A 144179-nucleotide genomic window follows, 5' to 3' on the forward strand; every position below is an offset into this window, starting at 1 on the left:
TGAATAACAAACCGTAGTCCACAACCTCTCATCGCAAGCAACAGCATCGTTAGCCTCCATTTTCTAATTTTTCCCATAAATCAAGGCAGCACGCCGAAATCCGTTTGGCGTGAAAATGATTATGCAATTATTCCAACATGACGTTATCCTTTTTTTCCGGTTTCACGCCGAGAAAACACGCGCAAATACTGGCGCACGTTTCGATTCTCGTTCCATGCCTTCCTGCTTCCTGCTTGTGAGCGTTTCATGAATTGAGTCTATGTAGGGCAACGCGCATTGTAGCTCCACGTGCAGGGAAGCCTTGCCGGGCCATGAGGCGCAGTGTCAATGCACGAGAAAGAAGGAGATGGATGATCCAAACTGTCTGAGCAACGTAAAACCGCGAGAAGAATTTTAGGTAAGGCCGCTCAAGAGGATGACATTCATCGTTGGGCATGAAATTCGATATTCATCCGGAACTGAAGACGAAATGCAGATACACATATAGATTTATACGAACACTCAATCCCTCGCAGCCAGTAGTCGCATCACGCCAGGAGGTACGTTAAAGATTTACGAGTGTCACTCCCCTATCATACAGCTAGAATTAGAAGAGTTTTATTGTTGTTATTGTTGTTGATGTCTATAACCCAAAGGTCAGTAGATACACCAAGTACAATAACTAGTCTTATTTTAGTTTTAGTGTAAAGTAGTTCTTTTGTTTAATTTGCAGTTAGATTATTTCCACATTATTTGTGCTTTACTTCATAAAATACTTTTCGTTACATAACATTTGTGTTGATATTTAATAGCCCAAAGATTAACATAAAAAATCCCGTCAAATTATTAGTTTTTCATTTCAACACCCACTGTAACCACGTCGGTATGAGCAACAACTGTTGTCATTTAAAATTTTATATGTTTACCCGGTTCCATCGGTACATTTTTGTTTCATTTGACCAGAGACGCAACAATCGTGGTGCATTGGAAGAAATAAATTTACATTAACCAAGAAGCGGAGTCATGTAACGAGAAATGGTAGGATTCTCAACAAAACACGTCGCTTTGGCAGGAGGACGGTGTTTGTAGAGTGGTTTTACCAAATTTATATTTTGACATTTGTCCTTGCTACATGCGCCTCCATGGTGTGAGGCTATTCTTCATTTTATAACACGTACCAACATGCGCTAGAGTAAGGCAGAATGAGAGAACGAAAGCTGCGTGAGAAAGATAAAACGAAACCTTTCTTACCTGGAGTGTGTAATGTGTTTTTTTTGCATCAAAACCGAGAAAATCATAATTCTTTATTAATATAAATTATTTCTACTTTTATGTCTAATTCATGTTCTCTTTCGTGTTTACGACTGCCGGTGACTAATTATCACAGTGGATCTAATAAACATGAATTTATAATTAACTCTGAATGAAAGCGATGAAAGTGAATTCGTTTTGCATGCCATGTGCTCGAGAGCGCATGGTCTAGGATGCCGCAGAAGCAATTCAAGGAGGTTTATGAACCTGCACAAACACACGCACACACGCGTGCATGCACATACATACATGTCGCTAAAAGCTGCTCGTTTACAATCTTCTTCCATTTTCTACTACCACAGAGCGGTGGCTTTTTTCTTATCGTTTACTTGCAAGAGATGCTGGTACGTAGAATACAGCGGAGGAATAAAGAAGAATATTAGATCAACGCCTCAGTATCGGATGATGGGCGATGGCGCGAATCACGAAATAGGGCAAGAATCGGTTTCTACGGTTCGTTCTTTGCGGTTCGCCAACACTTTAAGGAACTGGGTCGGAGAAGTAGGAAAGGAGACGCAAAAAAAGGTTCAAGGAAAAGAAAACAGCGTTGCAGAAAAATATAGAATCTATCTTTTTACCGTAAGAAGCAATACATCAACTTGATTTATGGTTCTAGATACGACAGCTTAAATTGCATCTCACACCGCCGAAAAATGAAATTAAACTACCTCCATTCGTGGCTTTGGTACCACCCTGGAATTGACACGCACACGGGTTGTTTCCGGTCGTCTAAATGTCCTAAACCTTCACATCATCTACCCCTACAACTTTCTTTCAAGTTTGTCGACGCCAGCGATTGTAAAACTTATAGTGAAAAATATATAGAAGAATTGAACGTCAAAGCTTCAAGTACTGACGCTTCCTGCTTAGGACCTAAGCTGTATATGTAATGTGTGTATAGTTGGACATTTATTATATATATATATATATATATATATATATATATATATATATATATATATATATATATATGTGTTGTTATATATATATATATATATATATATATATATATATATATATATATATATATATATATACATATATAAATATATATATATATATATTTATATATATATATATATATATATATATATATATATATATATATATAGATATATATATATATATATATATATATATATATATATATATATATATATATATATATATATATATATATATATATATATATATATATATATATATATATATATATAAATATATCTTTATTAAAAGACATTACAGTTAATGTACATAAAACCTGTGTGGCATGATAGTTTTTAGAGGAACTTCTGAAATTTGGTTGGGACCATTGAATTATGTGTAGGTAAACTTTGCTTTATTTGTTCTCTTATTAAACTTCTCGAAATAAAATTAGTTTATTGATCTTAAGGGAATTTGAGTGATACCAACATTAAAGCCGCTTAGTACATCTTCTTGTTGTCTTGTACATCGCGTCTTATGCGTTCATCGTTAGGTCGTCTGCTGCTACATGTCGAATACTTGTTCGTATTCAAGGAAAAAGCTGAAGTATGGCTTCTTCGAAACGAAGAATTGTTGTGGTAAAATATCATTTGATACCGATACACATAGAATAGATGACAGATATTCTCTCTTTATTCCATTATGGAGTAATATGAAGCAAATTGGTTTAACAATACGATGAAATAATAATAACAATAATACAAATACTATATTATACTGAACTTAATTATACTTAGTATAATATATTATTATATTTAGTATGTACAGTTCTTAACAGCAATGTAAATATGTTCTAATTTATGATTTCTATGTTATATGTTATATGTTATTTAAATATGATTTCTTTTCGTTGCAACCATATGTTGCAATTCAAATTTATATACAAATGTGGTAATACACATATTCCCATGTTTTTGGACATCACTACAAATTACTTTTAAAATCGTTAGACCTATTTGAGTCACATTCAAACCACAGAAAATAAACGTTTTTCTAAAGATTATTGTTAATTATTTCAATCATTAAATGAAAAGGGTAGATAATTTAGTACAGTTTGTTCACCTATTTTATATTTTTCCAGCTCAACTTTTTTGTTTTGCAGTGCTCATAAAAATGATGAAACTATAAAACGATGAATAATTTACCAAAAGAAAAGAATTAGAAACGGAAGAGATATTATCTGTGCGAATCCGGAGATTCCAATTCTGATGACGGCTTTTGATTTTTGGCTCGCATTTTCGACAAATGTACGCGCTCATAAATCAATGGAGAGGCATTCATTTTTCATGCTGCGTTCCAACCGCCATGACTGGTACCAGTTTACCAAAATCCTTGGTTGGCATGAAAATTCTGTGTCAGTTTTCCAATGGAACCGGTTGTAGGATAAAAATGTTTGCCTCTGTTTGTGCTCTATATGTATAGCAGTGTTGGGTCAGTTCACGTCCATTTGGTCACCAAAATTAATCGATTTATGAACATTACAGCGTTATTTATGATTTCTGAAATAATTTTGCTTCCCAGTTTTTGACCAACGAGAATTAAAGCGAAATAAAATCGGCCAAGTTGAATGATACATCTTTTAATGGTTTTATAATAGGTTGACAAATTGAGTGTCACTATCGACATAGAGTATCAACTGTCAATTTTTGGTGATAAAGCTCCAAAGCAATGGTCAGACGTTACAATGCCTTAATTTAACGAATTTTCAAACGAATTTTCGAGCGCCATCCCCACACATGTAAATCTTTTCATACCACATTGTGTTTTGTCTTAATCTCGTAAGTCTGCTCTAGTATCGTGCACACACACACATGATAAAATAGCATGAATAGATTTTCAAACTATCTATTGTTCAAAAGAAAACAACAATGTATTTGCTACAATCTATGGACACAGAACGCGAAGACTACAAAGACGAATTTCTTCTCGATCTACACCTTCTTTTGATTCCGGCTCCGGTTTTAGTACGATCCGTGTCCAGTTTTGGTTTTTTAGCCGAACCAGTTAATTCAGTTTTTTGTTTTTACCACAATCCCAATTCTATAGAGGATTCTTCGATTCAGAGAAAGTTCCAACATCATTTCTTCCCCGACCTCACTCCAAAATAATGTTGGCTCTCCTGTAAAGTACATCGGTCGTGGGAAGAAAATTTATGAGTCAATTAAATTAACATTCTTTTGCATTTCTTCCACCACGACGTTCTCTGTATCTTCGCAAATCCGCAATTCTAGCCCATATTGGCACATTCTAACGGAATAGAGCTAGCATTTCATTACGGAGCTTTGCAGCTTCTACACGATTTTTTTTTTCGTGAAGAAACCCCGAAAAGTCTGGCATGTGAGACGGAAGCAATATACTTAATTTCTTTTTTCTTGATTTATCGAATAGCTTTGTGTATTGAAAACATAGAAAGCTCTATTATGTACGCGTTTTTGAATTTGTTCTCTCAGAATTTATCCAAAAGCTTTCCTTTAGCATTACTTTTACGAAAAAGACTCTTGCAAAAATTTTTGAACAATTAAACTCAAATGCTTGTGTGAATTAGTTTGTCAAAATAAAAGCAAAACAAAAATGTTTTAAGTGCTACATCAATCTATCAAAGTTTTCGACGTTATTCACACTCGCTCAATCAACAAACATTGTACCAAAGTCGATTCTAACGAGAGAAAAACAAAGCTAGTCGTCCATAAAAGAGTAATATATCTTACGAGAATGACAAAACTTCTCTGATATTGGATTGGTACCATTATCAACTTCTTAAAACAAAGCACGGGCAAGATACTAACGGACTAGCTCTAACATATTCGATATCTATCGTAAACTTTTTAAACCCCTTCGGATGCCAAAATTTTCAGTTTATTTATAGCTGTCAGACATGCGTATTTACTACAAAGTAATCAATCTACGGGCAAGTGTAAGGCAATTTTTTGTCTTATAATAACTCTACGTAAATCCTCGCAAAACTGGTCTGTATCCCTTTGGTTTCTAGTACAACAAAACCAACGTTCATCGAATAAGTCAAAAATACTTTTCGACTGTGATCGTCGCTAGATTTTTCTATTCACAACAGCTGAAAATTATCCTGAAAAATGCAGTTTTATCGAGAATAAGTTTTGAATCTCAGCGGTGCTATGACGTGACTTTTGTTCCAACATGACAAACAGAATGCTACGCGACGCCAGGTATCGATGCGTGCGAATATCACCACTTCGCTAACTACATGCAGATGAAGAGCTACTCTAATGAGTGCATAAAAGTAATGTAAACAAGTCCGTGGAAATGCTTCTCACGCAACATTTACGTCGATGTTTAACTTTGAACAAAATCTGCGGCCATCCTCTCCTTCCACGTCATTTAACAGCTGAAGCCACAAGCTAAGCTATTTTGATCAGTACATGCTTAACCGTGCGCATTTCGTCATTAGCAGTTCCCCCATCCAACCTTGTAGTACCTTCCATCGCTTATAAAAAAGCAAACAAATGAACAAATGCAAGACAAAAAGGCATAATAAAACAAAACCAAACCAGTGTCGGATGCCGCTTTGCACACGCATGAAAACAAGCGCATGTATGCATTCTTACGACGAATTTGTCGTTACGTAGGTTGTTTTTTATGCTTGATTTTTATTGTTTTGTATCTGAGTGTTACGTTCTGCATGCTTGTCCTATTCGACCCTTGCTTATTCTGTTCGCAAGTACGAAGCTGCGCACGCAACGTTTTTATTCTTGGATGAACTGCATGGTGCACCACGCCATGTACCGTGCTCAGAAACTCGATGTAGACGTTGGGAGCACACTCTGGCGCATTCTCTGAGTTTTATTCAACCAACAGCGCCAAAGCATGCGCATCGGGTATTTTCGTGCGCATCCAACACGCAGAAGGTAAAATCGCAGAACGTTGAAATAAGATACGAGATAAAACTGCAAACACTTAGTCAATAATGTAAAGACTCAATTTCAACAGACGGCGACAGCTTGAAAAGAAGGTAATCTAAAAATTATCGTCATTAACACTTAAATGTGAGAAAGCATCACACAGAGAAAGAGTACAGAAAAAGTATGCAAGAATCATGTTAAAAATGTTGTTTAAAATGGTTGATCAAAACTAACATATTTTAACTAATAACATTTGGGTTCGATGCTTTGCTGCTTATTCATGACTGTGTAGAAATCAAATAATAAATTTCAATAAAACTCTAGTAATTTGACAAAATTGTCGATCGAATCTGTCTATAAAAAACGAATATTAATATCTTAAGCACTAAACAAAACACGTTACCAAAATCACGTTACCAAAGTTTACCGAAACCATTTCTCTATTTTTCAAGGGCGTTCGTTTCAATTTACAATTGAATTTAATTAAAATTTATTCCGCCACACAGTTTAAAAAAATTTCCCGAAAGCTGGTGCTTTATGCTCGCCCTTATCTGTGATCATGATAATAAATGTTAATCCTTATTATGAAAAAATAGTTGTTCCTGAAAAAATAACCAAATAACAAACTAACAATAACAAAAAAGTTGTAAATAACACATATTTATTTATCCGAATTGAACCAAAACTAAACTTCTTTGTTTTATCTCTTATTTGGAAAGGTATAATAAGTGATCTTAAATGAATTGATAGAATAAAATATGTATTTATTTGAATAACGGAACTAGTTTAGTCAACTGCTTTAAAAAAACATATTTTTGAATAAACACTAGTACAACGCGTGGCCATCAGGTGGATATTTATTAGCATGAGCCACTAGTGCAAACATTGTCAAGATACTTTCACTTTCCACCACGTTCGCAACCCTTATATTGCCGAGGTCAGTATTGATCATCACGGCACTCCATCGGTCGCACGACCAGCAACAGCCTTTTGCCAATTTGCTTTTCTTTCGTCGCTGTGTGAAATTATCCATCAACTAACGATACTTCCATCCACCAACAAACCTGACCCTTCCTTATGGTGAGAATTCACTATCGTTCTCATGTATTGTTGGTTGGATGTATCCCGCCCAATAAGGGGACGGTATTTTGATTTTATGATGCCATAAAACCATTTGCTAACCATAAAATGACGAAACAAGTCTTTTACGATTTCTTCATTTGCTACTGCAAGTGGATTTGATCCTTTATCTTCCTCTCGTTCGCTTTCTTCATGATATTTCTATTCGTTGTTTTCTGTTTTATTATTCTTCGTGCTGTTCACTTCAGACATCAACTCCTTTTCTTGGCTTCGTCTGTTACGTTTCTGTAGATCCCATTCCAGTATAGCATTAAATATTTCACTGGATATTGGGTTGCACATTAGAAAAACTTTGTTGAGTTTCAAAATTAAAATGTGTTAAAAAAGTAGTCGTACCTTTTTTTATTGTTTAGAAGTTTTGAGGCCACGTACTCATTGAATTTTGTTAAATTGTGTCAGCAAGTTATTCGATACGACCGAATTTAGCCTCGAAATCTAAACGGTGTTTTTTTAGAAACGAACGTCTGAGTAGCCGCCGTCTGGGTGGTCTCATTATCTTGGAAACGGCATTTAAACCAGCAGATGCTACCCCGGATGGCTGAGTGCATCGAAGGGTCAAATGTAAGTTCTAACAATAACAGAGTGAAAAAAATGATATTATGCTCCTATGCAGGAGCGAAAGAGTCATACACAGTTGCCTCCCAGTAACATAGCTGACTAGGAGAGCAGTAACCTCGGCCTAGTTGTTTGGAGTATCAACAGTTGTTCAATAATTAATTTTCAGTAATTATCATCCCATTCCTACGGTTTCTATGTGTGCTGCTTTATAGAACTTCAATGTGCTATCTCGATTGTCCCATCGGAAAGCCACATTTGTGTGAGTGGTGGTGCTTTAGCTATTTCAATCGTGCACGGTTGTCGGTTTCTGAAACTCTGGGCCAAAAGACATGGCCGACGTTGCGTTACCGACGGGCTGATACCCTTACCGAACAGGAAATTTTCATTTCATGCCTTGTAAAAGTTTGTCGTCTGTTGGAGGAGAAGCAGAATAGGACATAGAGCCTGCCCAACATAGTACGACAGAAGCTAGCGATCCGTTGCATTCACCTCCAGCATATCCAAGGATTCCCGCCGCTTCCGACAGCACAATTTTGACTTTTGAATCTGTTATTTTTTGTTGCTCTGTACGTATACATATTTGCAAATATATCTGGATCGTTTTGGTTCTGGGAAAATAAGCCAAACCAGCAATGTACCTTTTTTCAAAGAGTCTCATAGTAATCAATTCCACAACATCGTTTTCTCTTCTCACTGTTGGTCTAGTATTTGTCGTATCTTTCACGCTTAAAGCTATAAATGCTTTTCCTTTCGCGCGTGTTAAACAGCATAAGAATCTTTCAAATATTTTATTATTTTTACTACCAACATTTCGCTCAACAATGATTTGTGTTCATTTTTTGTGACATAATTTTGTCTATTCTTTGGCTTGGCATGAAAGTTTAGCTTTCTTTATGCTTTATTTGCTACAGTCAAAGCTGGGAGGCCATGTTTCACATTTCTGTACCTCCGTTCTTACTATACAACTGAACTGCGTTTCAAGAGATGATTGTTTCTTGATTTCCTGTAGATTTTTCTCAAGAAGCTTTTTTTCTACTAAAAATTTATTTAGTGACGTACATGAACATTAAGCAATAATAATGAACATTAAGCAATAAATTCAACAATATACACAAGTACATTGAGTGAAACAATCATTGCAACGAATACATGTTTTTAGTTCATACATATCATTTATAATCAAAGTAACTATAAGGTTTGAAAAGCTGTGAAACGCTCTAATAATTTTAAACGACTATTCTGATATGTATTTTTGTAACGTTGTTCTTGAAAATAATTTTTTTGCAACTTGATTTGCTCTTGGATTTAATCATTCTTTAAAGCTTTGTGGCCTGAAGGCTGAGTTTCAGAAGACTCAATTAGTGGGGAAAATCGTTTTAAGAAACACAGAAAAATCACATTTGTTTCCGATAGTTAACGTGTATTCGAATTCATTCGCATACATCCGAAAACTACATGCTTACATATGTTGGAGCAAGAAGGCAAGCGACATCGATTTCTTATGGCATCTATGCAAATGAAGACATATTTTTTCGTGTACGAATATTTGTTTTGTACGCAATCACAGGCCACCATCAGCGACAGTATCATTATTTGCAAATTGTTTGGTATAAAGTGCAAAATTGGGCTTGTTTGCTCGCTGAATACTGAGTGGCAACAGTTCTATATGGCAGAAAGGGAAAACACTTCCGACAGTGTCAAAATACTCAACCTCGAGCTGCTCATCAAACTCGAAAACAGCTCAATAACAATAAATCATTAAACACAATCCATCTTCACACGTTTGCCCCGTTTGATACGTTTGGCACTTTGCAACGTTCATATGAAACTGCATTTCGAGCCGGACGTAAAGCATTCTAAATATGAATATAATCACTCTCCGGTCAGCCGTGCGCCTACTCGTAATCGCAATAACACCCATCGATTACTCTTTCTGATCGCTTACAAACAGCAACCATGACGATATGAATGGCGCTCTACAGGCGAAGAAATCTGCAAACAATTTTAATTACGCATTGTTGCCGCGATTCGTGTAGTGAATTAAAATACCCCTGACTTGCCACAAACGCACTCTCTTCTTTCATTGGCATTCTTCAATCCTTTGCTTGCACCGTTTCCACTGTGCTGATGCCTCTTGCCATGCTTATACGGCGCGCAGAAATGATTTCGACGTAAGGCTGAATCGTAAGGCTGACGATCACTTAGTTATACAAGTCGCGAGCTCTGTTTTGCGGTAAGCATGTCGCCCGTAAGATTGTTGGAAATTTTTACTTATTCGGCTGCAATACAAATGCAAGACACATTGCTTTGCGTTAGCTTTTCTCTACCTACTTCGTTGTGTAAATGTTGTTGCGAGTAACCACACTGTTCGAATACAGACCAAACACGGCGTACTCACGTTGAAGGTAATTTTACGTTAAAAGTTTTCTCACGTACTTTTTTAATTTGGTATTAGTACATATGAGAAGCCTGTAACGAGACAGCGTTGACACCAGTTTCAAATTGTCAAGCGGAGGCCAATTGGTCAGATGTACAGCTTGGAAAACGAATCGACCAGCTTATCAATCAAACATGATCGGCATTATTTTTCTTTTATCAGTAGGGTGGTCTGTTATTGGGGCCTTAATCATTTACAAATCTGCGGAATGATCTGCGAATCCTCAAAAAGCGTTTTGAGGATGGTGGACAAAAAACGCGGTATCGTATTGATTGTCCTAAAGTACGTCGCGTCAAATTATGTGCGACTTTATTTCAAACTAAAAGCTTGCTATCATTTACGAAAACTAATATCGCAATAGCTTTGGTTGAAAATGTACGATCATGGAATTATGATGAATGGGAATAAACCTCGCTGTTCTGTTCGACAGCACAAAGAACAAATGCCGACGGCATGTTTCTATCTTTCAATAAAGCCCCATCCATCGTAAAGTTAAATCTATACAGAGTCTGTCGATCCGCAATTAGATCTGCCAACGTAGTTATTGCCATTTTCCATGAGAGAACATTGCCGACAACACTATTCACGGTCTCTGTGGTGGTTGTACGCTACCGTCGTAACAATTATGAGAACGATCTGAAAATCCTTTTAACTGGCGATTGACGACGCCATAATTGCGTTTACTTCGTTCCCAGATCTTGCCAAGTAGGAAACTCTCCTAAGGGAAAACACTCAGTTTTTCGGAGTTTTTCTGTTCCGAAAGACGAGCATGCTCATTGTAACGCACACATTTGTAAATTCAAGTACTCAGCCACTCAGCTAGCCCATGTTAGTTGGTTCGTAGTACATTGTAGTCGTAAATTTCATAGCTTGGTCGCGAAATAACTCACTATATCGCCTCACCGACCTCGGTAGAGCAATGAAGCAATTGTACCAGCATCGGTCGAGGTACTCACGAAGGGAGGTCCACACAGCCTCCGTCGTTATTTTTAAGAGGCGGACACTTTTATTGCTGCACGCGTCAATGCAGTCACTCTGTCCCAGTCTCACGTCACCTAATTTACGAGCAGCAATCGGCTTGCCGTCCTTCTTATTTCCCCAACTTGTGCGATGTGTGTATAGGTGCGCTAGCCCAACGCACATCCTGTGACTCGAGATATGCGATGGTGTTTGTTTCACTCTCATGGCGTGAATACTCTCGGCCATAAAGCATTTTAATACGTTCTCTCGCGCCCCTAGCATGTGCGTCGAGCGAGGCATGAAAGTGAAATTTTCATCTAGCTCTTGCTTCATGCGCCGGTACCGCCGGAGGTTCACAATCCAAGCCGCTTCGTGCGCCAGTTGTGCAGAACGACTGAACGGCCACAGCGTTTGTAACCGGGGAAACTAAAAATCCGCGACTTTTCTCGTTGAATCCTCCCGCACGGGGGCGTATGGAGAATGACCCTCGGCTTTTTGGGGAGAATGATAAATGAGCTAGAAACACTTTCCAGCGTCACGCAGGCCCTTCGGAAGGAACTTTTTTCATTTTCTCACTCTGCAAACATATCCTTCTTCCGCAGTGCGATGGGACGATAACGACAGCAGAATGACGGTGGTTAAAGTATATAAAATATTCTAAATGAGGCATATTGTGGGTGCCAGTGATGAATTTATGATTTTGACTAATTATTTCCTGAATTTGCATTACTAATTTATTGCTCCTCGAGCGTGCACACTGTTCTTGTATTACGTAACGACGTGGCACATAAGGCGCACCTGATGTGACCGCGATCGTTTTCAACGTTACACATTCATAGCAGCACTTACGCACACAGTCCCGCACATTTGCGTAACGGCGAGATCGTATGCTGAAGGCGGAAAATATAAGAATTTTAATCGCAAAGAAAAATCTACGCAACGAGCTTACAATCAAAAGCGAATGACAAATCGACAAAACCCATCGCCTGAGCTTATTTTCCTCCAAATTGTTTTATTATGCGTGAGGATTTGATTTAATGACTTCATTTCGCGCGATCAGAGCTCTTTTCTCATCGAATAACATGAATTATGTATGTACCTATACCGGCTTCAATGTTTGATGCCCATGTCATGACTAATGTTTCTGAAAAGAGTGGTCATCATCCAGCACCGCGGGCTTAAGCTTTGGGGAGCGACGTTTAATTTGCAAGTTTTGTTTTGTTTTTTTATCGAGCATGGTCGTATTTGAGAAGTTTTACAATTGTTCTGACTACTTTTCGATTGAATGATTAATGAACTGAAATGGACGGGAAGTTGGTTCCAAGTTAGACGCACTGTCGGATGACACCGATTTAGTTGAGATTGTTTTCTTTACTATTTCGACACCCATTTCGACGATAGATATGTTACGGTAACAACGGTGAAGTTCGATTTCAAGTATTTTTGGACTTTGGCAATAAGTTATGATTGTTCGTTTTGCTCATTTGATACACGATGAGCACGGTATATGGTATTGGAAAACATCGAACATTTTTGAGAATTGCAACATCTTTTTATCTGAAACTTGCCATATAACGCGTTCATTTATTTGCATGAAATTGCAATTGCTTGAAAATGCATGCATGCAATTGCATGAAAAAGAGTATAGCTTCTAGTGGATTTTGTTTTAAATTTTTTCTACATCAATTAGCAGTCTATGTTGGAGATGGTGTACTGCCATCTACCGTCTTGCCAAGAGACGCACGAAAAAATGACAAAAGCTTATAAAAATGTGATAGCTTCAAAATTTCTTTAACTATTTTATGATACTCGGTGCATGAAAGTTAAAAATAAAAACATAAAAAACGAATTAGTTTGTGAACTCTAATCAACTAACACGTAGCCTATTATATATTTTGGTAATGTGAGTTAATGATGTCGAGAGAAATTACCTGATGTTCGAGAAAAAGATAGTCATAAAAAGATCGTTCGAAAATTGTTGATCAATTCTCTCTGGCATTGAAAATAACTGTGACGCTAAGAATATGCACAAAATGTGTAAAACTCAGTTTCGTTCATTTATGTAATTCTACTAAAAATACTGAAATGGCACGCCCATGGCATACGCTAATATTATAAAAAAAAAACAAGCAGTAATCCTTGAAAATGAATGAACCCTTGAACAACTGAACCCAAACGGATATATTTTTTGCAAAGAATTCATTTAATCCCGTATAGCTATATTTTTTCTAGATATGCATGGTGTATCTTGTATCATGTCGATTGAAATTCTTGACCCCGTATTTTCGGAGCGTAGCGTATTTTCGATGAACATAAAACGTACAATACAACATCGTATTGCTTCAGATTGAAGACATACAAATTAGTTGTTCCTATAATGCCAGGATTTTATTTGTTTGTTTGTTTTAAATGTTTTTTTTTCTGCTTTTTGTAAATTGTGTTGTGTCAAGCGATTCTTAGCTATTTTTGGTTTAGGCAAGATTTTATCTTGCTATACGTTACGGCTACCGCCGGCACGAGATCAAGAATATTCCCCTCCTACTTCCTTCCGCCACGCCAAAGATACATAGTATTTTATTCTTTTTCATGGTATTATCCAAAATGATTAACTAAGCATCGACCTAAGCATCGACTAAGCTTTCCCAAGCCATGTTTGGGATACACAAGGACAAGGTACATGACGATACAAAAATGTAACCTTATGTTTAATTTCCTATACGTATCAGTTCGTTATGCAAAAAGTATTGGCCTACTTGTAATCGTCACGAAAAGTTAGTTTTATGCCATGATATATGTATTTTTGTAGCTCAACCCATAAAAAAAACAATGGGTTTTTTCTTTTATGTTCAGAGAATATTTTTGCACCCTAACATCATCATGTCGACCTGCCAGTTTATCTAATACCTACAAAAATGAGTTTTGAAAAAAATATATTATAGTTAATGTATATTGTATGTGCCGTCGCAAAAGACGAAACACAGATGAAAAACTTATCTACAAGTTATTTTACATTGCTGAAACCTATTCGAAACATAATAGACATACTTTCGTTGTTTTTTTTTATCATCTAAAATTGCTTAAATTGGAGAAACATTTCTGTCCAACGAAAACGAAATAAACGACATTCACAGTCCAACGGTTTGGGGATAGTTGCGACGTTGCGTGAAGACGGGACCGAGAAATACAAAATGAGCTGAGAAAACGTGCCAGACTCCCCGGCTCAACAGCCATCCTTCACTTCGCTTCGCTCTTGTTTCTTTCACCATTGGTGCTCCTACGATCTGAGCCGGGTAGGGTGACCTGCAGGAAAAATTTCAAATAAAAATTGCCGACACACTCTCACCATATATCTTCGGGATCCTTCATAAATCACAATGTAATCCCTCATGCTGTACGGAAAATAATGTATAACAGCAAATATTGTTCCACACACATTCACACAGAAACACACACACACACACACACCAACTTCTTGTGATTCTGGAGCTCGATCTTCACGAGAACTCATCCTTCTGTTAAATTCAGATACGACCACAAATCCACCGTTCTTCTCAGCCTGCCTTTTTGGTTCGCCCCCACCACATGAAACCAACACTCACTCACGCCCTGGCAATGTCGGGCCAATCGTAGTTCCGACATTTTCGGGAAACACCTTTCGAAGCCCCTTGCTTCCATTCCCGGCAAAATCGACCGGGTCCGTATAATTCGACGCTCAACCCCAAAAAACGTGGCAACGCCAATACAAGCTACGCATACCGGCCGACACATGCGACGAGGTAGGCAATGGGAGCATGGGCGCCTTCATTCCCTTCAGTGAGCCCTCGACACAAACTTCCTCTTTGAAACCGAGCCCCTGAAAACCGTTCGCAGAACCTTTTTCCCACTGCTCCAGATGCTGCGCTTGAGCAGGCGGTCCATTGCTCTTGAAATTCTGTCCATCCATTCGTTTCGCCAACGTTGTGGCCGTCTTCCACCTACACCCATCTGTGGATCTGTGGTAGACTATAAATATTGCACCACAGCTTGCTATTTATTCACAACCATCAGCGTCACCTGATGTTCTCCAGAAGAGGAACAATGGAACACAGAAAATTTTTGCTCTGGGTTTAACCGTTTCGCTACTGTTGCCTCTCTGATATTGCACTTTTTAGATGATACACCACTACACAGACTACTTGGAAAAACATCCTAAAATTTTCTAAAAACTTTTGTTCAAAAAGCCACTATTCGATAGATCGAATTATTGAGAATTTGACACGGCGGTGAATTTGTCCAGCATGTGTCATTAGTACCGGTGCCGCTACAGGAACCACCCACTGGCAGTGTACGATAAACCATAATCATTATCATTATCGTTCCCGAACCTCGTCACGCGGCATGAACTAATAATTGAAATTATCACCCCTCCAGAGTCCCACATGCTGCGATGAAGCAATTAAACTTAATTCCTGCCGAGTGGCTTCGTGTCCTTAACGAGAAGTTCGTCGTACCTGTCGGAAGTCGGTGCCAAAGCGGATCCGAAGCAATCCCAAGCAATCGTTCGAGCTTGTACTTCTAACGGGCTCTTAACCTAAAGATTCACAACGATGCACAAGGTTCCATTGGGGGTACATTTGTTAATATTGTTGAAGATTCCCAATCGTGTATTGTTCAAAAATAATATGTCGTTTTAAAAATCTGATAAACCATTAATTCTGTATACCTTCAGTATGCTATATTTTGACTGCCTTCTTGCCTCTTTCTATTTCAAATGGCTAAACAATAGCATAGCCTTAAGTTAACCATCGAATGTCGGCTGACTGACTCGAAGTTAGATAAAAACATGTAAACAATAGTACAGTATAAGGATGCACGGCACCATTAGTTGCAGAAGAAAAATATTCAAAAACTCACTGTAAAGGACGATAATAAACCTTCATGAGGTTCAAGGTCCATACGGATAGCAGTAATATATTTTAAACGTAATGGGGACTGACAAAAGATCTCAGGTTGGATTTCCCATAAAGGTTACACTTTGCACATTGCCGCTCGCTCCGACGTTATGTTATCTAATAATATGCAATTTTGCACATTTTATGCCTTTGCATCAAGGTTAATGGTAATGTCTATGCTATTTACCTGTTATGTCCGAGTCCCTGGTGACCGAAACTCGACAAGATCTTCTATTGTGATGAACATCAACTTGTTGCTCTGGAATATGCGCCTTGTGCTGAAGGTGTCGCTAAGCCCAACAAAAATTTCCAGAAGGAAGATAAACTATCCGTCCGAAATACATCTTCACGCAAACGGCGATGGTGACCTGGCCCGTGATGACGATACACAATAAGGTATGTGTTCTGGGAGGACCTTGAAGAGCTTTCTTCTTCACCATAAGTTACAACCTTGGTCGCGAGTTGATCGAGGAACAGTTCTCGGTACCAACGAGCCAAACGGCATGACTCGAATCAAGCGGTCAAGTGGTAACATTGAGCGGACTATGGCCATCTTCTTTGTAACGGTTAAGAGTGGAAAAAGGAACGAGGGAACGTTGTCACACGAAATGATTTATGTTAAAATTGTGATTTATTATCAAAATAAGCATAGAGAGCCCAAAACGACGAATTCCGAAGAAGAGGCGATTATGTGACTACGCTTAATGCTGGCGCAGAACTGGATCTGGAACTGTCGTAGCTTCGTGAACCTTCCGGGGGTAAGCAAGGAACAGGTATTTCACTAGCTCGGCTATACGCCTTGGCATACGGCGAAGATCTCGACGCCACTGTTACCTCAACTCGTTATTGACCGACAACTTTACGCTTGACCATCCACGACGCCGTCTTAGCGCTCGAAACACGATAACCAGGATTCCTTGGACTGATGCAACGATTCCATATCGTGTAGGCTGTGGGACCACAAAAGGATCACCGTCAAGCTGAAGGTTAAGGAGAAAAAATAAATCAAAACACTTTTTCCTGCCTCTTTGTTTTACTTGAGCTGCCGTAGCGGGTTTGTGTGATATATTTTGCCGTGTAGCATGTGGCTAAGAAAAATGTGAGCTAATGTCATAACTAGAATCGCATTTGACGCCTAAAAACAAACTACATGAATTTAGCAAAATTCTCCATCGATGTTTTTATTTTAGTTTTATTTCGATGCATTTGCTACTTGTTTAACTTATGATGGTAGATGTCAATAGCCTTCTTGCATGTCAACTTCACTCTCGCATAGTTTTTTCACTCCATCCACACCGACACAGTAGTGACCTGAATAATGATGATCCGCAGGAAGTAACAATAAATTTTCATTAAATTTACGCGTCTAAAAAGAAAATTTAGCACACAAACGTGCTTGTACTATAATGCCGTCACCAAGTCCTTCTATTATTACCAACATTGAGGTCTCTTTTCTTGCTATTGCAGAAACAAAGAAAACAGGTCTCGACGGCTCGCGAAAAGAGATATCCTGCAAAACTTTTCTTCAACAAATAATAAAACTTTGCTCTATAAATTTCACGGGCTTTCCTTCTCGGAGCCTTCTCATAGCGCGCGATGGGAAAGCAAACGAATGTAGTCGATTCGAGGTGACCAGCGTGCAGCGCTTTGGCGACAGGCTGCGGGAAAGGAAACAAACTTTGCCTTCAGTCATTACTGTTCCCAATTTATTTTTCCTGATTAATCTTACCTTCCATAAATCACTGACTGCTATGTCCAGTTCCGTGTCTTCTCAAGTTTCCCAAGTTGGTTTGATGAAACACAGGATTGTTTTCGTGAGTTGAATGATGCTGAGCTATCGCGCACGAATATTTGAATTGATGGCATACAAGCGCATAAATCGCAAATTTGACGACATGTTTGCCGAGTGACATGAGGTAATACACTTCTCTCAAATCTATTGAGTCAGCGGTAGGACAGTTTAAGAATGTAATCACCTTAGATATTAGCTCTGCATACATCTCATCGCAAAAAAATAAACGCGCTTCTTATTCGCTGCCGATAGGGCTTATTCCGGCGCTTCGTTGCTAGCATGGCATGGAACAATCATTTTCAAATTAATCTTTTCTCTCGCTCCAACCGTTCATTATTGTATTTAGTCGTCTCGGTTTCTTTCACCACCGCTCTTCTCCCCAAATACCCATTACTTTTAACTCATCTCGCACTCATCTACACGATGTAGTAGCTGGGCCCTGAGGTAAGATAATTTCACCGAAAACACCGACTGCCGAAGAAGAATGTCTATGGTTCCATGAAAAATGGTACCGAGGGCAAGATGGAAAATGCACCGGTGTTCTTATTTATGCAAATGTTAAATTTTAATGAGTTTGTAATTTAAAACGCTTTTCCTTTCGGGGGTCGCCAAGGTCTAATGGGACTCAAGAAGGAGCACACATTTTCGCTCGTTTTTGCATTAGACAATGTGCTGGTGTGCGAGAAAATGGTTCCTTCAAAGATTTTCACTAATAGGCCGGCAAGGATCTCTTCGAAAGAGGAAAGATGGAATGCGAACTCAACTCAAAGAACATTGGTTGAGTGTAGATTCAAAGAACTTTCACTTTCACGCTCTTGCTAAAACTGCTTATTTTAGTAATACTAATAAGACGAGAGCTAACAGATGTGGTATTACGGAAGAAATCGGAGCGTGGGCTACGGGAAACGTGATCGTGATGGAAAATTGTTTTTCACTGTTCTAACGCCTATAAAAAGGCGCATGGCGGGTGCGTAGGCATGCGAGTTACGCGAGTATTTATAAGAAAACAAAACAACTAGGATTTAAACTAACACCGAACCGGGATGAAGCGAGGAAAACGTTCATCTTTGCTGGTGGAGGCGATGCCGTTTGGCATAAGCTTACGCGATTCCACCAGGTGGGTTATAAATTACTTCCGCCTTGCCCAAATCGTCCAAGCAGTACCATTATACTTGTGTTACAGCGGCATATTCCAAGGCGCCACGGTCGTACAGAAATGTTTAAACCGTCGGCGAGCTTCGACGCGCGACCAAAGCAACCTCGTTCGCCATGATCAACGATGGCCGATGAACTTGGCCTTTTCTTGCCCGGTTTCACCATGCTATCGTTTGCAAATAGTGTTCATGCATCTTTTTCGTTTTTATTTAATGTGTGCTTCACTCGATTCTCCACCTGCTCCAGTTCCTGCTAAATGATATTACCTGTTATACTCCTCCGCTGGCTCTTGAATCTTCGCTCGACACCCATCTTTCCATCGCCGGAGTTTCAAAGACGCCAAGATATTTGATTACTCTCGTAATTAATTTAAATTAATTAAGTTTTGAGCTGTTAAGTTTCATCCCGCAGTGTGGTTCGGGATTGAAGCTAACCATTGATCCAAAGCCTATAATGGCCGCCCGCTGTTCTTTGTATTTCTTCTAGCTCCTGTAAGGAATCATGTGTCGTTTTAATTGGATCAAGCTGAAACTAGTCGTCCGCACACCATCTTGCAACAGTATTTGCACATTCATGCTGGTATACCAAGAAACCCAAACACCTCAGGTTCGAATTGAACTTGCTCCCATTGTTCTGCTATCGGACCGATATAATAAAATTTACAAAAAAAAACGAATATAATGATGGGGAACCTGCTTTTACTTGTAATTTTTGTGCGTTAAGATATTAACTTGCGTTTTTAATATGTTTAAAATTTCAATAATTCATTTATAATAACAGAGCCATATTAGATCCCGGATGCACTGTTTTTTTATACGACCGCAATTTCAGTGTTGAAAGTGTGATTCCCCAAACAGCTCAAACGACAACCAACCAGATATGATATAGAAGCTTATATGAGTCGTATTGTCTTTTCAATAACTTCTGGTGATTGCAGAATATGGAACTCCATAAAGATGGAATGGATAGATGCCTTTGTTTTCCTCTCATTTTTTAGAACGTAAAGGAGTAAGAGTGATTCTTTGAATCAGTTGGCTTGAATTTAGTTCATAAATAGTAAAAATTATTTAGACGAGACCTCATTCTCATTTCCTGCAAAACAAATAGAATATTAAGCCTTTTGGGAATATTTTCTTTCAGGACCCGGACAGCTGGGCAATCCGTCTCGTCCACAATTTGATAGTCCCACCATCTATTGATCGAAGGATATATTCCCATTCCTTTCCGCAGATGTATACGAACGCTCAACATTCTCCAGTCCCCCTCTGGACCCTTTGCTGTTATATAACTGCGCGTGTAAAAAAATACTCTCAAGAAAGTTCCCTGGCAACCCTGTCCATCCATGCTACGGTCCATCTAGATACTATTCCTACAATAATTTTCTTCTGCGCGTAGTGTGATGGGTGGGGAACCAACCAAATTCGAAACATTTGACGAAGATGGTAGCATGGCGGAACGGCCTACCATCCTCGTGGTAGCCTGCGCATGGTGATGGTATACTGAAGAAGAAAGATAAAATATGTCAAAAAAAGAAAATTGCAAAGAACAGCGATAAATTTTCATGAGAAAGGAAGATCTATTGCTGATACTTCTGGTCGCGAGCAACCGACCGTCTAGAAAGCCGCGCCACCGGAGGCTGTGCCCTGAGAAAGTTATTGTGGTCGGAGATCCTTAAGGGGGTTCAGTATCGGCGGCAGCCGTAGCCGTAGCGCCTCGAGGGCATCGTGGGTAGGACTTTTCTTTCCTTTGTCAGGAAGAAAAAATCGCGCAGATGCGAAAACGGAGAGGAAAATTTTCTTACCAGATAAGGGGGTGCCAAAAAGTAGTACGAAGACGCTATCGAAGCCTTGATAAAGGAAGTCGCCGAAGAGAAAAAGACAAGAGTTGAAGAGAAATTGGCATGGCCAGCAGTGGTGAATCGGGTGTGGAAATAAGCACACAGATACGGATGGGATGAAAATCCGCGCAATAAAATGAGAGAGAAGAAAGAAAAATTATTGGGAAAAATCAACAAATATATCACGTTTGCTTGACGTGGCGTAACAATTTTATTTCAAATTTATTCAAGATCGAGACTTATTATCATAATACTGATAAATATGGATGCCAATGGCTTTGGCAAGGAATATAGTAAGCTGGAAAATTCGGCGCTGTATGTCTCGCAAAAAAGTAAGCCATTGCGACACTAGAGCAGGATGAGTTCCTCACGCCGCAAAGAAATTTTGTGCGAATGGAAGCCAAAATGTTCATTTTGACACAAAAACAATCATTCATCAGAACTCCAATGCATTGCCGAAAAAAAAACCGACAGATTGAGTACCAACTTGGTTATCGCACTACCGCCAGCATTGTTTATTGAAAAGCTTGAAAAATGCTACTAAAACACAGATGCGTTTCAGAACCGTTCCAAATTTTTCATGAAATAAAATCGATTGATATTGCATCATACAAATCAAATAAATTGTTGTATGTTCTTTTTCTATGAAAAGATCTTAAATGCTACAACGATTTGTTCTACTTCACTATTATGGAGTACATCAGAATACTAGCATACTAATAAACATTTCTACAATCTAGCATATAAATGATACGCGTTCGTAACTTGAATGTTTTCTATTTCGGTTATGTATTTTCGGTTGTAATTTTAATGTAATGTATTTTCGAACAAGGTACCATGAGAATCTGCCAGAAGATTTGTTTGTTACACTACTTTCCACATTATACGACCGTTTGCTCAACCATGAGAGAAGAGAGCATGTCTTCCTGATTTTTCTTCTGATAATCTTTTATTCAAGTTCTTTCTTGTGCTCCGCAAGGTTTTCTTTTTTTCGGCCATCATTTTTCTTCATAATGTATCCTGAGTTCGATATTAAATCAAAATATATTACAATACATTGCATGTGATTTATTTCCTTCATATCTTTCGGCCATTCAAGAGCAGCGTTAGAGGATCAAGCCGATTGAAGAAGTACCCTAATTTCGTCTTAGGTTTCTTTAATTTTTCTCTTTCTCACGCACTTTTTCTTTCTCGCTCTGTCTCTCTTTCTCTATCTTGTTTTGCTTCACTTGAAATATATTGCTCCCTTTTCTTTAGCGACTCCTTATAGCATGGTGTTTCTATTTATTTCTCTATCTACATATTTTTCTCATTTTCTCATTCATGTTTTGCTACCTCTATTATTTTTCGTCCTGTTCTGACATCGTTTAAATGCCTACCCAATGGACATTAGAAGGTGAGGTAACATATTCGTCCTTCATTGCCCGTTTTCACCAGCTTGCATCCCTCCACTCAAGCGCTCTTTCTCCGCACGTTTAGGGGGTTTCCGAACTTTCTTCCGACCATCTCGTACATCTTTCTCTTGTGATGCGTACCATACCGATCCGCATCTACTGCTAGACCGTACCTCATCGCGCTCGTGAGCAAAAGAATATATCTGTTTTCATTATCAGCGGTCATAAATTATACAGGATGAAAGAAGACGAAGGTCCATTTTATTCACGCATACTTACGGGCTTATTCTCGATGGATTTCGACATATTTTTATTCATTTTTTCGTGCTTACGAAGTTGCTATATTGTTTTTCACGTTTCTAAGCCAAAAATCAAGACAACAGTCTTGCTAGTGTGGCGAATAACACGCTTTCGTCAAATCAGTTTGAACGAACCATTCGCCAAGCTATTCATCTAGTCTTTCAATGACAGTTCGGATTAAAACGATTAGAAAACCGACTATTCATGCCAAGAAAACAAGCGCAAAGCCTAATAAGAAGGAAACGATTGAGGATAAAACCCCAAGATTTGCAATAGCTATCGAAATAGTGCTTGTTTCCAGAGGTTGGTTGATATTAGTTTTCCACACCATTCAAGTGCTTGCGTAAAAAAGGTGAACATCATGAATAACATCCATTCAACTTACGCGGCGTATTAGATCGCTATGATTACCAATTTCGTATAAAGAAAATGTAGAACATAAATGCTTAGACAAAATGTTGAACGGTATAAAGCTAATAAGTTATAAAGCTTTTTGTATACATTGGCAAAGAGGTATGTTAGGAACTACGATTGCAATTAGATATATTTAATATAGTATCTAATAATTATGGTCCCTTTCATTGACGCAATAACGATCGTATGATCTTATCAGATAAAGCTTTAACAATTACCATTTGATGGATTTGTAGTGATGAAAACCTATTTTCATTAATGCAGTGAGATTGTTTTTAATTTGAATAAAAGTAGATGAATGTTTCAAACACGTCGGGTGTTCATTTCTACAAATTTGCTTTTTAAATATTTAAATGTGGTAGTATATCACATCAAAGCTATATGTGCCTTCTAGGCTGTCCAGAGAGCAGCAAAAACGAACGAGCACATTAAACACTTGGTGGCTTGCAAATGCATCCACTGCGGCTGGATGCAACTTTGTCAGCGCACTTAATTTATTGTTTCGTTATTCAAACAATCAGCGTGCGCAATGCTTCCGACTGCTAAGGATGCAAGCAATAGTAGGGAATACTTTCTGTTCCATTATTGGTGCTGTAACTGATGGACCATAAAAGAAAAAGAAAACTTTTGTTCATTTTCTTCCACCCAGGCGGGATTTGATGAAATTTTATACACTTTTCTTATCGGTTTCCGGCTGGCTGTGCTATGTTTGTAGCATTTCAAATGCTGTAGTTGTTTCTAGCAAATAGGGTTCTTTCCTGTTGCTTGCAATTCCACTCTGGCAAGTTATGAACATGTTAGCCATGCTAGTTGATCTATTTCCCTAGACGTCAGCAGACAGACAGAGTCAACATTATTAGAATGTCGAAGAATCTTTTATATAACTTAACCTTAAGTTGAACTTTCTGCCACCAGTGCATGAGAGGTTTGGTGTGCGAAATTGCTCTCGCCAGCAAATTGCCACTATGCCCTACACCTACGTTTTCTACGGAAGCATCTTGCAATCTCAAGAATCATGCTAACGGTCCTTACCGGTTCATGCTGTTCTTGGAAAAACGAATTTTGGAGAGTGTTGCTTGAGCGCTGTTGGCTAAATGCAGCCATTGCCAAAGTTTCCAGCTGTTACCAGTTCATAGAAATTCTCTGCAGACCCAGTAACTCTCCAAGACGTTTTCGCGTTTCTAAACCAACGCTCAGTACTCACGACGAAGTGGTACAATAGCCACAAAAGGGATACGATGCAAAACATTAATCTTTCCACACTAATTAACAATACTTTTGCATACGTCTACTGGAACCACAGAGCTCGTGTGAGGTTTTGGCCGGTGGTTGGAAACTGCGCCAAATTGCCTTCGTTTTATGCCGAAAATACCGTCGTAACAGTTTGGTGGAAACTTTCATTTCAAATTATGATTTATTCTGGCTTCTTCTCTCCCCTTTGAACCACCTTTAACCCAAACCATTTTTTGAAACCACCCGTCTACATGTTATTTGCGATTCTTTTTCTTTTTCGAGCTCCTGTGCTTTAGCTCGCAGAACAACGTTGAGTGCTCAAGAGTGGCAGTTCTTGCGCTGAGAATCACGCTTGCAGGATATCTCGCTGCTGACAGATATGTTTGCTGATCAGCTTTCTTCGATTTGAATCGTTGTTATTAGTTGGGATTTGCGATCACAATCGTTCCTGTTTGCATTTGCTCTTTTCGTGTCGGGTTTTCGTGCTGCAGCGGTAGCCGTTTCTTTCCGTAGTCAAAGCTCCCCAGGGTAAGTGAAACGGTTTGACTGTGCACCAGGCATCAGCTGTTCACAGCAAAATTGCACCACAATTATATGTGGCAAGCCGAAGCGCCACGTATTTGTGATTGCAACGATTTGGAGAACGTCTTTGCTAGTAGACCACGCATACCAAGCACATCTGGAAGTATGGAAATTGATGCTGCTGGCCTTGTTCATTGTGCCTTGCGGGCTTACAGTTGGAATTTGTTTGAAATAGAAATGAGAAGAAACAGATATATACCCATTTCCTGGAGATGAAATTTATTAGTTGTTTATTGAAAGGATTCGAATCTTTCGCTTGCCCTTCGAACGTAAAGGAGCAGCACCATTGGCTATTATTGCTATTTTCAACCACGACGCTGGGACCTCCACGTTGAACGCAAAATAAAAGAATTCCTTATCCATCGCATGGAACGCTTTCCTTCAGCTCCGGCTAAGCTCTCACACGTCCTTCTTTCGTCAATAAATCAGCGGATTTGGTTGATTCTTTATTACCATTTTTGTGAGTAAGTGTGTTGCAAGGATTTTTGGGACTCGGCCCTGTGCTTGTTGAAATGGCGAAAAAAGAAAAGGCGAAAGCCTTCGTGGCAAAGTCGAAAGCACCATCGTTCCTATTCCTGGCAGTAGCATCCCAGTTAGAAGCTATGTGCGTTTGTTTTCTATTCCGCACTGAGCAAATGGAGCGCATTGTCAACGAGAACGTCGTAGTTTAAACGCATGGTGAGATATCCGTTCCGACACTCGTGATGGCGCCACCGAGAGAAACCGGCACAGAGGGTTCGCACAACGCGCCGCGAGTAAGCAAAAATAGTACTTCATGAGGAAACACTAGTTTTACTACATTCGATATTACTAACTCATTTTGTTCATCTTGATCATACAGGAGAAACGGTTTACAATGTTGGTCAGCTTTCTATTTTACTTTTATTTATGATTGATCTCACTGACGAACCAGTTCATGTTTAACTAAGGACTCTAATATGATTAAAAGATGATGCCAATAAAAGCTATGCTAATGCTAATACAAACAGGTGCAGTTAAAACGCTCTACAAATAAATTAAATTGCTTAAATATCGTTAAGTTTCGTATAAGATGAACAAAACTTTGTTCGTAATGATTATCAACATAACGGTTCAGCTTCTGGTAAGATTCGACCTTTCTTTGACCATGTGCAGACGAGGGCCTCGACCGTTGTGCGGTAGCTTCACGTATTAGATGAAAAGCTCGATCCTTGGATTACGTTTTTGTGCCCACTCCATGGCCAGATACGCGTTCGGGCACAAAGACCAATTTGTCTGGCAAGAGCAATAGTGTTGGGCGCGAGTTTACTACCCTTTTCCGTCCAGCTAACGGATGCATATGATGCGTATTTTCGTGCGTGCACTCGCGCGTGCATGCACCCGTACGAACTGCTATGCGGTTTTAACAGAGCGCTGCTACAAACACGGGAAAAAAACCTATAGAACGCCCGTGCGTCGTTTCGGTAGGCATATTTCATTTTTAGTTTCACTTTATTGTGCACTACTCCGTAATTTATGCATTATTTTATTTAGTGGAATGTCATATAAACAGTTATTAAATAACATTTTTACATACGTGCACGGCTTGCTTCCGCTATCCCGACCGCTGCCAGAGTTCCCTGGAGACAGGCTGCTTCCGTTTGGCGCTGGTAACGGCCTGTCGGTCCGCCAGTGGTTTATTTGTTTTTATGCGTTTGCAATTCCGACGACACACGCTGTGAGGACGCATTGCTGGAGTTCCTGCTAAATGCACTCAACCGTTCAGCGTGGTGATGGCACCGCTTCATCCTGCTTCGGCACACACGCCGGTACGCCGGTGGTCGATGGTCTGTGATTGGATGCATAGCTTAGAAATTCGCTGAGTAGCACCAAAGCAATCCGCTCGCGAATCGCGGATCCTGTGGAGGGAAATGGTTTATTGAATTCCCGCGCTCTAACACAAATGCCACGCGAACGCATGACGACGGCGATGGAGGTTCCGGAAAGCGAAATCCGGAAAACCCGCGCTCCCGGGCCGAGATGAAAATTTATGGGTCTTCCATTCCGTCGCAAATTCCTGCCACCATTGCCATCGGTTCCACCACGTTCTGGGTCCTTGTCAGTGGCTGCACTCGTGGGATGCGGGAAAATGTGGGCTTTTCGATTTATATGTGCGTAAAAAAATTATCTTTCACAAGCTCCCGTGATCCGGAAAGTTCAACTTCGGCCCGTTTGCTTGGCCAACTTCCAGCCCTACGATGTACGTTGATATCAACCGGATCAAGATAGATGCTTCTTGTTGAAAGAGAGCTGTAGCTGCTACTATTTCGAGCGGGATTGGTGATGGTTCTAAACAAAACGTGCGCACAAACATTCGTCCGTTGCACTATTCAAGATTTATTGTACACCTGACCCTGGGTCCTCCTAGCTTTATGACTGCACTGTAGATGGTGTGACGGTCCGCATTAAGAAAGCTGGAAATCTAATCGATGCATCTTCTATCGTTCATCGCTGAGCCTGGTTTGGATTGTTATACAGCAAGGTCTGCCGCTGGTTGACAATCCCACTAAATGAATAGTCTCAAAACTAGAACCTTAAAAACGGTTGTTCTAACCATCTTCTTGAGCATAATACTGCAAACCTAGCAAACGATTCCCTAATGCATCTTTTTCATTTAAGCTTCTCTGCATGTTTTGATGAAAAATCCCACAATTGAAATGTATTCTGGAAAAATTTAAGGTATGTACATCCTTGATATTTTGGAAATTCCATCAGGATTATATGTGCTCCAAGGTTTTTTTTAAATAAAACTTAGCATTATAAACAGTTAGCTAGATTTGAATGTAGAGCCTGCTGCTTACTGCATAGCAACCATCTCCGGGTATTGCATATATGTATATGTGTCCCATTTCAAGTAACCTTCCGTTGATTTAGACTGCGCCACACATGGCTCGGACCAATCCAAATCGGATTAGCTTACACAAATTTTTTTTTGCGAGGAGTCTATTATGCATTCTTGAAGGCTACGTCTTAATGTACACCTTGGGCCGCTTTAGGCGTCAGGCGATCGAGCATCCGATGGAATGTTAGGAACAATGAATGAACGAACTAATACGCAAAATACTAATCGGTCGTGGGCCATACCCTATGCAAATTTCAAATCGGAGAAATCGCAACATAGGTTGAGCGTGTTTGCACTTGCCGTATCAGCCGGAAAGTGGAAAAAGCAAAGCAAAGCCACATGCCATCGAGCAGAAGCTAACGGAAACGAAAATAATCTTCGCAAATAGCAAATCCAAACGGACAGTGTCATAAAATTTTATCGTTAAATCGTGTTTTGATTTGCCGATGTGAAGCAACTATGCCGGTGGCAAAAACGATGGTGACGACGCACTCAATCACAAAAGGGATTGCATTTGTATATCTCAGGAAGGTATAAGCGCTACTTTGTACCTTTTGCACCTCGTACGTGGTGCTGAACCACAGGACCTTGCACCATGTGATCGCAGGTAATCGATCATTTTGGCGGCGAACTATTTTCGAACTCAAAGCACTTACTTTTCGGCACGGTCTGTGTGGTCTGTGGTGTGTTAAAACCGTGTTTGATATAATGTATTTGGCTCTTCGGATCTCACGTTATTTGCGTGAAACACTCGCTTGAACACATTTACGTTTACTTTTTCTTGTACCGCATGGCGATAAAATTGAGCATCCGAGAGTCGCGTGTCAAAGATTAATTGTGTCTGCGATCCAATGTACATTCGCGTGATCCTCCGACAATCGAAGCGTGCTTACCACGGAGAGTAAATATTCGTATGCATTATCCTATATAGTTTCATCTTCAAGTCATAGTGTTCTCATTTGATGGCAAATGCCTGTGGCAGCTGTGCTTTACTATTTCCGATTCCAATAATCAGAATAAACAGCGTGCCTAATTTTGTCATCCACCAGACATCATTCACCATATTTATTTACAATGAATGAGAATGCTTGTCATCGCAAGCGATTTGTCTTTCCAGATTCTTACGAAAAACATTCTCTGGTACAAATCCAGCGAAAACGAACTGCTTGTCAGAGACAGATAGGAATTCTGCCTGAATTCTTCGCTGTCTGAATTTTTCCTTTCGATGCCAACTCCAGCGTCATTGATTCGACACACTGACGCCAAACGAGAGCTGAGATTTCGTTAGTTTCGACTTGCTGTATTGCACTGACATCTCCATACTTCCGTCAGAGGAGCCGCATATTTTGCAAGACAATAAATAAATGCTTTTATTTTCTTTTCCATTTTTTCCCGGCATCAACATGCTTCTATGTTTACTTTTAGCCATCTATAAGGAGGTTCCCTTTCTACCATTACCCCAGTTCATAACTATAAATTCCTTTTTTCTGTACACTATCTCTTTTTCGAGATAGGAATGGTAAACATGTAGTTTAGGTGAAGAGATCATTTTAACGAACATCTCTAACCCAAACTCTATGAAGTAGATTCTTGATTTGATCATAAAATCCCTTACATCGGATTATGCAGAAATAGGTACACTCTATAGACCAAAATGATTCTTTACCAAAAACTAAACAAAATCTTCACTGCTGCAATAAATGTGAAACTGGAAAGTGTGGTTCAATTGATTTCTAGAATTTGCACTTTTTTTCTTAATTCCGAACCTTGCCACCGTCTATAGCGCATTACAGTTTCGTTTGGCACCATTGCGAGCTTAATTGTGATATACGTCATTAAGAAGACCATTATCAAACCCTCTCACTGTTCATGAGGCATACAAGGGCTATCAAAGTTGTTTCCATCCTATTCGGTAGAATATATCCGAGCCAAGTACGTTTTTCCACATTTTCTGCCATCTCACATCGATGCTAAACAATAGTACAAAAGGATAAAATTAGAGGCAACTAACATAAAAAATCATAGCATTACGCCGCCTACAAATGGTCCGGATCGGTTACGCCTGGCCATACATACCTTTTATGCATGCATTTTATGCATGGAGCGCATGGCCACGATGTATTATTTGATGTCAAACAAAGTGATGTAAAAGAGCATCGAAGTTATTTATATATGCACAAAAGATGTTGAAATAATTTCAGCAAAAACATGTATTTTTGCACTCATTCATACCTCAATACCAAATGGTACCCAAAAAAAATGCGTATTGAACCTTCGAAGAAAAATTTTGTTATCAAAATTGGTTTTCAAATCATATTTCAGCATTTGAGTACATGGGAGATGAAAATTTATAATTGCATCCCTGAGTGACCATCATCAACAATAACGATATGATGAAAAGAAGCTCAATAGGTTGAATATTATTTCAATCAATTTACTACATTTTCAAGCGGCAGCAGCAATTTTCTATCAAAATGCACACTTAAAATATAGATTAAAATTTTAAGATACTTTGTGAGATCATGTTGATATGTCATTCTTTTTGTGTTCTACAGTCATATCTGAATCATATCTGAAAAATCTAACAATAAAAAACCCTCTATCTAGCTTTAGTGTTGAAAGCATTTTTTCTTTCTTATTCTGCATGATACTATTTTTTTAACATTAACTACCGCATATTTTTTGCAGATTTCAGGAAACAAAGATTTTTTTCGATTAAATACATAAATCTCATACAAGCAAACAAATACGAGAGAAAACAAACACTCTTGCACAAGCTGCCACAAGGAAGGGATTTTTTCGGTGCTATACGAATGGTGCGCAAGAGTAAAAAGACGCTAGATTGTTGCAGTACCTAGCAGCTAAGAAATTTTGTGTCAAGGAATGCGATCCACTTGCCTATGTCACACCAATACAACGCACAAAATGCGACTCATCAGCAAGAAATGTGTTAAAGATAAAGCACAAGCCTGATTTATTACATTTTGCCTCCATTTTTCTTGTGCTGCTCTCCTAGCAGCCAAGATTTCAGGAGCTTTTCTCAGTTTTTTTATTCGTTTTACTATGCTACGTCTTGATGGTGGTATACGCGCAAAACAAAAGTCTGCAAACAAAAAGTGTTTATGCGGAGCAGAATTTTCTTCTCAATCAAGTCATTATCTAAAATTTGCGACTCAGCGTCATATTCTGACAATCTCCATAAATAATGGAAAGTAAAACTATTCGTGGTAATATTTTTATTAAAACAATTTAAATAAATAATGTTTTTTATAACAATGTAGCTTGTTACATTTACCGTGTCAGAATGAACGCAAAACTACCACAAAATATTTGCTAATAAAATAGTCTAATTTTTACTCAAATAACCTGTTTTTGTTTGAGTGTAGTAAGGAATAAGGACAGAATGGACTATGGTTTTGAACGAATAGCAAATAAATATCTCTAGCAGGCACTGTGACTGCTTTGTGTGATTTTCATCGCTTACCGGAAGAAAACGGAACTGAAAAACAAATTCATCTTAAGCGCTTCTACAGTGAGAACCTCGATGAAATATTGGGACAATTCACCAGCAAAAACGGTATAAAACGGTACGTTCGCCGGAAGACAAAATACGAACGACAATCAAGTGAGGAATTATTTTCCAAAATGGAAAACTAACCATAAATTAGAGCGATGCCCTCATTTCCACCAGAGTGTGTTTTACGCCTTTTGATCTGAGCCCGTTTTGCTCGTAGCTATGTGCGGCGATTCAATGCATTTTCATACGAATGTCGTTGCGCCAGTTTCGATGAAATCAGCGGCTTGTTTGTTGTGAAAAAGAAATACGAGAAAACTTATTGGCGCAACATCAACATCTCCGGTGAACCAGCTCGTCTATAATCTATTCCCGACGAACTGTGCCCTAAATTCTCACACGCTTCTCCATAGGCTGTTGGCGTTGCCTTGAGCATTCGAAGCACGGAACATTGTGCGGAAAAAGATTGTTCGATTTTCTCTCTTCCCATTTCCGTTTCTACAAACAACTCCTGTCCTTTGGGAGCGATCTGTTGGTCAACGTTATCACAAAAGTAGACGTTGTCATACGATTCGCTAGCTGAGACAGTAGGACGTTGATTGCGCGTAAGGGACCCCGTACGTATTTTACCAACAAGCCTGGTGGTGCCTTAAGCACTGTTTTTGACACAACACCATTCGGCGTTTGCACTTGAGATTCATCATACCACTCCCGAAGGGAAGAAAGTTGCGCTGCTTATTTATGGCGCACCGTCTAGTAGTCGTTTTCTGCTAACTTGCAAGAAATAGGAAATTATTATCTTATTCGCTCAATCACGTGATTGTGGATCCATGTTATGGATAAGGAGTCCAAAAAACGATGTGAATGAAAATTCTCTTTATTTCACATTTTATATCATAGTTTGTACAAATACATTAACTAATGCAGTGATATAGCCAAAATTCTATCGCTGTTGGATTTATGGAATACAATTTAACTAGTAAATAAATCAAATAAAAATCGTCTGAGTACCGTTCGTTTTCAATAGCTCCAATGATGTTCCTCGAAACTTACCGATAGTCGATCAAAATGAACATGCTTGAAACATTATTTTAGGCAATAGGCCAATTCTGCTCTTATGGCACATTTTCCACATCATATTGTCCGCTCTCTGTTTGACAAGCTTTTCCGCGTCTTTGCTGTTCTTTTCTTGATTTCGCTAGTTTTTTTTTCCTGAAATAAATCAACGCAAATACTTGCATGGTTTGCTGTTGGGCAAACAAAATCCCGTCTCCACTTGCCAGTGCTTGCCGTTCACCGTGCACTTCCAATAAAGAAATCCTGAAAAACATACATTTGGCGACGGAATTGATAACCTCCAACAACAGCTCAAAAGGAATGGATCCAGACCAATGGGTAAAATAACTGTGCGCCGAAAAGAAACTTTGCTTGCACTATTCTGTGCTGGGTTTATTTATGATTATTTTTCCGAATGCACACATTTGTCGTCTGTAGTCTGCGCCCTCCCCTCAGTAGAGGCATAATTCGTTCGTTTCTGTACATTTTTCCTTCGCATGATGAGCATTCGGCAAGACTTTTCCGCTTCCATTTTTCCTTGGATGAAAAGAGTTCAGCTCGACGATGTACGCGCATATTTTTGTCCACATTTGCAAGGCTTTTTTGCCTGGACTTTCCACCAAAGGCGCCAACAGTTCACCGTATCAATACCGCCCTAGTCTGACTGAAAGCGTTTCACAGCAGAAAGAAGATGTAAAATGAGAAAGAAAACAAAATGCTGTATTTTGAGAACGCATGCCAGATTTTTTTCTTATTTGTACATTTCTTCATCACCGCCTTACCAAACGCTCGTCCCTGGGTTCCGGTTTAGTAACTCCGTGACTGTTGCGCTCAATGACTTTCGCAGAATGTTTCGGTTTTTTTTCTCTCTGCCATTCTTATCTCGGAAACAACCACCAGCTCCCTACACTACTTCGACTGAAATGTGGGCTAGAGGAAGCATGAATAGGGAAATCTTTTGTCCATCCGGTCGCCAAATGATGGTGAACGAACTTTTACCAGCGTACGAACCTTCGGAACCCTACTAACTGGCGAGTGATCAAGCTATTTGAACATTGGTTGGTAATTCATGATGGTTTTTAATAAACCAGAACTAATTTTTGTCCATAACGAGCGACAAAAAGTACAACTTGCTGTACTTTTACGAACCGACAAGCTCGCAGAACCCGAACGCGGTTTATCCTAGGCAGCAAGCAAGCATGTAGCACCACACATTTCCTAACCAAGTGAAATAAATTCTGCTGCTCGACTAAAGTTACAACCATCGGGATACCAAAAACAAAACATAAAAACCAATCGGCAATTGCAGAGGCGGCATCATTGTCTCAACATATAAATGTATCATTTCTATAGTCGCAAACGTTGTTAGGGGACATTTATTTGTTAAAACTTAGGAGGGTGTATCTGTCAAACGTGAACAACATGCAACAAGCGTTGGGAAGCTACAAACCGTTACCTTCGACCAGTTTGCTCTAAACATACTATCAACCAAAATTAATATCTGTTGGCGCATGGAAACTATCCGAAAAGAGCACCGTGCTTCTTCACCCACAAGCGTTTGGCAACAAGTAGGCACTAAGAATTTCCCGGAAGTTAATTTGTCATTGCGGAACTTATTTGCAGTGTGAACATTTCGTGTTTCCGCCTAGTATTTCTCATCGAGCGGATGACTACAGAGCTCTTTTTAACGTACTTTGGTTTCCATTAAGTTCCTGGGGAGAGACTTTAATGAAGGTTTGCTCTCGCAATGAGTCACAAGCAACCGTAATGACATTTAATGGCTGCATGGGTGAATAAAGACATTATCCATAATGGAAAAAAATAAAAACGTTGCCATACTTGTGGTTTGTTTCCTTTGAACCACGCTATTTAGATGAAACAAGTAAGTAGAGAAATAAACACCTCACAGATAATCGTGTGACAATCAGGGAAAGCTTACACATGATTCAGAATACAGTGTAGAACGTACAGCGCAATGTGTTTTGAAATGGCAAATTGGTCTAGCGTTGGAAATGTTTTCTATTCATTTTATCTTATATGTTCGGTATGAGTTTATGCACCCTTTGGTCGGTTTCTATGACTCTGTCTCTCTGATCGTAACTTACTTCTCATGATAAACATTTTGAGCTTTTTTATTTAGTTTTTTTATGAAATGTAGGATTTTCATTCAACAGATTCAAGATTCAACATTGCCGTAAATATAGAATTATGTCTGTTGTTAGATTTAAAAACCACCCTCACATTTAGCTACATTGGATCTATGCGAGCAAAATGCGGAGCAAACTGCAAGCACTGGTAAATAGGTATACGAACAATTGAAGTTCGTACATTTGTTTTCGGAGCTCTGTAGTACTAAATGAAGCGTGTGGTGGCACAGGCAGAATTGTAACACATTTCGATGTATCCCCGCAGCAACGAAATACTCTGTAATTTATCAGGTACTGTCGGATGTTTTTACAACTGCCATCCACCAAGCTCGAAATATTTCATTTATTAGCATATGGAACATCCGTGGCGACCCACCAGGACACATTCGAAAGCTCTCTCTCTCTCTCTCTCTCTCTCTCTCTCTCTCTCTTTCTCTCAGTGCAAAACAATAAACCACCAACAGCAATAAAGCAATAAAGCAGAATGTGTAACAGTTACGTAACAATCTTCTAAACAATTCTCTCTTGGGGTCCGTGTTCAGCACCACGTGCTAGACCCATTGGTAGCAGTTCGGACCAGTCACGCCGATTCAAACGTGCAACGCTGAACCAACGGGAGAAGGGCCCTTTCACGGATGGTCAGTTTGGTGAGTTGACTTTTTTTGTCTTACAGTAATTTACAGCCCATATACGCTTTATGACTTCCGCGTGGTGTCCAAAGCTGCTCATACGGAGCATTCGACTTCCACTGCCGGCACGAATTCCGACAGCAACACGTGTGACGAAAGTGGAACAAAAATAAACGCTCTACAAAAAAAAACCAATCCTAGTAAAAATGGCGGGCTTGTAAAACTCCACGCAACACCAGGCAGTAACGGCACACTGAAATTGCTGGAAAATGCGCCGCCTGGTGCCATGCTGCCGCACACGGTGTCTTTTCAATAATTTGTTTACTTTTGAGCTTGTTGGTCGCCGGTCGCCGGTCGGTCGAAATGGAAGGTGGATCACAAAACTTCCGCTTTCGGGGACAGCAATTTTCCATCACTCCCGCCGACAGCGCCGACCGGACGGTGGCTCGTCCATCTGTACGGTCCAATTGTCTCACGCGCTCACCACCGTCCATCCGGGAGGAAGCGTGTTGTTTATGAGCTCAGTTGTAAATCATATTTCACATATTTGATCACTATTTGAACTACATAAATTAACATATGCCGTTACTCTCGCCGCCATGGGAGTGCTATTTTCCAGCGCTTGAGCCGGGGTGGGCATCGATTCCAGCGTTTTTCCACAGCGAGCTGGATCTGCTGCTGGCCGCTTCCAAGAGACTTGCCAAAGAACGCTGTTGCAGCATTCAAGGCTAATTGAATCCGTACACCAACTGTGGCATAGTTTTGCCGCTCAGGCGAAGGATGTGGTCATAGGCGACGTCATGAGCGCCACCGGCGTGGGCTGGGAGCATCATAAATTCATAAATCTTCGGCCAGGGACGAGCCGTGCTTTGTTTTCGCGCTTGCGGTCGGAAACTCAGATGGTGCATTGTGCGTGCGCCGTGTAAGGTCGCGTCGTTTGCGTTCCTCGTATGGCGTTAATTGCGCACAGGCTTCGATCAAACCGGCTGGTCCGGCTGGCCAAAAAGGGTAGCGCTTGGAGCCCTTCGGCAGGATATCGTTATTTGCTCCTCGTTCTCAAGGCATTACAGCACGGGCCAACCACTTTGGATCGGAAGCGGATGCGGGTCAAATTTTTCTGCTTAAAAAGCACTCTCGCAAGATAAACGCACTGATCAGAAGTGTAATGAGGTAGCAGCTAATTGAAAAATTGCACCCGTCCTGTTTGGTTCTTGTCTGTCCATAGTCACAATAAGATGATTACAATATTAGGATGATTAGGAAGCAGTAGCAGCATCGATAACCAAGAATTAGTACTTGCTTCGAAAACTTGGGCCTAGCGACATTTATAACTTGCGCACATTCAGAAAGTTAACAGAGAAATTTGAGCATTTCGAAGCCGGTCCGTTTATCAGCCACATACCGAGTTTTAAAATACTATTTCATTGCCAAAGTCCAATGATCCATCGATGTTTTGGCCAGATGGCAAGAATGCAGCACTGTCTTTGAATAGTTTGACTCCGTACTTCCTCATCCACGCCCCAAATGAGTTCCGTGGCCGATGTGTGTATCACCCACCGAGCCATGTTTCAACCTTAAAAGCGGGTCTTTTCGGTGCCAAGAGTGAAACGGGCCACACAACGTTCGGCAAAGGAATCTTTTTGCAGATAAAATGATAAAGTTCGGGCCCATGGTCGTGTTTATTAAATATACATTAATCCTTTTTTGCATAATAATTCATTCATCCAGCCTGCGGCCCAGCCAATAGAGGCCCAGCGAATGGAGGAGGTGATGGTGTCCAGTTTGCGCTTGTTTGGTTTCGCTCCAACAAGGGTCGGGACCCTCAGGAAAATGTCTCCGTAATCCCTTGCCCGTGTGGTATTTTGCCCGAAACGCCTGAAATGACGGCGTGCTACCATGTCCGGGCCGGAGCGGAAGCGGTGGCATTCACTGCGTCCAACATGGATGAAATTGGTTTCTCGCGGGGGTTAAAGGGTAGCATTCCAGCCTCCATTCCAGCCACCGCTGCTCATCATGCTTCTCAGGCCACCAGAGTCCTCGGGCAATGTTACCCTAATGGACATCCCTAGCACCAAGGATTTAACTCATCTAGGAATTTTTATTCGCTGAGCCGCGAACTCATAAAGTAGCCGGAGGATAAGCCCCTCCAAGCGGCATTCTTCCATTGCATCGTGTTATAAAAGCAGCGTATCAATAAATCATGCACGATTTCGATGCAAGCACATAATGGCATAGAAATTGGAGCTGGTTTTGCGCAAATTTTTATCGCAACCTAGCCAATACGACTACTTCGCATGGGCTTCTGCACTCACCAGCAGGTGTCAGCAAATGTACGCTTGAATGTGTCACCTTGAATTATGAATAATCATCAAGTGTACCACTTTTCTTTTTATTTCCATTAAATTGGGTCTGTATATGTTTGATATTCTACATCTCGTGTTCTTTTCTGCTCTTGTATTTGATAGTTTAAAAATTCGTTTTTACAGCAACAGTTCGGTTCAGTCGAAAGAACTGCTTTAAAATATTTGGTTGAATAAGTTGTTTCCGATTCATTCGAATTTTTTAATACTAGTGCTACGTATACCATGGGTTGATTTTGTTGATATTGCAATATAATAAGTGAATATGGATAGTCCAATGAGAAAATCGAAGAGTTTTAGTTTCTTTGATAGCAACTTAATTTTGCTAAGCTTTGCAAAATTTTCAAGAACCTACCCTTTTGTCATTGTGGCATTGAAGACATCTACCCGGAAATCCGAATGGGCCATTATCACAGAACGGCACCGGTCAGCTATGGTGGGGTTTTGAGGGTCTTCACAAACCGGATACCGCAAAAATATTCTAGTTTCTGCAACAAAATGAATTCAGAAGTGAGCAAGAAGAAAGTGCTTTCGAAATGGAGGAAATACGCTCGTATTTTGTTCCCATCGGCAGGAGTACACAAAAAAATAAATGAAAATACTAATTATATATTCCAGGGTGGCTATTGAAGCAGCTTCAGTGTCTCAATAATGGGAACAAATTTTTATTAAAATGTACGCAAACCGAAGCTGATTATAGAATAGAATTAAATAAGGGAAATTATACGGCATGAGCGAGAATATGCTAATATGTCTCGGATGTGCATGTTTCTTTATCGTACTGTAGAATCAAAGTTTTCATAGAACAATCCACCTAAAATGGGAAATGCTCTATTTGTTTCTTGCAGCTGGATAATAGTTCGATAATCACATGAAGCTGGTGAGCATAAAGCATTGCCGAAAATCTCATACATTAGGAAGTGAGAAAAATATAAAAGTGAAGAAAAATGGATAAGAAAATTCCAAAAAGCAAGTTGCGATAGTGCAAAAACATTTTTCGTAGAACTTTTGGCTCTTTATCTAAATGCTACATTCGATTTCTTTGACAAATTCGATTAATTTGTGCTACAAACTTGATTTTTGGAATTCATATAGAATGTTATAATATGATAATTTTTCAGCCACGTTTGTAAATCTCAAAAGTTCAATTGTGTTTTAAAAATCCTAATTTGTTTCGGCATCAATCAGGTTTGACATATCACATTTTTATTAAAAAATCATATATGTTGCATGCAAAAACTCGGTCTACCAAACATCCGGATAATAAATGAAAAATCATGTTGAATACTGCTCGAGTTTCAGAGGTTTCTCCGCTTTCTTGAGTACTAATTCATTTTGCTTAAAGTCGCGTACAGTATCATCAATAGGACATGGACTCTGGTAGTTGCCAAAATATATGCAATTTGTACTACGTTACGTTTTTCTTCACACTACGCCATTGCATTTGTTAGGATTTATTCAGCAGCTCCTATTGGTATGCAATATGCATTACGTAACGTCACATTCATGATTTCCTCACTAGGTGTCGCTCTATTTCTTTAAATTTGCAGAGTTCTCAGTCGGCGAGGTCTGTAATCAAATGTGAGCAGAAAAAAATATTGAAAAAAATTGAGATAAAAAAAAATTACAGTACTTTTTTAGAATATAAAATTAAATTCAGTTTAGCAACGACAGAGCCAAATTAAACTCAAAGCCATGCATCTTTTTAATAATCACCACAATATCAAATGACAAGAGTCAGATTTTACTGTTTATATCAGCTCTTTTATTTCGTTTGACATCATCAGATTTGAGTTTTTTGATTAATTCTTGGCACACTTGAAAATTTACCCTGTTGTGTGGCTGCAATTTGCAGATGTTCTGCAGCCGAAACTGAACCACGTCAAAAGCATTATGTTAAAATAACATAAAACAACTTGAACAAAAGTGTACAATACCAATAAACGAAATATATTTATGCTTTAAATTCTTGGCCCATAATATGATCATTTATTAAAACGGATTTGTTATGCTATTTCATATTAAAAACTAGCACGTTCAGATTTATTGGCTGCCGGTATTTCATGGTAACAAATTGCCGAAATTATTATTAGATACGAGCCGATTCAACCGATTTCATTCGGATCAATGTTGTTTGAAGCACCATAAAGAGCAAGTTTTAGAAATTCAGACATAATACACACATTTACATGCAATAGACATATTATTCGTCTTCCTTCGATTTTTAACTGCATTCGTTATATTCTCTATCCTATGAAACCACCATTTTAATATTTTATCCTTATTCGTGGAACCGTCAAACTTCTTATTAAATGGCTCAACAACCGGTGTAACGTCAAAGCCGGCCATGCCAAGATAAGGTTTCCTATGACTTAGAATTTTTCGCGTAGCTAGATAGTCAGCCCTGCGTCAAATCAATTCCTCTATAAAGCAGTAAGGAAAAGTAACGCGTTGGCTTTGGCTATTGATAATCTTACATCTTGGCACCTTTGTTCGTAAATTACCGATATCCCAATATCATTCTGCAAGTTTCAACAAATTCATTTTGTTTCGACTTGTTTTTTTTCCTCTTGCTCTGTCTCTCGCACTATCTTTGTCTCTCTTTATCTCTCTCTCTCTCTCTCTCTCTCTTACTCTCTTTTTCTTAAATCATCAATTACGCTGCTTGTCAACAATTAATTCTTCTCCTTGATTTCACACCTATATTGCTACTCCCTTTAAAAAGGCCATTCTATATTCTTAATCATTACTCTCTGCCATCTAACACTCCCTTATTTACTCTAATCGTATTTTCAACGCAACGCAACTCAACACAAAGAATCAAACAAGGACTCTTGTGAATTAGTCCCTTTAATTGATTATTTGAATGTTGAAGAATATTTTCCTAGCATTTTAACATACGTCGAGAGGGGATGAGTTGAACTTCTTAGAGCAGTTTAGTGCCTAAACAGATGGGTGAAGAGGAAAAAAATGTAGAATACTCAACCGTTTTTTGACGTCGCTCACAACTGTGAGATATTTTTTGAATGCGAAAACAGACACCTCTTTTGCACTCTGTGATGTAAAAGTCAGTCGTCAAAAAAATAAACTGATATAATAAAAATTTGTATTGTTGAGCGATTTTCGTACATTCCATGAATTGAGGATTGTTTACAACCATTCCATTTGATTCGAATGGATTGTGTTGAAGCGTGTATGCAAGGTTTTGTAAAACTAGACAACATATGTAATTTTTATCATTTTCTAAAATACTCCGAAAAGAAAGCTTATACTTCATTAATTGATACCGTTCATTTTTTTAACCGAATTCATTTTTTTAATACCGTTAAAGCGCTCCTCTTCCTCTTTGCTTTGACTTCATGGACCAGATGGATTCAACAACAAAACTAAGCTTCAGCAATCATAGGAAAATATACTAATTCAAAATAAAAGAAGAGGATTATACGGAAGCTCACCTTTTCCTGCTATGATCAGCTATGATTTTAGGCGATTATTTTTACTTTTTGGGAGGGAGTTTTTATGGGATACACTTCTGTGTTTTATTACTGCTGTGTTAATCTTTGTGGATGCATCACATTTCACTCAAATCGCACCTTTTTTACATTTTTGAGTGAATGATATGTGAAAATATACGAACGTAACGGAAACGGTACAAAATTGTTATCCTGCGTACCATACGAAGAGAGAATGGATGTTTGATCAAAAGGTCGGATATTCCAATAAACGTTTTCAGTTGAAAACTGTATAATATTTGCGGCTCTGTATCAACTTCGATAGTAGGTCATATTTAGTCTCATAAAATATACAAAACATGCTTATTGAAACACATGCAATCGTTTCCCAACTCATATGAATAACGAGTGGCTTCAATAATAAACGTACAAGCAGCAGTGTAATTTTAATGCGTCTGAATTAACTGAAAATTAAACATAGGATCCTGGTACAAATTTATCCGATCAAAGGTAGCCCAACTTATGTGGTTCAGACTTCAACGAACGAACATAACACCATCAACGAAAATTGTTCACTTCTGCCACGGCGCTTTAACGGTTCCAAAGTCCAAAAAATTACCTCTGCATCTGGGTTGTGGCTTGAAAAACGATCGTCGGAGAAATGCATCCATCGTTGTTGCAGTGGACTACGGTACCTCGGTGAAAATGAACTCCTTTCTCAAATTTTACGCTCATTGATTATTTTCTAATCATTATTTTGTCGCTTTATATGGCTATATCGTTACAATTAATTTCATACCCTCTGATGCATCGCAGTTTCACACCTGCAGGCACTGCAACTAATCGAAGCTATACATTTTTTGTATCCATTTGTGATTCATTTTGGTGGACATCTTTGACAGTTGTGCAAAAAGCAAGTTTTTAGAATATGCTCACATTTTCATCGTAAGTCTATATTCGCGTTCACACATCCAAGCGATTCGTAGGACTGCTGCTATGAAGAGTTGTTGTTATATTGCTTTTCTTTGTGATACAGGATAACTCGCTTCGTCAAACCTGTTTCAACGCAGCGATGGTGGCTGTTTTGATGGTTTTCTACTGGGACACCACCAGAAGGTATGTTTCTTTTCGCGTCCTCATCGTAGATGCAGCTACGGAGGTATGCCTTTAGCGAACGATCGTTTTTGATTTAGCTACCTCGAGAATCAGACGAAACGAATGCACACAAGAGCCTACGGAATTCAAAAGAGCACGATAAGTTTTCGCTGCGAAGAGAACAGAGCATTGCATGGACAAAAAAAATGTATGACTGCATACCAAGGCGACAAAGACGATTGCTAAAACGATGATGACCTCGAAGATGAGATCGGCTACGACGACCATGCGGTTTTGATGCTCATAAATAATTTATTTTCAATGCTTCCCTTTTTCTTCCCTGCAGGAGTATATCGGCCGCACTCGAACATGCTCTGATCCGAGCGCACTCGAGGAAGCCTGCTTTGGGATCGTATAATTTTCTCCCGTTTTCTTTTGGGATGTCATTTGGAGCGGGCCTCCATCGCATATGCCGTACGCCGTGATCTCCCCTGTGATCGGAACAGCGAATTTCACGTTCATCACTCCAGTCCAGCAGCCGTTCCAAGTTTAGCTGCGCCATTGAACCGCCGCCAATGCTTGGCCGCAGAGAAAACGATTGTCCAATCATTCCATCGTTTAATTAAGCCCCGCAGTCGATGGTACGCTATCGTAAGTTTATTCTAGCGGTGGCTAGAAAATAATTCAATCGATAGCAAAGTGGCAACGAACAAAACCCACGTTCTTTTGTGCACAACGTAAATTAATTGAATGCATCACGATTTCTATGTAGCGTGGAAAAAGGCCAGAACGTGGCTAGGATGGTGCCCTTTGCGATCATTTGATGTGTTCCTAAGTAAACACCCGGACATAAAGTGCTAAATTTGTGTTTCTCCATGACTGATAAGATGGAAGTGAGTACGTTGGATAAGTTTTCAACCTACACATCAAAAATTTTAACGTGAAGCACAAATTCACTTCATCATGCTCTGGAGCGCAATCCTCTAAAATCCGTCATTCAGACTATTGTGGAACAGGTCTAATTTGTATGCTATCGTTTCATGAAGAAGCAGCCAGTTGTTGGATGCATGTGCCAGCCCAGTGTATAGAAAATTGCAATTATATAGCGTTTTCTCACTATTTGGCCCATTTTACCTTACTGCGGCGCAAATTAGCTGAGACGATGAGCAAGGAGTAATTGAAACCGTTCGGATTCAATTAATAGAAGATGGCGATGACGGCCAAGTGTATCAACACGACCAACAACCACGAGAAGGCGCCATTCGGAAAGGAAAGACAGCATGAAGAGCTAGCCTGTAACGGATGGTGCCGGTGTTGATGGCGATGTGTAAAATGGATTTCGTTTTCCACTACAATCATGGCGTCGATGCCTTCAAGCGTGTCTTTATGTTCTCACTGATGATTGTTGGATAATAACAAACCACGCGAACGGCTCAAATTCATCATCACCGTCGATATGCGCACCTTCTTGCAACAAAACAAAATGAAAAAAGGGCAATGCATCGAAAAGGCCATGAACGCCAATCAATTCTATCATGTGCATGTAAGCTCGCGTATACCAAACACGACTAGATTCGAAACATCATTAGATGGACAATTATCGTCGCCTTGCCGTTGCCTGCATCTCATTGCTGTGAGCCGTTACATTATAAGCAATTGCACAGAATTTCCAGTACAATCGACATCTTACCTATGACAAGCCTAGTAATCTAGCTTCTCCATGACCCCCTTACAGCAAACCAAAGACAGCTTTACCCCCTGCATGTACTATGTTCTTGTGTTAGATAAAAAAATCGAGTTTGTAAATAGCTCCAGCTTGAAATGAATATACTTAAGTATTCTTTTCCCTCAAATTCTGGTGACAATTGCTTGCAAACCCTGTAAAAATCACATCCTTTTTTGAATGATGTTTGTGTATGGCTGGGTCAACCAGATATGTATGTTTATTATTCATTTAATAAGCATAAATGCGTAATATCTGCAACCTATTCAGCATATTCTAATAGATACAAATGAATATTGGATATAAATTATCTACCTATATAAATTATTTAAAATTGTTATTCGAGAAGAAATGTCAAGTAAGAAATAAGTATATGAAATGCATTACTTGTCCCTGAAAATAGAGCAGACTGGACATCTCCAACATTAAACTAAAGAAAAACACATGTTTTACTCATAGCTGGCAGCATAAATAGTCGTTTATATGTGCAATTATATGCTTCCAAAAAAAAACAATTTGATTACATCTTCGAAAGGAACGAACTCGTCAAAGGATTTAAAAACATTTGTAATCGAACGCTTCAAAGCCAGTCGGAAACGCTTCAAGCTAGCGACATCTATGGAGTTAAAAGCAAACTAAAATGCCATAAAACAGACTGATTCCCAAACATTCGCAAACTGGCTACAGATCGTAACAAAGTTGAGCAAATACTTTTTAATATTATTTATGTTTCGATGTTTTATTTTTCTTAAGGGTTTAATTCAAGCAAAACAAGCTTTTAGAAATTGATCAACACATCGTAAAAAAAACTAATAAGTTAACAATTTTACATTTTATTTGGGGAATATAAACCGTGCAAACCCCTACTTGCCACAATCCAAAGTTGGGCATGCGCTTTAAAGGCTTTCGACTTTGCATCACGGTAAGGGGGGTGAATTATGACCGTTAGTATCACATTCCGACACTTAATTACAGCGGGTCGATGCCGTTCGTTGGCTTCAGGGAGCACGCCCTTTGTCGAAAGTTGAAGAATAGTGTTGGGCCGACTTTCCCGGCATGACCGACGGGTAGCAACGGATAAGTTTCCAGAACGAAGCACGGCAGCTCGCTTTTCACTCTTTCCATTTGCAAAAATATGTGGCTACAGGTCCAAGGCGGCACGCTTCATAAGCACTTCATTTACTTGACACTGATTGTTAGGTGTTCAATGGTAGAAAGACCACTATAAATTTCCATTCAACGCATCTTGGTTCCGTCGACGATAACCTGCTTGATCGATCTACCAACATTCACCTTTGAACGGATTGTTTTGCTCCTTTTCGCCATTTTTCCGTCGGCCTTTGAGCGTCGGGAGGAGTGTCTTGCTCAAACCGCCTTCGTTCGTTCTTACCTATTGGATACAGCGGACCTTTGCGGGGCTTGTGTTCCTAGCCCCGTTTTGATGGGTTATAAATGGGCAATCAGTTTTGATGGTTCGCCACAATGTCGGGATTTTTGCACCTCGTAAATTGTAGCATGCAATCAACGTTGAACATTCGACAGACTGCAAATCTTCTTCTGTATGGAATACACCGCTTTAATGTCATTGCGTAGCCGCACAACACTTATCAAGACGATAAACATAATTTTCTGTCGTATTCGATTCATTTATTTTCTGACAAATCTGACAATTGCTTTCGGTCGTTTTTCAACTAGAACGAGCCGCTTCGCTTCGCTTACAAGCACTGTTTTTGTTCTAGATAATTTCTGTTTTGTTCCACAATGTTCCTCCTGGCAAGAGAAAATTTTATCCTCCCATACAATTTTTACGTTACTTCATTTGCTTACATAGTGTGTTGAGCTTCTCATAATTGCTCTCCTATCGTTGTTGAGCTGCGGCTCCAGCGCTTTGGGCAGCGCAAATTTAGTTACTTAAAACTATCAGCAAAAGTTGCCTCTTTGCCCGTGCCTACTATCCATTGAGCCGCTCAGAACGCATGTCTACTACAGCACTCCTGCTGTGTCTGTGTGTGTGGGTATGTAAATGTGTGTGGAAGGAGCAGTTTTATTTGTTTCGTGACGAAATTTTTAGTCAAGGCGTTGTTTGCCTCTAGCATCGTTTTACTATGACTGGTTAAGCTGAAAAACACAACCAAATCGGGCTGAACATTCTGTTTGGGTCGACTTTGCTGCTGTAACGCTCGTTTTTTTCTCTAATCTATGGTTTACCATTCCAAGCTACGTTTTTCAATGATCATTTCAATGTTATTTCCTTTTTGAACATTCGTCATCTTGAAGCATTCGTGCGTTTCTGTGTATCGTCACTCATTCATTCATATTTCATAATTATATTTAAATACAGGATCTGCTTATCAGCTAGTTACGTATACATTTCATTTTTGTTTTTAGTTTTGTAGTTTTGTAGCCTTATGCAGAAGAGGACGCACATACATACAATCTTACAAATACTCCTTCACCTCACACTGGGTTGTAATAGCAGAAATCGTATGCCACCATTGAACTGAATCAATCCTCACAGCGTTCCACCTTCCACGGTCTACCTCAGCAGCTCATCCACAGGTGCTTTTCATATTTAAATGCCCTCTTGGGGCGATTTATACCTCCATCCAGACTACATTGGCTTGCTTTTCTCTAATTATTAGTTTCTTACCGAAAGTGTTCATTAAATCTACAGTTACGTATTTCCGTCCTAGATATTTGTTTTGGTTCCCTCTCCCCGATCCCTTCCTCAACACCATTGTTACAGTCTATTCCCGTTTCCAAAGGAATCTAAGCAAAGTTGGGTTTTCCCGATATGCGGGAGTTGTTCTGCGAGCGTTTTTGATTAGAATATCGTTCGAGAGTGTGAGATACGCCGTGATCCATTTTGTATTTTAGTTTCTGGTATTTTGCCCGTGCTGTTGCTTTGCAGTAAAGTCAACAAATATAGTTCTAAATAAGTAGACTCAGGGGGCAATGCAATGAGATCAGGAAACCACTGCCAATGTTGGCAATGGTAAAGTGACAAATGAAGGCCTGTTCACGTTTCAAGTAAACCACAATTGTGTGCAATTTCAATACCAACCATTTGCAGCTGTAGTTAATAAGTACATTTTGAAGGTCACAAAAAAAAACAAGTAGAACCAAATAAGGCTCACTAATTCGCTAGGACAACGGATATCTTGTGGCGTGAGGGAAGAGCGAGGGAGAGAGTTTTTGTAAGGAAGTATATCATTTGCTTTAAAGCTGATCATCCCATAGATATTTACATAAAAAGTATTCAAGATGTAGAATCAAATGAAACGAATGTAATATACACTGGATAACAACGCAAGGGATGAACTTAAAGAGCGGTATTACACGGTGGTAGGAGAATGAGGAAAAAAAAGTAAGATAATTGTAGAAAACATTATAACCAAAATAAATAACGAAGCAACATTAAAGAATCATTTCAAAAATTTTCTAGGACCTTTGCTCAAGAGCCGTACCGTTCATGTGGGGGTGATTGTGGTCCAGAGACCAAACCATGGACGATCAAAAACAATTATCTACACACTAAACCATAAGACATTCCCTACTCATGACAAAATAGCACGATTGTCGTGCATATTGTGTAAATTAAAACATTCATCACCGCACTAGTAGTTAAAATAAAGTCAATGGAACGGATACCTCAAAACCTACAGTATAATTTTCAAGCTGGTTAAGGTAAATCTACGGATATTGCAAAGTTTTACATCACAACAGAAAACTGAATTCTGGTTATTAGTTCATAGTTTTTTCTTGTTCCGGCCTTTGCGCACTGGTTTCTCGAGAATTGGAGACGTTTAGCATATATAATTAGAGCTATGATAAGGATTTTAATATTGTTCAACTTTGGCAACATGCGTTGCAAGCTGTACCACTCTGTCGGTAACCCCTTTCGTGCGATGGTTAGGCTTCCACGTCACTTCCTATTTCGAATCTCATGTACGCTTACGCACACACACACATACACACAAAGGTATTTGTAATTTTGATACCGTTTTACCATATTTCCAACGTGCTGCGATTTGGTTTCACTACGTTTAATTTCGATTCAAATTTGTACACTCGTGGCTTTCACGCATTTGATCATCACGTGACTCTACGGTATGTTAGGAGTAAAGTGTATACTTTTCCTTTTATTTGTTTTGTTTTGTTTGTCTCACTTGTTGTATATCTTATGCTCAATCCATTTGCTGTTAAAATGGCCCTATATTACAAAGCACGACACGCTCGTCGGGTGATATTCTCGACGGCAATGTTGCGATGCTGGCAAGCACTCGAAAACCATCAACCCGGAAGCCAGATTCGACAACTGGAAATGGATTTCAATGTATCCTTTGCCAGTCTGTTGGTAAGTATGAAGGATAAAAGATGGGTTTGAAATAAGTTGGAATAATTCTACCGAGTTGTGGCGTAAAGGGGCTTTTTGTTTCTATAGATATATCTCTGGTTGGGTTCACCATATCACTACCACCAGTCACTGCAAATGCCTGAAGCAAAACAAAAATAACAACCGTCATGTAACGCAAACCGGATAATCGAGCCTAGCATTTAGAACAATCTGTAAGCGAAGTGCACGTAGCTCCGCTGTGAAATGCATTCTCAAACCAAACATTCCAAGGACGTGGCTGATGGAGAAAAATATTTGTAGGCTAGAATCCCTGATGTCGAGGATGCGAACCAGAACATTATGTTGTAAAATAAAGTTTGGAAGAAGTGTGAAATCATCGCACGATAGGAAACAGTGGCTTCAAGGCTGCAAACCCGATTGGGATGACAGATAACCTCAAACATACCTGCTTCCTTTGATGACTGAGCACATAATGAATTTCTAATTGCCGTTTCATTCTGTTTTCAGATTCTGTTGGACTTCCCCTTTAGTATAAATAATTACTAGCACTACTGTGATTGGTGTGTTGTTGGTGTAACCCCTAGTTTTGCTCATGTAACGCGGCCGCTGCAGCTGCCGCGGCGGCCGCCTTCTGTGCTTGAGCCTGTTTTTCCTGCTCGTTTAGCTCCTTGATGGCTTGAATTTCCTTCTTTAGCTTCATCCGGCGATTTTGAAACCAAATTTTGATCTGTCGTTCCGTTAGACAAAGGGCGTGCGCCATCTCGATCCGACGTCGGCGCGTAAGGTAGTGGTTGGTGTGGAACTCCTTCTCCAGCTCCAGCGTTTGGTATCGTGTGTAGGTTTGGCGTCCTCTTCGTCGCAATCCGTTGGCACCTGCATGATCAAACGAGAAAAAGAACCAATACATTATGAGGTGTATTAAGCTTTGCTCTTGTATTGCGGTGGTTCAGAAACTGAACATACCATACGCAACACAAATTATATGATTTCAGATGCATATAAGACTACAGAACTATATCGAAATATCAGTAAAGGCACTTCAAGTCCTAGAGACCACATTAGCAAACGTACTGTAAGCCAAAACAACGACTCTTAGATCGTTTATATTATGCAAATTGCGTAATAAATCCTGTAAGTTTGTTAGTAAAACCTGTTATTGAGAGAAAAAGTAACAATGGTAACCAAACTCTGACATTTTAAGGCAACAGTTTATTTTGCTTAGAAGCGGATTGAGTACACACCCTTCGTATCGCTGTTGTTGATCGTAACAAGGAAGTAAACGAAAAGCCTAGTTATAGAAGAAATAAACATAAAAGTAACATAACCAGTCGCTCATGATCAATCTTGGGTGGGAGCGTTGAAGTTTTCCAGTAAGGAAGTCTTCCAGTTTGTATTCATTCGTCACGAGTTTTCGTGGATTTCGTGTCCACCAAATCGACAAAGTTGGAGCCTACAAGAAGAAGGTAAAAATCTGCTTGGCAGCCCAGAGTGGAACAGAATATGTTGAAAATGTTCTTTTAATGCCGACACGACCAGACAAGAGAAACTTTTGAAAACCGCCCTGGGACGCCACAGCCGTACACGAAGCCAGAGGCCATTGAACTGGTGGCGAGATATCTCGGGGACCGCGCGATCATGGGTAGCATGCGATTCGTTTTTATCATCTTCCCGCTATGGCATCGATGCCCATGGTTGCTGGAATATTCAATTGTTTTTTCTTCCCATTTTCGAGGATTGCTGTATTCTTCAGCGATCTGGAGTATTTTTACTCATTCCTTACATTGGCCGTAATGGATGCAGGAGGTAACAGGGTGTATGTTCATTTTACGCCGTTCCTGCAGAGCGGACGATCGGCAAACCTGACATAAACGTAGCGATGAAGTCAAATTATCGCACAAGGAAACTGTAATTACTAACCCCCAAGATGAACGAAGTATTAAAAGAAACTCGACAGCGCAAAGTGAAAAGCAACGAAACCCAAAAATCATCTATAGGTGAAAGGAGAGCCCGCCCAAAACACCGACAATTGGGCTGGGCAGTTCGAAACGAAATCAACCAAAATGACGAAAAACCTGCCAGCTATGCCACGCCACACTGAGCACTGCGCATTGCACTATAATTTTTGTGATTGTTTTTTCGGTCCCTCTTGGTCTCCGTCTGTTCTTTAATAACCCTTTCCGACTCTTCGAATGCGCGATACAAAAACAACGGGTCCGATCGCAGCGGCACCGATGTCGAATATGAGATGCTACACCATTACCTGGGCCTTGTTTTCGCCAAATCAGACCAAGGAAATTAATCTTCGTCATGGGAAAAGCACGAACAGCAGTTTAAATTAAGACTATTCCGTGCGATTCCGTGAGAAAGATAGCTGAAAAGCCGAACGACAGCCGGCTCTATTTCTATGAAGACATATCAGCATCGGCTATCACGGTAAGTTCGCCAGGAAAGAAGGGATGGTTTCGAATTCTAAGCCCAACGACTTTGTTTCCAATTCGGCCGGCTAAATCTTTCCGTCGCACACGTCGTCGAAAAGGTGCGCGAGGGTCCACGGAATCTGAAAGGGATTCCAACATTATAATTAAGAAGCATCCACTAGCAGAAGCAGAACTAGCTTTTCGCTTAGACAAGTCTATTTCGGATGTTTGGCCCCAAAAGCACTTCTCGGTTATTTTGCGCTTTGACAGCATGACAGAGGAACCCGAGATAGATATAGCGATAAATTAAGCTGCCATTTGAGCTATGGGGTTTCTTTGTCGCTGCTACTTCTGAAACAAAGTGGAACGGAACTCGATCACACACGCGCGCACATGGACGGCTCCCCGATGCTTGCGCGGGCTACAAAAAGATCATGGAGTGGGCAAAGATCGACGAAGGGCAAAAACCGATCGCGACTGGTGAGACTGGTGAGACGCACGATCGGGAAAGGACGGAGAATGAAACGAACAGAGATAAGTCCTGCCTGCACCCTGAAACGATTTCCACAGCATCCGTGCCAGAAGTGAACGTGCACGACTCCCCAGAGCGTAGGGAAAGGCGAAACGACGACGAAGAAAGGCATCCGAGGCCTGCTGACAGTGCAGGTCAGAAGAAAAAGAAAACAAAATGGAATCGTCAGCCACCATCATGCGGCTTGTGTTTTCATGAATTCCGATGCTCCTCCTCCTCCCTCACATGTACGGTACATGCGTAAGAAGACGATGAAGGCAAACACACAGAGCAGCGCTGAACTCTCACCAACACCAGCATCCTTTACTGGGGTAAACTGAAAACATGAAGTCGCTGGCGATCGCGTCTGCGCTAATAAATTATTGCACGCAATCAGCAGGCGCATACACACATCTACACACGCTCATGCGTGCACGCTCCGACCGCGAAGTCGCTCATGACCGGCCGGCCAGTTCTCGATAACGAATAACGAGGCAACCGAAGTGCGACTGCTTGCCAATAAATCACCGTTTTGAGATTTATTTATTCGGAATTAAAAACGCATAAAAACATGAGCGGAAAAGCGACAGCGATGATCTTCGTTCTATCTTCAGAGATTGTTTGTAGTGTTTTTTTTTTTTCATTTATAGCTCTTTTTTCAGCCATCGTTGTGAACGACTATTCGTCCGTTGCAATCTATCAGCAGCGGAGCTCGTTCTTCAAGATGCTACGAAACCGTCGTCAAGGTTATGGTTTTAGTATGAATAGATTTTGAACATACTTGTAATGAAAAAAAATAATCATCCTTGCTGGTAAGATGGCCAATATGTAAATGCTAAAAAAGGCCATTATCGTAGAAATATATAGCTGTAGGAACAATCGTTTCATACAATACTGTAACGATAAATGTTGATCGAAAATAGCATATTGAACAAATTCCCTGGTAAAAATCAATCCTTACAATCTTTACTTAGTTTCTTTTCAAGTCAATAAAAAGCAGGTTTTTCAGTTAAATATTTCATATACCATATATCGAAAGCCATAGTTAAATATTATTTTCCGAAAGCCATAGTTAAATATTATTTTATTAATACACGAATTTTCCCCATAGTCTTGTATAGTAATCACCAAAACATGTTTAATGTACAGCATTGTTTTATTGAAACACGTTCTTAGTGAATTGCTGGTCGGTAATATTTCGGTAACCATATTTGAACAATTTCTCATTTTTTCTTCGTACCCCATAAATCCATACGGCGCTCTGAGAGGTGTCACGCTCCATATTTTAAAAACATCCAACACCGGAGTGCTATGCTGTATCCTACAAACACACACATATCCTGTGTAGGTAAATAATTAGGGATCAAGAGACATGTTTTCTTTCGCAGGATGGCAGCTGCAGACAAATCGTTGGAAAGCTTGTCTAATTTAGTTCAGTCCGCAGCCTTTTCATTTTCTTGCCGCTCATTAAAGAAAATTGTCTTTCTTGAGTCAGTTTTTTTTTCAGACAAAGGACGCTATCTTATTCTAAGTTCCGTTTCAAATAGCACTAAAACGCCATCTTTCCTTTGTTTTGCCACTCGTCTGAGTTCGATATATTTCGTTCTTTTTCATAAATCTTTCGACGATTTAGGTTTATGTTGTTATCAACGAGCTCTAAACTTCACAAATTATTCACACTCATAATTTATTCACCGAAGAGACTCCGCCATCAATGTTTCACATTGGTAGCTGATTGTGCCAACGGTCCCAAAACTGTTAAAGAGTGCATCTTATCTTAATTAATGGTTCAAATATATCGAAACTAGCCGTATGTCGAATGGCATTCGTTATGTTACACGTTCAGCTGCATTTAAATTGTTGTTAATCAAATTGTTGGAGCTAGAATGCCGATGGCTTTTATGAAAATTTGGAGGACTGATAAGTTTGGCCTGCATTGAATGTAAAAGCTTCTTGTTGAAAAATTAATACAAAAAACATTCCAATTTGCCAAACATCTAAATGTACGCTAGACGTGACGAGTCTGATGGTTTTGTTGAATACTCCGTACAACTAGTACAAAACTAGCAGCGGTTTCAAGCTATGCTACTAATACCTTAACTAGCAAGCAGTAAACAGCAAGTGCTAGTTTAACAATATGGGCTCAAGGCTCACAATTTCACATGAACGTTTGCCGTTTTTTATTTCAGAAAACATGCCCTATTGCGGACACTTCCTCTTGAACTGCAATCTATGACGTACTGCGTCTTAAGCGAACAACCTCTTCTAAGTTATTTCCACGGAGCGTACTGCTTTTCTCAGTTTCATCAAGAACTGAAAGCACTACGTTTTAAGTGTGGTTTCTCAACAAACTTCAGTTTATCGAAGAGAGGAAAAACTGGACGATCCGGTTTCGGGGTGGTGGATTGCCAAGGAATGAAGAACACCAGTATCGCGATGTTGTTGCAACAAAACAAGAGCAAACAGCAACCAAGAACTTCCCGAGAATTCCGGCCGTACAAACAGCGAAGAAAACACAGAGTACAGTGAACGATGCACTGAAAAAAGTCACCAGGAAAAAGAAAATGAAGCATCGAAAGCTACAAACAACAGACACGCGGGCCTTTTCATGATATATTTCTCTTATTTTAACAGATGAAAAATAAGACAAAAATCCCAGCGGGCCCAAGCCAGCGCCGGGTCTCAACCCGAACTAGAGCTCTTAGAGACACACTGCTAGTAGAAGCTTGTACAAACTATCCTGCAGCGGTGGTAGGGTAGATTTGGGGGTGGAGAAACACGGATACATCGGAAACATGTTATTGAAAATGCTTGTTATCTTTCTTCTTTGCAGAGATGTCCTTGTTACTGGTCAGCCCTGCTCTGTGTAGTGTTGCTCGCTGCATGCAAGCTATAGAAACAACATCAAGCCAGACTAACCAGCTGAACGTTGTGCAGAGAAACAATATCTCTATTCCTCGTGACGTTGTTGAATGAATCGTGTTTCCCGATGTTCATGCATGTGAAAACCAACCGCTACCAACCAACTCGTGATGACGATCTTAAACGGTGTGCACCACCACGGAACGATTCATAGTCGTGCTGTTTTAACGTTGAAAAGTGCAATCGCTATATAAGGGCATTGCGTGATTTAGCTGCATCGGATAGAAGGGAAATAAATACGGCTTCTGCAAACGAACATAATGCCAAATTTTGCACATACCAATGAGCGACAACATCGCTGAATAGCTAACCTCATATTCCAGATGAGCTTCCCTCAGTCCCTCTCTCTCTCTCTCTCTCTCTCTCTCTCTCTCTCTCTCTCTTTCTTTTATTCTTTTGCTTGACTGAAGGATAATTTAACCTATTGATACATTAATGTAAGTTCACATGTTGACGCTGTTACGACTGTCGTAAACTGAATAAACGCCAACAGTTACCAGCAGGTCGGGTGCAACAGCAATGACAACACGCTAAACGTGTCCGTTTGTAGAGGTAAAAAGTTTTAATTACTTTTTGATAGCACATAAACCATTCACATATGATATTAATAGCACAGCTATGCTCGGGCATGTGTCGGAAAACCGTGGCACATAACATTAAACTGGGGTTCCGCATAACGAGCATAGCCGCGCATCCATAATAAGCGCATTAATTTCTTATAATAAATCGTTAAAATCATACACCTTTTGCTTTGAAGACCGTTTTTTAAACAATTTTCTCTCTTTATCATGTCTTTTATAAAGAGCTCAACGCCGTTAATATTGTACCCACGATAAGTTCAATACAACGAACAATTGCCTCAACACTCATAGACAATAGTCGATATGCTAATAGACAATTTTTAAACTACAACTGTAAACTTTTTCATCTAATCTATCGAGCTAATGTTGGCTAGCTTGAACATTAGCATATATTTTATATGTATATGTATACCGGTATATGTACACCGAAGTAAGATGCCAGAACAGACTATCTAACCATGGTGTTAGAAAAGCTGTGACCAATATTTCGCAGGCTTTTGGCCCGTTCTTCGGCATCGCAAAAGAAAAGAATCATGGTTGAAACATTTATCAAACGTCCCCGGTAGCGATATTATTTAAGGCATGGCTGTAAATTTATTTTCGCCTTCGTCGGCGTATGATACTTTTTTCGTGTAGGGCCAAAAACGCCTTTTTAGAGCCTTTTGCTCGCCCCAATACAAACGGAACATAACGAACATTCGCGCAGCCGCTTTTCGGCCCGTCCGCGTACCCAGTAGCAGCCGCATTGGTTTCCGTACAAGCAGAGGAACGCACAGGGTCAATAAACTACTGCAAACGCTGCTGTTCTGCAGAAACTGATAAAATGAAGGAAAATCCTCGGGCTGCTATCGCGACGTTACTCTTCGCTGTTCCGAAATCTGCCGCAAGCATCGAAGAGCACGTGGCATGCTAGCTGGTGAGTTATGGACAATTTCTGCTAGTTCAAGCTAACTAGGGTAGCGCGACAGCCATGACGCGATATTGCCACCCCATTCTAGCATGCAAGGAACTTTTGGAATGACGAACGAGAGCGAGAGAGAATTTAATTCTGTGGGGACTGATACCTTATTCCGAAGTTAAGATTTATGAAGGAGTGCCTAGACTCAACTCTATCTTGCGGACACCCTCGTCTTTTCTTCATTTTCGTCCCACTGGACAAGGTGCGACAAAACGAGGAGTTACGAAACCATCTCTTGCCAGCGACAATTAGACGGCTTGCCGCCTAAAAGCCTGCTCAAAACTCCCTATCCCAAGTCTCCTGCCTATCGAGAAAACAATACACCCATAACTCTCACCGTTTCGTTTGCTCTCCAGGGAAATCATGGGCGAATCCTTCTTTGCTAGCAGTGTATTTATTCTCGTAACCACCAGTGAGTTATTTTTCTTCTCTACAACAGCCGCCCACGCATAGGTTCACGTGCGAATCAATCAGAGGTTTTAACGGTAAAACATATTCCGAAAAGGCTACGATTGCAGCTGGTTGTGATGAGTGTGAGCAATGGTACTATGTTATTTTTTGGATTTTTTCGATCACGAATATTGCAAAATTAACAAGTGCAAAACGTTCATACAACAAAGCTCGGTTTTGTGTCAATAAAAATTAGACCTTTCCAAATCTGCAGAGAATGCTATATACGTTCAACTGATACGATTGATCTTCTTCTTTAGGTCGGATGGCGATAGAGGCTATGTATCTAACAAGCAACGCTACTAATAATATCGTCCATAAGACCACAGCTGGCCAATGTTACCGCACATACTAGGCAACAGGAAACAAGAAAAGGGATGGTATAATTTACAGGGGTCTTGTTAAAACATGATTTACGATTCTTTTCTTGCTTTTGGGTCGCTTGTCTTTCCATCTGCGAACTGAGCCAAAAACAGGACGGAGGATGGGCAGAGAGGTCATGTTTCATGAATGAAAATGGTTTCATATCGCAAACGAACTCTAAATCTTGAGGGAGCGCAAGAGAAAGTAGAACGAATGAAGTTGATCCCGCCCACTCAAAACGGATGAGTCGCAAGGATGACGTATCCAAAACAAAATCTGCTACAAATTGTGTAAATCTTCGGCAAACACGACACTACAACTTTTGCAGGACGTAAGCAGCTTCAGGATATAGCTCAAATCCATACTGAGCTAGGCTTTTAAAACAATACGCTGTTGCCGGCAGCTACACAAATTCTTGCATCAAATTTTTGTTTGCGATAATTATTTTTCCGTCTCACTATCCTGTGTAATATTTATCATGTGCCTTATATATTCATCTATGTAAAATGTATGTTAATTCTTTGGCTTAAACTTAACTATGCAGTTATAAGAAATAAAGAGAAATCACTACAATACAAGTATTGAAGGACAGAATGGACGTCGCCGTCATCAAAGCCGCATCAAAGGATTTGTAAGTGCTTGAACAATAATTTTTGCACGAGTTGTTTCAATTAACACAACATTTTTATTTTGTTTTTAAACATAAAAATGTTAAGCGCGAATCTTAATATTCGAATATTAGTGTAATTTTATGTTTGGCACAAAGTTGAATTGAACATTTCATCGTATTTAACCCCGATAAAGTGCACAACCTTTCTAACAGATTAAAAAATCATCCAATCAGAATTATCTCACGGATTTTTGTCTCTTACCCCCATTCCTCGGGATGGGCATGCTCAAATGCACTCCAGGCAACATAAAAAAGATACAAAAACAGTATAGCTTGATGCAGATAGTGCTAGCAGGAATAAAGCGAACAAAAGTGCACGAGTTGGAAGTTATAGTTTTAAGCAGGTCTCGAAGCCAATTAACAAAGGCTCATGCCAACACACCACCGGTAACTACATGAGCAACCCCTGAAGATGATTGGAACTATAGTGCCATGTTGTTGCAAGCTGTGCATTGTGAATGGTCAACGTATCGCTTCGAAGAAAACGGTCAGAAAGCAACACAACGGCAGCACCTATGAAATATGCCCAATTATGCACATTAAAATGTAGCAGTGCAAAAACACTGCATCATGTACAATTTAACGAGATCGAGATGCATAGATAACTATGCCGCACGACTTCAACTCCGTTACTCTCCTACCAATAATCGAACCGAAGCGACTGAGCAACAATACTTACAATGGCACTGCTACCACTTGGGAGCATTCAAAGCGCCCTCGATTGAGTTTGCCGGTAATGGTGACGACGGTGGTTCTAATGCACACTACAGTAGCATTTAATTGACCGCAAGGCCTAGGAATGTCATGCTAATGTTGCCCTTACACAACCCCTCTGGTGGTGCCCTCGGTTCCCTCGAACCGGCGGTTCAATTAGGTCTTAGAAATAGCTACCAAGCCATGAAAGCAAGACAAGAGAGTTTTCTATTTCACTACTAGACTACCATCCCACCATTTTCAGCTGCACAGTAGGATTGATGCCTTATATTGAACGCCTCTCAGAGCAACGTAACGTCACTATATAACGTACGCCGAACATGAACGGCTACGCTACGGCGCTGCCGATGATGATCTCGATGTTTGTTCTGGTGTAATACTGTATCGAAACCCATTTATTATCGATCGAACATTGTTTAATTTAATCCGATACTATAAAATATGCGTCCATTACGTAATATTCCGGGCAAAGTACATAAATAAGGACCGGAGAAATAATGGAACCTTGCAGAGGCGAGTGGAAGGATACGACCGAAGCGCTGATGAAGGTTCGCAAGCGCCATAACTTAGCACCGGGTCGATACACCTTCACTGAGTAGACACTGAATCCAATTTTGTGCAGCGAGGGTAAACAAACGCACGTGCACCGGAGGCACTGGACACTTTCCGTAGAACCTGCAATTGGGTGGAAAGTCGGATTGATCCTAGTACATAACTCACATAACCCTATGGTCAATTAATAAACCATCAAACACCATAAATCAAAATGGATTCCCTATATTTCATGCTTCTACCATGCTATGAATCTACCGCTGTCGGCAATGCTGACGACAAAATACGCAATACGCAAACAATTCGCACGCAGCATCGCATTGCGCGACCATCGGGAGCAGTTAGTGTCCATTTGAAATAGGACCGGCATCGGTGCCAAGAGCTCGAGACCATTCATTTAAATCAATCTCCTCCTTTTCGCATCAGTCCATTTCAGTTTCCACGTGTACGCATCGTTACGTTACGGAGGCGGCCAACAACGGCGACTGCTAGGTGACGACCCGATGGAAATCTATCAATGTTGGTTCGCAACGAACGAGGGAAGGAAATCTGTCAAGTCCTCGTCTGGATGCGTCTACCCCAACGCCAAAGGGTTCAAGTGGCCGTAATGAAGTGTTTATAATAGTGAATATGATGAACTTCTTTTTTATGCTTTTCCATCTTGCTTCAGACATTTTCAGCCAATTGTTTCACAGGAACGTAGACTTGGTTGCCTCTGATAAAACAGCCTTTAATCAAAATCATAAATCTTGAAAAACCTCTGGCTAATGCTATCATAAATTCTATGCTGCAGAGCATACTGGCCTTGCCTCACCAACCCATTGAAGCGTATTGCTCATATATTGTCCTTGATAGTGGTGTTGTTGATGATCATGATGTCGATGATGTTGATGATAATACTGAAATCAAAACTACTCTAATTCCTTCTTCAGAAGCGTTCCGATACAGAAACTCATAAACAATAGACGCCTACCTGATCGCACGAGCTGGAAGCGTTGATAATCATAATCATAGTAATCTAGAACCAAGATCTTAATTCGATGTTCCTTCACTCGATGACCCTAGACCGACCAGAGCGAATAGATTTGAAACGATCGCTGATCAGCTTCATCGTGATCTCTAGATCGAAGCTTTTTCGCCTTTCACCTTAAATAGACTTATGACTTCGCTTGAGCATCACTAAAAAGCTCAATTCAAAGAAATATTTCTTGATTAAAAAGTCAACAGAAGAAAAAAAACGTTACATGACTATTGATAGATAGAACATTTAATTCAAAACAATTGTATGGTACATAGAAAAATCAAAGAAAATAATACTCACTAGTACGAATCCAAGAGTCATTTCAATTAACCGTCTTAAAGAGTATAAAAAGCACCAAAGTATTTCTAAAACATCACATAAGATGTGGACTTGTGTCGTTCTAAATCAAATTTTAGATTAGTTGGTTTATTCGTTTACTATTATTCAAGTAAGTTGCCTAGCATACATAGCTATTTTTTGTCTTTCGAGCTATTTGCACCAAAAAGCACGAAAAACGTTAGCTGTGCTAATGCTGTTGCAGAAAGTTTATTGCAAACTACGAATGCGCTGTAATCGAAATGCTGCGCTTCACAATGAAGCATTGAAAATCCGTTAAAGTTTCATTCGCCTGATACCATCGCTGAACTCTTTCACACACTTCAGCGAACAGAAGTCAGCTTCGTTAGTAGACTATCTCAACACATCCCGATCGCAACATCACACGCCTGAAGTATGTTACGCCCCTAGTGCAAAGTAGCAATACAATCTAAAGGTGCTTCTCATACGATTTAGTGCCGAGAAATACTTTTAATTGAATTTCGCCTAGCTATGCATTCTGTGCTATGTGATCTGGAGTAAACATTCGTTAGTTTGAGGTTTGATCCTTGAGTAACAAGAAAAAACTCAAAAAAAATATTTCTCTAGACACTTCTCTTTTCTATGTATCCTCAAAGCATTGTCGTCGTTCTGTTTTTTGTGGATCAAACGGTTTTATGGATCAAAGATCATACAGAAACACATTGCACAAACAATGAGATCGTAAACTATGGCTCAATAATCTACCTTGTACCACACTGTTCATGGTGACATAAAAGGGGGATAAACTTGTTTGTGCAGCGATAGTAGCATATGAACTGCATATGAACCTTCTACATTTTATTTACTAAAGGTTTGACGATCAGAGCAGGAGACTGTGATTGAAAATTTCTTTATGTGTCTATGTTTCATAAAAGGTTTTGAGCTTTATTTGAACATGTACATTCGAGCTAGCAACAAAATATTATCGCTGCAAATATAGAACAAAACAATATGACACAATGAAACAGTAAAGTTTGATTGATAGATAAAAAACGAACTGAAGAATTAAAAAACAGCGTAACACAGTGTGTCCATTTGCAACTATTGTTATGCTACCACGCTATATACCGTGCTTTTCTATTTTTCTTATTGTTTTTAAATCTATGATATTGTCTCACATTTACGGCTACAATTTTTGAATCCGCAACCATTAGCATGCACGAAAAGTGAAGATCTTTTAAAACTATGTTTACTTTCTCTGGAAGTTAAACAGAAAGATCAACAAACACGTTTTGATGTTTAGTATGGCTAACCCGTACATCGTGCGTAAACCGTGAGAAAGAGCGATGGAGGTCTGTCGGTAATCATCAAAGCTAAACACATCCAAACTTCACACATGTTCGCTGGCTTACCTCATAATCATTATTCTTGCCACGAAAAAATCCACAATCACGAATTTCAAATTATAGCAGCGCTCCCAACAAAGCTGGAATTCGATACCAAAAGAAAAAAACGGAAACTCTGCCATAGAAGACAATCTAATAATAGAGAAAACTGATGCATGGAAAGTTTTGAAATAGATTCAAAATTTTTGAAATCTTTCAATTAACTTCTTTTGGTACGCGTTGAGCTGCTGCATCAGAACATGATTGCAACAACGGGAGAATTGCAAATTGTTTGCGCATATATGAATTTGTAATAGTTTTGGAGATTCAATTTCAACTCATTATCAATCTATTGATATAGTAATGATTTAGAACGATGTCGAGAGAAGTAATTTTACGCAGTATCTAATATGTAAAAGTGAGAACATAAAATAGATTTTATACGCATATATACAATAAAAATACAATAAAAAATGAAGCAGTTAAAAATTACAAACAATAGACAATATACAACATTTTAAATGAATCCTTTTGCACACACAATATCAATGGTGACTCTAAAGAAAATCTTGCCATTGTTCATTGCAAATAAATGAAAGTTATAGAAAACTTTATTCAGCTAGTTTATTTCTCTGTATCAACTGCTATATCTTAACACAATTTCTGCCTCATCGTTACGGTTCGCATGTATTTATGGAGCACACACAGTTTGATCGCAAGTGCATGCAACCACGGTAGGCTATTATGTCTCCAGCTAGATATTTGTAAGGATTTGTATGTGTATTTGAAACACACAAAAAAAACAACTCGAACCGGAAACGAGATTGTAACGTTACGCTTCTGATAGGCAGTCGGGAAAAATGTGAGGGAGTTCAGAATGGCGTGAAAGCCATACATTAGAGAAGGATCTATAGGGTGTTTTAGGAACCAATAAAGGAGAGAGGAAATTACAGAGCAACAGAAACGAAAACGGACAAGGGCTGGCTAGGCCAGGGAGGTCGTAAACACAGGGGAAAAGAACCTGTTTCATGTTCGTTGCTCGTCCTTCCAAATCGAACAGAGTATGCGCCAAAGGTAGAGCGGCCATTGGCGGTGAAAGTGAGTGCCAGTTGAGCCACAATGTGCTGCAGGATTTATAGCCTCTATAGACAATTTATGGTTTATTTTCGAAAAACAACATCAACGCAATGAAGGATAAAATAAACATAGAAAAGCCTTTGCTGAAGTCTAGAATCAATGCGAATGTCGTGGAGCCTGTAGTCAGGAGCGCATCCCAGGGTAGAAGGCTCTTCCTCTTATAACAATCTATGATAACGCTTGTACGATAGGCATGTTATTTGTGGTTTGGCACCACCGGAATGCAACGTTTATAAAATTTGTAGATGTTCAGAAACACTTGCCAATACCTATGTAAAAATTGTGACCGATGTCTTTCAAATTTACAAGAATATAACAGCTGTAAAATATCAGCATCATTTAGTCTGCATATGACTTTTTTTCAATTATTCGCAAACGCTATGTTTACATGCTAAATTTAAACAATATTTAAAACATGAATAAACTTGAATGTGTATCAGCAAACGTTCGATTAATGTTCGGTTTGGTTACTAGTACAAAAAATGTTAACGAAATGCTAGCACGGCATCCTTACTGGTTTGGTTATTTTTAGGAACCAACCCAAACGAAAACTTTACTTGAAAACTACTCCTTTCGGCCATCTTTTATATATGTCGCCTCAGCATTGCGCAGAACAGATGGTGCCGAATTCTTCTTCGTTCGTTTTATCATTGTGATTGTGACTCCGACCCTTTGCTCTTCCGCTCGTGTTTCAAGTACCGCAGGATGGCGAGAAGCAGAGCTGAGCACACTGAACTGGCAATAGGGGAAGGCTTTAGATTTATTGCCCCAAATTAATCACCTTTTTAATTGGATCCGCTTCCTAACAACCGGCGCAAACGCAAAGAAGTGCGTGTGTACAGCGCGTCGAGCTTTTCATAATGCAATGTGCTTCTATTAAATTCCGTATAAATATATAGTAAAAGGCTTACTTTTATCCCAACATTGCACAGTATTTCGTAAAACTAAGCATTTTTCTTTTAGGAATGTACCAAAGAAAACTTAAATGACATACGAAAATATTTCAATGCTCAAGAAACAATGTTAATGCTTTATAAATAAACAGGACTAACCTGACCTTTTTGAATTATGATTATAAAGTAACAAAAATCAACCATGTTTTGATGCCATCTTTATTTCATAATAGTTTTAAAATAGTATGTGACTAACGAAACGGGACGTTCTAAAATTGATATTATGATATCGTGCGATATTTTTTAATGTTTGCTTAAAAAAAGTCACACACAATAATGCATTGTATAATTTCCAACATATTAGAATGCTTTCTAGAAATTTTACTACAATACCATTGTTCTTGAACCAAATACGACGAAGTTAGTGTCTTCTAACTACTATCATTTAATACACCATACATAATACTTCAAATTCCGCCAAGCATGAAAGAGATGCGCTTATTCAATCGATTTTGAAACTGTCAAAACTCAGCATAGCTCACAATAGTCTAGACATCAGCGAAATTCTGGTTTTCACGGAACGATCAATGTAGTATAGGATTTCGGGGATTAAAATTGCATTTCCTATCGTGCCATTCAGTTCCACAACCTTAGGAATGGAAAGCAGTTTTGTCTCGTGAAACTTTGATAGATATAGTGCAAAACGAACACTCCTGATTTATAATGTATCCTTTTTTATGTTTGTCACCAGAGTTCCTTTTTCAGGATTGCACGCTTTGTGTATCTACAACCCATGTGCGAACAGTATATGTTAGCTATGAAAACCTTCATAGTAAAGAAACTACTATATAGAGCTTGGCATATGTGCACATGTGCATATAGTACATCCAAGCCATTAACTGTAGAAGGCTGCGACAATCGTCGACAAACTATTGAATTTGGAAACAGTCATGTCTTGTGAGACAATTTATGTTGACAATCATGCATGAAATTGTGAATAGTACGAGTGAAAAAAATGCGGTATTCACTTCTTTTGTTCACAAGTCTACAATGCAGTGTGAAATGAAACTATTGTCATTCGTGCTAAAATAAATGTAAACCAACACGAATGAAAAATGAATACCGGAAATAAAATCAGCTTTTTCTAAAGATGTCTACTCAAGCCTACCTTAGCAAGGTTTGCATCAACCAAGCAGCCACGTTATGAAATGCCAAGAATTTCTTCAACAAAGATCACTGCACCAAACATATATCGTTCATGATAACCATCCGCTTTGACTGAAACTACCAAATCACAACACTATCATGCGTCCGACAATGTGAGACTTAGATAATAAAATTGTTGAATCGTAAATCTCGTTTTCATTATGCTTAACAAAACTTAATTATGTCACTTGATATGTTGGCAAGGCGCGACCACAGCAACGATGCGCTTCATCTCTCTCATGCAGTCGCATAAAGAAACACGTTGTGAGGAAACGGAAGTGCCGTTGCTCTATCTACGCTTAATCTCTGGTTGTTTGCGCACGGCTACGAGACTGGGCTTGGACGGCGCTATACGTGGTAGCTCACAGCAACTGCAAGAACCGTACATTGTGCTCTCATGACACGAGAATAAGGTTGCTCATGTGCGAAAAATCGAACATATATTATTCTGTAAAACAAAGAAACCTGAAACAACTTGATAAAGTTCACTATCCTTCTAGTCCTATCAGAAAGACACAAAATGGTAACTGGCCGTACTTGGATGCTAAAGCAAGCGTGTGTGTTTTCTTCTATGTAAACGCCTAAACCACACTGCCAAATTTTTCGGCATTAGCATACAGCAATTATTTATAATACTACACCATTACACGTTGCATCATTGTACCTCTAGAGAAACTACAATTATGACTTTTGGATCTTAATGCAAAACCAGGTATAGTTACTTCGACTTTTTACCAGGCACGTTTTAGGTCGATCACAATATTTGTCGTTAGCTTTCAGAACAGCTATACAACAAAAGTGATATAATTCGTAGGTAAATTCCGTTAACCAGCTTGTACAAGCATGTGTTTAGAAATGTGCGCTCGTGTGAGAGTAACACATTTTCAACCATTGTGTGAAGCATTCTCAAGCATTCTAAAGAAGGAAGTTCGAGCTGATCAGGGGAGCAAAAGTTTCTCAAGGATTTAACCTGGGCGAAGGATTTGCGCCTCAGGAGAATTTATGACCGAGTCCTGTGTAAAAAGCTGTGATCTGTTAAATGAAAATATTCAGGGCTTAATGAGGACTGACCCCAACTCCGGTTGTGCTCTCATTTCAACTCCCGTTCTGCTCCGTTCAGGATCGTTTGATGTGTGTGTAGGGCCTACCGTTCCTTTTTCCTTGCCAGTATTTAAGCAAGACCAAGCTGGCTGAAGGTACGATATGGTGAATCTGAACATGTACAGAGCTTTAGTAGAAAAGTTTTACTTTTCTGTGACAGAAGGCCAAACACTGTTCCATGCCGTGCAAAGCTCACAAAAGCCGCAACATTTGGCAACCTAGGAGAGCGCCATCCGATATGAGAGCACAAATCAAAAGTCATTATAGAACTTCGAGAAAGTTGTGGTGTGTTTATCTTTTTGCTTTGCTCTCAAAGACATAGAACCTTGCTCAGGGTTCTATGGATGGCACAGAAGACATACCGTTCATACAACATGCTCTAAAGCGGAGAAAATCGAATCAAGAGGCATACCTATACCTATTCCCAACCTAGGTATTACGATCCAAACTATCGTTATTTCCATCCGTTGATTTATGAAAACCTTAAAACATGCCTTGAATTCAATTCATTTATGCTCCCACCAGCAGATGACACCGTAGTACAAACCGCCCTCCAGGGCTGCACAAGATTCGCCAGTCCGTTTTCAGTAACGAACGGAATGTAACGTACAGCTCTTAGCTCTTGTCAGTTCATTTGCTTTTGGCTCTTGATGATTAACATCATCTGCTAGGGATCTTCTTTGCAGCCCCTTTTATACAGGATACGGAATGATCTCTATTATTCCGCTGCACGGAGAAATTGTACGGCTTTAGTAGAGATCAGATTCAACGTATATGAGAAATGTAGACCTCGTGAAAATGTCTGATGTCGGAGAAATAAGTTTTCTCGTTTTGCTCTTTTTCTGTCCTTGCATAATTCTCTCCAATGCTATGAATCTTGCCTGAAACGATTGAACTACCTCGTGTTCGTCCATTCTTCATCCGAACAGAATTTCATTATCGTATGTTTTATTTTATCGCACAACTCACAGACGTCCTAGCGTATCCTGACCCGAGTACTATCTCCGCACGAGAGTGTATTAGATAGGAGGAGCGAATGAGTTTTGCTGCTTCAAAACGAGAAAGCGTCATAGGGGCAAGGGTAACGCAAAGCGAAGGGCTTTCTGGAATGAACTATTTTTGTAATCAAATAAAGTAAGAAACGTAATAAATCTCTAAGAAATTCCTAAAATAATAACATCATAAATATCTTTCATTGAAGCATCCTTTTAATGCCTCAAGAGCAAGCGAACGTTATGTATCCACAAGAGAGATAGATAGCATGCAGGAGAATTCTTCGCTATGCCCCTTGTGTACCATTTTCGTTCGTTTTCTCTTGCACTTTTCTTGGCGTTGATGCTAGCAGACATTTTTATTCTGACAGTAGCAAGCAGAAAAAACACAGCTATGAACAAGCTAATGTTTCATCCTTCGGTTGGAACATACCTACCGGAGTAAATTAAACCGTTGAGCAAATCAACGTTGAGCAAAATTTACAGTGACTTTACTTCATATAATAGACTTTCAATAAGTGTAAATGGCTTTGTTCTATAAAATATTTGCTAAAAGTAAGATTGATAACCGAACTCTAGATGTATCTTTGTTTCGGTTAGAGATAGCGGTTCGTATGATACCATTATTGGAAACACATGGTATGCGCGCATGATAGCAAATCGTCAAATAGGATTACCATAGCCACGTCATCACACATAGTAACACTATTGCATATACATTTTGTGGAAGCATGTATAATATCGTGCATAAGATTGGTGTTAACCCAAACAGAACCTTACGATTTGCAGTCAATCATGTTTGGCATCATGTGCCAACTTTTTATTGACCACAGCGAACAGTTTATTTTCTACTCCTTGACGATCCATGCTGCATAACGCTTTTGAAAAATGTCCGTCGTCATCAATCAACGTCAATCAAACACGCACGCAGCACACCTCATAACCGGTTCCTGTTTCTTCAGCTTGCAAATTAAAATTAATTGAACGCTTTCTTCGCGTAATCGATGAAATAAAAGAATAATGATAACATTGCTCAATGGAAAAGACGTAGTTGTCCGGTCTTGTCCAGATCGACGGCTTTCCCTAGCGACCGGTGTCGAACCCTCATCCACATAATTACATTTAATTTAATTTAACTTTAAAAGGAAATTAAATCTTTGCTCTGTTTACCAGAGCACGATGCCATCCTGCAAGTTGTTTCAATAGGGTTAACCAGTACCGCATACGTGACGAGTTCCATCCGCGGTCTATAAGCGTCCATGCAACACACATTCAAGCCATACAAGGAGTAAACAAGTGTCTTTCCTTCGAAAAAGAACAGCGAAGCGAATAGGCTGACACTGCCAGCGCGTCGTCTTTGATCGACCATAAAGTGGACACGAATCAAGAAACAACGCGCCATTCCCCAGAGGGCATGCCACAATGGGAGGAATTTTCTTACCTCAATCGTTAAGTTCACGTCCTAGGGCGTTCAAATTAAAATCGTATCCTTCTCTACCGTTGCCACGCTCTTCGATTAAAAGCAATTGCATTTTACAACTGGTTATTTTATCTCCCTTTCTCAGCTTCACCTTTTCGCGGGTTACGTCAACCCGATCGAGCCAACGGCTCGAGTTTAACAAGTTCACTTAACTGCGTGCCTATGGAACAAAAACCCTGGAACATGAGAACCAAGGTCCAGACCCGTTGGTAGAGGTCTAAATTATGTTTTCCACCAGCATTTTGGAACCATCGATGCAACAACGGCTTGCCGAATGGAAAGCATGCATTGCGGTTGGATGCCTGATGTGCTGCTGCACAGATACTGTGTCGAGCGTTTTTGCGTTTTTCATTTTAGAGATGCGCTTGAAGCATACATGTTGAAGAAAAGATGGAACTGTGAGCAAGTTGATTCGCCGTGTTGGTCTTCCAAGGTTCTCCGGTATCCAAGTTGCCTTGTTTATTTTTTAACCACAAGAACCGATTTGCTTCAGGATCCATGCTTCAGGTCGAGCCGTGAAACAGGCCTTTATTAAATGCTGGATTTCTGCACTCAATAGCAAGCTGGCGAACATGAAGACGAAGCGATGATTTCTTGGCAGCACAAAATGGAAGAAAATATGTTGAGACAAAAAATAATGACCGGCAAACAATGATTTTATTCTCATTCCTTTCGTACATAGCTTGATACTCTGTTCCTTTGCACTTGCTTTTCGCATTTTTTACCACCGCTACGGGTGATTTTGCTGGACAACATTTTTCATCTGCACAGCCCTATCTCTGCTCCTGTTTGGTGTCTTCTGTGAAACAATTTATTTGCGTTGAATTCATGTTGACTTATTTTGCGCAAGAGTTTCGTCTCCATCATGCGACAAACAGCCAATGCGCGTCACATTCTTTAACGTTGCTAATTACAAAATGCTGATCAATATAATTTAAATTCTGATAACGAGGCAATACGCCTCATATTTGAACATCATAAAATCATCCAGAAAAAGCTTCCAAAGTAACAAAACAACCGATGGACCCATATAAAAAACATTATTTGATATTTTGACCCATATAAAAAACATTTCTAGTTGCCATATTTAAAATTTTGACCCAAATAAAAAACATTTCTAGTTGTTGTTTGTCATGTTTGTTAGTAAAAGTGTTTCAGTTTAATTTTAGTAGTATTTGCCTACAAAATTTTGGAAATATATAGTCTATAGTAATGAACCGACAACGACTGGCTTTGATTTAGTTGTAATTTTTACCTGTTATTTTGATTTTCAATGTATATTAAAACGAGAATTTCAAGTTATAAAAATCATCATATCTCTTAAACATCAAATAATGTCTTTAGATATTTTTTCCGAGTCGCGTCTTCTTAGTTCAGGTTAATATCGTTTAATATCGATCCCAAAAGCAACAATAGCCACAAAACTGCCCGATACTAAAAAGATTTTTCAACTCATTGTGTATTCCTAATGATATTAGCGTGAACTATAAATCGTAGCTGAACGCTTTCCACCATTCGCATTTTGTGCAATCCACCCAAAAATCGATTTTTTTGCTCAGTAGATGAGAGAAGCTTTAGAGCAACAGCGCTATAAGGCGTAACCAACAATATCATTCACAACAATAGCAGTGGTACGCTGCAATGAAACAAAAACCAAAAGATACATTTCTGCTAGAATACTTTATGTATATGAATGAATATATTATCTCTTCTTTAACGAGCATCCTCATCAGCAGCGATTTGCCTGAGGATAGCTGAAGAAATAGGAACCACTGTTCACTTCACAACCAGGAACATTTTCAGGACCCGAGATTCGTTTTTAGGATGCCAATTTCATACAGCGCGGGTTAAAAAGAGAGTATATAATCTTTTCAGCAGATTTTTTCTTTCACCACATGGTTTTAACTTAAAGTAAGCAGTCTCTTACTGTTATGTGTAGAAAAGGCAACACAGTGGCGTCTTCCAACCATTATATTATTTGCAAAAGATGTTTCGTAGGCGGATATTCGCAAGGCCAAAGGCTAAATAGCTCCCTCATAATAAAAATCCTTTTGCGCAGTCTACACTGATGGACCTCTAGTGTTTACAAAGCTAAATGTAATTTTAATTGTAATCATTCCGATCTGAATAAAATATATTTATATTTTCATTTATATACATATATATATATATATATATATATATATATATATATATATATATATATATATATATATATATATATATATATATATATATATATATATATATATAAATGTATATATATATATATATAAAAAAATATAAATATATATATATATATATATATATACATATACATATATATATATATCTATATATATATATATGTATTGATAAATATATATATATATATATATATATATATATATATATATATACATATACATATACATATAAATATATGTATATATATATATATATATATATATATATATATATATATATATATATATATATATATATATATATATATATATATATATACGTATATATATATATATATATATATATATATATATATATATATATATATATATATATATATATATATATATAAACATATGTATACATATATATATTTATACAGAAATATATTAATATATATATATATATATATATATATATATATATATATATATATATATATATATATATATACATATATATATATATATATATATATATATATATATATATTTATATATATTCATATATATATATATATATATATATATATATATATATATATATATATATGCGTGTGGGTTAATCTCTAAAATTTTTGTTATTTATATTTATCATACCATCAGTACTGGAACACAGTATAGAACTGTGCTCTACATAAAGCCTGTTTACTTACGAACATATGAGAAGTCACTTGTTGCATCGCTTACCTGAAAACATAATAAAATACAAACTATTATCCGCGCTTAGTAGTTTTTTTTTTGTTGAAATTTTAGGTTCTTCAGCAATCGAGTTTCTTACTAATGTGGTTCAATTTACCTTTTATTTGCCATTGCATACAGTTATTCGTTTTGGCAATATTTTTTTGAAGCTGTTTTGAGTTGCGCTATATTTATATTATATAGCTTGTTTTATAAAGCTATAGTACGTAATGCTATCAATGACGAGTTAAAACTTTTTGCAAGTTGTGTGGATAAAATGTGACTTATCAAAAGGTGTTTTGAGTTCTATGCGGGAACGAAGGAAATAAGATACTGTTGCTGAATTTATCGACATCAAATACACATAATTACCATTTTGCCTCTGCAAACAAATGCTACAATTACAATTACTAAATTGCTAAAGATGCGTATTTGTACTAGTTGTTGGAAATTGTAACATGAAGAGGGTTTCGTTTAAACCATATGAACTTCTCTTTTATCTTCATTCAGCATTTCCGAAGATTCTTTCCAAGTGTGTAAATTTGCACGGTTGTTGCAGGCGAGACTTCAAAGTTGAGTTGATTGGCAACAGCAGATTTATTGAAAATTAGATACCGTCTAAATTTATACGACGTGATTTGCAAGGGCAATATAAATATCGCCCTGCAACTTTAAAAACATCCGCAGCAACCCACCCGCGATAAAAACGCAGCAACTAATCCCCCGTTCACCCCGTCCCACCGCAGGGATTCAATTCCATTGCTGATACAGAATTCGATGTAGCTTCCGGTTATCCGCTTCCGAGATCATCCTGCTGGCTTTTTCGCGCATCTTGTTTCCGCATCGTCGCAGCAGCAAGTAAGCGTGAATTGTTTATCTATTGCCTAGAACAACGAAGGGCAGGAGATGAACACGCCAACAATAGCAGCGACCCCGAGTGAGACCGGGAGGCGTGAGCGAGCGTTATCCCTCTTCCTATCACAATTGAATGCACAAGAGAGCTCGAAATCACACACGTTCGAACGAGCGGGGTCTGCGACATGTGCACATACGGTATCTACAACCACTTCGGATGTTGAATGTTCCCTGCAGGCACATGATGGCGTGTGTGCGTGTATGAGTATTTGGGGCTCCATATTGCTACCGCCGTGTCAGAAGGGCACCGGCGAGCAAAAACGCGAAATGATCTTCCCTGTGTACTCGCATTCCATTGCCGCTCAGGCAGCTGAAAAACCCGAGGCCGTATAATTTATGAAACCATTTCGAGTTTATCAGTGTGTGTATTTATGTATCATCTACCGCCCAACTCTGACCCGTGGCTGATTTCGTTGCCCCACTGTTTTTCCTCATTTTGCATTGTCTTCGTCATTCAGAAGGAAGCAGTTTTTGGGTTAACGGTTGTTGAGGAAGTTGTGGAAAAGCCGAATTCAATACAAAAAGAAGAAAAGAACGATCAAGCACACCACGATCCATCCAGTACCGAAGCTCCAAAAATGAGAAATATCGTACTAAACGATGCACGTGTGTCTGTTGTTTTTGAGCCTACGCATAGAGAGAACAGTACAATGCTACCTCTATTGCCCGCAGAATTTTCAGTTGCGTGGAGACAACCGATGGTGTGCCGCACGCGCCAGAACAAAAATATACACAGCAACGGAACGGAGCAACGGGTGGCGGGAGAGTAGAGTGACTACACTAAGCGCGCAAACATTAGCCCACTGAAAATCTAACTATTCACCTGCATGTATAGAAACAACAAAAATTGCCGACAACACGTGGTGGTATATTTATCGCGCTCCTCGTACCTCAGCACTCCAAATCCAGGAAAGCTTCCATCGATGGCGAAATACCGCTATCGACAAACTCAGCATAAAGTGCCATGCGCCTGGGGGATACCGTATTCATCGTGTGACATAGTATGTGCACGGAAAGATCGAAAATATATCTATTAAACCCCCAGGGATAAGCGCAACGATGGGAACAGAATTCGCTGAAACAACAGGGCGGTTGGTTGCTGTCAGAACGAATGAGAACGGATCGGCCAGAGAGAGAACGACGACCAAATAAAATCTCCTCTCACTCCATGATGCCATCGATGCACGGAAAACCTCGCCTAGCTGACATGTAGATAGAATGGCTGGAACGCACGCGGGACGGAGGCCGAAAAATGAGAGCAATTAATAAAACTCGGTTTAATGCGTTTGTTATCACATTAGCCCATATTGAGTTATAAATTATGTTATTAAAATATTGTACTTTACGATTATGCCGTTATTTCAGAACAATGCATGGGTGTGGGTGAAGTTCGCTGAAGACGAAAACGTTTCGAAAACCCATTAAAAATTGCCAATTTAAACATGGTGACCAAGCTACACTATGTTGCTGCTGAAAGCTTTATCGAGGAACAGAGAATCGATTAAAATGGTATTACTGTTGAGCTCTGAACTCTGATGCACCATCAAAATGAGCCTGGTCCAATGTTTAGATATTTCTATTGTTGTGTATTCATTCATTATCAATTCATTCCATGTTGCACACATGCAGTTTTTCGACCTTACCACGAGACAATTTCATTCATATGATATGGTTCAAATTCTTGTGCAAAGTGCCTTTATTGGGAGGCATGCATTTTTAATATTCAATATTATCAATTCTCGCTTGCTAGAGGTTAACTGACAAACCAGAATCTTTTGTTCATCATAGGATAAAAAGGCAAAAAAAACTTCAGCATTCGCTTAAGGAACATCACCTTGAAAACAAAACACTTCTCGGACCTTAAAATATGATTTATTGCTCAAATTAGAAAGTTTTCTTTGGGCGCAGGAGAAAAAGAGGAATGCCAGACAGAGTAACAGAAAATTTCCCTGGATAACAGAACTAAAATAAAGGACAATTCCGTTAAAAAATACATCCTTGTATTGTTGCATTAACGCATCTTTTGAATAACACATTGTGATATTGAAGCAAAAACACATTATCCCTGTGGCGAAAAATAGAAAGCAACATTCTGTACCTGTAATAGAGCATACAGTTTTTTATACTGGTAAGGGTTTATGAGTTTGCTATGACATTTGTCTTGAAAATTTTCATTTTTGACTTTTCAAGGGTGAGTCATAATTGCAAAGAAAGATGTAAAACACAGTAAAGCTAATAAAGCATTATATGAGGATTGCTTTTTTCACCTCATGTAGAAGCAAAGAAACTTTTGAATTTATGCACTTAATGATTTCTAAGCCAAGCCGGTAATAAAAATTCAACACAGTGAAAGGACACTGTGAAATTATGTTTTGCTGTTTTTAATGTTATCCGGATTTTTTATGCAACTTATGGTCATGAAATCTGGAGAAGGACATTCACGAAGGCCAAATATGCGCAAAAATAACAGCTCTTCAAAAATAAGTGCTAACTTCAAAACGAAAATATGAAGAAAAAAAACATTATAAATACGCATCTACCCTAAGTCACAAGATTTGAGTTTGACTGTATTCACAAACCGTTTTTTCGTTGAGAGCTGTCTCTGTCTCATTTCAAGAGTTTTTTGGAAAAAAAAAAGCTAAAGCTAGAACACATGCGCTTTAGCGATAACGAGTGATTCCGATTCTATACATGATCATGAATAATGCATATTACTGTACTTGAAATGTCTAGTCCTCCTATAAATAGTTAGAAGGGCTCTTATATTTCTGTTTTTATGAATCTTATTATTCTCTGGGAACGGTATCTCGACAAAAATCTATTAGATTTTTCATCGCGATTTGAGCATATATTTCTCCGGTCAACCTAAATCATCTACTCTTCTCTTTTGCCTATAGTTAATAAGCATTTTCTGTTAACCATCGACATATTCTGTTAACCATCGACATTAGCAATAATTATCGATGATACTAAAGAGTGAGAAAATGTTTTTATTGAAACTAAAAACGCAATCAATTTGTAATAAAACATTGATTTATTTTATCCATTTTTCCCGGTAGTAGAAGAAATAAATTTGCTCAATGCTTTTGTAGCAAAGAACTGCCTATTTTGACACTGAATCTATGTTACATTAATAACACCGGTTAAGAAGTATCAACTATTTGCTTGTTGGGGAAAAACCTGTTAAGATATTTTAGTCAGAAGCCATTTTGAAATATAATTAGAATCAACTCTGTGAATATTGTTTTGTGTATTTGACATACCCATACATATCATACATGTGAAAATATGACATGCCAATAAAAACTTTATAAAACCGTGACTTCAAAGCTGACAAATAAATCGATAGAATTTGTTTTAATAATTGAAATATATGCTCCTTGTTTAGTTTTTCGTTGCTGCTTCTGAGTTTTCCTCTTGTATAATGAAGTATGGTAACTATAATTTATTAATTTTATCTCCCCACCCTCCTCAGGGAGGGCTGATAAAAATGCATTATTCTATAATGCGCATTCTGCTCGCTTGCATTGAAAACAATCATACTTTTTATTTCAAGTGTAGTTATGACTTTAAACAGTAGGCTTTTCAAAAAAAAAATTAGTTGAATCATTCCATGTGAGGATTTAACAAGGAACGTATGTTATTGGCCTCCCACATTTGCCTTCTAAGGCAGACAATAAATACAATCCAATAACTGTATAAATATTGTACGTTCAAATCAATGGTAAGAAATATCGTACGTTCAACAGTCATCCAGGTCAATCGAACTGTCCAATGATCCATAGAATTTGAAAATTTATTGTATTATTTAACGTTGGGTCTACCTTGTAAAATTTAAAAAAAACCATTTATTGAAGAAGAAATTATTTTGATAAAAGAAATGTTGGTGTAATAAAGATAGTAGTGACTTTAAAGTACTAGGTCTCTCGTGTCTTGATAAGATAATTTGAAAAACACTTGCAATAATAGACAACATAAAAGTGGAAAATGCTTCAAATCTCGTAACATGCTACAACACTGCTAAAATTGAAGGCAATAGCTTCACCGTCGGACTCAGTGTCTGTGCAGTGCTTTTTTTTCTACTTTTAAACCAATACCAATAATGCATGGAGACTCACATAGGAAAAGAAGGTATACGAATATTGTAAAAAAACTATTGACACATGCAGTGAAAATTACGTAGGTACGAAGGTACATATGTCGCAACAGTAAGATGAAATCTAACTTGTTTTTGTTTTTTAAGCCATATTATCTGCAAGTCGGAATATGCGACGCATTTTTACAATGTGCAATGATTCTCTTCCCGTTGATGAACAATCGTTCCCAAAAGTGAAACGACACCTGACATTTATATAAAGATTAATCACAACCACCACTTCAAACAATATAGCAGACTGATATACGTAATTGTTGCAAAATGCTTTTCTATATATGATTGTGTTTAAATTGTTTTTTCTTGCAGTTTTTCTAAAACAATTTTTATTGTTCTGGTTTCTGGTTGTTGTCTACTTTCTCTCACCCACTCTTTCTGTTTTTTTACCAATCTTACTGACATATACATTCGAACATATGCACATATGCAAATAGCATTCCCAGCATATGAGATTGTGCTGAGATGGTATGATGGTATTGTGTCTAAGGATTGCTTCTAGTCAAGAACGCCATAGCAATGTACCGTAGCGACATCCCATTTTGTCCCGTGGTCTGCTGCAGCGGTAGTGGACGACGTATTGAACAAAACTTAGTTTCGCATTCGCATGAACTGATGCAACGGTGTTCGGGGTTTGCCTGTCGTTTTGGTTGCTCTTTACTTCTGCCCAACTGAGCAAACTCGAATTCATGAAGTTTACATTTTCTTCAATGCGGCTTGCTGAGTTTTATTCGCGATCGAAACACGCGGTTTCTCCATCCAGCAGTAAAAACCCCTTTTGTATAGCTTGAATTGTCCTATTGAACCACCATGGACATCGAATGGAGCAGAAAGCAACAACAAAACGGCCAACATGAATAATGTTTAGATAATCACCTTTCGTTACGTGTCTGCTACGGTAGGAGCCGTTCTGCTAGTCTTATCACCGGGTCATTCTTTTTTTCAGTCGCATGTCGTATTTTAACATAGCTTACTTTGCGCTGCAACCTGAATGTCTCACCGCACTCCAGTTAACCCCTTTTAAAACGGAGGCTTTTCTTCGTTCTTAAAAAACAGTGAAATCAAAAACACACTACCCCGGCCTCTATTCTCTTTGTGGAGCCGTCTAGGATGAAGCCCCTTAACGGGTAACAGAATGGTACAATCAAAACGTCCCGCATAATACTGACAGGCAAAACGAATGCATGCTGCAAATGGGATAGCATTTTTCAACTCGGAAGCATGAAAGATACACCATCAACCAGCTCCCCTATTCTGAAGAAACTTGTAAAACACCTTTACTCGCAAATGCCTCATCGATTGCGGGTAAACTGTCCCTCGGCAGCAAAAAAAAAACAAATCCCCAACTCTTCCAATTTACATTGCATATTCAATTGAAAATACGAACACCAATGTTACGAATTAACTGTAGTTTAAGCCTCTTGTTCCGTTCAATAATCATTCTTGCATCAAAACAAAGAGAAAATCAATACGCCGTCTGCACGTTTAACCTGCAAAACATGTTAGTTTGACATACAAGAAAAACACCATCAGGCTCAAATTCTAACATACGAGTGAAAAATCCAATTAATTATTTATTCAAGTTCAAACGTGAAGCTGTTACAATTGAAAATATTTCAAGGCAAACCTGAACCCTCTGTGATACTAAAAAAAATTATACATATATATATATATATATATATATATATATATATATATATATATATATATATATATATATATATATATATATATATATATATATATATATATATACATGTATATATGTGTATTTTAATATATAAATATACGTATCTATATATATATATATATATATATATATATATAAATATATATATATATATATATATATATATATATAAATATATATATATATATATATATATATATATATATATATATATATAAATATATATATTTATATATATATATATATATCTTTATATATATATATATATATATATATATATATATATATATATATCTATATCTATATATATATATATATATATATATATATATATATATATATATATATATATATCTATATCTATATATATATATATATATATATATATATATATATATATATAAATATACGTATACATCAGAAATTTATAAAAAAATAATGCGTATATATGCATGTTAATGAATTTATCTCAAACAAACCAACTACTCTCCAAACTGTGTAGTATTTGCAAATAAGTATGTTAGCATGATTCGAGTGCTTCATCTTAGTTTTCGATGCAGTATTCATAACTTTCCTCTCTCTCTCTCTCTCTCTCTCTCTTTCTCTGTCTTTTTCGAATTCCCTCTGCAAGTCATCTGATAATTAAAAATTACCTGCTCCGCAGTCATTTTACTATCGAAAACGCAAGCATAACTCATATTGCCAATTAGTTTCCAATTGTAATATTTTTCAAGAATCCTCTCCTCCGGCATTTCACCCATTTGTTTTGCATCAAAATGTTTGCAGAGAGAAACGGTAACGCGATGCACTTTCGTAATGGCGGTGTCGCCATGTATATCGAGCCTATGGAAACCGAAGCAACCCATGAAGGAAAAAGTATCATTTTCGATCAGAACCCTGCAACAGCAATTCGCTGTGTATTGTGTTCTACCTCTTTTCTTTTTTATCATTTTCGCACTTTTTCTTTTCTCTTCCGCACTGCATACCCCCGCTTGTCTTTTTCGCTCGTAGGTTCTTTCTTTTTGTTTATTTGTGTTTTCCATCCATCTCGCTGCATCAAAATTACGGTAGGGAGGCAAAGGCAAAATAATATATTTAATTGCCGCGTTATCTGTCAAGCCCTTAAGCACGGGTTGTTTTCCAAAGTGACTGGTCACCTAAAAGGAAAGCTTGCACGACTGGTGAACTCAGCGAGCCAAACGAAGCCAGCAGGACGATGCGTTTGAACCGAGATGAAATTATATAATTGACTGCAACCAAGAGCCCAATTCGCCGATAGGCACAACACACACATACCTCGCTTTTTTAATCATATTTCCTTTCTGCTACATTTCCATACGAATGTATTGATAAACACACTCATAAAACTTGTTGTGTATAACGTTGTTTTGAGGCTCATATAATTTCAACCAGCATGCACACCGTTGCCTCTGTGGTCTCAGCCTTTATTTGCTCTCTTAGAACCTGTTCAGCCATCATTTACGTCCGCAGGCAATGCGGAATAATAAAGCTTACGTGATCTCTCATGAGATGTCATATTAATCATCATCACGAGATGTCTATGTTTTGAACATGGTTATTGTGTTATGGAAAAGTTTTTATTATGCTTAATAGTATCAGTTAGAGAACATAACTGGAAGATGTTAAAATGTATAAAATAGAATGGCAATGCTGCTGTTGATGGCATTTCCTTTAAAATAAACGCTGCTTATAATTTCCGCAACGAGTTATATCAATATCTTGAAGTAATAGATTTTAGACACATAAAAACATATAAAATTATGCAAACTGTTCTTGTTCGTCAAATTTTTAATCGTAATTAGTGACGATAAATGCTTCCTAAACACTGTTATCATTATTTTAATCATCTTATTTCGCTGTGCTATATTATGTAATCTTTTCAAAATTCGTACATTTCTTATCAACAATTTGAAAATTAGAATAAATAAATAAATAGTTAGCTATAAAATTTAAGCCTTTGAGAATAGACGACTTTTTGCAGAATCTATTCATATGTTTATATTTTACGATTAATCATATGTGTTTCGTAAACAAAAAACCAAGTTTGACAATCTGGGGAAACAAATTTAAAAAAATGCAAAGTTTTGGAATTGATTTTCTGAATGAATAATCGCCTATATCACATCTATTGCTATTCCATGCTATCTGAGACTCTGGATAGCAGCATTATTGCTACTTTCCTGGGTTTTGCAACCTCATTGAAATGTCATTAAAAGAGCCACTATTCATCTGACTGAGTGAGCGCACGTAGTTCGATAGAAAGGTCAGAGCTTATACTGCATCTCCGGTACTCTGTCATTTGATACGTTTTTATGCTTTTATTGAGCACGTACAACGACTCTTCGACATGCGAATTGTAGTTTTATGTGCGATTTCCTGATATTCGTCGAATAAAGCATCGAAACCCCGTTGGAAATCCACTCTCGTCCACATTACTCTTACTTCTGTTGTTGAATAACCGGTCGATTGTATGTTGCGGTTATGCTTTCCAAAATTATCCGTTTCCCGTAAATTCACACTCGCTACCGTAGTTCGAAAAAGATGGCAAGAGGTTATTGCTATCTTCCGTATTGCTGTCGTACCACACTATATATCCCAGTTTGGTTATGATTTCGTGCAGTGCCATCCAGATTCCGCATACAGTAATGAGCGCCCAATATCAAACATTATTCATTGCTCATTAGCTATTCACTGTTTTCAGGAATTGGTTGCATCGCTTGCATTATGCTTGTGTCTATACGTACAACCAGTACTCTGAACAACTGAATTTATATACTCATTATCTTATTTTAAATTTGAAATAGACAAATTTTATGTACTACATATGAATATGAAATCCTCCTTTGTAGAAACACAGATATTGTTCATATATTATATACAGCATGAAATAAACTGACATATTTCAATATAACTATAAAAAATGTTTGCAACTCGTTGCAAGTTTATTACTGATCCTAACACTAACTGACTTGTTTGACAAAGAAAATCAAATTAATATTAATTATAATCAATGGGCCTTCACTGAACTTCTATAGGAGCTACTGATAAGTTGTGACTGATTTCAGTGAATATCTGATTATATGAAACTCAAAAAATTTGTATCACCATTTTCACATAAATATCTACACACCGAACCCTAATGTATAAATAACATATAATCTTAAAATCATAATCATTGTCGATTATCTCAATTGCTTTGCTTAATATAGTTTTAAATAATGCTGTTTCGCTGCATGCCATGTATAAAATCCTACTATAACCGTTGAAGTCCGTTTTTATTGGTTAATATATGCTTCAATAGAGCAAGAGGGTAGTATTTTGTTCTTTTATGCAAAAGAAACGCATTCTACAGCAACAAACGAACCCCAAAACCTAGTTAATAGCACTGTACGTCCTAGTTAATGAAGTACTGGTTTAATTTCAACATAATCGTATCAGTTTAAAAACAAATATACACTCAAACAAAACAGAAAAAAATACAATTTCAACCACTTAGTTTTCATTGTATTTCGCAAAATTATCCATTTATTAATCCATTTAATTATCCATTTAATTAAGTGCATATAGACGTAATATACCAGTACCCATTTTCACAATCTTTACTTACAGTAAAACATGATAATATCTCATGATATCTTACTTTACTGGCTTTAACCGTTTCAACGAAAACTTACACTAGAATTATCTCTGGATGTTTCATGCACTGTTCACAAACATAAAATATGCTATGAAACAATGGTATGCATCAATATTTAAATATCAAGAGAATTCAAAATTGAATTGTTATATTCAAATAATTGCATACCAAGTATCAATCTTTGTTTCATTTTCATTAAATTTAACAAACATTTCTATAGATGCAATTGCTTTCGATTGCTACACTTTTTACCTGCATTTTTAAATTGTTATGAATGTTGAACCTTGATGCTCTTAGACATGCAGTGCATGGTAGGATATTCCCGGTCGAAATTTACGACCGAGTCATTCGAAAAGTTACGTAACTTTCACTTCACACTATCTTTTGTAGATTACTTCCTTTGTCATTCAGTTTTATTGCCTGTTCGTCAAATTTTTCTACAGGTCAACCATAAAAATTTAGGCATGTTGTCAGGTTTTTGTATCCGTCGATCCCAGTCCACAATGCAAAACACCTTTCACTTTTCCTGGAAAGCACCACCAGCAGACAAGTACTGCAACAAACGATTGGTCACTTTTATGACACCATGAAACGCTTGCGGCCGCTCGAATTCATGACATTTTTTGGCTACTTGCAATTCGTTGCGAATGCGTTTCTAACATTTCGAAATTCTGACCGCTTTCCAACGGCTTTCAACAAAAACTGATTGTAAAATTGCAACGCAGAATCGTTACCTAACATTCACGTCTCTAACACATTGAAAACATTAGCCTTTTAAGCTAAAAAAACGTTGAAAGAACGGCTGCAGTACCAAGAAAGAGCATCGAAGCTTGGGTTTTCCATAGCACCGGAATTCAAAGGATTGTAAATCACGACCTCATCCTTTCCAAAAACAGTAGACCTGTGGCCACGAAGATGGTAGGATGGATAAAAAATAGATCCCCGTTTAAAATGCAGCACCAAAAAGGCTGTTAAACAAAAAAAAACAAAGATGGACAAATGCGCAGAAAAGTCCCAGAAAACAACACCTAAAGCATATCGTTCAGTTCTACGCGGCTGGTGTATCATGGCCTTTTGCATCGAAAGCTGAAACGAGACAACACAGTAAGCTTATGCTCGATTCAATGATAAAAGATCGAGACAAGGTCTACAGCCGAATCTCGATTGAAAGGACCGCGCATATCCCACTATCGAGTTCTTAGAAAACTATCATCTAAATCATCTCACCCTTCGCAGTTTCGTAACACAAGCGAGGAGAAACACCAGAGAGTAATAATACTTTTCCATCAAATACCCTGTTTAAAGTTATTAAAATAATCACGACCACCCGCAGGACCGTGCTAACGGTAAAAACATTAAACTCAGAATCGATGTGTTGATGGAATCGATACACCGCCTGTTCAGGATCGATTTGAAGCAATTTTCCGATCTCTACAACAATCAGAAAATGAAATGAAGGCCATCGTTCCTCGTTGCTATGTTCCATTGAAAATGGCACCGAAATGCACCATGAAATCGAAAATTAAAATAAACTACTTGCTTTCCTCGAAGCGGATAATTTGACTTGATTGGTACAATTACGGTGGAGATGAAATTTTCTGCACCCTGCTAAAGGCTCTTTGGTACGAACGTCCTGAGACAATCATTCTTACTTCACTTCGTGCCAAGCAAACCGCAAGCAAACACCAACATAATACTGTTGCAGCGCATGCTTTACGCTTCATCCAACCATCTTTTACTCCATAGCCAAAAGGTAACGTTTATGCTTGGCTTAATGCCAATGCTGTAATATTGCAGAATTATCGACCAAAAGGTTGACCAAAGGCAAACCGTTTTGCTCATTGGCAATTATTCCCTTGAAGCGAAACCCCAATTGTAGACTCGCGAAGAGTTTACCTACTGCAATGCATTCGTGAAGTACAATAGAGTATTTCTCTCTTCCCTCGTGCTGGTCAAACGCATTTCAATCTGCGCGCATAGCAAAATTTCAACGAAAACAATGCAGGTAAATGTAACCATTGCTACAAATATAAAACGTTTATCTCTTCAATCTCCACGCGACGAATAAACTACGTACTAATGTGGATGCGAAATCATAACGACGGTGCTTATTTGCCGCTAAACGCTCTCTTGAGATCATAAAACTCATCGAAAGTTGTGCAAGAGAGTGTGCGTGTCGGCTCGCTCAGGTCGAAAACTTAACGAAAAGCTGCCATATTGCATTCTCTCGATGGCAACTGTAGCCATCTGAGCCGATCCGCAGATGTTGCCATCCTTTTTCGCGTTGTCGAAGCGAAGCCATCTCGCTTATTTCAGCATCGTCGGATAGTGCCTGCTCGTTCGCACATGATAGGTTGGCTCTACCGATGCATGCTTTCCCGTACTGTTCACCATTCCCAGCGGTCCATGAGCAAGATTATTCGTCAAGAGTTTTATGGTTTGTTTTTGTGTCTGTTCCGGGGCGATGATTTGTGGATGCATTCTTGCAGCGTGCAGAATTAAACTGTGTTAGACGTGTGTAGTGTGCTATGAAACCTTACCAATAATAACGTGTCAATATCTGTTAGCTTGTGGGGGTGAAATAAAGTTTTTTTACGTAATGTAGTGCCGACGGTTGTTAAAACCAAAGTGAAAATTCGAACCCATTTTCCGTACATGTAGGAAATCCGTCAATCGACGCCATGACGAATTTCGCTTCGCATATCACGCACACTTACTCAATGCAGTTACTTTTCACCTATACTCTGTCCCGTTCATCGTACGTGTGTGCGTGTTCGCTTGGGTAGTTACGCAACGTTACGGAGAAAGGGAGCGACGCGTTACCTTGTCGACCATTCCCATCGGAGCAACACTCATTTTTCATGGAGAATGATTATGTGTCGGCATAAAGGCGGCATTTTAACATTCATTCTTTTAACCAGAATATCGTGTATCTTTTATTACCTGCGGCATTTTTTCCCACCATAAGTCGTTTTGATCAATTGGCTTAATGCAAATTATTGATTTTAGGATTGAAAATGTGTTGTTTGTCAAACATTAAGAACGATTCGTTCCATCGAGCAATAGGAGCAATCGAAATAAGGATTTCTAGTACAATCATGGTCAAACAGTTTTCTAGTATTTTGTGAACAGCAGTTAATATAATTACGGATTTTACATGATTTTAATATGGTTGTTTTTGTGATATTGTTTACACACATTTTAGAAATATTTTTATACATTAAATGGAATTGAAAATTAATGACTCTGGAATTAGTTATTAAGGCGTACAATTCAAATTACGATCAAACAACTATTTTACATTCGGGATCCATTCAAGCCAGGCATAACTTATGTAATAGTAGATTTTGAACATAAAAAACCTTTTTGAATAGGTGGAAACACGTGCTCTTTTGGCTATGTCAAAAATTTATCCGGCCTATTGTGAATGCGTTATGCTGTTCTTGAGGCCTTTAATCACCTTTAATATCAAATAAGGTGAACATAAGCGCAAAATTCGTGCAACGCCAATGGCACAATTTCCTACTTGCTTCACGGGAGCAAATGTCTTTCTACCTACTAGCTAGCATACCCTCGCCCTAGCTCCATTAGGCTAACCTACAATAACAACCATTTACGCGCCCACCGTTCCCGAAGAGTGTGTGTCCTGGTGATACATATTTACCACAATGGTAGGGAGAGGACTAGAACAAATCTGAAAATACGAAATCGTCGGCTTGCAAAAAAAAATTGGGGAGGAATCCCGAAAATTTTAGTTCATCTCACATCACACTGCAGTCGCCCTTAAATAGGGTTGGCTTGCGTACTTGTATGTAACATAGGCCACCTACAATGGTTACTGGGACAATGGATGCCAAAAGATGGATGACACTAATGCCACGTAGGAGAGGCAAAGTGTAATGGGGAGATGAATTTGCCTTTCGCCCCAATCCAATCCGAAAAGAGGAAGAACGAACTATGTCAACACATAAATCATCTAAACTTCTTCTCCCGGCGACCATTCGAGCATTCGTTTTTGTTATCGTCGACTCGAAGATATGCCCGTAAACACGTGAAACTGGGTCCCTTTAACTTATGCGGTGCCCGTTTTTCGAAGCAATCTATCTCGCTCCAAGCGTTCCTCCGACAAACCCATTTCTTTCCTCTTTCCTGGACACGAAAGCGGTCCATGCTTGGAGGCGCAAAACTGCTCGAATCTCTGTCGCTGACTGCTATAAATCACTAACCGTCGTCATCGTTCGTTCTCTTTCTTTGCTACCATCGTTCGGTCGCGCTTTCAGCGTGCTCACCACGGAGTATTGGAATTTCAGAAGCCTGTGAATGTTCTACCTTACGACGTCGCAACGTGTGTGTAAAACCGAAAGGTACGACCGAGAGAACAGGACAGAAAACCGTTTCGTGCTGTAGGTTGAGAGGAAAAATGAATCGAAAATCGAAGCAAACAACGCCGCCGACCTGGCGTTAACGACGAAGACGTATTTGGTGGTGAATAAATGTTCGGAACGAAAAACGAGATCTAAAGATTTTTGCAGCCGCACAAAGAAAAGCCAAATGAATACAATCATCTAGAAGCCGATCTCGTGGCTCTTGGGACACAGGCCAGGCTCTTAGAGACAGGTACTGTCCGATTCGGAAGGGTGGTGCGCGCGTGGTACGTGAAAGAAAAAACCGCTCATAAACTTGCGAGAAAGAGCGCGCATGGGATATAAACTATACATTAGGGCGTGGTTAATACCATTATTTTTGGTTTTGCTGTTATTAGTATTCCTTACGGCGTGTCTCGTGTGAGGCGGGTGCGTAGCGCGGATTTAAATTTGGTAGCAACGGAAGCATGCTGGTGTTAGTCCCATTTCGAAGTGTAATTTAACGTGCACTCTATGTTTGCCACTTTGAGAACTAAAGCCAATGCATTCCTCTAAAATAACAAATCATAAACCATTGCTGCATGTGACGAATTGGTTCGTAACTGGACTGAAATCCCGTATTTGGGAAGTTACTTTATAACTGGAAATATCAACCACATTCAACTAACAATGCGCCTTCGGAATCTAACGTTTTTAAACTTAAATTTCTTTATGTAACACATCTGTATGTTAAATATCTGTTTAGTTTGTACGAGTTTGGTCTTTTTTTTCGGTATTGTTTTGCTAAATGTATGAAAGTAGTGAAGTGCGCCCAAAAAGGTACGAGCTCTTCATTCTAAGCCAACTAAACTATTCTACGGATTACATAAAAGAGCGACGACCGAAACCAGTTACTACCTAGAGCAGCTTGAGTTATTATTAATCATGGGCTCACCGAATCATCTTATATATGCTCGTCCACTTTTGTGAACACCGCTAAATAGTACATTCCATTTAGTTTGAAATGGGCTTTTGTAACAAATATCACCCTAAAACAAGCCATTAGCCACTGGCTTATAGACGCGATATTGCTTAGAACATAGCGGCCATTAAAATTATACGAAATGTATATTGCTGCCTATTTCTTCTAGTTCTAGCTCCCACTTTCGATTTTTCTCACTCGCTCTAGTTTTTCTCTTTTCTTGTTCTCCATATTACGATAACCCAACCTCAAGGATCCGATTCCCCTCTCGAGCCTTCACCTTATTTTTTCGTTCAACTTCATTTTCTTCTTTTCCTCTGTGTCCCACTCTATCTTCCATCCCGATTATTACAATGACGAATTTATTAAAACTTAGCTCCCTTCATATTCATGACCATGCGCCACGAATGACCATTACAGTAATCATTATTTTCTCACTTCCTTCTTTCCGGTTGGTTGAACCAGAAATAATTTTTGGAGCATTCCCTCTCTTCTAACCCTGACAGCTGGGTTAGAAACATTTCTTCCAAATATGCTATTTCAATACAAAATACCACTGTTGAAGTTTGGAAGCTACGTTTTTATGATTTTTCCTCAAAGCTGGCATTCCACACATTGTGAGCAAAGCAGTTGCTTTGAATGTTAAAGAAATTTGTTCGGCTGTCCGCAAAGGAAAAAATATTATACAGCAAGGATATTTTATAAAAGTATGCTAAATGATGTAGATTGTCATAGCTGACCATGCATAATATAACAAGCTGCTTTTTGAACTAGTTGAAATAAATCCAATGTACATTTATAACACAACATTACATTGTATAGAATTGTTAATGATGTATTACGATTTTACAAATAGCGCAAAATACATATACTTACGTGTACTTGTTATAAAAATAATTATTTGTTAACTTCCCAACACGGAACGAGACTCACATTACGGCTTGCGGAAGATAAAAGCAAAATTCTTCTAGGTGCCGTGCAGTCGGCAAGTGGCGAAGAATGCTTGCAACATAAACACACTCTTGATTGATGAATCGTTTGTCAGGTTGCGGGTTCCGCAGCGCTGTTAACCAGCATGGCCAACCACTGACGCTTCGACGAAACGTAAGGCGCCAGATATAAAAATAAAACAAAAGTGATCGACAGTTTAGCTATCGATTAATCCTTGAACCAGCAGGTATTGGCAACTGGCAAGTCAATATCGAAGTAGTGAGCCGGGCCAAACCGCTTCACGGAACGGTAGTAACAATTCTGTCATGCATAAATCAAGACATAGCCTTTATGTCCCACTAACCCTCACCACGCAATGAAAATAAAATACCAAGCAGTGCTCAAATCAAAATCGATTCGATTGCCTGATTGTTGTTAAACCCAGTGGCACGTTACTTGTAGGAATATACAACTAAGAATACTCTTGGATCTTAAGAATTTGTAGAAAATCTGCATTCGTGTATGATATGATACCGTACAGTTGCTCAATTATTTTCAATACAATCTCTATGAATTTCAACCTAATTTAATTCATACCGATTAGTTTATTGTTATCAATCTTGCAAGTTATATCTATTATTTCTAACGGAGCACCTTGGCAAAGAAGAAATCAATTCTTCACTTCACTAATTGCCATTGAAAACTAGTCATGAGTTGATGAAAGTTGCGATTGGAGCGGTGGGTGATCAAATTCCAATATTATGATATGTCTGCGTCTCTTTTTCGTTAATGCCGCAACAGGAGAGCCATTCAATGGAGACACACTAGACAGCACGCATAATAGACAGTAGACTTTTCGTGATCCGTGGCGTAAACATTTCACGCACGTTGTTATGTAACTGTTTTTTTCATTTCAAACTATTGAAGTTGTTTATTTACAAACGCACACACAATTCTCAAACACAGATTTTAAGTGGCGCCTTTTCAACGACCGAGCATGCTGCATTACTGGGATAGGCCTCTTTCATTTAGTAAACAAACGCAAGGCCCACGCTATGTGACCGCTGGCTGTAGTTACCTCTCGCTTCTGCCACTCTGTAGCGTCAATACCATTCTTTTCACACGAGCTCAACGATTGCTGGGTTCGCTTTCAGTACAAACGTTGTCCATACAGTAAAAGAGACCCATATCTCTGATGGTGTTCATTTAAAGCTGATTGAAGTACCGATCGTTTGATACATTTTGTAAACAATCTGAATCGTATCCAACAAAACCACTGAGCACGAAACCCGTAATAATAAAACAATCCAAATCAAACGGATTACATCCATTCTATTTCGGTACAATCGATTTTCAATGTCACCGTTTCGGAAAACATGAAAGACTCTAAATTGAGATTTTAGTTTCCATTATAACGGACAATGTGTTTTAAATGGTCACATTATAAGACTTTATAAAAATTGCCAGCATAGCACGTGTTTTACTTGATACGATAATTATAATTTAGAAACACATTTTGCTACATAGGATTAAGAATGACAAAACAACCAAATTTGATATATTTGTTTTATATGATCATATATTTAGACACAATTGTACTTGCTTACCGTCGTTAGTTGAACACGCTTCAAAATATTGCTTACGATAGCTGCACAATATTAATACTTGACGGACAACAAACTTTCACCAAATGGATTAGTAAGCTAACAATAGGTTATGCCAACATATACTTAAGTGAATCAACTCAAACATCAATCTTCGTTACATGATTACAAATTATAATATACTCAATCATATATTATAAACAATTTAAGCAAAAAACTAATAATAAATCAAACAGTATATTCCACAACGAAGAAGTTCAACATGTAGATTTGAAATAATAAAAGATCAATAAAATATATAACAATAAAAACCAAAAAATAAAAAGCGACTTACCTATCCAGTCTGGTAGAAGTGTGCCCGCAAGAGATTCTGAATATCTCTTACCTGTAATGAGTAAAAAAAATATCTGTTGTTAAAGATAATGATATTCGATAATCATTCGATTAATGATAACGGTATTCTACGCTACTGTCGGTAGCATTTTCAATATCTTATTTGGTGCGTTTAAATAGAAACGAACTAGATAAAGATATTTCCACTGTAATGAATGTATTAACTGTAAATCATTCCCAAAAAATCATTCCTTCCAATCAACAAAAGATTCATACCCTTTAACATACGTATCTAAGTACAAATCATTTCAACAAATTTTATATACTTCTCGTTTGTTATTATTATTGTTTTCGATTCTAAGCGTTTCGTTCAAAATTTACATACTAAAAATCATCTTCTGAAAGAATTCTTAGATGCCGGTACCACGATCCGACCATCCAACCAAATGGTGTCACCTACGAAGAATTCAATACTGTCTGAAAATAGCCAAATGTATTTAAAAAAACGCCGTCTAATGTGCTACTTTGTCCAGAATACCGTGCGAATGAAGCGATAAAACCGGTTATTTGATTACTTGTGATGATATTTTAAAGCAAGTTTAACACAAATTGCTTAACTAAACTCGTTGCAGGTTGGAATCTTGTTCGCGTTTTTAACCAAACAACTATTGGAGTTACAAATCCAAATGAAATAACTCAAACTTCAAAGGAAAGTCTGAGATGTTACATATCAAATAGGAACATGTGTGACTCCTAATATCATTTTTCTGTATCTGCTTCTGCCTTGTTCTTATTCCTTCTTTCAAGTTGCACGATACGACGATAGTGATACATTCTTGAATTTTAAGCAACACAGACGTTATACTGAAATTGAAACGCTGTTTTTGACGTTGAAGTGGCCAATGAAGTTCAAGAAACAAGATTTCCGTAGTGCGAGATTTCCAGTCCGGATTAAAGGTCATCTTGCAACTGCCATCGTTGTCGTGAAATCTGTCTTTATAAGTAAGATTTATAATGCCTTGAAGCTTGTTCAGAATGCATACGTTGTTAAGCACCGTTGCACATATGCTTGCATTAGTCACTATTCAATTCCATGCAAAAGCTTGCTGCTTGGAGTTCGAGAAGCTAAGTAAGAAAAAAAATGGTTTACTGAAACAAACATTCATCATAAATATCATCGTTTTTTATTAATCTTACCAACAATTAAAATTTTTTGGTGTAATATGTAGTAAAAATATAAATATTTTCAATTCTCCCACTAAACGATTGTTAGTTAAGCTTATAGTGTATTTTTTTAAACAGCTTCGCTATAGGAAACAAATAATGCTTATTTATTCCTCAAATTTGATTCATTAGCCCTGACCTAGAGACAACGTATTAGCTGTGTGGTTTTATTTAGCTCAGCTTGTCGATTAATAGTACCATACTAGTGACAATAATAATGAAATGCTAAATAAAAGTAATATATCCTGATTGTTTGTTTCGCCCCACTGTATGGTGCTAACGTTTTGTACCATTTGGATTGTAAACCTGCACTGTCAAGTAATATGTTGGCCATGAAATTCTTATGTTCATTATTGACTTCATCAAAAAATAAAAGGTGATCTGAAAACACATAATTTATCAGTGAATTTTATCATGACAAAAGTAACCAATTCTCTTCATCTCCGGTTAACACTAAACCGTGCCAGCTTGTGGAATTTGAGTGGAACAGCTGTCTCCGGAATAAGAAGATGAAGATCGAAATTGTTTGTTCTTCTCAATACACTCAGAATCCCACATACCTTTCTCAGCGGCGAGCTGTTTCTCTAACATGAACTAGATGGTATCATGTTTTTGCTCTCGCGATAACCACCGCCAGTTCTTAATCGTAGAATTGCAAAGTTCTTTTTCGATCTCAAACCTGTTTTTGCCAGTCAACAGCGATAAGTAACGATGTTTTTCTGACTTGCTCATTGGGTCAATGAAGCTGTATGATGAGAATGAATAGGACTCGTCATAACGAGAATGAGAGATGTGAGAATACTTTTCTCACTTTCAATTTCTACCTCAAATGTGTTACCATTATGTGTTAAGTCTAATGTGTTACCAATCGATATTCGTTGAATAGGCTTCAAATTGTGTATCGTTAATGTTCTGTGTCGTTCTACCAGACAATCAACAATGGAAATAATGCCGTTTGTACTGCTCACGGAGAATATTTTTTCGTTACGTCGTTCTCATCATCATCGACAGCGGAGCGCGTGTTGACCAGATGATCGTAATGACGGTCATAATGCGACCTTGTATGGGTGCGAGTGGACTTCAACGCTTGTTGTTTGTTACTTTTCCTGCTGTAGTGTGTGTAAAACACGTTCGGAGAGCCCTCGACACTGACCGGTGAGAAGGGCTTAACATTCATTTTCACACGTCTCATCTCTACGTAGTATAAAACACTTAGTTTAGTCAGAGTGAGAAAAAATAGTGAGAACAACGATCAATTAAGCCATAGCGTTTTTACCGCATACATGTAACGAAGATAGATACTAGGGATAGTTGCTGTTGTAGGGCACCTGACGATTCGTACCACACCGAAACAACTACCACTTTGAATGAACGTTTTGAAGGCAGACCGACCGGACTAGTCCATTAACTAATCCGATTCTATTTTTTTCGTTTTGATATTATTTGAGCGAAATGAATATAATTTTGCAGTTTGTTAGCTGTCTTGAATTTTATTCTTAGTGTTGTTAGAAGTCAAACAAAAAAAGCACCCACCTAGCATTTAACCAATGGCATTAGAAAATTTGTCTCTGATTGCTTGCTTGTACAACGCGATTGTTCTTCTTTCTATCGTTTCCTCTTCGGCTGGCAGCACTTTGCTGTTGGTGTAATATTGACTGTGGCGCCACTAGTGTTACTCACAGTAAGCAGAGCAGCAACTGCCGAGAGGGTGTGTAGGTATGCTACACACTTTTCTGGTTTCTATTCGCTCTCTTCCCATGGCTTCTAGTGCAGCGGACACGACTCGACTGAAGCACCGTGTGGTAGTGCTCAAGTTCAACACAAATTGAACATGCCGCCATCGCTGAACACATTGAATGCGCCGGGGTTTCCTCATACGACAACATCAGAGCGCTGAGCACTGTTTTCATAACATCCGCACTGGACGCTGTTAAATCACCCAACTGTTTACTGCAAGAGGAGAGCGAACTATGTTCGACGATCAAAGGAGAAATAATGCGAGGGGAGAACCAAAAAGAATATTTGAGAATCCCGACGAATGGAAAATGTTTTCCACGCTCCAACGTAATTGAGCACGTCGACGGAACTGACTAGGCGCCGCGCATATTTCCCGCGCCATTCTGGGCCGCCATAAGTCGTCTGTCTGATCGATAGTTCCGGCGCGATCGGTACTGCATGGATCTAACTAACGTAATCAATTGATCTTTGAATATCAAGCTCAAACGATTAACGGTAGACAATAATATATGTAACTTAACACAACACCATTTTGATGCAACAGACCAGCTCCAGGTTGGAAGTTACCAATTTTTTAAATTCATCATCGAAAAAAATGATGACGATTCATGATGGAAAACATCTACAAGAATGATCTGCAAATTGACAAACATTACCGAGGATCCATAAATAACAAACGATCATTATGTTTAGGGGATCAAAAAAAGTCATGAGCTCACATTATAACATATATGGCAATTTTTTCAGCTTATTAAACTGTGTACTATTTTCAAACTAAAACTTGTACTGATAGATTACTGGATACATTATTCTAGCATAGAGTTATATATCCTTCTGTTTCAGTCTACCTCTCACTCTCTCGCTGTTACTTTTTCTCTCGCTCTTTTTATCATTCTTGCAACATAGAAAAGCAAACCTTTCATTTGTCTCTGTCGCGCTCAATTTCAAACTCTAGGAATGCCATTAGCTCAACAGCTAGAAGAGAAGTGTTCCATTGTACATTGGCAACACGTTCCACTTTCTCGTCTGTTACATTCATTTTATTCTACATTGTAACCCTACGATAGACCCTGCACCTACTTTGCTCACAACAGCTGCTGCTTCAGTCTCAGCAACTGTATCCAAAGTGTATATAATAGCATTTAGAACAAAAACACTAGTAATAAGTTCATAACCATAATCAGATGCAATAACATGACCAAGGGTGAAACAAACGTATGCGAGCTCTGTAAATTCACATTTAATCGTGACAGTCTTAAATGACTTGTGGAACTATTTTACTGATAAGCAATTTTTATACAACAGTGCAAACAAGAGAGCGCTTTGCGAAATCCAGGTTTCCTAAATGATACCAAAACAACGCAAATATCTAAGTATTCAATTTATCGTTCTAAGCAATGATGTAAATACTCTGAAAAACAAATTGAAAATTCATTTCAAGATCATTTTTGTTATTCTACTTTTTAACCTTTTATACGATAGTTATTTCTCATCACACACAACTGGTGTTAGCTATCTTCATTGCGACATAAAGTATCATGATAAATAGCATCCAACTGCGAAGCAGTTGTTCCCATAATCTATTTTTGGACTAGCCTAGAATGATGGTTCTAAGGCAAGCTAACCTAAATTGGAAAACGAAGTTTTGAATATTTTACGCGGTCGTGTACTCGTGCTCGTTCTTTTCTTCGATTCTTTTTAAAATCACTTTTTGACTTTCTATAAGAGAACTATTTGGAGGCTTCAACATTGCAAATTATTTAACCACTTGAAAATATGTTAAAGAAAATACAAGAACACTGTCACGCTAAAATGAATCATTCGAAATAACTAATATATACAGACTGAAATAGAACACTCATTTGTCACTGGACCAAATCACAAAAAACTATGCATTAACTGTGGCAAAAAATTCGCGCCAAAACTATTCACCTTGCACGCTTCGCTCCTACCACAAACACGGCAATTGTTAACGGTGTGAGAAAATTATACACGTGTTCTATCATGGTTATTAAATCATTTACTGTTGTTAAATGGTGTTAGCATTCTCCACTTCCGACTCATAAAAAACGAACCGCTAAAACTGCTCTTCTCTACTTTCCCTTTATCTCTTCCATTTTGCTCTCTCATATAACAACTCCCGTTTTGGCTGCCCTCTCGCTTCCACTACATCTCAAGCAAAACGTGGCTCTTCTTGAATCGGTGGATGCTGTTAGAAATTATGACACTCGACAAAGTCATTTATTACCTCTGTACACACAACGTGGTTCTTCCACGAAAGAATGACCGACTAGACTGAAAAAGCACCATACCCTACGATGTGCTATCCAATAAAGCTTCAGGTGACGAAGTAACACTATACAAGCGAATAACAGCAGCCACAGGGAAGGTATAATGTACAATGCGTTAATGCAATTTGTCCGTGGTACAATGACATTACTTTTTAATTTAACCCAGTGTTTTTGCGCCAGATTGTTGTATTTAAAAAAAAAACACACATGACATCAGCAGTATGAAATTTGCTAACGTTCATCGAGCATGAGCTGGTAAATAGAGAAACTAGAAAGGGGTTAAAATTGGACCATTGACACCCTCGTAAATCTAATGTGTGTTAGCTGGAGCACCAGTTGCATCATTGGCTGCCGTTTGCACTCTCATTTCCAGTTGCTGTAGGTCATGCGAACAGGCCATTAGGTGTCTTGTTCGTTTTTCGCACAAACAATCAATTCGCTTTCGCACCATACAATGACGACAGCTTTCCAAAATTCATGTTTTGTAAAACATTAAAAAATTCTAGTAAAAGGATCGTATGTGTAGCAATACAAAAATATGAAAATTATTACACCATTATTATTTCAAAATTTAACTGAATAAAATTAGAGCGAGGCTAGAGAGCTAGAAAACTGAGAACGAGTTAATGCGTGCATTCAAATCTCATTTCTTCTACTTCAAGGAAAAATCTGCATTTAATGCTAGAATATATGTTTTTCTTAGAATAGACGTGCATCATCTTGCACCTGAACAGTTTACAATCGACTATTCAGTGGTTGGCCGGCACCAAGCCGAATGAAATAAAAAAATGAAACCGATTTCTTACACTTCTTTGTCGAATAAATTAATGATACCAATCTAAATGGATCGCTGTGCAAACATCTTCAATTTATTTGTTTCCACAGAAATTAATGCTCCAAAAGTACTCACTTTGCAACACACACCATCATAACGATATGCTCATCCATAATATGAACTCGGCTCAATGTTCCATTGCATCCGTGTAGAAGAGAGAGAAATTCTCTGCAAAGTTCTTATATGGCTGCGTGTGAATGAGCGATAATGATCACGTCAGTCTACTGAACGCACCCTGCTATATGAAAGCGAAAAGGTGCAATAAAAATGAAATAGTGTGAGCAAAACAGGTACAAGCACCCCGAACCAGAAAAACATCGCACGGTAAGCGGAGATAGCTCATCATATTGTCCACCACCACCACGAAAGAGAGAAGGATTTTGTGAAATCTTGCCAGAAAGAGAACGAAAGCAGGAGGGAGCTCACTTTACACAATCAAACGACTCAAGTTTTGGTGAATGCAACCAAGGGAGATGATTCCGTCGTTTATCATTTTTCTCTTTCCCGTTCGTTCATTACTCTGACGCTCACAGGCGAAGTAGCAACACGATCCGTATTCAAAGCCTTTGTAGGTTTCAATCGTTGGCGATCTACCATTTTTCTATTATTGGCAGTTGGAAAACATAAGCTAAGTCATTTCACTGTGAAAGAAATTACGATTTTTTTTCAATAATATCCACTGTATACAAGCCTTACTGTGCTGCAATAGTTGGAATTCTATTGCAAAACCACTCTTTGTTATTTAACAGAAATCATTCCAGTGCTTTTGCCAAAGAAAAACATGTGAAAATCAAAAGTGTGTACCTGAAGTTAATCTAGTGAAAGAATAACTTGCACCATTGTGAAGAGTTTCAAAATTAATCAAACACTTAAAACAATGGCATCAAACTGGACGTGGTGATGTCGGCTAGTGTGAGCACGATGAGGGCAGGTTCAGCAGAGATGTTAATTTGCCGACGGTAAATCGTTCGCCCGTTGGTTTTATGGACGGAAATACCAAAAACGATTACACCGATTACTCATCATACCCCGGTTGTAATTATTCATAAATAAGCGTTATCGGATTAACGCTCATCTTCCGTTGGGCGGTTGACCATCCCAGATTCAACTACGCTTTTAGACGCACCTCCGTTCCATTGTCCTGCTTGTCTGGAATGCGCACAGAACTGGAACACAAGTACCAAGCCTTGGCGTCACATGACCACCCTCTGTGAGAATGCCATGCTGTTTTTACAGTGGGTTTCCAAATGTGTTAAGTTCGTTTCAAAAATAACAAAATTAAAACAGAAAGGGATAAGAACGAGAGTTTGCACAGGCGTATACAAATCCTAGAGCTTGGAAGATGGCGAAAAAGATTCAGCCGCATTACCGCACCATTGTTTATGCACTCAGACAGACTCAAAATGAAGTGTTTATTACGATGTATTATCGATGATAAATTATGATCCATACTGCCGGTTACACATTTCTCTCTTTGCCTTGTTTACTCCACCACCAATGGGGCCACTACATAACATGTGGGTGGATTTACAACTGGTTGTATGCTCAGTCGGCCGGATAATGTGATAATTAGTATTTGCTGATGAACATTGCGTGAAGCTGAAAGTTACACACATAATGGAAAGCATGCCCCAAGAGGAAGAGCCTGTAATTATTACATAGCATTGCTTGCTATGTGTCATGGATTTGAGAATAATCGATCATCACCAAAACGACATGTTTTACAAAGACGTTCTTTTCTTTATTGTTCGATAGATAAAGATCAAGCAGGTGTCTTTATTTTATTTAACAAAAATTCATTCTGTATAATTTTTACTCATTGTTTAACAGGAAATGTTAAGTATTTGCTTATTATTTTTGTTTTATGCTTTGTTCATTCAATAATTCACGTTCAGTGTTACCTCAAGGTTGCATATCATATGAAGATATTGACTATTTTTCAACAATTTTGCATGACCTTCTATTGGAACGGAAAACAGCAACGGCACCTTTTTTACAAAAATCTAGATGCAATAAAGCAATTAAAAAGGTGAACCCCGCAGCATGTGAGGAGAGGTATTCTCACACCGAATCAAATGCAGAAGGAATAGACAAACGCTGGGAAAAGCACAAACCTATCGTCTAATTGTATCGTCACGTAACAAAACCATAAAAACCAACAATTACAAGACATCTCTTCGACGTCCTTCGAAAAAACTTACACACTTGTTTTCTTCGTCGCTCTCAAACACACACAAATATATATACTCAAAAGTCTAAGCGATGTCATAAAACTCAAATATGATTAATCCTCATTCAAAGAGGGTAGCCGCTGCCACAATGCTTTGGCTTGTCTTCCCTTGTTTTGCACACATCCTTCGTAAGATTGTACATGCGACACACGACATGAACAAACGGTCAAAAATAAGAAGCTTTGATTTGTAAGAGTATTTCATAGTCAAAATAATGATTATGAGTTCTGCTAGTACAAAATCAAATATACGGTACCGGCTGCTTAAATGTTCAAAAGATACATCGCTTTTGCAGCATGTTTTCGAAACACAAAACTAAGAAAAATGCGCACACCGATTGTGCTGCACATGCAACGACAATTACTGTCAAAATTATCTTAGGCTCCGGATGGTGCCACAAAATACCCCATAAATTATATGCAATCCTTTTAACCTTGCGCACCATACGTATCTGTTCGAGAAGAAAGAAAGCAAATGTGATCAGGAATCAGCATAACAAATCATTGCTGAATAATAAATAATGCGACACAAGTGATAAATACACCACACAGTTAAGCTTCTCGCAGAGCGTCATTTTAAAGAAACCATGAAGACAATTAGAGCTATAGTGAAATATACAGTTCCAATAAAAAAAAATTTTCATAGTACGACCGAATGTAAGAATTGATTAAAATAATGCGTGGAATGCCCAGCACTACAACATTTCTAAACCGAAAATAATCTGCAAAACTCGTTTGTTTCCATGTAGGTGATGAACATCAGTATGACGGTACAGAACTTATCGTGCCAGTGTGACTATTTTTGTATTTTAATTTCAATTGAAAACAGAGGTCGATCTGCCGATCATATGAGTGATTCGCGTGCTACCGAACTGGCAACACTGCCCAGCTGCCTCAACGGCCATCATCATCCAGACTAGCAATTACAGTTTTGATCACTTGGCATCACCGTGTCTCTTACCTCTGCCCTTCTGGTTCGCTGTCTCTTTTCAGCATTGGTTAGGTGCTGTTTGTATGACGTTCCTCTGATTATGCCTGAGAACGTTTGAATCGGTTTTTTGTTACTCAGGTTTTGGATATGTTGGGGGTTTCATTGAGGTTAGGTTATCAATGTTCGATTCTTCGATTTCTGATATTTTCGAACCCCAGTCCACAACCAGTCCCTTCCTGTTTACCAAGCGATCACGGCGAACACCACTGGTTCGACACATGCGAATGAAGGACGCGGTAGCAGAATATGGTTTTGAACGCAGAACAGGATAAAGCAAGCACCAGTAAAAGAAATATCTCCGGAACCCAAACTGAGGAGGATGAATTGGCTTGCAAATGGGTATTTCTTGATTTATCTTGTGTGTGCTCCGCTTTACGTTTTCTTCGTCATCATGCTGATCGAATGGTGCGCTCTTACATATTTTGATTTTGACCGGCTAACACAAGGCCATGCTCGATAAAACCACCGCAATAAACAGTGAACTGCGCAAAGAAAACGAAGTCACAACTCAAGCGAAATAACATATGATCACGAAGATAAAATTAGTCAAAAACCTAAAACGTGAACAAGGTTATAGGAGATTGGCCGTGATCGCCTTCCCAGTGAAGCAATACATCGTGATCTTCAATACTGGCTACACGATTCTTATATTTCACGCTTTCAGTGAAATGAACTTACCCTTATATGTGAAAAAGTAGATGCAACTTAGAGTTTTGGTCAACTATGACAAAATACCCAAGTATAATACAGTTGTCACATCATTATCTCACCACGCGTGATGGCCCGCGGATTCTTGCGAATAAAAGTTTACAATATAGATGTGCAAAAGTGATACCCGTTAACTTTCGTTTGAATTGGACCGATACAAAAAATATCGCCTAAAAGAGTTTAGAATGAACTTCCAATATTTAAACGTATGTGAAATTTTTCAAATGCTAATTAAGTTAAAGAATAAAAAAAATATAATCGTGAATCGAATACAGAAAAAGAATTATGAAAATTGTTGCACAAGTCCGAAATTCTTCGTAGTACTTCCTTTTCTTTAGGAGCAAAATGTTGATTTATATATTAGCTTTCTTGTTTTTGCGAGAATCTAAACGGCGTATGTTTTGTACAGAAGTGTGGTAAAGTTAAACTCACGTACATATACACAAATACACTTTCTGCGTCACTTCCGATCAACACCGTTCTTGGGTGAGTATGCTTCCCACCATGGCTCTATAAGATAGACCAGTTCTGCTCCAGCTCAAGCATCTTATTTCTCTTTCATTTCTACGTGAAGATCCCCAAAGAATGTTTATAACATTCGCGATCGCCACGGTAAAATTATGCACGAGCCTCCATGGTGCCCCTGATTCCTTTTTGTTGCTCCCATTGCCCCTTTCCTTCTCAACCGTTAGCCTGACACCTTTTATATGTGGCTCGCCTGTTTATTCTTCTTCATTTTACTAGCATACGCTTTGTTGGAGAGCGTCGGTCGCATCACTGATCAGCGGTAGAGATGAAAATTTATTGGAACACAGTTTTATTAATGTGAGAAATTTCAATATCTTCACCATCCCTGTGGTTTTCCGCTTATGTCACTTTTACCGTATCCAAAACTGACATCGTCAGCTAGCAGGGTACGATTCGCAATGACCGTTTGCATCGACAGCGATCATATAGTAGCTAGTTGCTATTATTCACCTTTTAACCGATGATATAGTAAATTAGATAGTTCAAACATTCTAATCACAAATTATAGGAAATTTAAAATACAATAATCATTAACTGCATATGCATTAGCTCCAAATTGTTCCAAGTATTGCAAAGAGTGCAAATTTTAATACATTCATTAATATCGTAGCTATTTTCGTTTCGGTTTTATAATTTGAAGGTCGATTATCGATTAGAACGCATTTCAATGATGACAAATCGATGCCACCTGGCAGACATTCTGTCAGCATAAAAATACAATACAAATGTATCCCATATGTGTACACTTTGCATGCATATTTTCATTGTTTCGCTATACATTAATAATGTTGTTGAAAGCGAAAATATACTGCTAAGAAAAAAGAAATAATCAACATACCGTACACGAGTTGAGGTGAGATTGGAATTGATAGATAAAGCAATGAAATAAAACGCAGCATAAGCTGACGTATGAGACGATTCGACTGGTGCTGTGGAGAAGGGGCCACACTTTTCCTTACTCTAGTGTACATTGGGGCACACGACAGAGAAATATGCCGCTCTACAGGCAACATTATTATTATTTTAACATGTCGGTGCGACGACGTCAGATAAGATTCAACTGCTATTTTAATTCAACCGTTTCATCTTTGAAATAAAATAAAAAAACTCTGTAATACCGCAATTTCAAACGAATTGACTGATTGCGGCTGACCGTAAAATATGTGGTAGGATAATAGACGAACAAAATCGATAATATGCAGGGAGGTCTAGCTATTCAACAACTTCTATTGGGCTTCTCCACCACTCTTCGCGCACTGAGAACTTAGAGAAGAATGTGTGTCAAAATTAAGTTCAAAACATGCTGGGATAAAATAGATTTCGAAAGAGGGAGTGAGCAATTACCGTTGCTTAGCGCGATGCTTTTTAAGACGCTTTATCTTGCCCTTTTACACAAATTGGACGAACACATAACCAATCATTAAGGTAATAGTCCCGTAAAGCTGTTTCCCGTTCGATACAACTATCAATATAAAGAAGTATGCTATGCCATTGTATTGAAAAGTTACATTAATACACCAGGTACACGTTTGATATTTTCACATCAATGGGCTTAAAATTTTACTAAAGTGACTGAAAATATCTAACATTGACCTGAACGTTAGCAAAACAATGTACGGTCTAACATAGTTTGTAGAAGTGCATGTTGGTCACAAATGCGAAATGTTTTAGTAATGTGCTGATTGCATATTATAATAACATTTTTAAAAGCTTATTATAGTTAGACAATAGGAGGAAATATAATCTATTCAAAAACCCATAGCTATTCTCTTGCTAAGTCGAATTGAAAGTTAAGAAAAAAAGTGACCACACATGGTTTACAAACCAGCATTCGGCAAGCTACAATCAAGCGCGTAACAGCATGCAAATTTTCAATGAAAACAAATCATAAATCATAACTCAATATTTTAGGAACGCGGCTTTTTTCAGCCAACGAGTAAGCACAACTTCGATTTCAATCGCAGAGAATTAAAAGAAGAGAGCAATGAAAAGTTCCTCCACGGCGTTATTCTGTTCTTTAAATACATCTTTGCTGGTGCTAACCAAGGGAATTCCGCGGAGCTTTCTTCTTTCTTAAATATTTTCTGTATTGGTGTGCTGAAGGCTTGTAATACCACACACATTCCACCAACACATTTTTTCTTATGCGGGCCTGAAGTGGCTTGGCTGGAGCTTACCGTCGCCTTTGTGCCACTAAAATGATGTCGAACAGCATGTTCTACTAGCTCTCTCTCTCTCTCTCTCTCTCTCTCTCTCTCTCTCTCTTTCTTCTTCTTTCCCTGTCCTTTGTTCGCTCTCTCCCATGAATCTGACTCTTCTCTCTGATCCGTCACTTCATCCGTCGCTCCTTGTTACCAGCGTCAAGAGATGGTTGCGCGAATCGAAATTTTATGACGTGTTGTTATCTTTCTGTTACAATCCATCATCAATGCCTTTGCAGCGTTTTTATCATACGTGCTTGGCCACGGCTCTTCACGACTAAAAGGTAATACCTACTGTAGATAATGGAGATTTGGATGGTAAGCGTGGTGTATCTGTTGCGTGATTTGTGGTAGTATTTGTATTTGGATACCACCACCATGACATTTCTGGCCATTCAAATCTTCCGGTTTTCCCTTTAGAAAGGAGGCTTCCTCTTCCGGTGGCTTCCGTTGTTTTGTATTAGACTGCTCTAGAGCTACACCATTCTTATCGTTTGAAGGAAGTGTTCACTGTTTTGCGCAAATCTGATGAACCTTTGACCGGAAGTCTATGAATGAATATAGTTCACTAGTGCCAACCTTCCATCGGAACACTTGCTAAGGAATGCATGCGGCTGCGTATTTTAGTCAGCGTTGATATGTGTTTCATGTAAGCTGAATTGTGGAAAATGATGAAGTGAGTATTGGAGAAAAGAAAAGGGTGCTATCTCGTGTTTCCATTATGGAATTCGGAGCGTGGCTGTTTTTGGAGGCATGATTTATTACACCATTTTGGCGACCGTCTCGTGGTTGTACCCTTTTGGTTTTATTTCAACGGGCAAACAATACTGCACGACCAAAGTTGGCAGAACCTTAAGAAGCAGTCATGGGGTCTCATAAAATTCACAACAGCTACAACATACCGCAGTGCGCCCACCCGTGGATTCATTAGAGCAATTAATTTCATGTCGATTCGCCGGTACTGAACGAGCAGGCCCCAGCGTACAACTAAGTCTCGATTCTCGCCATTAGCCGCTTTAAGTGGCACCCTTCAGGTGCGATCATTATGAGTGAATTCACTCCTGGTGGTCAACGTAGCTGGTGAGTTAAAATCAGTTTTCAATAACACCTTTCATCATACTTTTTTATGTAGCTATTACCAGGGTAAGGGTTTTATTGGACAATACCACCACCGTCATGTTCATGATCAGCCTACTTGTTCACGTGATCGTGATCGTCGTGAGTTTTTGTTGTTGTAACATCTTTTTTTTATTTTACTCTTTTTTAGTTACTTTTGAAATGTAAAGAGCCTTTTTGTTTCGAAAAAAAAACTAACTGAATGCAAAGAGCCTTTAAACTGCACCTAGAGATCTACAATGAATATTAGCAATGGAAGTATTTCTTCTTGCGTACAAAATATCAATTCAGATATTTTATAATTACAGTCAAATGGTTCATTATAGCTAGGATGAGGTTATTGGCTTATGCACATGCAAAAAATGGAATGACATTTAAAATTGTCTTATTTTGCGCGCTATTTCCACAAGCCATTTTCGATGACCGTAACGGGTCGAGGAGAACAAAAACAACATTGACCGTTTATAGAACTCTTGCAAAACGGATTCCCTTTGCATTTCAACTTTAACCACGCACACTAATGTATGTGTAATTTGTAGTTGTGAGGCTTGCCTGCTGCAAAAAAAAAAAACAATTATAAAGTTTAAAGTTTGGCAATGAATATTCATTCGCGAAATTGAATTTTTCCATGTCAGTCATTCATAACGGACACCAGACGTGAGGCATAAGCCAATGTTGGTTAAATAGCTGCTACCTAAATAATGTTGATGCCATGAACCATAAATCATGCATAAATTGTTCTGTTCAAATATCTACGACAAAATAGAGTTGGCATATCAAAACACCAAAATAGAAAATTATTCAACAAAACAGAATGTTACATTAATCGTGAAATAATTTTAAATGCATGATTGCGTGAAATACAATGTCAAAACAATAAAATGTAAGCTGTTTGTGAAAATGAATCATTTCACTAGAATCAACATTGTAATACTATAAAAAAGACAACACAAATACTTTTCGATTAACATCGATTTATAGCCGCAAAAATATTTTAAGAGACAATTTGCTTAAAATCAACGCCATTGGTCTTAGCTTATTTAAATATTTATGACATACAAAAATACATTTGCTATTTACTTTGCATTTAATGATTACTTTTTTTATTTCTCCTAAAATTCGCACTAACCTCGCTTTTTAAATTTGAATAACATATCCTGAAACTAGCTTATTTTGTTTTCGTTTCGGGTAAATTGGAGAAGATTGTAATATAGATTGAGTTTAAAAAAAACATTTTCATATCTCATTTATGCCGCGTGATGTGAAACGCGAACCCATTATCCAAATTTATTACTTATTTTTGTATTTTGTGTGTTCGGCCGTTTGTTGCGGAAAAATTTTTCAAATGTGTGAGTTTTGAATTCTTGAATGAATATTAATTTTCGTTCCCTACACATGGCAGCAGAACGTGATGATCTTTTTCACTCTGCCATCAGACATTTGCACAATAGTACTCGTTATTACATTTTACCAATTTATTGATTGATATTTGATTGATTTATACTACAAAAAGGTACTTATTTGCGATTATGCACCATTGAACAAATACAATCTTATTAATTTTTAGTAGTTTCAATTAGAGATATAATACATAGATTACTTGTCTCTTATACTCTATACAATTTTCGAACTGTTCGAACTTAATTCAAATTAATTTATAAATTTGGATTGCATTTTATATTCTTGAAAGGTTACATTATTCTTGCTTGTTACCAATTATTCTTATTGGAAGCTGACAATGCCATTGTTACAAAATATAGTATAATTACGTGATATGCGCGAATACTATTGGTTGATCCAATCTAAATCCCAAATTATCTTGCAAAAAAAAATTCAGTGCATAGATCCAAAGAGGTATATTGAAAATCGTTCCATGGTTTTCAGCTGCGTTTTCTTTTTTGAATTAGGTATTTTATATGATTTTTCGTTTGCCCTTGTTTATACTGATTTTTCGCTATTCTTATAGCAATTCTAAGCACAGTTTCAGACCAACATGAAAACGTTAAGTGGTCTTAAAAAATTCCATCTTAAAACGGGATTCATCGAATCCAACTAGAATGTATCTATTCCTATTACAAAACTGCATAACGCACGCAGCCCATTTTTCCGCAGCTTACAATTCATATTGATGCTGTACACATACAAAAAGAGAAGTATGGAATGAGAGACACGTAGAAAGTATAACCATCTCGAAAACTAGGGATGGAGTAACGCACCTAAAGTGCATTTCTTGTGCATTCTACAGCATTGAATACAAATCTACAGCAACAGCAGCGGCTGCAGGAGAAGTACATAAAAATGTTGTCGAGTGATGTATCCGTGGCGAGGGTTTGCCACCGCCTATTCGACACTTATACACCGACGCATTTTCTCATGGAAAACCTTCCTCGAAATAGATTTCATATGTTCGAAGATGGAGGAACAAACTCGTCATACCCGACCCCTAAGCAGTGACATTATCTGATGCGAGGGGTTAGCGCAAGCTGTTCTCCGCTTCCATTTTCAAATCCATGTGTCAGGGTTCTCTATTCTCATTGCTTTCACTGATGCTGCGAAACCCGTTGCTTCTCTTTTTGCTTCATTGCTTTCTTTTTGTTTCCAACGAATACGTTTCAGAAGCAAAGCTATGTACTTGTACTGGAGATCAATACCGCAAGATGTATTAGAATCGGAGGGAATTTTGACAATAAACACCACTGCTATGTGTATGTCTTTTATTTATAATTTTTCCTCTCATTAATGAGTTTATTCACAAGTATCTCCGTAAACAAACAGGGTGAAACAAGCAAATATACCAATGATGCACTAACCATAGATACATAGATCTCATCATTGAAGAAACGATTTTCCGTTCCAGATGTTGTGGTTTCTATTGATAAGATTCAACCGAATATGCACAAATAATAAGGCACATCAATGAACACATACGAATATGCAGAGAAAGTAATTCGGCAAAAAGCGATTGTGTAAGCAGTTGAAGATTCTTTGGCAAGAAACAGCTCAATTTTCTCATTCCTCTGGTTGAATGGACACCGCCCCTATGAACTCTACCATGCCCATTTTCGTCAGTGGAAAACGCACAACACCCTGCACAGCTTGAAATTAATAAAATTTAATCACGTCTTTAAGCGATTAAACTACGTCAATTACAATCAACCCATTCCAAACAAGAAAAGACCGACCTCGATCGAGTCGGTTCTTCCAGAACACAGATTGCATGGGTCAGGCCTGGTTTGCGACGTGCTTTTTTCGCATTGCGCTTTCCTCGGTCCAACCAATAACGGCAAGAAAGCAATGGAGTGAATACTCCTACTTTTGCGTGAAGAAGAATAAACCTGCAAATATCCTGTTAGCCGATATCGCGTTCAAGACTACCGCAAAAATGTTTATTGAAAACACTGAATTGAAGGCCATCGAATAAAGCGTGAATTATCATGAGCGAAGTGTTGTTTTTGTTATGCATTAGGTTTTACATTTTCTCATAACTATTTTTATTGTTTTTAAATCGTTCTAATCATAAAGTGTTTCTTTTCCGTGTAAAAAAAGAGTACACCAACATATGGTTTGAATAAAGTATACCTCCATCATCATACCATATTGTCGTTTATCTAACAGGCAGAACAGTTTTGCTATGCAAAAATAATATCTCATATTTATTTATTTCTATGTGACTGCTTTGATGTCGTTGTTATAAACATAAAAAAATAAAGAAAATGCTCTTTCTGTACAGTTTAACGCGAAATTCAGCGATAAAAGTAAAATGCACATGTAAATTATTCTTTTTTTTTATTTGGACGCTCATAAATAAACATTTTTAAAGAAATCAATAGAACGCTATATGCCATGCTATATTAACTGCAATCTGTATGTATATCGATAATGGGACGGTATATAAGTTCAAAATCCGGTTTAAAATCGGTGGTGTCGAAAATTAATATATATCTTGAAGGCTTTGAAAATTTGCAGAGACAACTTAATAATTTTACCAAAACATTAGCATCGAATAAAACATTCTCAAATCGAATTGTGTAGTATATGAACTTGTATCTACTACGCTACGAATATATTGCAGTACATCAAGCAGATGGTAACAATTGGCTAACCCAAATAACATATAACATTATTTTCTTCGTTACCTGAAAATATAGCAGATCAAGGCTATACTAGGCTACAAAAAATGAAAATAACTTTCCATCGAAGCATTACAGAACGAACTCATAAATTCTCTATAAAATTATGGTGCATATAGTGCCAGTGGTCGTAGAAGATGAGCAAAGGAATACAAGATCGTACACGATCTCGTTTGGTGAGAAGAATTGAAAAAGATCTTCTGTATTTATTACTCTCACATGGTTTTCCCGGCTCACACCATGCGCACTGCTCGCACCATGCACACTGCTCGCTGGTGCGCTCTTCAACTAATACAATTTTATATAAATCTATTAATTTACTATAATAATAAGTAATACTAAGTAGTTTACAAAACATCACACGACAGAGGTTCAAATGAAATATGAGCTAGTTTGACAATGTTTTTACTGTCTTTTTTTCCAATGGTTGTTTTATGATCGCTTATGATTATCAGAACAATGTAATGCCCAAGAACACACTAATTCAAAAAGTCGACTTCTTAGGCAATCGTACTCTGGTAGTTAATTTGTTACGTGTGATACACATTATCTTTAATTGCTAAAAGTTTTCTGATAAAACTTTTATAGCAAACCTTTAGCAAATTTGTCATGTAAATTTATCGTCATAAATGAAGATGTAAAATCACTGATCTAAACTAATGCAAACACAATAATATGGATGAATAATATAACATATGGTACACCCAATACCCAATAGATGCATCAAAAATCAAATCGCCCAATCAAACAACAAAACAAGTCATTTGACTTTTAACAAAATATTTAAAAAAAAATTGCAACAATTTTACGAATAAAATTGCTATCTGATTCCGATACTCATTAGTATGAATTAACTTAAAACGAACTATTAACGTCCTTGTATAGCTTTCTGCAATCCCATTAGAAATGAAAGTATTTCCAGTGAATGCTTAGAGAGGAAGGAAGCCAACTAGTCAACTGCTTACCTGCAATAGCCATCCAGGGATAAAAGGTATGATTCGACTGGTGAAGCCCGGTCGTAGGAGCAGTTTGACCACCGGTGGACCCGGTTAGTGAGCATTGGTTGGTGTTCCACGAACCAGCAACACCAGCCGCGGCTGCAGCGGATCCAGTCCGACTAACCGGACTTCCACCGGACGCATCGATGTAGCCCCCTACGCGCGAATCCGGTGTACATGCCGAAGGTCGCACCGGAACAGAACTATTTTGCTGAGAAGGTACATTGCCACCGGTAGCACCGGTGGCCGCGCCGTTGGCTGCGCCACTGTTAGCGTTCCACACATCTTTGTACCCGTTGGTGGTGTCCGTGCCGTTATTTCCACTAGCACTCTTCGTTCCGCAGTCCTTCGAGCTGTACGAGCCCTCGTAAATCTGTTTGCAGGCGGCCTGTATACTAGCATCGTACGGCGATTCCTGTGCCGTGCGCGTTTGATGCAGGTGATGGTTCGTGTAGGGCGACATTCCGAGAGATAAAGGGAACCCTCTATAGGCTGCGGCCGCGGCAGCCGTAGTCTGATCATGATGGGTGCCAGTCGTCGTCATCATTCCGGCAGCCGCTTGATGCGGATGTCCGTAAAACCCGGTTTGTTCAAAATACGAATTCATGGTTAAGCCGATGCGTTAAGGGAAACGAAGTTAAGAGAATCCAATTCCGCAAAGACTTCTTCAATTCCTCAAACCGACTCAGGTTTCAATGCTCTAAATTTGTTTCTGACAAAAGTTCACAACTGAGGTTTGAGGTAACAATCATTCAATTTAATGTATCCGATCACTTGATCCGATCACTTCAATCGTCACAGAATGCTTTTACTTTGCATACACACTTTTTGGATGTCGTTCCGTCATGTTGACGCTTATAGGAAGTTTTACAACAGAAAAGGATCGATAAGATTCCGATGGAATCGCGTGTACTTGTACACAGAGGAATAATCTCTGATGAGTGTTTTCTCAATTGGTACCAGTTGACTGGCAAGGAGTAAGCACTTTTTAAAGCTTACACTAACAGTAGATCCAGGCTCTAGAACGAGTATCCTTTCATACTCTCGCTAATCACTAATTAGTCGTTTTTTAACCACTATGCACTTCTACAACGCCATCCATAGTCACCGGAACGAATTGTGCGTTTGAAACGACGATTATCTACCTATACCTCACAGCATAAAACAGGTGCGTTCTAATCGAGGCGATAGAAGAAGCCTCAGAACGAGGAATATCCCACAATTCTCAACAATTGGTTAGTTACGTTTGCACCAATCAGCACCGAACGGATTTGCACAATTTTTCCTCAAATGTGAACTGCTCTCATCGATCAAGGCAAATTTAGCGTCCCGAAGATCACACACATCCCCACAGCACAGTTTCGTCGAATTCGCGGGAACACGCAATAATCATATCAATAACAATAAAAATAAAAGCGCGCGCGCCTTGTTTCGCCGGGTTGAATTTTTCGAATGAGCGCAAAATGTGCGTGCGCTCCGAGACGGAATCTGCTCCGATCCGATCCGAGAGAATGAATGCCCATCACTACAGGAAAAAAACTCCCGAAGCGAACCTCGAGCTTGTGTGTGTTTCGGAAAAATCTCTTCGGCTTCGGGTTTCCGAAAGAGAAGCGCATCGCAGTTTTGTCCTACTCGCACCTTAGTAAGCATGCCGTCGAATCTATTTTCCTTATAAACCTAGCAAACATTGCGAAGACTGTTCGTTTCAATTCCCTTCAAAAAGTACAAAGAGACAGTATTCTGCAATGATAAAGGCTTACTGTCGCCATACTAGGCAGCCCAGGAAGCTAGCAAAGTGCTTCAATACAAAAATGCAGCGAGCAACTATCCAGCCACCGGGATGTGCGCTGTTCAGCGTTCTTATTACCTAAATGACAGACACTGAATATTACATAACTATCATCCATCACTGATTTGCGCTCCGAAACATCTATTGTATTGAGCCCATTACTGCTCTATCCAGACGACAATGTCCAGGCGGGCATGAGTGGTTAGTTAAAGACTGCAGCACTTCAAAAAATGCGTCCCAAGGCGGTTTAGAAGAATAGGAAAGGACTCAAAACTTTCTCTTTTCTCTGGATCTTACGTAACAAGCCCCCTGAGATGGATCTGCCGAGCGAGGTTGTGTTCTTGGTTCATGAGTTCGAAACACTGATAATTTTGATTTATTGCAACATGCAATGTCCAGGTCTGTTTTACCAATGAAAGGTTAGTCCGTAAGCTTTTTCTCTCTTTTATTCTTATTGAGAAGTTAAAAACAGAGAAAAGCACAACGGGAACCATCATGGTAGTCATGATAGAGCGTCGAGGAAACTGAAATCGAAGAAAACAAAGTCACACGAAAAATTATGAGGTGAAAAATCGAAATATGATTTATGAATTACCTTCAGCCAACTTTTGGAGGGCTTCTTTTTTGAGCAAGCGGCATCCGTTTACGATGCCTAGCTATGGTTTTCAGGCAATGTTTGGTGCTGCAAAATTTCGGGGATTGCTTTTGAGGTTAAAAAGGAGTTTTGTTTTGGCTTCTTGCGTAACATGATAAGGCGTGAAATATTTATAGCTTTCGTTTTCAGTTACCATGACATTAGCTAAGCGATGTCAAAATAAGCCGTAATCATTCGTTGGGAATTGTAAGAAAATTTATCGCACTAGCAATTTCCATAAAAAAATTGTAAACCCTAAATCAATGTTTCTTTTCATGGAAGGCTTCAACGTTTAATAAAATTTTTTTTTGAATTGTGAATTGTTTTTTTACTGCACTAGCGGTACAGAAATTTTGATTATAATATAAATCATGCATTCTGCATAACAAGTCGAAAAAATAATCTATGAAACAGTAAGATAGGTAGCTGCACGATATTATTCCCTGATTTTGTTACAAGTTGGTAACTAAATGTTAAATGTATACTTTACCTTGCTAACAGTTTTGTATTATTACAATTGAAAAACCTTTGGTGATATACACATCATACATTTTTTTTAATTGTGCAATGTATTCAACTGTATCAAACAAAAAACTGGCTCATAAATGTTTTACCTAAGATTCTGCATGAAGTACTCAGCATGATGTCATTGGGCAGTGATGGTGATAATAAAGCAATTAACTACCGTTTCAACAGTATATCTACGAACAAATATGAACTTCACTCGTCGTCCTAGGATACGCAGTGTCCTTTTTGCGATGGACTGCACAAGCAATTCAACGAACCCACCATTTAAAATCATCGACGGGCCAAACGTCGAGTATGGTTGGGAAACCTTACGAAAAGGGTGCTTATTCGCTGCGCTGTCCAGAAAGTGTCCAACTGGAGCAAGTGCGTGTGAAACTGGTGCGGGAACTCATTTTCTATGTATGAGCATTTTATGTAAATTTTCCCTGACAACCCTCACGGCAAACAACGTTAACTACCACCAATAGCCCAGCTATGACGGGCAAATGAACAAACGGAACGAACAAACGATAATAATTTTACGATTCGTAATAATTGCAATGTTCACCATAATAACAATAATATAACAATTATAATACTACTTCACCTACTTCTTCACCACCCGATGTGTAGATGAAACTTGAATGTATGTTAGATGCGAGCATGATAAGCGAAGCTTGTTTTTGCTATGTGAGACGATTGCACGGAGAGCTGTATTGATAATTTTACACTTTTTTGAATGTAATTCATGTAATTTGATGGCCCATTTATTGGCTGTCGGAAAAATTTACTGTATCTAAATCATGAATATCAATTGCTTACTGATTTTACGGGAAGAATATTTTTTTCCAAAAATATGTTTATTCTGCTGCCTTGTTAAATTGTAATAAATTTTAAATAAACTGCCATTGTTGAGTGTGGAAAATGTATCTGTCAAACTAATTACAACGAATAATTTTGAGCGGAAATCTAGTGTTATTCTTTATTTTAACTTTGTTCATCATAAGTTGTATTTTTTCTTCAAACGATGTTGGTTGTTTAATATCACGTTGTGTGTCGAGCACAATAAACTGCAGCATTGTTCAACTACTTCAAAAGATCCTTGATAATTAGCAGACAATCTGCTGCGGAAAATGGAAAAATACTGCCGCAAACACACAGTGGACCTGCAAATCAATTCACTTCAAGGGTTTGTATGGCAAGAAACCCACTTGAGTGCAACTTTACGTACAGCGTTTTCAATAAATAGTCTGCATTTATAGAATCGCATCGCACAATACTTTCTTACACCATCGGCCTCGAAAGATCATAAATCAGTTTTACAAATGTTTACAGACAGTTTAAGCTGTAAAGACATTTATTTCGTTTGATGCCATCAAAAACGTGTGTACTCATCTCTTGGTCGAAGATCATTCACGGATGGTCACAGTAACAGTTATCCGTTCAAAGTTTATTGCCACACGTAAACGAGCCGTAAAATAGCCGCACTAGAAGCGCCGAGAGCTGTCAAAAAGTCGTAAAACTCGTCAGCCAAAAGTCATCAAAACATACCACTGGGCTACCTGTAAGAGCAGCTGAATAGTGTACGGCGTTTGCCAGAGCTGATGTTTGGTGGCTGTTTTATCGCCATTTTACGATCCAATTTAAGATTCCCTCCCTAATTGCTACCCTAACAATATTCTCGAAGCACACCGTGACCTTACGTATCCCGTCATTTTAACCAGTTGTATTAGTATTATCGCTCGTTTTTTTGATTTATGAGTCGTTTTGGAAGGCTTCCGTGACTTATGAGTACTAATAGAGAATGATTGGGTCTCATGACATGCTTGCAGACACTAATGAAGCTCCCTACAGTCAAGATCAATAAATTAACACATTGAAAATAAATGATATTAAATAGAGCCAATGATTTCAAGTTCAAACATCGGTAACTGATGGTTTCAGAATTCCTTTTGAAGGACGATTATAAACTACAGTACTACTTATAGCCATCGTTCAGTTTGTTGAATAGCTGTTTCGCTCTTTCGCATCAAATATGACTATACTGCTCAATTATTGAACAAAGATAGGAAAAATACCACGAAACTACCCCTCGAATTGGATACAGTTAGCTGTGATTTTTATTTCGCTTTTACGACTGTTTTATAGCAACTTAAATTTTTATGACCTCTTAATTTTATGTGAGAAGTCATCTTGACTTGGTTTATTCTCATGACTGACCGGTGGATTCTCTCAGTATGTTTAGGTTGAATGAGTGTTATTGATTGTTTTCCATTGGCTTGCAGAGAAACGTGAATTTCCTAGCTTAGTTCGCTTATTGCATCCATCCTTCTTTTCATTCATTCAATCCAACGTGTTTTGTTTGATTCATGTATCAACATGCGATTTAATATTTAAAAGATTCATATTTGAAATCAATTAACCAGTTACCACCAACTATCTATCTTTGTAACATTTACTAACATCGCATCGACTGTATTTTATGTTCGTTACAGTTTTTGCGGCTATTATTAATGCAAATTTCGTAACGTTTCTGATTATTGTTTTGGCGATCCGAAATTATTTGTCAATATATTAGAGTGAAGTATAATCGTACTACTGAAACGACATTTTTTTCCCGTACTAATTTTATAGCTTTTAATGGTGCTATAAAATTGGTGCTATTACAAAGTGTTGACACAAACCTGTACAAAAAAATGATAGCAAAGGCTGTGCTCCTTACATAATTTCTTACATACCTCTATTGTAGTGACTTGTAACCTTTGCGTTGAGAAGAAACTAAGGATAAAGAATCCATACGTGGCATTACTTGACTGATAGAAATTGAGCAAGTAATTATTTACTGGAATTGACAATTCCGACAATACAGTGTCCAGCCTACCACCAAAAATGAGATAGAACACTGTCTCAGCAATCGATGTCATGCGTATTTCAGATGGAGTTTGTATAGCTCTGTCTCTTTTTGTCAATATTTTTGATTGCTCCATCTCTTTTTCTCTTGTTGTTATTTTCCTATACGCTACGAAACACCAATTTGTTTTGATAGTTGGCAGAATTCCTTCGGCGTTTGGTGAATGATTTGATTTGTCAAGAACTGAACAAATATTTAAAAGTGCTGGTTGATGATAAAACACATAAAATTATAAAGCTATGAAAGGAAAATTCAAGCAATTGTTACCCACTCCCTGTGAAACAGAGACATCTACAGTTCTATGAAGTAACTAATGCTATAATAGGACATTTCCAATGGATATAACAATTACGTAACCCTATTATCTAGAATTTTAAAGCGTGTGCATGAAAAAGTAATTTTGTTTGGTATTGAAATAAAACATTTGCCAACATCGTACACCTTACACAAAACGTATGAAACAGACTGTGCTCTGAAAATCCTTATTTTTTTAATAGCTCATAACTTTTATTGATACTTCCTAATATCCGATGCAATTTAGATGATATTAAGACGTTGTAGCAAAACACTTTATGTAAATAACGATAGAATATTTAAATTATTCGTTCTTTGTTCTATCTTTAGCAGCTACACTCAATCTGATAGCATCGTCTTTCTATTGAAACGGTATATATAGCATGCCATCTAAATTAAGCCATTTACATTACCTCGTTCACGCTTTCAATTTTTTTAGGCACGCATTCAGTTCGATTGAGATGGAGAAAATAAATTTGATTTCATTCAGTCGGTAAAGTAAACAATGACGTTCCGACAAAGCGCTTCGAGAACATCGAAGAGTGAGTATTCTGTACGATAAAATGAACCTTCCAATCTGAACCGGATAATTTTTAGCGTCATAAAATGTTACAAACAATGAGTAAAAATATATACAAGTCGGTAGCCGCTGCCGACGCCGGAATAACCGTAAGAGTTTGAAAGGAAAAAGGCAGCTGCGGTTGAGAAGATAGGAGCTGGAAAACTACTTGTTAAGATAAACTCTATTCTCTATGTACATACTGTGATTCTTTGGGTTCTCCAGAAGAATAGCATAGAAAAAAAGGAGAACGAATAAATGACAAACAGTGAAGTCTTGTGAATAAAAGAATACACATACCAAACAGCGAAATAATTTAAATTGATTTGAATAACAAAAAGCCAAGGCGAGCGAAAAATCGAGCTTAAACTCAAGATCTACTGACGTGAATGCAAAGCGAAATAAATGAAGCGCATTTGCAAATAGGAAGAGGATTACTTGACAGCAAATTTATGCTAATTTACAGTCTTGTTTATTACCTACGTTGGACCACGCCATGTCACGCAACGATTTTATAAATGATGATGGCAGCGTGCAAAGATGGCGTAAAGCAAACGCCTGGAGCTGGACTATAGAGACAGGAAGTATGTTGAGAATCAACTGAAATGCAACAGACGTTGATGTTAACAAAAATAACTTTAAATAAAATGTCAACTATATTACACTCCTGTTTATGGCACTTTTATATGTTTGTTTTGTTGAACAGCGTGGTAGTCATATCCATTTCTCTAAATAATGTTTTCGACAGTGGCAACCAAATAAGTCTGATAGTATGAGACAAATGATAAGCCTTTTGATCGCATCATTTTTGAAAAATAATAATGAACATGAATTACCTTCTATAAATCGCTCTTCTGTAACTCGTAATTTTCATTTAAAGCCGTTTATTAGAACTTTTTATCATTACAATTTTGGTTACTACGATGTCAACCCACACTTTTATTATTATATTAAAATATTTAGATTCAATATAATTTGTGATTCATCATCATTGCCACTATTCCACGGTTACCTTTCCTATTATTCTTCAAAAAACCCGAAAATATGTACTGCTTCTTTTCTCACTACGAGGGTTTTTCAATAGAAGATTTCTGCGATTGATCACATTGGTTGAAACTCTGCATATAGAACGTAATTATAAACCGGACGAGAAAAAAAAAACAGAAAGAAAGTCAAACTGGTTTAAGGCGATCTTACACAACATACCACAGTGTAGCACAAAAGAATCTCGATCGGCAGCGTCTAGTAGAGAATTTCAAGGATCGCAAAGTTTTCGTTAAGGAAAAGAAACACAAAAAGAGATTGTGCAAGATAGCACCGAAGAGTACCGAATAAATCAAGTAAATGTCTTTCTTTCACCCGTAGCCTATAAATTCTTTGAAGGAAACTGCGACCCGGCACCTTTGCATGGTTTCTTTCCACCTCCTGGTGATAGCGGTTGATTTTATCCGCATCGCTTTCTAGAGATATTCTCTTTTATCTTCTGAATTTTGAACGGGTGAACGTACCCTTCTTTCCTTCCTTGCATCATCGTGTTGAAATGGAGGATTTCGGAGCAGACTTGTCGAGCGTTGCCTTCCCTTAAGCAACATGGCTGACCCTCGCTCTTGCCTGGATGAGCAATGATTTATTAACCCCTCACAAATGAAGCAACGTATCCGAACGAGAAAAGGGTCGAAGGGTCGCATGTGGTCCCATGCCATGTATTATGATGATGGCGGTGGGTTGGTATCGTTTTCTTTACAGCGCGTTCTTCCGACCGTTATCTATAGGATTTGTGCAGTTGTGCCTAAGGAAGTGTTTGCTGAGTATGAATGCAGTGTTAATTCTCGTTGCCTGCACTTTCTCATCATTCCAAGGTGTGTGATCAATGCTATGTGTTGGTTGAAAATCGGCCACGGTATAAAATTGAGACATTAAACGGTAATGCGATTCGAGATAGGCAACATACATGTGCTGTCTTTCTTTAAGAGCATCATCGTCATAGTACAATGTACGCCATTTTCTACATTTGTGGCCATCTGACTTTTGTTAATTATTACCGGAATATGTCGACCGATGATATCGTTTTAGTAATCCTCATTTAACAACTGTTCTCTAAAATATTATCTATCCTGTAGGCCATAAAAATGCTATTTTGCGAAAACTTAGATGCAGCTTGCCATCAGTAGGAAATTAAAAATTATTTTGTTTTACTTAGGTTTTTTTACGGAACCTAAACTGCGACTATTTATTACTCTAACAAAACAGAAATTCCAATTTTTTTTAATTTACTTCCATTCATTCACATATTTGACTATGTATTAGTCGAATGTTATACATGAAAATGATAAAAGTGAATTAACAATATTGTATTACTAACTCATAGTAAAATGTAATTTTAGAATCTTTTAAAGGTTTTAAAATGTATCGTGGTCAAATATTTAAAATTTAACATTTCAGCTAATGGTCACTAAATTTAATAAATTTTATTATTATATTATAGCATTATAATCTTTTAATATAACAAGTTTTGATATGTTTAATATTTCTCGAGTAAAAAAATTAAACTAAACAAACTTAGAGGTGAGTTCTAACGATTCTAACGTAATCTAACGATTAGCAAAAGCTCTGTTCAATGTTCAATATTACAATGCTGGAAGGGTTGACTGTGAATTGAAATATAAAAAAAGAATATGATAAGACCATCAATGTATTATTATAAATTGTGCTAAAAATACAAAGTACCAGAAATCTTGAACGCATTTGATATGGTTACTTCAAAATTTCACATATATGTTCTCTCTACGTAAAAAGCTAAAAACATATTGTTGTAAAATGTATATCATACAAATTAGTTATTGTAACTGCTTCATTTACTTAAGTTGAAAAAATAAAAATAATAAAACTATTTTCAATTTTTTATGGTCTCATGTATTTATTCGTTACAAATAATTTGTGCTTTAACGACATAATCATTTCGCATGTTATTCGAAAACTATTATGTCATTCGAGTATCCAGCTAAAAATTAAAAACTACACAATCATCAAGAACAAGTTTGAACAACAGTTTAGTTTATGATTTTTTTTCTACTGTAGAATGTTATTAGTTTGCTGTAGCATGGTTGAAAAATAAATATTAGCACTAATCCTAGGATCCTAGGTCATGCTAGAAACAAATTCAATGCAAACCTAAATGTTTCCATCGCAATAGAATATAAACGTTTGCTTCTGAATGGTGACCACATAATGGAATCAGTAGAGTGGCTAAAAAAACGTTCTTTTTGACATCAATGGCAATCAAGCTTACTTTGGATGCGAAGGTGAGTTTGTTCGTGAAAAACGTAACTAAACTTTATGGATATGATTAACGAGTATTAAGTGATAAAATCGTTTCATTTCATACATTTCATACATTGAAAACCGAGCAAAAACATTTTACACATTTTTAAAACATTTTTTTTTTATTTTTTATTTCTCACTATTATGGATAGTATAATATACAAGTTTACAGAGAATATTGAATTATTTTAGATACCTCAGCTGGTTTACGTTAGTTAAACATGTCGTGCATAAAAATATTAAATCTTTGTTTCAACAAAAACATGTATGTTATCAGCTCTACTTAAGGGATCAGTTCAATGAACATTTAAAACGTCATTTTGAAAAATGTTTTGTGATAAGGTCGTTGTCAAGGTCACTATTGGGAGGTTATGAATACCAAGGCTAGTAAAAAGACGTTACTGTTAATGTTATATTTATATTTATGTCTATGGTCATGATAATTGTTTCACTCGTTCGTTGGTATACGTCGTCACCGTGGACAAGTGTGTGTGGAGTTTTTTTTTATTATCGAGAGAAGCTCTCCGTTGCTTATAAACTGTGGAATGGCCTATTGGGTTAACGATAAAAGTCGGCCCGGTGACCGCATTCTCAGAGTCACTGGCTTTTATACATGAACCAAGGTGGTAGTCGTTGTGGAATCACTTTTGCCACTTGAACTCAATCTTGTTCAATCTTTCAATTGCAGGTTCTCAATTCTATTCTTCGATATCAATTCCATCGTCTTATGTACTTGAATGAAAGCATTTAAGAACACAATTAAACACTTCAAGGGTGGATTTCGAATACTACAAAAAAAAACAATTTTACATGACTATATCATAATTGAAAACTTGCTTGACAGTGTCACAATTGAAAATACGCAATTCAAAAATACCCCAAATAGTGTGCTTTAACAAATATAATATTTGAATGCAACCACAACATGTGTGGATTTGATCCAATTTTACTAAACATGCATCTTTAAAGCACGCAAGATTGAATTGCCCCAGAATTCGTGCTATGTTTTGACTACACATGAAACGGCAAAGTATCGTCGAGAACAGCGAAGAGTTTAAATAACACATGATATCATTTCCCATAAATCATACTGGTCAAGCTGGACGAGGCATGCTTGCAATGTACCAGATACCAGAGAGACGTTTGGCACGCAAGCGAATATTCCATTTCATTTCAGTCTTTGCAAACCGACTACGAACATACCATGTAACATTGAAGAAGGAATATACCTAGCAACAACATTACCAAAGCAATGCTCGAACAAACACGGTCACAGACGCTGCAATACATTAGACACTGTAGTAGTGTGCGACACTTTAGTCCACTTCGTTGTTTTAGTTGGTACATTTTCGTTCAATTTCACAATCAAATCTACGTGACACCGATGCAAATGAAACACGGTTAAAGTGTCAACGTTGCACATTTAGCATATTTAGCAACTATTCTAAACATGTATTTAACCAACATGGATTTTTAAAGAAGAAACGGTCCTTTCTAATTGCTGGTAAAAAATTGATATACTATAATAATACAATGGAAGACATATATGATGCTCTTAAAAACTATTACATGTGGTATTTTGATAAAATATGTTTCGATGAAATATTTGAGGATAAACTGGAATTTATGTAGTTTGTTTGTAATACAACAAATGTTATTCATTCATCTGACAGGCTGAAGGAATAAGAAAACTGCTAATGGAAAAATTTAACATTATTGTAATAATTTTGCTGTTATAAATAGTATGTAAGCTTCTTTGGTATAGCTTCACAAGGTATACTTGTCTCTCAAAGCTGTATATGCGTTATTCTTACAGTATGTTTGTATTAAATCAGTAATCACTATTGAATCTCAACACACATACTCATCACAATTTTTCAGCTTCGACTAGCGAAATAAATGTTTCATAGTTTTAATAGGCATGTTTTTTGCGTTTCCCCTTCCCAAGTACAAATGAGTCGTAGCTGTGGTTCATTGTTAATCATATCCAATAGCAATTCAAACAATAGCTAATTTTCTTTGTTGATGTAACCGAAAGAAGGTGTAAGCAAAAACAAAATCATAATTATTTCAAACACTCGAAATAAAACTTATCTCAAATTGCTCATTTTCATTCGAATTCATTTATAGCGTCAAAAGTGGTCGAGAAGTAGCCCTCAAACAGTTCCATAAAAAACAGCGGAAAGAGAAATGCTGTAGGAAAACGAAGTGTATCTGCACTGCCGTCGGTCGGGTCTTTCATCCTTTGTTCGATTCGCTTTAACCTACGAAACAACGGTGCGGGTGCGGGTGGAGAATGGATTCACGGCAAGTCGGTCCATCCAGAACGGAAGCCCTGACGAGGAACGCGACAGAGAGAAGAACTGGAAGGAAAGGCTGTCTATGGCAGTGTGTGATCATCATTTTTATCGCGCAAATGGGCAATTCTCGACTCTTTCACACTCAATAAAACAGACACTCTTCTTCGGTGCGGAGGAGGCAGAGCTACGTGGCGAGACACAGAGAGCTCGACGAAGGTAAGGCCAAAATGCGCATAAGCGTCAAGAGTGCAAGGTACGACTGAACAGAAACGCTCTTGCTCACTCGCGTGGTTTACTGGGCTTGGGACGCTTTCTATCGCACTCGTGCTAAGGACAACCCAAACGCCATCCAGTTGAGAAAGGTAGAATAAGCTTGACGATACCACTATCAAATGAAAACTTCCCGTGATTTTATGTCCCATTCTATCTCGCATAAAACTGTCGTAAAATCCGGCGTCGGCATCGTATCAGCGTAACAAAGGCACGAGGCACGAGCCTCCCCTTTTGCTACACTAACACTAGCGCAAACGTAATAAAAATAATAACAATCGCTATAACTGTCCCATTTGTGCTTACATAAATGGAGCTATAAAAGCCATTTTTGCAGCCGGTCTTTTCTCTCGTTCTATCTCCCAGATCTACCTCCAGCGGAGAGGCCGAGCTCCCGATCAGAACATCGAGCCACCAGCAGTGGGCGAAGCGCTATTGTGCGAAGTGTCGGTACGCTCGATCAGCGCTTCGGATGGGCATTGCGTCGTGCTGACTCTTTTTAACAAACGAAGCATCTGGTATCTGGGAGTTTAAATAATTTTTATAACAAGATTGGCTATAAATAGACGGTTATACTCGCGCATACTCGCAGCTTTTCGCATGGTTCGGCTTACTCGAGAAGTGAAGAGAGAGCAGAAAAAAGAGAAAGGTAGCCTGCATCTCGTTTTTTCAAACACATCGGATATGCCAGCATCGTGCTCGAGAAGAGCGAATAAATTACAGTGTTTACAATCATGGCTGCCTATTAAGCGAACAGAAAATGGGCGGGTCATTCAAACGAACTCACTCACATGTCCCACGGTTTCGGATGCCTCGAGTAGAGAGAGATAGCACCAGTGTGCGAACTGAAATGGAAGACCACGCAGGCGAGTGCGCCAACACGTGAGCTAGTATGAGTGCACAAAACAGTTCGTCACTCCGCAAGGGGAAACAAAAGGTTGCACTGACGGTTTCTGAAGGGATTTTCTCACATTCGGATACGAAACCGATGCGAGCGAGCAAACCCGGAATTCCGAGAGATGTGAGCGATATTTATGCCAAGAAAATGTAAAAAAACGGAGCCGCTGTACTACCGGAAAGCGACGGCACTTTGAAATTGCAAAGGTGAGACAGAAATCTTTATCAGGCGTACAGTTTTTCGTTCACTTTTAATGATGATGTCGACATCGGTGTCATTAAAATGTTCATCGCGAATCTGAATGATGAATATTATTAACGTAGCTACTTCATTTTCATCGGAACGTAACTTTTCGCGTACTGATCCATTTTCCGTTTTCCGTTTTCTTAAAACATGGCAAACCATTGCAGTGCCTGAGTCGAACATTGCCAACAGATGCATTGAACTTCATTGAATCGTCGACATAGTGCAGTACAAATCGTTGCTAAAGGGAATGTAGCATATATAAAATGTATTAAAACATATAATAACACATTTATTACAAATCATGTTTTGCAATATGCAGCTATACAAATGCAAGGTGCTTTTAAACATATTCTCATACATAGATTATGTTTGTCTTTTGCATCGCATTGCTTATGTGGTATTATTTGGTGATTGCAATATACATGATATGATGTGATGTAAGAATTGTAAATGGCAACAATACTTCTTGCTTTGCCATCATGAGAATCAAGATGTTTTAATCTTAAATACGTTCAAACTTCATCAAACTCAAGAATCAACAAATTCAGAGGGTGGCAGGAGTTCGGCAGTGATCTTTCCTTCTAACAACTTTATGTTTATTTTCACTTAGAAGGTCTTTCTTCATAATAACTCATTGCTATGGGCAAATTATCCAAAAGAAATTTAATTTTTAAAACGACTCAAAGCCGGATGTTGCAAATATTATTGAATATCTATTATAGTTCATTCTCCGGTTTTGATCATAGGTATTTGTTCTGGTTTAGCAGGTTTGTCAATCACACCTAGTATCGAGCCCAATTTGATTAACATTACTAATATAGTGCATTATATCAGTCACTGTTGCTCTGTGTGTTATTCAAACAACATAAAATGGGTTTAGAGATATATTAAAGTGCACTAAGCTAAACCAAATGAAATACTGCTACAAAATCCGCCTTAGAAATAGAATTTGGAACCAAATTGAAGAAGCGTGAATGAGCGGTATTGGAAAAATTATAATTTTAAATTTTCCTCACCTTCGATGGCATATATTTATTCTGATTCTGTAGGCCCAGTTTACCGCCAGTTGGTTACTTATAGGATATAGCATAGGGCAACACAACGAATTCACATATTTTGTGATATTTCGAACAAAACAGAATTATATTCCTGCTTTTTGTTACCGTTCAACTGGTCCCAAACGCTAATGTCAATTGGGCTGGTCCAAAGCCAGCAGATAGACTGTTCCGTCTCAACAGCGTCCTGAACGTTGGGCTCAAGATTTATGAGCCTTGTGCTAAGTTATGATCAGTGCGATAGGCAAAGCGTTGTCTAGTAATGGATTGTAGCTTTGTTTATGACCTTCTGGAGGAAACACACTGCGTGGCCGGCTGGAAACGCTGCGAGTTTGTGAAGCCATCGGTTGTGTCAGTTCCATGGTCAAAAGACATTTTTTTAAAACCTCGCACACGGCACTATCGACTTAAAGGAGAATGGAAAAAATGGTGCCGCTATGCAGGGTGGCAAAGTAGCGTGGAACGGAAAGAGGAAAGGTATTAGATTTAAATATTGTTTTCCTCGCTTCAAGCTGCTCCAAACTTTCTGACTGCGGCCAGATTAAAAAGGTGAGTGGAATTTAAAATATACCAAAGAAACCAGATACATTCTCATGATTTATTTGTCCTAGTATCCAGAACCTCTTCAGCTATTCAGTAATAATATATATAAATACATATGAAACGGCGAAGTGACAAGGTTGATAGCTTGAATATATGAAACCTACGCCTGCCGACGCTGTCCCAACCACCGAAATCTTTGATTCCGAAGAAATCATTCAGGTAATACAAACGATTGGTTTTATTGATATTTGGTTATTTAGAAACAAAACCTGCTGGTTGTGCCACTGATTTGAGAGCTGTATCCCGTTTCAATTTACCCCCCAGGGGTATGGTTAATGCTTCAATTTTATTATAAGTTTTATTTACAGCCGTAGTTTGAACAGCGGCAACTGTGTTTTATTAAAATGCCTTTATTTGCAACTCTTTCGCGATGCTTGCATGCTTTACATAACACGTTTATATGCATTGCTTTATTTCGTTTATATGGTTTGCAATGATACATGATTTTTTATTCAACGTACCCATACTTAGATCGTTTAAATTGAAATATATTTACCATAATGTGTTAGACATGATGTTATTACACATGGTAACAAATAACTCATTTCAACAACGGCAAAGCTAAAGTAAAGTTCTTACATTCCATGATTTGTTCAGTAATTTCTTTAATCGGACAATTTTCAGATTCATGCCTAAGCAGATTTTGCAATAATAATGATTTCAATCAATGAAGATCAAAATATTTTCATTCTGTAAATGATTAGGAAACAATTATATTGCTATCATTATAATAGAAAATTTAAAAAAAAAAACAAACCTAGTCAAACCTGAAATTCCGACGGATGTTTACAGGAAAGAAAAGTCATCGACGGAATTCTATTCGGGATTTGTACATACTCAATAATATGAAACTCAACCATATCAATACCATTTGGCTTACAAATTGTAAGCGGTATATCCTGATATATGTATTTTTATCTATTTAAATGAAGTTTCGATATGCTGAGTAGATACACTATCTATGTCTATGTATTTAGTCCATCAAACTGAGAGGTGTATACCCTTACTATCCCTTTTGTTGTGTTATCTGAAACTTACTGCCAGAATTACTGACAAAAAATTTGTGAGGTATTCTGTGATAAACAATTCCAGACAAATTCCTAATTAGAAGCATAAATGCGTATGAAATTTGTAAATATAATGTGCATATTTCATGCCAGTAGTTATTTTTCGGTCTTTGTTCTCAATCACGTGTTACAGTCAAGGCCTGCTTAGCGTTGATAATGTGGTGAATAATGTGTTCAATTGATTATCATTAACAAAATGAATATTATTGCAATGCAGATCAGTACATGTGGGTGAAGAAATTGAGTTAAAGTGTCGCAGAGAGCGAAAGACGGAAACCGACACTTCTACGGAGCAAAAAGTTGGTGTATACAATGTACCAAACCATAAAGAAACCTTCATGGAACGTGCACAGGTGTCCGGTTTATGAGTGCCTTAAATCTGTGTAATTGGTTTCAGCGGTGCTGTCCCAGTGGTTCAGTTATGAAAGGTTTCCATTGCGCAAGTAAATTTTGACCGGCATGGCACCATAAATCATACACCAAAAAACAGCGCTCTCCACAAGCAACCTTTCCCCTCTTTTACACAGTGGCACCGTTTAACAGATTTGGGGCGTTTGTTTCCTGGGGAGCTATAATTATTCAAGTACGCCATCGTGGACATTGCATTCGAGGGACATTGTAAACGACGGAAGACGCAGGATACATTCAAAGCGAGCTATCGTTCTAGTTTTGAGAATGCAGAAGCTGCTTTATGAAACAATTTGTAATTTGACAGTGCCATTCAGCGTGGATCCAGGCATGAAACTTGGTATCAGATGACATGTTATGGATGAAAAGTGTTCTTTAAAGCTAGTTAAAAGCATAAACAAAAATAAATTAGTACCCTAACTAAAGATGAAACGGTAAGTTTAAGACGTGGACGAGCAACAGCACGCTACTTCTTTCTTCATGTATAAACATACTTTAACGATTGTTAAACTTGCTTTTCACACAAAAAGTAAACATTTTATTCGCATCAGGCAAGGAATTTATAAATTTAGATAGATTTACGTATGATAAATTCATAATAACTAGAGCTAGCATTGAATGAATTAGTCCGTAATGAAGTGAAAAAGTAATTGAATATAAACATTATTTACGAGTACAATTTTACAACGGCGTGTTCGTATGAATCCCAGCTGCTTGCAGAGTATGAAATGTGTGACGTAAAAAAACAAACTATCAAACATGCAGCTTGGATAGGGTTACTTAAAATACAACCAACGCGCTTATTGTAGGAGTGGAGCAAATCTTTGCGACACATCGAATGGATTGTATTTGCATAGCGAATCCAATAACTGGCGAAGAAACCAATCAGAACGTAAGTTATGTGGAGTGAATTGTGAGCAAAAAGAAACAAACAGCAAAGCAAAATGCTCGTCCCCAAGTTTATGGGAACGATCGGTATACAAAACGCTCTGGGTTATAAAACGATTACGTCGAAAACAGGAAAGAACTGTTCCTATCCTATTCGGATACACACGCTTCCGTGAAGAAGCTTAGTGGAAGGCGCTTAATGTGCAGTAGCACAAACAGTAAGATGGGCAGAGTAAATTTTGCTCGTAGGGCAGAACCAACTGTCTGATTTACTGGTGTGCCTAACGGAAATGGGCTTTTTCGACGTTGTGCCGAAAGTCGGTTATCCATATCCTGATGCTGTCGCTTGCAGTTATGGAATATGAGAAATTTGTTTGTTTTCCTCACTTCAAGTGGTGAATTCCAGCAACGACGTTATTGTCTTTTAAAATTTTAACAACAGCAAAAAAAAACAATTGCCAACACACAAATGGAAACAAGTAAGACGGTTTTAGTAGGAAGCAGACAACTCATACCAAACGAGATTGTGTGATGATTAATTCACATTGCTTAATGGTTTGACAAATGTAACTATGGAACTATGAGTACATTTATAATTGAAATGTCAGTTGAAGTTTTTGCAATCCAGTGCATACGTATCCCACCATTAGGTCTAGTCAATTTATTATACCAGCACAACCTACACATATTGATGATATTGAAATATTGTCTTTTTTTGCTCTCTTTTACATGATTTTGAAACATCGCTCTTGGGTTTTCAAAAGAGATATGATGTTTAATGCAAACATACGCAACCATTGACAAAGTTTAAAATAGCTGGACATGGTTATTCTAGAACTGAAAACAAATTATTTAAAAAAATAGTTTTCCCAAATTTGTGTAATTTGTTTGTTTGTGAAATTTGTAAAATTGTTTGCCCTTGCAGTATACATAAAGGACAACCAGTTTCGCGCAGGCGTGGTGTGGTGCTGCATTATTGGATAAGAAGTAATAAATTTTCTCTACCTTCTTTTGATAATACTCATTTAAGTTCGGAGTGAGTGCGCTACGCACAATGGTGGTAGTCTTTGAATTCGTTAGCTGTTAGTTGCAGAACGTCCTATGTTAATTAATTTGAACAAAGCATTAGAACTGAATGAGATTAAATCTTCGTTAGTAAATGAGTGCGTAGAACGATAGAAATAACAGGGGTTTATGCTAGAATTCATTAGTTAATGGGTTTATATTTATTACACATCAACGCCTTCACTTTATTGCCTTAAAATGCTAACTACTTTAGAAGCAAAGTACCCGCACATCAAGGCAGCGATTTAAGACATAATTCTCGACGCTCGAAGCGATTCGTCAGGTGTTGAAATAAATTCAATAACTATCTCCGTTTATGTCGGCTCATATCAAAGGTTAGTATAAAATCAAAATTCAACCGAGTCAAAGTAATAAAAATAATGAGCTAAAAAACAACCAATCATAAAATTCACGGTTTTTTTTCTCATGCCTTTTGTCTGTATATAATAACAAAAAAGGTCACCAAGAAATGGAGAGAACACTTAAAAAAGGAATAATTTTATTACGGTAAACACTTGGACGTCAGCAGCAGCGGCTAGAGGCTGCAAGCTAAACATAACCATCACATAGCGGAGGGCAGCGTACAACAAGAGAAAAAGTGAATCTTAGTGGAAATGTAACAAACACCATGCAATAAAAAATCTCAAAATTGTATATTATTATCAATTATATTGACTTTTATTGACCTTAAAATTAACATCAAAACCAAGCGAAATGCGCATGAATACGGTTTTGTGATAGAGTTCGCTTGGGTGGAGTGTGGTATTGGGTAGGGCTATCGCTGAGCTGAGAAAGAAGAGATGAATGGTACTTCGGTCGAAAGAATCGTTCGATTGTATATGTTCATCTCTCTCTTCGACCGCGTTGGTAGTGTAAGTAAGTACGTACGGTCTGCTTGTTGCTTGAGTCGCCATATTTCCTCTAAATGCCGACGAGATGTATAGTTGGAGTGTGTAGGGGTTTTTTGTTTTCGGTAGTGTGAGTTTCTCACCCAACCGGTAAACGAATAACATGGCTTGTTTAAAAATTCAACAAAGAATTGAGAAATGAGGTAAAACTCTTAACCAATCGTACCAGTAAATTTCAAGTGTCTCAAACCCAACTACGTATGCCTTGTTTTTGATATAAGAAAAAAGAATAATCAAAACAATTTTTTTTTCCATTTATCGGCACAACTAGTTTCAGGTGGTATATGGTTTTAAGAAACAGCTTTGTTCATATTTACTCTAAAATTACAACCAAAACAATAGCAACGTAGGGATTTTAGAAACTGTACTAAACGGAAGCTATTTAATATAAAAATAAAAGTATGCCATCGAAACAAAGGTACAAAATTTCTGTTTTGCACCGTCGAAAGTGTATTTATAACTCTTCGTCAACTATGTATTTTATCGACATCATGTTATTAGTGGAACAATAGAATCATAAGACTATAATCAGGAAACTGGTGAAATTATCATGATTTCTCACTGTAGTGTGATTATGATAAAGTTGAATACAGAGTGTGCAGGTCGTAGAAATAGTTTAAGCGGCATTTGATGGTAGATACGTAAATACTGTAATTTTCTCTTCCGCTCCCTTCGGAACTATCGGTAGAGTATTTTGTGCTTTCATTCAACTCGTAGCAACAGCAACAGTGATTGATGTAGTTTAACGACCTCCAAATATAATGTATCAGAAACTGTGTCGCTAGGCTCAAAACCACCTCGACCGATTTCGACTGACGAGGCAAAAGTCAACGAGGTTACTGAACCCATCGAAATGATCGAAAACATTGTACTTCTTCATAAAAATCAAATGGCTGGAGACCTTAATAAGTAGCTGTAATCAAAAGTGACCACGCTTATATAGAAAATTTGATCGCTTAGATTGTAAGATGAGATAGTTAAGTAGATAATGCTTTAAGAATGTAGCGAAAGGAAAACATGCTAAAAGCAACACATCCAAATGGTACGTCACAGGTTAAATGTAATTGATACTTCACAACACAGCATGGCGAGTTGACGATCCACAAGCTTAGTGTACTTACCTGCGCTTGATAACAGCTCATAATGGATACACAGACGAACAATTTAAGGTGTTCAGGTGGCGCTAAATGGATCGGCCGTAATCGATTTTTATTTAAAACTAAAAGAAAATTGTAAATAATTGTGCAAATTATGACCATTGGTGATCAACAAGCTCTTCAACCTTAAACCTACCGACGTAATGCACTGATGGTCTACGCTCTTATCGATAGATGTCGATCGAAAAATATCAAAAGGTATGATCAGAAAACAAGCGAGAAAATCGATCAGCGATATTTATGCTGTATCATCCAACGCAGTCACCACTTTGTCCGATATCGATTAACCTTGGGGAAGCGTTGAATGGTGCAGAACGGTAAAATAATAATAAAAAAATGATTCAACAACAACACTGTAACTTCACCAAACTGCTCACTAATCGAACAACAAAAAGTTTCTTTCACTCGTCGACAATCCTGAAGAGCACTAGTGAAGAACGTTACATATACTTCTATGAAAATCAACTTCTATGAAAATAATAAACTATTAACGGCCAAATAGTTTGTTGATCGTGCTTCTACTATGACGATCTCTAGTCAACTGCTGCTGAAGAGAATTGAATATTTGAACTGCGTTTCAAAACCGAACAGAATGATTGCATATGAGAAATTGTAAGAAATAACAATTCTGTTTAACATGTGGCATTGAACAATGCTTCGTTCAAAAAAAATAGTTTGCCATTCGGTGCATTAATTGTATTCCTTCTCCACAGGGATGGGATGAACTGACGTGTAGACAAGCGTATGGCAGAGCGTCCTTGAAAGTCATAAAAAACGCTTGTCAAAATACCTGGAAAAGACATACAACATTTTCACGATTTCAAGCTAGCAAAAATTTTAAATAACAAAGCCAACTCACAGCAGCTAAGCCTGATTCCTATAACCCTAAACAAGAATGTTATATTGCAGTTTGCACATGCTTCGGCAATCTAGTCAACGGGTGGGTTATCCTCACACGCTTGTAATATGCTGTGTGAAAACCCCATCAGGATGACATGTATGTTTTGGGCCTTGAAATGGTATGAGATGCTGATAGGTTGGTTATAAATCTTTTTTTTCTGCATACAACGTTAGAATTTGGTAGAGGTTTTGAAATATTTTGGGATCACATTTTGCTTTTTGCTGGAAAAACTACTCAAAATAAAACATAAAAAAGTATCTTTATGACTCCAAGGACACTGTTGGTTACGTGGTGTCGGCAGGAATGAACTTCTTCAAAGAAGGCATCTCTAAAAAGGAAAAAAAATGTCGGCTTGAAACTGGTTAGAAGTCCCTGGAACAGGTACTAGTACCAAGAACCCTTTTATTTTGTCCTGCCGTCTCAAGACGGCAACGATTCTGGGCCTATGGTGAATACCCTTGAACGTTAATAACAAAAATGTGAACAGTGATTTGGGCGGTTGTTGACTGTGTTAAATGACGTAGCACATAGCTAGATTTTCAAGGTTATACCCACTGTGACATTATTCTTACTGATCAGCCAATGATTTATAACTCATACCAAACGTGAAGCGGACATGGAATATATGTATGCAATCGACAGGTACTTAATTCAGAAATCAAATCATATCATTAAAATAGGTTTGAATCATATAAAAGCTTTATGGTTGTCGATTAATTGATAAAAAAAAACATAAAGCGTGTTGCGGTAATAAACTACTGTATGGAATCATTTCGGTATAGGCTGAGCCTGAACTTGTCAATACTGTTGAAGAAAATTTGTTCCATAAGCTAATGGTGACATTTTCCAAACTTATATATTCATATTCAACATATTCTTAAGATAAATTGAATGGCTGGAAAATGGTATGCGATAGGAAAATACTGGAAAAAAATTGATTGAAACAATTAAATTAAACAATTAAAATAATGTAAAATTTATATTAACACTGTTAAAATAAAACTATCACCTAGCTACCCTGTTTACCTGGCTATACTGAAACAATAATGATTAACAATAGAGACAATTTAGATCTTTTTAATTTGCACCAAATTAAATTGACATTCAAAATAAGAACTCTGAAGTTTGTTTCTGAATCAATTCACAATCGAACATTTGAGATTTTGCAATTTGTTGGTAGGTTGTATGGTACATGAAATGCTTCTATTCTTACTGCTACTAGTAATTCAAAAAAGTTTTTGTCAAGAAAGTACATTTTGTTTTTTAGTAATGGCTGTGTTCAACAAAACCCTGTGCATTATTTGAAAACACCAAAGATAGGTTTTATGTATAACCATTGGCTATTAGATTCGTTGCGAAAGTTTGAATGTTATATTACAATGAACTTAAAAATATTAAAATAAAGTATGAGACATTCACTATTTTCATTGAATTATATGGTGATTTGTTTTTCATGTATGTGGTATTTTAGTTTATATTTTTAAACCGTATCAATAAGGATTTTATTGGAAAATTGATTCAATCAGTGAAATGCAAATAACATAACTAAACGCAGTTGGGTTCATGAGCTTGTTATAAGTATTTTACCTAACTGAGAAGGAGCCAAAGCTTTGCAATAAAGATTGCGATGAATGTGAGTAACGATGAATGTAAGAATTGACTTGATAGCGACACAACAAGCCTTGAAATTATGGCTTAAATCGCCTAATAAATATTAATCAAACAGCAATAATTTATGTTAACTTTGTAAATAATTCATTCCCACTACGGAACGACCGAAGATCGACGTCAAAAATTCTTTTTCTTCTGCGCTTCTTCTGCACCATTGTCGACCAGCTTGGACCAAGCGAAGTTTTGGGCAAATGACAATGAAACTGTGGAAGTAGGCACCTGATGAGAATAAAAATGAGATGATAGGATATCCATTTTTTCTCTGATTGAGAACAAGCTTATCGTTCTTGCACAGTCACAAGCATTTTTCTTCATGCCTTTGGTTTCACTATCTCCAGTTGGTATCAAAAGTAAAAAATACACTGTTATCCGGCTTGGTCTATGTATAAGAATATTTTCAAAATACACACGAAGTTCCTATCCTAATCCTATTTTTGTATGGATAGAATTTTTGTTTGAAAAGCTTATGCTCTATCTTTTGATGAAATTTTTAGAAAGATTTACAATTGACTTTTGTATGAAAAATGAGTAATGAAACGCAGCAATGATGTTTTAAGTATAATTGTGTGAAGTATTTGAAGTATACTTTGTTATTGAATTATGATTGATTGATTATGAATAGAAATGAAACACCAATATTTCGTTTGATACGTACCTAGACCATGTTACTTTTAGCCAAGAATGTTTTTCGTAATGAGAAATAATCCTTGATATCCGTGAATGGCGATGATATCTTGTGATACTAAATACAAGTTGAACGATGATACAAATATTCCTTGAAGTAAGGTTTTGAAGCAAGATAATCCTATCGGGGTAGAATAGACATAGAACAATTTCAGTTGTATAATGCTGATGGAAGAATCTTTTGCATGTATATTTGATCACACGTACAAATGTTTACATTGAAATTTTTTGATAACTCAAAAAAACACTAAAACACACTACAATATTATTTTACGTTTTTAAAACTTTGAATTAAATGTATGAAGGTGTGAAAATCCCGATCATACGCCTTATTTTGCGCGTTTTGAGTCTCTTGTCACCGTCAAAAAAGCTTTTACTAGACATTACACGTAGTCTTGCCCCATTTGGTTGAATTATAAAATTGCGATATGAGAAAATAGGTGAGAAAACTTGCCTATAGAAATGATCCTATGAACCACAGTCTTAATTGCGATATGCTTTTATCATAATTTCGTTTCCTGTTGGCATGCGGTTAGCATACATAAATTTATCTCAATCAAATTTAGCCGATTTTAATCTAAGTTCGCTCGAATTATCAATAATATCAATGGTTTTCAATGCTCAATTTTGCACATTGCTTAGTAATGATTTTAGAAGCTTGAATCGGTGGATCGTTATTGCGGCTCATTGCAATACCAACTCAGCTAATAAGGTTATATGACATTAATTTTTACTGGCAGCGAAATTTTAGCATTTCATGCTGCCATACAATTACCGTCGGCTTTGATGTTAACGGAAATAAAGACAATCAACCAAGCCAATCAATCGTTTAAAAAAAAAATCGTGAAAACTTTGAAGTTGTAGCTGTTTTGTGTTCCGATAAATTTGTACCGTCAACGGGTTATACTGCAATGAGGTTAGACAACAGAAATGCACCAAACGCCTTTCATCGAGAGGAATACGAACTTGGGTTAGATCCCCATAATCCTTCTCTGTAGCCATTGTTTATGCGACATTCGGTCCTTGTTCGAATCGCATAATTCTACTAGCATTTCAGAAGCACGTTTCTATCCACGGGTCATTAAAATGTCTCATTATCAGTGTATTATTTTCTCTCCAACAGCCTAGAGAGCTACTAGCAGCCGATTCCGTTTGGCGAGCATTGTCTAACAAGGGCAACGATTTCGTTGAGTGTTGGAGTGGGTTCTCAAACAAAGCCTGCCGAAAGCATGCAAGGGTTTGAGTTAGTCTCGTATCCTGGTGATCCTTTCGGCCATTTATGTCACTCCCTTCCAAAAGAGCTGATCTGGTCACCGATGCATTCCCTCGTTCTGGGGTGTTGGAAACGGTAGGATTTAAGCTCGTTCGTCCACCATGCTGCTGGCACGCCTGTTAGCCAGCGTAGCGGACAATCCTCCCTAGAGGCCAGGGATTTACGAACAGATTTAATGAAAAGTTATACAAACATATTAATGTACGTTCCATTAAAAGTGGTAGATTATCAGCATAGATCAAAGCCACCCACCCGTGGATTAAAATGGCATACCGGACCGACCGTTCGGACATCTCCTGGAGACCGATAACGTTGGCATATCCACGAATGGATGCCGTTACGAAGAACACGCGCCGGCTCTATGAGGAAGATAGCGTCAGCATGACGTTAATTCATGGTCAAGTCGAGCAGACACCGACCGGGTCCTGGTTGAGCTCCTAGCTTAAGTTTAATTGTCAGAAGCATTTCCGACGATTCAGAATATTTTAAACTATAAAAAATGTTACATATACTGAAAACAGTCAAACACATGTCACTCTAATTTCTACTTTGAAAGTTAAATACCACGCTTGCTATCTAAGGTTATTTCAATCTTATTTTTGCAAACAAAATGCCTCATTAAGGATATATTTGACATGTTCAACCCATTTGCTATAGGTAATTTAGTACCATGTATCCAATTCTGGAATATAAGTATGAATATTCAGAAAATTATTCTTTGAAAATATTATTTTAATAGCAATAACTTATTTACAACTTTTAAAATCGTTAAACACTGCCAATGCTTAAATTCTATATCTGCAACATATTCCTCGAATAATGCAATGTTCTTTAAAGTTCTTTGTTCTGGTGGACTTTCAATTACATCTGTAAAAACAGAAAATGAATATGAATTAAGTTTCTATAAAAAGGAATAGATAGATTCCCAAAAGGACTGTAGTCTTGTTTGCGCAACATCACAGCAGCATACGTGGAAACATATACAAGCCAAAACAAACAAAGCATGTCCAAATCAGAAATCAGAGCGGCTCCGTCACACGTCTACAGTCTGGTGAAATTAAAAGGATAATAACCATGTATTATGCGTTATCTATATTTACGGCTAGCAAACTCGGATGCAGATTTTATTGCACTCCCCAAATCCAACCCTACAGTATACTCATTCGGAATCCGTCCCCGGTACGTAGAGTGATGATAATGTTAGGCTCTACAAACAATTCCTGGGGGAGTCTAGGTGATCGGATTCCTGTGAATACCGCTTCCGGCTGTTCAATAGCAAACAGAACAGAAAAAAATAAAAAAAATATTTTAAACAATATCGCTCCTGTGTCGGTTATGTATAGCGAAAGGCAATGTATGAAATAAATTTCATGGGATTCAGTGGTTCAGCAGGGGAAGCATATCGGATAGCCGGTTGCAACCAAATTGGTTTAGCTGCCTGTATCAGTTTATCGATCACCCTACCCAATGCTGCCATTTGCTCATTTTTATGTGTGCAACATTTAAATTTTATGACTCATTCGGAATCATAACGCATACGTACAAGTGATATAAGTTATCTGTTTTTTTGTTCTTTCACTTCTTTTGCACCAAAAATTTTACACTAGACACCACGAGATGTGTCACCACAATGGTTCGTTAATGCTATACCAGTAGCGCTTCTACGGGTTTACTTTGATAAAGCAACCGAGGTTTTGTTTGTTTTTTTTTTTTTGGTTTTGGTGTGCCCATGTTTTTGTCCACGTATATGTGGTATAACATTCGATTCGAATCAAGTGCAGGTTCAAGCGTAACGATTATTGTTTAATATACGCCATCGTTCGCTATGAAATCTCTTGATAGCTTATTTCAAATAGAGAGTCACATTCAAACAGGAGCTGCAGAGATATTTTCAAACGATACGCCATGCGATTTATTTTTTTAGAACTACATGGTCTATTTCTAAATATTGTACGTAAGTAATGCATATAATAATATATTCAGTCACAATTCACAGTGCATTTTGTTTGATAATTGTAATATAAAAGGATATAATTTACGAGGAATCGTTGAAAATATTATTAAAGCTATTATTTGTGTTCGGTATTATTTAATACATTTTTTTTTAAGATTTTACTATTATTTTTATTAATATTATAAATAACATTATTTTCTTATTACCAAGTCAGGCCAAGGCTACTGTGCCATCTAAAAACAAGCGGCTGTATGAATTTACAGCAGTTATACAAATAAAGTTGCTATTGCCGTAACTAAATGTGTATGGAATAACAGAAAACTCTTATCTTATCATCATTTTAGTTTTAGGGTATTCATTAGGAAAAATATAAATTAGATGAAAGTAAACATCAGCATTTTTCCAAATTGCATCGCAAAACGTAAAACAATAAAAAAAATCAAAAATATATTAAACATCAACATTAACCCCTTTTTAATTTCTTTTTTTTTTAATCGCTAAGACATTGAATAGTACATTTGAGAAAGGAATTTTAAGTAAACTTAATTTTGTTAACAATCGTATTGCATGTATCGTTAACTTACAATTCACGTAACGTAACAATTCACGTACAATCCATGTAACAAATATCTTTTTGGATATCGTAAGGCGTAATATCTTTTTGGTGAGGAACATCAATTTGATGACATCTAACATACAAATCGGTTCTTAAAATAAATCGATAAGATAATAGCTATGCTCTAATTCATACATAAACTATTTAAAATAACGAATTATTTATGTTTAATTTTGGATAATTGATAAAGTGTAGTACATTAATTTGTTATAGTATTACTTGATAAGAATAACAGCACAACGCAAAAGCAAACTTTCAATCCCCAAGGCTCCAAATCCCAAAAGTCAATTTAAAATCATATAAATATCATCTAAAATCCATTACATTTTTCTCTGCGCCATATAAACCTTACGAACATTACTTCCACTAGATAGAGCTTCCACAGCGTCATCTACCGGTGTCCGGTGCTATGCGCGCAAAAGCAAAGAAAAAATTCTCTTAAAGGAAACTCATGAATTTCAAGATAAAAAAACCCCACCTAGTTTTAATGGAAGACAGAAAAGAAGAATGAAAAAAAGATGTACGATGTTTCAAAACCCATTGTATACTCAAACCATAGGGTCTCGAACTAATACAGGGGCATCGTAATGGCACCCAATGCTGGAACCTGGTTTGAATTTTAGGTTGTTATGGAACTATACGTTTCGATTCTTTTGAGCAAACAATTTTTCTAAACGCCATGTATGAACGTTAGAATAATACAAAGTATGAACGTGGTTGAGGAAAATGGAAGCTCTTTTCTTGCATGTTTGTAAGCATGTTTATTTTGTGTGAAAAAAAAAGATAATGCTTATAACATTTTCAAGCTTAGAAATTTATCTTACATGAGTTATGTACGTATGAACGAAATAAAAATGTTTTCATGTTATGAGGGATAGTATTTTTCGGGGATACAATTTACTTTACTGATATTTGCGCTAAGATCACAGATTAAAATAAAACATAATCTGAACGTAGTACCGGATTTAATAACCATTTTACAATTGATAATTGTTACTAACAAAGATTGTTATTTTTCATTAAATAGTTTCATACATTGTACCCACACTATTCAACACTATTTGCATAATGCTCAAATTATTTAATAAATTTAGGGTTTCGAAACAAAAATAATTTAGGAATATGAACAGCTAAATGAGGTAAGGAATTTCTGAATACTGGTCTGGGTGTTGGTGCTAGCTAGCATAAAAGTATTAACATCTCTATAGTACTGCCCACATAACGCAAGTTAAAAAAATGGGTTCGTTGATATAATAGAGTGCTCCCGACGGATACAGCACAACGGGCAACTGTCAAACCATCAACGTTACACATAACTATCTGCTATGACATGATATGCACGTTGAAAAGGCACCTTCGAATAACGATGAAATTTGGGAATTGGAGTTGAAGTGCGAAAGAAATCAATCAGCTCGTCCTTGGTGAGGGATGATGTAAAGACGCACCCGACGAACCCCAAAAAGAATAGTGATGCCGTTTTCGTGCCTGGTAGAGATGCGTGACGTTCGTGAATTATGGTCTTCGACTATAGCCCTCATTGTTATCTATAGGCACTGTAAATGAATGGTGCATGTGGAATCAATGTTTGTCCCGTGCTCCCCCAAACTGTAATTCGGTTTTCGTTTTCTTTACGCCTGATGTTTTTACCATCGCTGGGAAACCTTCCTTAGTTAACTTTCTTTGGATATTTTAAAAATGTTTGGGAGTGGCTGGGCTTAGAGTCTAAAATTAGTGCAACCAACCGCTACGACAGTCATGGTTCATTAGCTGCAGACTTTCGGTTTCTTCGATCAGCCATCTCTTCGAAAGTGGACCGAATAGAGGCTATACAGTACAGACAAACAGTAAGCCTAAATTTGTGCCTACGAGGGAAACAAAGAAGCAAACGCTCTTAAGAATAAAATTCGCATTCACGCCAGAAATCTCCTCCATTCATACTGCTTGTTCCGTTCAAGGGATACAGTATAGCGAACTGTTCAAGCATTGGCACCAACATGCACCATTGTTACACTTCATGCAGCAAGGAAGTGGTTTCAAGATTAAACCTAATTAGTAGAGAGTTCTTGAGCTTTCCATGCTTCGTACCATTACCACTGGTATTTCTGCGGTCTGTTGTAGTCCGTCTGTGTCGTACCAATTTTCCAGTCTGGTTAACATTGGTATAGATTCTTACCACTACTTCAGTGAACACTTCTTTCCCGCTGTTTCCAGCGCATCTCAATAGTCACCCACGTCTGATGAGCAAATGGGTCCCATAAGAACTCTTGCAAAGTTGCCGGATAGAGGTGGAGCGCACTGGGAGAAATTAAAATATGACTGCAATTAACCTATCTTGTCATGAATTTATTGCATTTAATCTTGTATTTATGGAATTGTGGGAAAAGAAAACGAAATCATTAATGAAGCTATAAATAAACAATCTATCTCGCATTTGGTTTGCGCCAAGCCTTCTTACCCACCCTGAATTGGTATCGGCAGTAACTTTAGACCAAACGGCCCTACAAAGCATACGGCAAAAGTCCGTTGAGCCATGCAAGATGGCAGCGGCTAAGAGGTACTTAAGTAAAAAGATCACCAACCAAGAAGGTGTTGGAGGAAAGGATCTTTCATCAACGGGAATGTGGAAGTCGAAGTCCTAAAAAAGGCAAAGGCAAAGCCATGCGAGGACGAAAAGCGGTGGAACGAAATTAACTACCTTAATGGAGTCATATACATAAAAATAAATCTAAGCCGGCGACTATGTCCATGCTGGTCAGCCATACAATCAAATGAATGCGGCGCGCTGTTGTTATTACTATTCTTTGGTTCGATACCTTGATTCTTGGTTCGAAACATATATTTTTTGGCATTCATTTGATCACATAAGGCAGTGGAACCTACAACAGCTAAACGAAAAGTAAAACATCAAACCGTGTGGGTAAAGGAAGATTTTCTCCATGGAGCGTTGAAACATTTAGCTTAAGCAATAACGAGCTATATGACATTCCGCTGAAAATTATACTACAACATCAAGGTAAACACACTCAGAAAGTTATCGTCTTGCCTCCTAGATTTTGGAGTACACGTATCAAATGATGGGTTTCTACTTGTAACACAGTTTTTCGAGATGTAACATTGTATGAACCAAAAAGGTCATTTTTGGCTTGCTTTTGTTGTTAACGAAATTTCACTAAACGATAAAATCGGCAAGGTGAAAGAGCACTTGGAAGCCTTTAAAAAAGGTAAACTGTTTTTTTCATGACACTGAATAGCTTTCTATTCAATTTTTCGTCATTAACCGTTGAAGGTTACAGATTACAATCATAAGCATGGTGGAATGAGTCTTACGTTGCATACCCACAGGTAGCTTAAATGCAAACTTTCATATGAAAAATCCTACCTACGCCGCAAAAAAAATATAACGATAATAGGGGGCTTGCATTATGTACCGACGTGTGCATCACTTGCCAAAAATAACTAACGTGTTTAATGTGACCTTGTGCAGTAACCTGCTAAAAAACACAGAGCCATAAAAATATGAAAAATCATAAATGTCAATGTCACCAACACAAACGGATGCCAAAAACATGGAACATATTATACGCACAAAGTATTTGTACAGGAATAAACCTTTTAAGCACGATATTGGAAATGTGTGGCCTTCCATAGTGCAATTTGACTTTAAATAATTTTGGCCTTCGAGAACCTTTGATTTTACGTTATTTTGTTTGTATTAAAGACTGAAAACTAAAATGAAAATATGTACAGAACAATCTTTCACTTGTTCACGATTTGTTCATTTGTTCACGATCTTCTACTTTTGCTATGACAAATATTCTAGTTTTGTTATTTTGATCTGTATTTTGTATCTTGAGTATGGTTATTAATGCTAGTTTTATTCAAAACCGATTCTATGCTGAAACTAACGCATGCTTAAATTAACATGATGCGTAATACATATACAGTTTTCATTGACTAATTTAAAAACGTTAACCAAACAAACAGCTAATAGCAGATATGCATTGGTAAATAACTAAAGAAAAATGTTTTGTTTGGTATACAAACATCGGCTAGTAGTAGCGCTAGCAACGAATTGCAGTTTTTTAATGGGCAAATTAGGAAGCCATGGCGATGCCGATGGTATTTATAAAATATGGCTTTATTGTAAACATAAAAATGGCAACAGACATGTCGACCAGTATGCAAATGGCCGTATACTTGATTTCCATTCACATAACGGTTTGCTCGCATGCAGAATAAAACAAGTCAATTAAAACAGAGAATAAGTCAACTAACCCGTAGCGAGGGAAGCTCTCAGTTAATTAATCCTTTGGCCTAAAATACAGCTATTAATTATCGAGCTGGCAGCAAGCTGATGCAAAACTACAGCGCACAAGAAATGCGCGACTGTTATGAAGATCGGAATAACGAAATATCGCAATAAAAATTAAGGACAAGTGCGGGGACAACGAATGCATGCGAACAATAACTCAGGGAGCCTAAGTCATGAAAAAACTGCAGAAGTGAAACAAGCTGAGCTGCATATGTGGTGTTTTTTTTCCTTGATCTTGGAAAAAACTTCAACCAATCTCCTACCTGCGTTATATCCGAACTGTGCCTGTATTATAAAGCAGCCCAAGAGCCTTCATTCCATCACAAGGGATGAATAACACAGAGTCTAAAGGCAACGAACCGAGCGACCCGATGGTAGCGACAAGGACAGGGCATCGTTCCAAAAGAAATCGAGCGAGAGGCAATCAAATATGGCCGCCGTTAAAAGAATCGACCCAACTGGTCTGCTGAGGACAGCACGAATCTTAACAAACACTCTAAGATGAAGCCGTCGTATCGCGTTGGTGTTTCGACTTACCTCGTGGGACGAACGCACCAGCTCCAGCCCAGCGGCAACTCAATTTGATTCCAGCGATGCAAAAGAAGTTGTAGAGAGAATTTATGAAAATTTTATTTTACTCTCATCTGCAGGATTCGGCATTTGGCATCTTGTAGGCCTTGGGGGACCATTAAATTAATAAATCTTTCAACTTTGCCTGATTGTCCCCCAGTTTCCCGTTCTCCCCAGCCAGGCCAAGCCGAAACCTATGGCTCCCATTTCCGCTGCGGAGTTCTAGCCAATTTCGTGTCAGACGAAACGAGGCACAATCGATTCGCATGGCGCACCCGAGGGGTTTACAAAAAGGCGCCGCAAGTCACAAAATGTGCCTGGCTGCCAGTCCGCAGAAACCTCACGGTACAATGAAAGGACAAAAGGCACTAGCATAACGACGGTGGTAAAAAGAGGATGTTTGGAGCGAAAAATGGACGCATTATTAAGATGTACAATGGTTACGTGTTTCGATTGGTTTCTGCAATCAGCACTGAGCATGGAAAAAAGACACCAAACAAAAAAAACGGAAAAGTTTAACCGACGCTCGTACATACGATTGAGCATATTCAAAAGAATGAAACATAATGCTCAAGAATGGTTTTAGCAGAAATAATAAAATTTAGCAAGCATTAAGCACGAACATTTTTCCGAACATGTTCGATAAATGGGAATATAGCTTTTATACAATTTTGATACTTGTTTTTACAATAACAAACAAACGCGTTTCAAACGGAAATGTTTTGCATTATTAAAATTTTGCTACTGTTTTATTTTTGCAACTAATTTGAATAGACTAAGCGACTTATTCGTCGAGAATCAAGCTTTATCGAACATGGAAAAGTTTTATCGTAAAATCATCAAAAGGTTACAAACAGTACTAGCTGAATACAAGACTAAATTCTATTGTTGTTAGAAGAATTCATCGAGCTTGATCATTCAAATTAAACTTGTTTAAAAATGTTTTGATTGAATCGTGCCATGTTACAATGAAAGTGAAGCAGTACACGAGATCAACGAATTTTTCAATGCTGTCCTTTATTTCAGACAGTTATTCTTCTAACCGAAAATTTTTCTTCTGGCTGTATTCGTTTCAGTTACGTTCCAGTTAGCTCCACGTGCTACTGAAGTAGAAACCATTTCGCTTTCTGCGCCATCGACCAAAGTCATCACGATCTACCGGGGGAAAACCCCGTAGTCTATGTTGATCAGCCAAATGAGGAAAAAAACGGCAGTACGAACGGCAAAGGGAAAAGGGAGGAAAATTTATCGCCATAATGGCCTGCTATATCTCTTTTTTATGTTTATAAGAAAAAGAAACATTTTAATGGGAAAAGATCCTCTGGCAGCGGGTGCTTTGGGGAAAAGCGAAAAACTTTTCAAACACTCCTCCTGTGCTAAGACATGGTCGACGATCAATAAGGATAACGACGCAAACGGCCACGGTAGGAGTTTGCGTTTGTGCTATCGCCATTTTCAGAACATTCATCGGTCTGAGGAAGCGAGGGTGCCACAAATGTTATCAACTTTCCATCCTCTCTTCCCCCGGATAATGGGAGAAGCATGCTGCTCCGAAGGGCTGGGTTTCGCGTGGAAAAAATAGCGCTATTGCTTGACTTTATTCTCGCAACGTGCTCGGTTGGCGTGGAAAGAGGATTGAAAAATTTTCAACAAAATACATCCTCGGAAACGCAGTAGCGCTTTCGGTTCCCTGCTCCAGAGCGGGGTGCTTTGCTTGTTAGCCAGAACCATGTCACACTTGCCCGCCTGCTTGTTCCTCGCCGTCTTAACCGTGCCAAAACGAACGAAACTCGATATAAAGTGAAGCCATCTTTATAATTATATGCTTAATTGAAGAAAATGGAATTGCTCCCCTTTTTCACCCGATGTGGAAAGCTTTCGAAAGGAGGTGTTTGTCCCAAAATGTGATAGTGAGGACCTGCTTGCCACATGAACGCTGCTTAAATGTTCTCAAATTTAGCCAAACTTCTGTGCAACAGATGTCGCATATCTGTTTCTCTTCCTCGATTATTAGAAGGTGGATTACGCAACAGTGAATTGTAAATCATGCTTCAACAGATTGATTGTCTAAAGTGTTTCGAAAATTAAAGCATTTCATGTATCCGCTGTTGCACGGTGGTAATTTGAACATTTCCGCAATGTTTTCATATGCAGAAAAATATAACTCTCAAAATGGTTAGTTCTAAAACTATCAATGATTTCGCACGCTGAACTATCAATTCTTAAATGATTTGTACATGACTTGTGGATATTATTATTGCTGACAGACACATTCTACAGTATAAACGACAGTACACATTCGTAAGGGCTTTAGATTGAGATTCTTCAATAGCTTTAATAGCGTACAGTGGGTGCATTGACGCAGCATTAATGACATAACAAACACCAAACTACGCTTTCCACATATTATCTACGCTTTCATTCATGCAAAAGTACCGTGATATTGATCCATGATTTCCATGCTCACAAATACACAAAGGCTTGAGGCACTTGTGATGGAAATCGATATTATTTTCGAATAATGTCACAACGCTCATACCGTGCCAACTGAACCCGTATAAAAGGCATCGTAAGTCGTGACAACATTGTTTTAGCCATAAATAATACCACACGACTAAAAGAACCTCAATGGCACATGGTCACGGCAATAATAACCGCCAAAACGAATACTGTATGTGATGTGTTGAATTGAACGAATGCAATCGTTTCATTTAATCTAGCAATCTTTCCTGGAATTGTTATTATGAGTTTTTTTTTCAGTTTTCCAACATCAAAATATCAGAAAAAAATGTGAAAAAATATTAACGGAAATAGGTGTTAAATATTAGGCGAATAACACATATTTCAATTAATATTTTTATAAAAAATTTCTAGATCATAGTGTTGATGCCAAGTACAGATGTCAAAGGCTATATAAAACAACGTAATTTTAATAATTATACAGAGAGCATACTGTATTTACAAGTAATAATTTGCTATACTGCATCATGCAAAGCGTGGCCACCAAAGAGTGGCCACAAGCGGAGAAATTCATTCAATTAAATAATGCTCTTACGGAGGCAAAGCCTACCAGTATCCCAAGTAATATTCCGC

The 144179-nt window shown here is 38.0% G+C and overlaps 1 protein-coding gene across 1 annotated transcript; it reads right to left on the reverse strand.

The window, feature by feature from the left end:
* Positions 1-48655: 48655 nt before the first annotated feature.
* Positions 48656-108832, reverse strand: LOC128720050 (homeotic protein ultrabithorax-like). The gene is made up of 3 exons (XM_053813696.1): positions 108193-108832; positions 89238-89288; positions 48656-48948 (listed from the first exon to the last, which is right to left on the reverse strand). The coding sequence occupies exons 1-3, from the start codon at positions 108830-108832 to the stop codon at positions 48656-48658; spliced, it is 984 nt and encodes a 327-aa protein (XP_053669671.1).
* Positions 108833-144179: the final 35347 nt, after the last annotated feature.

Source organism: Anopheles nili, chromosome 2 (assembly GCF_943737925.1).
Source record: "Anopheles nili chromosome 2, idAnoNiliSN_F5_01, whole genome shotgun sequence".
Lineage (NCBI taxonomy): Eukaryota > Metazoa > Arthropoda > Insecta > Diptera > Culicidae > Anopheles > Anopheles nili.

What these genes read in the sequence shown, in the direction of transcription:
- LOC128720050 (XM_053813696.1), bottom strand. Translation starts at nt 108,832, where the DNA reads ATGAATTCGTATTTTGAACAAACCGGGTTTTACGGACATCCGCATCAA. An exon ending in TCCCTGGATGGCTATTGCAG is followed by an intron (nt 89,289 to 108,192) that starts GTAAGCAGTTGA and finishes TACTCATTACAG; the next exon opens with GTAAGAGATATTCAGAATCT. An exon ending in ACTTCTACCAGACTGGATAG is followed by an intron (nt 48,949 to 89,237) that starts GTAAGTCGCTTT and finishes TTGATCATGCAG; the next exon opens with GTGCCAACGGATTGCGACGA.